The sequence below is a fragment of the Budorcas taxicolor genome, chromosome X (assembly GCF_023091745.1).
Source record: "Budorcas taxicolor isolate Tak-1 chromosome X, Takin1.1, whole genome shotgun sequence".
Lineage (NCBI taxonomy): Eukaryota > Metazoa > Chordata > Mammalia > Artiodactyla > Bovidae > Budorcas > Budorcas taxicolor.
The window spans coordinates 60699694-60843872 of record NC_068935.1 but is presented as its reverse complement, the minus strand read 5'-3'; the positions used below and the strand labels follow the sequence as shown (position 1 = coordinate 60843872).

The 144179-nt window shown below is 39.7% G+C and overlaps 1 protein-coding gene across 2 annotated transcripts; it reads left to right on the top strand.

Annotated features, from left to right (window-relative positions):
- The first annotated feature begins 42289 nt into the window (after nucleotides 1-42289).
- On the top strand, nucleotides 42290-129973 carry VAMP7 (vesicle associated membrane protein 7). Of its 2 annotated transcripts, XM_052663203.1 has the most exons (8): nucleotides 42290-42386; nucleotides 54962-55116; nucleotides 61551-61608; nucleotides 66917-67054; nucleotides 81373-81463; nucleotides 112347-112414; nucleotides 124957-125049; nucleotides 128080-129973. In XM_052663203.1, the coding sequence occupies exons 2-8, from the start codon at nucleotides 54971-54973 to the stop codon at nucleotides 128146-128148; spliced, it is 663 nt and encodes a 220-aa protein (XP_052519163.1). In that variant the 5' UTR covers nucleotides 42290-42386; nucleotides 54962-54970; the 3' UTR covers nucleotides 128149-129973. The 2 variants fall into 2 exon arrangements, with proteins under 2 accessions (XP_052519163.1, XP_052519164.1); XM_052663204.1 differs by lacking the exons at nucleotides 112347-112414; nucleotides 124957-125049; nucleotides 128080-129973 and adding an exon at nucleotides 83287-83482.
- The last annotated feature ends 14206 nt before the right edge of the window (nucleotides 129974-144179 follow it).

Below are 144179 nucleotides of genomic sequence, written 5' to 3'. Positions count from 1 at the left end.
GCATTCTGAAGGAGATCAGCCCTGGGATTTCTTTGGAAGGAATGATGCTAAAGCTGAAACTCCAGTACTTTGGCCACCTCATGCGAAGAGTTGACTCATTGGAAAAGACTCTGATGCTGGGAGAGATTGGGGGCAGGAGGAGAAGGGGACGACAGAGGATGAGATGGTTGGATGGCATCACTGACTCGATGGACGTGAGTCTGAGTGAACTCTGGGAGTTGGTGATGGACAGGGAGGCCTGGCGTGCTGCGATTCATGGGGTCGCAAAGAGGCGGACATGACTGAGCGACTGAACTGAACTGAACTGAAAAGAATACAGAATCACTCTGGGTACTGTAATGAAAAGAGATCCAAGATAAATTGTTCAATAAAAAATAATGTTGCAGAAGAATACTTCTATTTCTATGTTGATACCTTAAAAAAATATATGTGTTTTGTGCATGCATGTGTATGTACATACATTTGTATATATGAATTTAAAGGTTTTAAATATCTCAAATATTATACAACACATATAGCACTGGCTACATTTGTGTAGGATACAAATTTATCTACAGGCTACATTTGAGTTTGGTGGCTGTTCAAGAGAAATTTTAACTTTATAAGTAATGTTTTAATTTTATAATGAAAAGGTATTTACATATTACTTGAAAAATTACTTTTATCTAATTTAAAAGAGAAGAGTAATTATCTATAACTATCTGAAATCAAGTCATACCAAACTACATAATGAAGTGGTTAGGAACAGTGCTTCATAGATTTGAAACCTGGCTCTGCAAACTTAGCAGCTGTGTTTGAGCAAAATACATACATTCTCTATGCTTCTATTTCCTCATTTTTAAAATGGAGATAATAACAATTTAGTTCAGTTCAGTCGCTCAGTCATGTCTGACTCTTTGCAATCCCATGAACTGAAGCATGCCAGGCCTCTGTCCATCACCAAGTCACGGAGTCCACCCAAACCCATGTCAGTGATGCCATCCAGCCATCTCATCCTCTGTCACCCCTTCTCCTCCTGCCCTCAACCTTTCCCAGCATCAGGATCTTTTCAAATGAGCAAGCTCTTTGCATCAGGTGGCCAAAGTATTGGAGTTTCAGCTTCAACATCAGTCCTTCCAATGAATATTCAGGGCTGATCTCCTTTAGGATGGACTGGTTGGATCTCCTTGCAGTCCAAGGGACTCCCAAGAGTCTTCTCCAACACCACACTTCAAAAGCACTCTCACATCCATACATGACTACTGGGAGACTAGATGGACCTTTGTTGACAAAGTAATGTCTCTGCTTTTTAATATGCTATCTAAGTTGGTCATAACCTTCCTTCCAAGGAGTGTCTTCTAATTTCATGGCTGCAGTCACCATCTGCAGTGATTTGGGAGCTCAGAAAATAAAGTCTGACACTGTTTCCACTGTTTCCCAATCTATTTGCCATGAAGTGATGGGATCAGATGCCATGACCTTAGTTTTCTGAATGTTGAGCTTTAAACCAATTTTTTCACTCTCCTCTTTCACTTTCATCAAGAGGCTCTTTAGCTCCTCTTCACTTTCTGCCATAAGGGTGGTGTCATCTGCATATCTGAGGTTATTGATATTTCACCTGGCAATCTTGATTCCAGCTTGTGCTTCTTCCAGCCCAGCGTTTCTCATGATGTACTCTGCATATAAGTTAAATAAGCAGGGTGACAGTATACAGCCTTGCCATACTCCTTTTCCTATTTGGAACCAGTCTATTGTTCCATGTCCAGTTCTAACTGTTGCTTCCTGAACTGCATACAGGTTTCTCAAGAGGCAGGTCAGGTGGTCTGGTATTCCCATCTCTTTCAGAATTTTCCACAGTTTATTGGGATCCACACAGTCAAAGGCTTTAGCATTGTCAATAAAGCAGAAATAGATGTTTTTCTGAAACTCTTTTACTTTTTCAATGATCCAAAGGATGTTGGCAGTTTGATCTCTGGTTCCTCTGCTTTTTCTAAAACCAGCCTGAACATCTGGAATTTCATGGTTCATGTATTGCTGAAGCTTGGCTTGGAGAATTTTGAGCATTACTTTACTAGCGTGGGAGATGAGTGCAACTGTGCGGTAGTTTGAGCATTCTTTGGCATTGCCTTTCTTTGGGGTTGGAATGAAAACTGACCTTTTCCAGTCCTGTGGCCACTGCTGAGTTTTCCAAATTTGCTGGCATATTCAGTGCAGCCCTTTCACAGCATCATCTTTCAGGATTTGAAATAGCTCAACTGGAATTCCACCACCTCCACTAGCTTTGTTCGTAGTGATGCTTTCTAAGGTCCACTTGACTTCACATTCCAGGATGTCTGGCTCTAGGTGAGTGATCACACCATCATGATTATCTGGGTCGTGAAGATCTTTTTTGTACCGTTCTTCTGTGTATTCTTGCCACCTCTTCTTAATATCTTCTGCTTCTGTTAGGTCCATACCATTTCTGTTCTTTATCGAGCCCATCTTTGCATGAAATGTTCCCTTGGTATCTCTAATTTTCTTGAAGACATCTCTAGTCTTTTCCATTCTATTGTTTTCCTCTATTTCTTTGCATTGATCTCTGAGGAAAGCTTTCTTATCTCTCCTTGCAATTCTTTGGAACTCTGCATTCAAATGGGTATATCTTTCCTTTTCCCCTTTGCTTTTTGCTTTCCTTCTTTTCACAATACAACAGTACTTACTTCAAGTGACTGTGTTAAAATAATACATGCAAGAGGCTTAAGAATTGCCTAGCACATAGTTTGTTGTTCAATCACTAAGTCATGCCTGACTCTTTGGACCCCTCTCCTTCACTATCTCCCAGAGTTTCCTCAAACTCATGTCCATTGAGTCAGTGACACCATCCAACTATCTCATCCTCTGTACATAGTAAAGTGAAAATGAAAGTCACTTAGTCATGTGTCCGACTCTTTGTGACCCCATGGATTTATAATAGGCCATGGAATTTTTCAGGCCAGAATGCTAGAGTGGGTAGCAGTTCACTTCTCCAGGGGATCTTCCCAACCCAGGGATCAAATCCAGGTCTCCCAAATTGCAGGCGGATTCTTTATCAGTTGAGTCAACAGGGAGGTCCATAAATCTCAGGCACTTTTATTATTATTGTTTGCATTTCAATTAATAGGCTTTTGGTTGGGCATATTAAATGTGTCTGTTTGGATATAATTCTTGTGAATAAGATGATGAAATGTAGGTTGAATGTTATTGTTAGGATATTCATAGCAAATTTACTCATTAAATATTTTGCAGAACTATTATGTGCAAATGTGTTCAAAGTGTTTTCATTCATACATTACTGTCTCCTTGAAAAGCCGTAGTGTGATACTGTTTAATGGTTTTGTCAAAAACATGAGAAGAAAGAAAGATAAATGAAAACCACACAAATCTTCAAAGGAATACCAATTCCACTGATAGCACACAGGGTTGAATCCAGTAAGATGAAAGTATTTTTTTTTTTAAGTTTCTTTCATCCAACAGCCACTTAGTGCTATAATACTCTCACCAGTACCCCAAATAAGAATCATTCTATCACTTATTAAATGTTTATTTGAACAAAGGACTCATCATTATGTGACACAGGCTGTTCAGTAGTTGAGCAGCTAGAACTGTAGTTTATATTGACTTAAATCAGCAACTCTGAAACTTCAATAACTGGCTCCTTTCCTCACTTAGAGCTACACAAATCAATTTTGTTTCATCTTTTACATGGCAAGTTTTTGAATATTTGTAGACATTGATCCTGTCATCCTAGAATCATCTATTTTTCAAGCTAAAAATTCCTGCACTTATTTAGGAGAGTGATCTCCTATCACTCTCTTTATCCTCTGAACCAATTCCAGTTCAGTGATGCTCTACTTAAAGTGTAGGGCTTAGTATTTTTGTTACTGGAAAAGTACATCTTGCAACTTGCCACTTTTGCACGTATCAGAGACCTAATCTGGAGCAGTTGTTCTTCTAATGACCTCATGTACTTAACCCTTCTGGTATCTAATTAAAAATAAACATATATCAAGGTCCCTATGTTTCCCTGTGGAACTGCTCTAATTCATCTTTGTTCTCTGGCTACTACTTTACATAAAATAACCATGAGCAGTTAATTTTGGAAACACATATGATAGAAACTTTCAGTTCACTTTTTTTTCCCTTAATGTACTTTCAGTCATCAAACCTTTTGGCTATATTCAATGATAATTTTCTTACAGCTATTTATTCTTCCATCCCCAACCCTATGTGAAGTAAGGTGTCAGTCATTCAGTTGTGTCCAACTCTGTGCGACCCTATGGACCATAGCACCCCAGGCTCCTCTGTCTGTGGAATTTTCCAGACAAGAATACTGCAGTGAGTAGCCATTCTCTTCTCCAGGGGATCTTTCTGACCCAGGGATCAAACCCTGTTCTCCTGCATTTCAGGCAGATTCCTTACTGTCTGAACCACTAGGGAAACCCAACCCTATATAGGTGATACTAAAAACTAAACCTTAAAATGATATTACATGGCCTAGGCTAGCCTCATCAATTGGGAAAAATCTTGGCCTAGACTTTCTCAAAAATAGGAGAATCCAAGGGAGGCCACACCAGCACACCTGAGTCTGTTTCTTTATGCCTTTATAGATCCTTTGGTTTTCAAGTTCTGACTCTTAGCACAGTATTTGCTCTGAATTCAGAGTTTTTTGTTCCTCTGGCCCACTAAGATAAATCTCAGCTGACTCCCATAAGACTTCCAAGCATTGGGGTTTCATCCTTAGATCTCCTCTCAATCTATATTTATTCCCTCCCTCAACTAATCTTGCAGCGTTAAATACCATACATATGCTGAAAAAACAAGATGTATGTCTCCTATTCAAGTCCCTCCCTAAAATACTGCCATCCATCGTGTCAGATTCATCCCAAGACTGGCTCCCTTTAAAGTCATAGGATGGCTCCTGGCACACATCAGGACTACATTTGTCCTGAGAATGATTGCATTGCTTCCCACAGTCAAAATTCTGCCAAAGGCTTTTCCTATTATAAATTTCTAGTATCGTGTAGTTTTCTCTTTTAATTTGTTAATATAGGGAATTACTTTTATACATTTTTCTCAAATGTCACTTTTTATTCCAATTTTTTTTGAGTATGCCACACAGCTTGCAGGATCTTAGTTTCCCAACCAGCGATTGAACCTGGGCCCTCAGCAGTGAAAGTGTGGAGTCCTAACCACTGATCTGGCAGGGAATTCCTTATATATTATTAAATATTAAACCTTGCATCTCTAATGTAAAACCAACCAATTGATTAAATTATTAATGTTTCATATAGGTTAACATGTATATAAAAACCCCACCCGTGCATGCATGCTCAGTTGTGTCTGACTCTTTGCAATCCCATAGACCATAGCCTGCCAGGCTCCTCTGTCCATGGAATTCTCTTCCCAACCCAGGGATCAAACCCACAACTCTTACTTTTCCTAAATTGGCAGACAGATTCTTTACCTCTTGAGCAACCTGGGAAACTCCTTTCTTTTCATTAATGAAATGGAAATGTCACATAATGCTTTTACATTACATAAAATGACATTTACATAGTGTCTTTATCTGGTCTTAGTATCATGATTATGCTGTCTTCAAGAATAAGTTAAGAAGTACCCCTTTTTTATTGCTTGAGAAAGTTTGATTAAAATTACAATGATCTCCCTGAAATTTAATCAAATTTGTCTGTAAATCAATCTGGACTAGATGTTTTCTTTGGAGAAGTATTTTAAAATACTGCTTTAATTTATTTCATGATTCTGGGACTATTCAAAATTGTACATTTCCTTGGGTCATTATTGGTAAGTATAAGTCAAACTGCTTAACTACTATGTTGATATCTTCTATATTCTTCTGAATATAGAAAGTGAAGAGGAACTTAAGAGCCTCTTGATGAGGGTGAAAGAGGAGAGTGAAAAAGCTGGATTAAAACTCAACATTCAAAAAATGAAGACCATGGCATCCAGTCCCATCACTTCACAGTATATAGAAGGGGAAAAAGTGGAAACAGTGATAGACTTTATTTTTTTTGGACTCTAGAATCACTGGGGATGGTGATTTCAGCCATGAAATTAAAAGATGCTTGCTCTTTAGAAGAGAAGGTATGACCAACCTAGACAGCATATTAAAAAGCAGAGATATCACTTTGCCAACAAAGGTCTATATAGTCAAAACTATGACCATAAGAAAGGCTGAGCACCGAAGAATTGATGCTTTCAAATTGTGGCACTGGAGAAGACTCTTGAGAGTCCCTTGGACTAAAAGGAGATCAAACTAGTCCATCTTAAAGGAAATCAACCCTGAATATTCATTGGAAGCACTGATGCTGAAGCTGAAGCTCCAATACTGACTCATTGGAAAAGACCCTGATGCTGAGAAAGACTGAGGGCAGGAGGATAAGAGGGCAGCAGAGGATTAGATGGTTACACAGCATCACTGACTCAATGGACATGAGTTTGAGCAAACTTGGGGAGATAGTGAAAGACAGGGAAGCCTGGCATGCTGCAGTCTATGGGGTTGCAAACAGTCAGACACACAACTTAACAACTGAACAACAACAATATTCTTCTGAATTACTTTTGTCTTTTTGACCTAACACTATTTGAGAGAAAAGGGTTGAAATCTCCCTCTATGTGGTAGATTTGTAAACTCATATTCCCTTGCTTATTCACCTCATCCCACCTTCCTTCTTTAGTCCATAAATACCCCCATCCCCTTACCTTCGAGAAGTTCCTTGACCAGGAATTAAATCCTGGCCTTGCAGTGAAAGCATCAAGTCCTAACCACTGGACTACCATGGAATTCCCTTCAGTTGATCTTCTTACTATATACAAATCTTATAAAGATGCCAAGTGCTGGGCAAGAATCTTGATGAACACCTTGGCTGTGGGTTCAGCCTTCATTAACAGGCTGAAGGAAGGGGATGCGTGTTTGATCCCTGGTCCAGGAGCTAACAGCCATGTGCTGTGGGGCAACTAAGCCCACGCCACAAATACTGGAACCACATACTCTAGATGCCATGCATTTCAACTAGACATGCTCCATAGCAAGAGAAGCCTGCTCACTGGAACTAGAGAAACCCCCATCGCCACTACTAAAGAAAAGCCTGCATGCCCAATGAAGACCCAGGACAGCCAAAAAAAAAAACAAAAAAAAAAAAACACGTGTATTACTGAAAAAGTGTGAGTGAGGAAGGACTGGAAAAGTAATTGGGACCTGGCTTATGGGAGAGTAAATCAAAGACTCTATCAGGTATTTCTGAGCAGCTTTTTACAATTATAAGAAACTAAAGTAAAGCAATGAGGCGTTATAGTGAATGCATTATGTGGAAAATGTGCAACAGTGCATGGTCTATACCCTTTAGCTGTGCTGAGACCAGGCGGCTTGAGATATTGCTGTGAAGTATATCACAGAAATCTGCTGCATGCTCTAAAACACCAAAGAATGCTGTTACTTCATGTCCTGAATGGTGGGGAAGAAGGATGTGCGCCCAACTTCTCCTGAGACAACACCCAAATCACAACTAGGTACTGAATGACCATCGACAGGAGGATGTTGGAACTCCTCAAAAAAAACACTCTCAGACATAAATCACAGCAGGATCCTCTATGATCCACCCCCCAGAATTCTGGAAATAAAAGCAAAAATAAACAAATGGGATCTAATTAAAATCAAAAGCTTCTGCACAACAAAGGAAAATATCAGCAAGGTGAAAAGACAGCCTTCTGAATGGGAGAAAATAATAGCAAATGAAGCAACTGACAAACAACTAATCTCAAAAATATACAAGCAACTTATGCAGCTCAATTCCAGAAAAATAAATGACCCAATCAAAAAATGGGCCAAAGAACTAAATAGACACATCTCCAAAGAAGACATACGGATGGCTAACAAACACATGAAAAGATGCTCAACATCACTCATTATCAGAGAAATGCAAATCAAAACCACAATGAGGTACCACTTCACACCAGTCAGAATGGCTGCGATCCAAAAATCTGCAAGCAATAAATGCTGGAGAGGGTGTGGAGAAAAGGGAACCCTCCTACACTGTTGGTGGGAATGCAAACTAGTACAGCCACTATGGAGAACAGTGTGGAGATTCCTTAAAAAATTGCAAATAGAACTCCCTTATGACCCAGCAATCCCACTGCTGGGCATACACACTGAGGAAACCAGAATTGAAAGAGACACATGTACCCCAATGTTCATCGCAGCACTGTTTATAATAGCCAGGACATGGAAACAACCTAGATGTCCATCAGCAGATGAATGGATAAGAAAGCTGTGGTACATATACACAATGGAGTATTACTCAGCCGTTAAAAAGAATTCATTTGAATCAGTTCTGATGAGATGGACGAAACTGGAGCCGATTATACAGAGTGAAGTAAGCCAGAAAGAAAAACACCAATACAGTATACTAACACATATATACGGAATTTAGAAAGATGGCAATGACGACCCTGTATGCAAGACAGGAAAAAGACGCAGCTGTCTATAACGGACTTTTGGACTCAGAGGGAGAGGGAGAGGGTGGGATGATATGGGAGAATGGCATTCTATCATGTATACTATCATGTAAGAATTGAATCGCTAGTCTATGTCTGACACAGGATACAGCATGCTTGGGGCTGGTGCATGGGGATGACCCACAGAGATGTTATGGGGAGGGAGGTGGGAGGGGGGTTCATGTTTGGGAACACATGTAAGAATTAAAGATTTTAAAATTAAAAAAAATAAAAAAAATAATTAAATAAAAAAAAATAAAAAATAAATTGAAATTCTCTAATAAAAAAAAAAAAAAAAAAAGATACCCCACATCCAAGGACAAAGAAGAAGCTGTCATGAGACAGTAGGAGGGGGCGCAACCACATTAAAATCAAACCCTGTACCTGCCAGGTGGGTGGCCCACAAACTACAGAACAATAATACCAAAGAAGTTCTCTCACTGTTGCAAAGGTTCTAAGCCCCACAACAGACTTCCTAACCTTTTGATCCGGCCAAGGGACTGGGAATTCCCAGGGAGTCTGACTTTGAAGGACAATGGGATTTGATTATAGAACATCCGCAGGACTGGGGGAAACAGACTCTTGAGGGCACAATAAAAACCTTGTGCCCACCAGGACCCAGGAGAAAGGAGCAGTGTACCCCAAAGAGACTAAACCAAACTGGCTATGAGTGTTGGAGTGTCTCCTGTGAAGGCCTGGGTTGGCAGTGGCCTGCCTCTGGGACAGAGCCAGAGACACTGGTAGCAGCAGTCCTGGGAGGTGCACATTGGCATAAGTCCTCTCGGAGGTCACCCTTCAGTTCAGTTCAGTTCAGTCACTCAGTCATGTCCGACTCTTTGCAGCCTCATAGACTGCAGCACGTTAGGCCTCCCTGTCCATCACCAACTCCTGGAGTTTACTCAAACTCATCTCCATTGAGTCAGTGATGCCATCCAACCATCTCATCCTCTGTTGTCCCCTTCTCCTCCTGCCTTCAATCTTTCCTAGCATCAGGGTCTTTTCAAATGAGTCAGTTGTCTGCATCATGTGGCCAAAGTATTGGAGTTTCAGCTTCTACATCAGTCCTTCCAGTGAATATTCAGGGCTGATCTCCTTTAAGATGGACTGGTTGGATATCCTTGCAGGCCAAGGGACTCTCAAGAGTCTTCTCCAACACCACAGTTCAAAAGCATCAATTCTTCAGTGCTCAGCTTTATAGTCCAACTCTCACATCCATACATGACTACTGGGAAAACCATAGCCTTAACCAGGCGGACCTTTGTTGGCAAAGTAATGTCTCTGCTTTTTAATATGCTGTCTAGGTTGCTCATAACTTCTCTTCCAAAGAGTAAGTGCCTTTTTATTTCATGGATGCAGTCACCATCTGCAGTGATTTTGGAGCCCCCCAAATAAAGTCTGCCACTGGTTTCACTGTTTCTCCATCTATTTGCCATGAAGTGATGGAACTGGATGCCATGATCTTAGTTTTCTGAATGTTGAGTTTTAAGCCAACTTTTTCACTCTCCTCTTTCACTTTCATCAAGAGGATCTTTAGTTCTTCTTCACTTTCTGCCATAAGGGTGGTGTCATCTGCATATCTAAGGTTATTGACATTTCTCCTGGCAATCTTGATTCCAGCTTGTGCTTCATCCAGCCCAGCGTTTCTCATGATGTACTTACTCAGCATATAAGTTAAATAAGCAGGGTGACAATATACAGCCTTGATGTACTCCTTTTCCTATTTGGAACCAGTCTGTTCCATGTCCAGTTCTAACTGTTGCTTCCTGACCTGCGTATAGGTTTCTCAAGAGGCAGGTCAGGTGGTCTGGTATTCCCATCTCTTTCAGAATTTTCCACAGTTTATTGTGATCCACACAGTCAAAGGCTTTGGCATAGTCAATAAAGCAGAAATAGATGTTTTTCTGGAACTCTCTTGCTTTTTCCATGATCCAGTAGATGTTGGCAATTTGATCTCTGGTTCCTCTGCCTTTTTTAAAACCAGCTTGAACATCTGGAAGTTCATGGTTCACGTATTGCTGAAGCCTGGCTTGGAGAATTTTGAGCATTACTTTACTAGCATGGGAGATGAGTGCAATTATGTGGTAGTTTGAGCATTCTTTGGCATTGCCTCTCTTTGGGGTTGGAATGAAAACTGACCTTTTCCAATGCTGTGGCCACTGCTGAGTTTTCCAAATTTGCTGACATATTGAGTGCAGCACTTTTTATGATTTGAAATAGCTCAACTGGAATTCCATCACCTCCACTAGCTTTATTCGTAGTGATGCTTCCTAAGGCCCACTTGACTTCACATTCCAGGATGTCTGGCTCTAGGTGAGCGATTACACCATCGTGATTATCTTGTGCAGTTCTCTTTATTCTTGCCACCTGTTCTTAGTATCTTCTGCTTCTGTTAGGTCCCTACCATTTCTGTCCTTTATTGAGACCATCTTTGCATGAAATGTTCCCTTGGTATCTCTAATTTTCTTGAAGAGATCTCTAGTCTTTTCCATTCCGTTGTTTTTCTCTATTTCTTTGCACTCACTGAGGAAGGCTTTCTTATCTCTCCTTGATATTCACCCTTAAAGGTAACATAAAGCCTGTAGATTCCAGGACTGTGCTGCCTCAGGCCAAACAACTAACAGGAAGGGAACACAGCCCCAACCATCAGAGAAAACTGAATTAAAGATTTACTGAGCCTAGCCCTGCCCACCAGAGCAAGACCCAGTTTTCCCCACAGCCAGCCCCTCCCATCAGGAATCTTGCACAAGCTTCTTATCCTCATCCATCAGAGGGCAGACAGGAGAAGCAAGAACTACATTCCCACAGCCTCCAGAATGAAAATCACAACCACAGAAGGTTAATCTAAATGATCACGTGGATCACAGTCTTGTGTAACTCAATGAAGTGATGAGCCATGCCACACAGGGCCACCCAAGACTGATGGGTCGTGGTGGAGAGTTTTGACAAAATGTGGTCCACTGGAGAAGGTAATAGCAAACCACTTCAGTATTCTTTCCTTAAGAACCCCAGGAACTTTCCCTGTATTCAGTCAATTTTTGCTTTGCAGTTTTGAGGTTATAAATATATTTAAAATGTAAATTAAACACTTAGCATTCAGTGGTAATTCTTTCTATATCTAATATTTTTGTGTAAAAGTCTATTTTATCCGATATTAATGTAGGTACACCATTTTCCTTTTCTTAATTTTTGCCTGCTATTTTTTCCCATGCTTTTACTGATAAAAAGTCTTTTATTGAGCTAAATTCTAAACATTTGTTGCTATTACTGTAAGAACTACTTTTAACTATTTATATGTAACCTTCAAATTAGCAACTTTGGATCACTTACCCTTTAATTATAAATGGAAGTTAATTCAGAGAAATCCTAATTATGAATTTGACCCATGACACATACAGAGTCAAATACACACATTCATTTGGGAAGTTAGTCCATAATGATTTCTAATTGTTCAAGCTTGCTGCAGGTATAGTTTATGTCAATAATCTCTCTGCTACTACATATTCCTGTATTTAAATACTGGACTTGAAATAATCATAGTGGTTGTAAAGATTAAAAAAATAGAACCTTGAGTTACTTTATTTCTATCATTTTGCTTGAACATGGATTTAAAAAAAATTCAAAACAAACAGTATGAGCTGTGAGAACATTGGATTGATATGCTTACAATTGAAATGAAAAAAAAAAACAAACCTTTTTATTTTATTTTGGAGTACAGCCAATTAACAGTGTTGTGATAGTTTCAGGTGAATAGCCAAGGGACTCATCCATACATACACATGTATTCAATACATCTGAAATTTAGCATTTTAAAATTAATTGTCATTTTGAAACTAAAGAAGAAATTGAAAAGAGAGTGATTTTTGCATATTGTTGCATGATATTAAAAATACTTTTTTCATATGAAGGATGAGAACACTAAAAAAACGATCTACTCCTGGTGATAAATACACTATGTATGCCATTGCCAGGCAATTGGCTCATTCTCTTTATAAGCTCTTAGAATTTTCTCCTCAAGACATTCTGAAATTCCACTATCACTAGGTGTGGGTTTTTTCTTATTCTCCTTAAGGGCACTGCTAATAAGAAGTTGTTTATCTCTAATTCTGGAAAATTTATCTACATGATTTTTTTAAAAACTTACCTTTTCTGTATTTTAATTTTTTTCTCCTTTTCTGAGACTCTTATTACCTACATATTAGCACCTCTATTTCTATTACACATACATATCCCTGAGGTTTCTTTTATATTTTCCTTTCCTATAGTGCTGCTATAAACATTGAGGTGTAGGTATCTTTTCAAATTACGGTTTTCTCCAAATATATGCCCAAGAGTGGGATTGCTGGATCATACTGTAGTTCTATTTTTATTGTTTTAAGGAACCTCCATACTGTTCTCTATAGTCACTATGCCAATTTACATTCCTACCAATAGTTTAGAAAAGGTTTTCCTTTTGTTCACACCCTCTCCTGCATTTATTTCTAGACTTTTTGATGATGGCCTTTCTGACCAATGTGTAGTGACACCTCATTGTAGTTTTGATTTGCATTTCTGTAATAATTAGCAATGTTGAACATCTTTTCATGTGCTTTTTGGCCATCTGTATGTCTTCTTTGGAGAAGTGCCTATTTAGATATTCTGCCTATTTTTGATTGGGTTGTTTTGTTTCGTTTGTTTGTTTTTTGATACTGAGCTGCATTCGCTGTTTGTATATTTTGGAGATCAATCCCTTGTTTGTCACTTTATTTGCAAATATTTTTTCTCATTCTATGGATTGTTTTTTCATTTTGTTTATGGTTTCCTTTGCTGTACAAAAGCTTTTAACTGGGCCCCATTTGTTTATTCTTATTTTTATTTTCATTATTCTAAGAGGTGGATCCAAAATGATATTGCTGTGATTTATGTCAAAAAGTGTTCTGCCTATGTTTTCCTCTAGAAGTTTTATAGTATGCAGTCTTACATTTAGGTCTTTAATCCATTTTGAGTTTATTTTTGAGTATGGTGTTACAGAATATTCTGATTTCATCCTGTTACATGTAACTGTCTTGTTTTCCCAGCACCACTTACTGAAGAGACTGTCTTTTCTTCATTGTGTATTCTTGCCTCCTTTGTTATAGATCAATTGACCATAGTTGAGTGGGTTTATTTCTGGGCATTCTATCCTGTTCCACTGATCTATATTTCTGTTTGGGGGCCAATACCAAATACCAATATTTTGATGATTGTAGCTTTGTAGTATAGTCTGAAGCCAGGGAGCCTGATTCCTTTAGCTCTGTTCCCCCACCTCAGGATTGCTTTGGCTATTCAGGGTCTCTTGTGTTTCAATACAAATAATTTTTTTCTAGTTCTGTGAAAAATGCCATTGGTTATTTGATAGGGATTGCATTGAATCTGTAGATTCCCTTAGGTAGTATAGACATTTTCACAATATTATTCTTGCAATCGAAGAACATAATATATTTTTCCATCTGTGTGTGTCATCTTCAATTTCTTTCATCAATGTCTTACAGTTTTCAGAGTAAAAGACTTTTGTCCCTTAGGCAAGTTTATTCTTAAGTATTTCATTCTTTTTGATTCAGATTTTAATATTTCTTGTAGAGCTGGTTTTGTGATGCTGAAGTCTTCTAGCTTTAGCTTGTCTGAAAACTCTTTATCTCTCCTCCATATCTGAATGCTAGCCTTGGTGGATAGAGTATTCTTGATCACAGCTTTTTTTCCTCCTTTCATCACTTTGAATATATAGTGCTACTTCCTTCTGATCTGCAGTTTTTCTGCTAAAAAGTCTATTCAGAGTCTTATATACATAAATAGTTGCTTTTCTCTTGCTGCTTTAATATTCCCATTTTAATTTTTGTCATTTTAATTACAATGTGTCTTTGTGTGGTCCTCGTTGGATTAATCTTGTTTGGGACTCTCTGTGCTTCCTGGACCTGGATGTGTGTTTCCTTTCCAAGATTAGTGAAATTTTCAGCTATTATTTTTTTAAATATGTTCTCTGCCCCTTTCTCTCTTACTTGTCCATTGAGATTCCTATAATGTGAATGTTAGTACATTTGGTGCTGTCCAAAAGGTCTATTAAACTGTACTTTTTTTTTTCTAAAAAAATCCTCAGTTAAAAATTTTTTTTTCTTTTTCTGTTCAGCTTGGGTAATTCTCACTACTCCATCTTCTAGTCAAACAATTAGTTCCTGTGTATCACATAATCTACTATTGATTCCTCCTGGTATATTTTTTTATTTCAGTTATTATATTCTTCAGCTCTGTTTAGTTCTTTTTTATATTTTGCAACTTTTTGTTAAAATTCTCACTCTGTTCATCAATTCTCCTCCCATGAGAATTCTTATAATGATTACCTCGAACTCTTTATTGGGTGAATTTCTTATCTCCTTTCTTTATAGTTCTTTTACTGAGTGTTTATCTTGTTTCTTCATTTGGAACATAGTCCACTTTTTCCTCATTTTCTGTGTTTACTTCTATATATTAGATAGGTCAGTTACATTTTCCAGTCTTGAAGAGTGGCTTTATGTAGAAGACATTCTGTTGACTTGAGCAAGATGCTTCCTCCTGGTCACCAGTTATATGCTTTAGGAGTTCCCCCTATTTAGGCTGCATGCACCCTTCTGGTGGAGGAGCCAACTACTGTGGGCATGCTGGTAGGTGAGGCTGGCCCCTGGCAGTTGGCTGCCAGGACCTGGCTCATGCAGTGGCTGCCCCAGTGGTAGGCAGGTCCAGCAATGATCATGGTTGGTTGCAGGGCTTGCAGGTGCCTGGGGTTGATAGTGTCTCTTTGGTGGGCACAGCTAGGTTCTGGCTGGCTGGCTATGGGATGTTCAGGGACTTGGGCCAGTACTGGCCCACTGGTGGATGGGGCCTGTTCCCAGGGCATCTGGCTGTGTCACCTGGGTGCCTGGGTGTGGGGCTGGGAGGGTCCCAGGGCTGGTCTGCTGCACTGGTGAGTGGGGTCCTGTCCCTCCATGGTCTAGGAAGTCCCCAAACTGGTGCTGCCTGTTCATGGCCAGATAAGCTTTCAGCATTAATAGGCTAGAGAGGGAACTCCAAAATGGCAATTGCCAGTCCCAGGTCCTTGTGGTAGAATGAGCTCCCCAAAATGGCTCTCACCATTATGTGCCCCAGGGGAAGTTCTGGTTGCCTCTTGCCTCTCTAGGAAGCTCTCCAATATCAGTGAGTGGGTCTGATCCAGAGCATGTGAGCTTTTATACATAGCTTTAAGAGTGACATACCCTTAAGACTTCCCTGGTGGCTCAGATGGTAGAGTGTCTGCCTACAATGTGGGAGAGCTGGGTTCGATCCCTAGATTGGGAAGATCCCCTGGAGAAGGAAATAGCAACCCACTCCAGTATTCTTGCCTGGAAAATCCCATGGATGGAGGAGCCTGGTGGGTTACAGTCTATGGGGTTGCAAAAAGTTGGCCATGACTGAGCGACTTCACTTTCACTTTAAGAGTGAAGTCTTCTTTTCCTTTAGCCCTCCAGCTCTCTTAATTTCAAGCCCTGCTTGCTTTCAAACCCAGTTGTTTTGGGAGCTTGTTTTCCTGGTGCAGAACACCCAGACTAAGGAACCCAATGTGGGCCTTAGAATCCTTGCTCTTTGTGAAGAACTTTTGCAGTTATGATTATCCTCCCATCTGTTAGTTGCCTACCATGGGAATGGGGCTTGACTATACTGCATCTCTCCTACCCATCTCATCATGGTTCCTTCTCTATATCTTTACTTGTGAAACATCTTTTATGCTAGTGTTCAAGTCATCCTCATAGATAGCTACTCTGTAAATAGTTGTAATTTTGGTGTGCCCGTGTGAGGAGATGATCTCAGAGTCTTCCTATTCCACCATCTTGACCATACCACCCCCATTTTGTTATTTTAGGAAATTCTTTCTGACATTTAGATCCTTCAAATGTCCATAAAAATTTTAGTATCAGCTTATAAATATCTTCTAAAAACCTGTTGAGATATTGATCATCTTGAGCTGATCTGTGAGTTAATGAAAATTTGATACAACTTTGACACAACTGAGTCCTCCAATCTATGAATATGGTGGATCTGTCCATTTATTTAACATTTTTTCTTTCAACAAAATTTGAACTGTTAAAGGTACAAGTTTTCACATATTTTGCTAAAAGTAGCTTTAAGTAATTCATGTTTTAGATACTATTTTAAAGGTAATTGTTTTTATGTCAATATTCAATTGTTATTTGCTTATTTACTTAAAAAATCAGTTTTTGTGTGTGATCTTGTATCTTGTGACCTTGTTCAACTGTGTATTTAATAGCATTTCTGAAGATTCACTAGGATTTTCCATTTATGCAAAATGTCACTTGTAAATAAAGATAATTTTTTTTTCCTTTCCAATTTTCATGATTTTATTTCTTATACTGATCTCATTATAATGGTTAGGATCCCCAGTACAATGTTGAAAAGAAACGACAAGAGTAGGCATCCTTGCATTGTTCTCAATTTTAAGGGTAAAACATCAGGGCCTTTTTTGTAGATGCCCTTTGTCAGGTTACTCTTCTATTTCCTTTAGCTAAGACTTTTTAAAAAATCATCAATTAGCCTTGAATTTTTCAAATGTTTTTTTCTGCATATAAAGATAATCATATGTTTTTTCTCCATTACTCTGTTCATAAGGTGAATTATGACAGTTTATTTTCAAATATTTAAAGTATTTCAAATAATGCAACCTTGCACTCACAGAATAAACCCCACTTGATTGTGATACATTTTTTAATACATATTGCTGGATCCAAGTTGCTAATGTTTTGTTGAGTAATTTTATATATTTGTTCATAAGAGAGGTTGCTCTGTAGCTTTCTATTCCTATATTATTTTAGTCTGGTTTTAATATCAGGGTTATGCTGATCTAAAGATTGTTTTTAAAATGTCCTTTCTTCTAATTTGTGGAAGAGTTTGTGTAGGATTGATATTTTGTTGTCATTGTTGTTTAGTCGCTAAGTTGTGTCTGACTTTTTTGTGACCCCATGGGCCGTCCATGGGATTTTCCAGGCAAGAATACTGGAGTGAGTTGCCATTTCCTTCTTCAGAAGATCTTCCTGACCCAGGAATCAATACTTCTTCCTTAAATGTTTCATAGAATTTTTGTGTCCATCTGATCCTATAATGATTTAAATGATGAATTCAGTGTCTTTCTATAATATAAGCTTATTCCAATTTTCCTTTTTTTAGTCAATTTCAAAAATTTGATTTTTTTCAAGCAATTTTTCAATTTCATCTAGTTGTGATATCTCTTGGTTTATGGCAATAGAGTCCTAATTTTATTCCACTGTAGTCAGAAAACATACTTTGTATGATTTCACTCCTTTTAAATTTATTGAGACTTGTTTTATGGCTATTTTGGTGGCTAATAGTCCATGTACAGTTGAAAAGAATTTGTGTTTTGCTGTTCTCTATAGATGCCAATTAAATCATGTTGGTTGATCTAGTTCTTCAAATGTTTTATACCCATATTGATGTTCTGTCTACTTGCTCTATCAGTTACAGAGAAAAACCTGTTGGAATATCCAACTATAATCATGTTTTGTCTATTTTGCCTTGTATTTATGTCAGCTTTTGCTTACTGTGCATTCAGTCCCTGCTGTTATGTGCATACATATTTAGGATCGCTGTATCTTCCTAGAGAATGAACCTGTTTATCATTGTGAAATGTCTATCTTTATTCCTAACAATATTTCTTATTCTGAAATCTATTTTATATGATATTAATATGGCTACTCCATCTTTCTTTGGATTATTTTTGGATTATGTACAATTTACCACATATTTCCTTTTAACCTTTCTGTGTTTGTATAATAAAGTGAGTCTCTTATAGAAAACATATAACTGCGTCTTGATTTTGGATCCAAGAGAGGAGAAAATATTTCTTTTTGTTTATAATATAAGGAACTCTTCTTTCAAAGTCAAAGTAAGTAAAGTCAAATCAGTATGTTTTCCAAGATGAGTCAATGCCACCTGACTAAACAAGATTTTAAAAATCACAGTAAGAAATAAGAAAAAATTAAAAATACTTCTGGGCATTTTGACATTGAATGAATAATGCATGACTTTCAAGCAGCATATAATACAAATTAAAATTTTGAGTCAACATCTCAGGCACATTTTATAATGAGATTGCATTAGAGAATTAAGTATAGGTCTAAGTCACAGACACAATTGAAATACAGATATCTCTCAATGTTATGCCTTAGTATAAGGGAGCAAAGATATCGACAACCTGTAAAAAAGAAATCTAAAACTTTATTTATCAGTGGAATAGACTATAGCACATTGATATGTGCTTTTTTTCCCCAGCAGTTTAAAAATAGACCAGATAGGTAGTACACAACAATTAACAACACAATTACTATTTTAGCAGAAGGAAGACTGAAATATGTAATTAAATAAGTACTTGTAATTAACTTCCTCAGTGATCAATGCAAAGAAAGAGAAGAAAACAGTAGATTGGGAAAAACTAGAGATCTCTTCAAGAAAATCAGAGATACCAAGGGAACATTTCATGCTAAGATGGGCACAATAAAGGACAGAAATGGTAGGGACCTAACAAAAGCAGAAGATATTAAGAAGAGGTGGCAAGAATATACACAAGAACTATAGATTAAAGTGTCTGTCTGGAATGCGAGAGACCCGGGTTCGATCCCTGGGTTGGGAAGATCCCCTGGAGAAGGAAATGGCAACCCACTCCAGTACTCTTGCCTGGAGAATCCCATGGAGGGAGGAGCCTGGTAGGCTACAGTCCATGGGGTCGCAAAGAATCGGACACGACTGAGCGACTTTACTTACTTTACTTATACCAAAAAAAGCTTAATTACCCAGATAACCACTATGGTGTGATCACTCACCTAGAGCCAGACATTTTGGAATGCGAAGTCAAGTGGGCCTTAGGAAGCATCACTATGAACAAAGCTAGTGGAGGTAGTGGGATTTGGGTTGACCTATTTCAAATCCTAAAAGATGATGCCGTGAAAGTGCTGCACTCAATACGCCAGCAAATTTGGAGAACTCAGCAGCAGCAACAGGACTGGAAAAGGTCAGTTTTCATTCCAATCCCTAAGAAAGGCAATGTCAAAGAACGTTCAAACTACCACACATTTGCATTCATCTCACACACTAGCAAAATAATGCTCAAAATTCTCCAAGCCAGACTTCAACAGTACATGAACTGTGAACTTTCAGATGTTCAAGCTGGATTTAGAAAATGCAGAGGAACCAGAGATCAAATTGCCAACATCCACTGGATCATCGAAAAAGCAAGAGAGTTCCAGAAAAACATCTGCTTTATTGACGACACCAAAGCCTTTGTCTGTGTGGATTACAGCAAACTGTGGAAAATACTTAAAGAGATGGGAATACCAGACCACCTTACCTGCCTCCTGAGAAATCTGTATTCAGGTCAAGAAGCAACAGTTAGAACTGGACATGGAACAACAGACTGGTTCCAAATCAGGAAAGGAGTACATCAAGGCTGTATATTGCTACCCTGCTTATTTAAATTATATGCAGAGTACATCATGCAAAATGCCAGGGTGGATGAAGCACAAGCTGGAATCAAGATTGCTGGGAGAAATATCAATAACCTCAGATATGCAGATGACACCACCCTTATGGCAGAAAGTGAAGAAGAACTAAAGAGCCTCTTAATGAAAGTGCAATGGGAGAGTGAAAAAGTTGGCTTAAAACTCAACATTAAAAAAATGAAGATCATGGCCTCTGGTCCCAACAGTTCCTAGCAAATAGAACAATGGAAACAGTGACTGACTTTATTTTGGGGGGGATCCAAAATCACTGCAGATGGTGACTGCAGCCACGATATTAAAAGACGCTTGCTCCTTGGAAGAAAACCTCTGACAAACCTAGACAGCATATTAAAAAGAAGAGACATTAATTTGCCAACAAAGGTCTGTTTAGTCAAGGCTATGAGTTTCCCAGTAGTCATGTATGGATGTGAGAGTTGGACTATAAAGAAAGCTGAGCACTGAAGAATTGATGCTTTTGAACTGTGGTGTTGAAGAAGATTCTTGAGAGTCCCTTGGACTGCAAGAAGATCCAACCAGTCCATCCTAATGGAAATCAGTCCTGAATATTCATTGGAAAGACTGATGCTGAAGCCAAAACTCCAAAACTTGGGCCACCTGATGTGAAGAACTGACTCATTGGAAGACTTTGATGCTGGGAAAGATTGAGGGCAGGAGGAAAAGGGGACGGCAGAGGATGAGATGGTTGGATGGCATCACCGACTCGATGGACATGAGTTTGAGCAAGCTCTGGGAGTTGGTGATGGACAGGGAAGCCTGGCATGCTGCGGTCCATGGGGTCACAAAGAATCAGACATGAGTGAATGACTCAACTGAACTTAATACAATCAGACTTTAGCCTAGTCAATGAAGCAGAAGTAGTACAGGTTCTAGAATTACTTTGCTTTCTCTATGATCCAATGACTGTTGGCAATTTGATCTGGTTCCTCTGACTCTTCATATACAGCTTGTATATCTGGAAGATCTCTGTTCACATATTGCTGAAGCTTAGTCTGAAGGATTTTGAGCATGACCTTGCTAGCATATGAAATAAACACAATTGTATGGTAGTTTGAACATTCTTTGGCGTTACCCTACTCTGGGATTAGAATGGAAACTGATTTTTTCCAGTCCTGTGGCCTTGTGAGTTTTGCAAATTTGTTGACATATTGGGTGCAACTCTTTAACAACACCATCTTTTAAGATTTTAAATATCTCTGTTGGAATTCCATTACCTCCAGTAGCTTTGTTCACAGTAATGCTTCCTTAAGCCCACTTGACTTCACACTCCAGGATACATGGCTCTAGGTGAGTGACCACACCATCATGACTATCTGGGTCATTAAACCTTTCTTATATAGTTCTTCTGTGTATTCTTGCCAACTTTTCTTAATCTCTTTTGTTTCTGTTAGGTCCTTACCATTCTGTCCTTTATCATGCTCATGTTTGCATGAAATGTTCCCTTGATATCTCCAGTTTTCTTGAAAAAATCTCTAATCTTTCCCATTCTATTGTTTCTCTGTATTTCTTTGCATCCTTCATTTAAGAATGATTTCTTTTTTTATGTTTATGGTAGATTTAATTAAAAATATTTTCCAAAATCTTTTTAGAAACTTGAAATATTTTCTCTCTTTATATATATATATATATACTTTTATATATATATATACTTTTATATATATATATATATAAAGTATAGTTGACTTACAATGTTTCAGGTGCACAGCAAGGTGATTCAGTTATTCAAAAGCACATATATTATTTTTAGAAGTATTTTCCATCCTAAGTTATTGCAATATATTGACTATAGTTCTATAAGCTACACAGTAAACCTTTGTTGTTTGTTGCATATCTATTTTTTAATTAAAAATCTAGCATCTTATTCATAGTGAGTCAAACAAGTAGACTCAAAATGTCATATTTTTTTAGTTAGGCAAAAATTCATATGTTTTCTAAAATATATATGTTATATATACTTATGTATATATGTATATAAAAGCTTTTCTACTACACTTGATGAAGGCTTGAAAAAGAACATCAAAAAAAGAAAAGATGGAGAAATTGGAGAATATAAACTAAATGAAATGGGAGCACTGAATATGAAATTTAAAAAGTGAAACCAAGTAGATAAAAGTAAAAGATCCTCATATAGTCTAGTTGCTTTTAAACATGACTGCTCATTAGAAACATATCTGGACCTCTGGAGAAAGTAATACCTGAGCATTTATATTTTTCAAAAAATTTCAAGATAATTCTGATATGCGTCTCTATTTTAAAAAGTCATTACAAGTTTTTCTGTTAGATCTTACTTTTGGTGATATACAGTTCTATTATGTTTCTGTTGATCAATCATAATAAAATGGTATTAAGCTAGTGGAGGTGATGGAATTCCAGTTGAGCTGTTTCAAATCCTGAAAGATGATGCTGTGAAAGTGTTGCACTCAATATGCCAGCAAATTTGGAAAACTCAGCAGTGGCCACAGCATTGGAAAAGGTCAGTTTTCATTCCAATCCCTAAGAAAGGAAATGCAAAAGAATGCTCAAACTACTGCACAATTGCACTCATCTCACATGGTAGTAAAGTAATGCTCAAAATTCTCCAAGCCAGGCTTCAGCAATATGTGAACCGTGAACTCCCTGACATTCAAGCTGGTTTTAGAAAAGGCAGAGGAACCAGAGATCAAATTGCCAACATCTGCTGGATCACGGAAAAAGCAAGAGAGTTCCAGAAAAACATCTATTTCTGCTTTATTGACTATGCCAAAGCCTTTGACTGTGTGGATCACAATAAACTGTGGAAAATTCTGAAAGAGATGGGAACACCAGACCACCTGACCTGCCTCTTGAGAAATCTGTATGCAGGTCAGGAAGCAACAGTTAGAACTGGACATGGAACAGACTGGTTCCAAATAGGAAAAGGAGAACGTCAAGGCTGTATATTGTCACCCTGCTTATTTAACTTATATGCTGAGTAAGTACATCATGAGAAACGCTGGGCTGGATGAAGCACAAGCTGGAATCAAGATTGCTGGGAGAAATGTCAATAACCTTAGATATGCAGATGACACCACCCTTATGGCAGAAAGTGAAGAAGAACTAAAGATCCTCTTGATGAAAGTGAAAGAGGAGAGTGAAAAAGTTGGCTTAAAGCTCAACATTCAGAAAATGAAGATCATGGCATCTGGTCTCATCACTTCATGGGAAATAGATGGGGGAATCAGTAGAAACAGTGTTAGACTTTTTTTTTTTGGGCTCCAGTATCACTGCAGATGGTGACTGCAGCCATGAAATTAAAAGACGCTTACTCCTTAGAAGAAAAGTTATGACCAACCTAGATAGTATATCAAAACCAGAGACATTACTTTGCTGACTAAGGTCCGTCTAGCAGGCTATGGTTTTTCCTGTGGTTATCTATGGATGTGAGAGTTGGACTGTGAAGAAAGCTGAGCGCCGAAGAATTGATGCTTTTGAACTGTGGTGTTGGAGAAGACTCTTGAGAATCCCTTGGACTGCAAGGAGTTCCAACCAGTCCATTTTGAAGGAGATCAACCCTGGGATTTCTTTGGAAGGAATGATGCTAAAGCTGAAACTCCAGTACTTTGGCCACCTCATGGGAAGAGTTGACTCATTGGAAAAGACCCTGATGCTGGGAGGGATTGGGGGCAGGAGGAGAAGGGGACAACAGAGGATGAGATGGCATCACGGACTCGATGGACGTGAGTCTGAGTGAACTCCGGGAGATGGTGATGAACAGAGAGGCCTGGCGTGCTGTGATTCATGGGGTCGCAAAGAGTCGGACACGACTGACTGAGCGACTGAACTGAACTGAACTGAACTGAAGTGAGTAATAATTACATAATCACAATAGTAAAAGGTGTTTACCAGTTTTCACCATCAAGAGCCAGACAAAAAGTAAAAGGTAATTAAAATTTCTATCCGTAATGGGAACATGATTAACTTAACAATATAAGATAAGTACATACAATTTGGGTTAGGAGGTGTCAAGCAGAGTGTTTTGGTAAGTGGAAGTGCATACATGCACATGTTTTCATCCACCCAGTCAGTCTCTGTCTTTTGGTTGGTGCATTGAATCCACTTACATTTAAGGTAGTTATCTATATGTACCCTGGTGGCTCAGATGGAAAGGAATCTGCCTACAATGCAGGAGCCACAGGAGACACAGGTTTGATCCCTGGGTAGGGAAGATCCCCTGGAGGAGGGCATGGCAACACTCCAGTATTCTTGCCTGAAGAATCCCATGGACAGAGGGGCCTGGAAGGCTACAGTCTATGGGGTCTTATAGAGTTCAACAAGGCTGAGCAACCAATACCCACACACATGATTCTTTTACGGAAAAGGAAATGGCAGCCCACTGCAATATTCTTGCTGGGAAAATCCCACGGACAGAGAAGCCTGGTGGTCTATAGTCCATGGGGTCGCAAAGAATCAGAAACATCTGAGCACATGCACACACACATGATCCTATTACTATTTTCTTAATTGTTTTAGGTATATTTCCTGCAGGTCTTTTCCTTCTCTTGTGTTTCCTGCTTAGAGAAGTTCCTTTTTCATCTGTTGTAAAGCTGGTTTGGTGGTGCTGAATTCTCTTAACTTTTGTTTGTATGGAAAGCTTTTGATTTCTCCATCAAATCTGAAGAAGAGTCTTGCTGGGTAGAGTGTTTTAGTTGTAGGTTCTTCCCCTTCATCACTTTAAATATATCATGCCATTCTCTTCTGGCTTGTAGAGTTCCTGTTAAGAAATCAGCTGATAGCCTGATGGGAGTCCCCTTGTACATTATTTGTCATTTTTCCCTTTTTGCTGTTAATATTTTATGTATGTCTTTATTTTCTGTAAGTTTGACTACTAGGTGTCTCGATTTGTTCCTCCTTGGGTATATCCTGCTTGGGACTTTCTGTGATTCCTGGACTTGGTTGGCTATTTCCTTTCCCATGTATGGGAAGTTTTTAGCTATTATTTCTTCAAATATTTTCTCAGGTCCTTTCTTTCTCCCTTCTCCTTCTGGAACCCCTATAATGCGAATGTTAGTGTGTTTAATGTTGCCCCAGAAGTCTCTTAGGCTGTCTTAATTTCTTGTCATTCTTTTCTATATTTTGTTTCATGGCAGTGATTTCTGCCATTCTGTCCTTCAGGTCTTTTATCTGTCCTTTTGCCTCAGTTATTCTGCTATTGTTTCTTTCTAGTGTATTATTCATCTCTGTTTGTTCCTTAGTTCTTCTAGGTCTTTCGTAAACATTTCTTATGTCTTCCCGATCTTTGCCTCCATTCTTTTTCCAAGATCCTGGATCATCTTCAGTATCATTATTCTGATTGTTTTTCTGGAAGGTTACCTATCTCCACTTCATTTACTTGTTTTTCTGGAGTTTTATCTTGTCCCTTCATCTGGGATTTAACTTTCAGCTTTTTTATCACAATTGGCTTTCTGTCATATGGTTTTTGTTTTAGCCACTGTGAGACTGTGCTTCTTCTGTCTGCCATCTGAAGGATGAAGCTAAGAGGCTTGTGTAAACTTCTTGATGGGAGGGACTGGCAATGGGAAAAACTGGGTCTTACTCTGGTGGATGGGGCCTTGCTCAGTAAAGCTTTAATCCAGTTATCTGCTAATGGGTGGGATTGCACTCCCTCCCTGGTAGTTGTTTTAGACCCAGCCCTGGGGTCTATGAGCTCTATGGTAGGGTTAATGGTGAATTCCAAGAGGGTTTACACCAAGCGGGAACTTCCAGTATCCCTGTCCCTGTGGTGAGCTCCTCCTGACCCATGCCTCCACAGGAAGCCCACCAGCACTAGCAGGTAATTTTGGTTCAGTTTCCTGTGGGGTCACTGCTCTTCTCCTCTGGGTCTTAGTGCATGCAAAATTTGGTTTGTGCCCTCCAAGACTGGAGTCTTTGTTTCCCTTAACCTTCTGGAAGGCCTATAACCAAATCCCACTGACCTTCAAAGCCATATTCCCTGGGGATTCCCAGTCCCCTTGTTGGATCCCCAGGCTGAGAAACCTGACATGGGGTTCAGAACCTTCACAGTAGTGTGAGAACTTCTTTGGTATTATTGTTCTGCAGTCTGTGGGTCACCCTGGCAGGTATGGGATTTGATTTTTATCATGATTGTGCCCCTCTAACCATCTTGCTGAGGCTTCATCTCTGTCTTTGGATTTGTGCTATCTTTTTTTGGTGGGTCCCAGCATCCTTCTCCCCAGGTAGCTCAACTCGTAGAGAATCTGCCTGCAATGAAGGAGACTTTGTTCGAACCTTGGGTCAGGAAGATTCTCTGGGGAAGGGCATGGCAACCCACTCCAGTATTCTTGCCTGGAGAATTCCATGGACAGAGGAGCCTGGCAGGCTATAGTTCATGGGGTCATAAAGAGTGGGACATGACTGAGCGACTAACACACAAAGCATCCTCCTGTTGATGGTTGTTCAACAGTTAGTTGCAAGTTTGGTGCTCTCACAGGAGATGAGTGCACATCCTTCTACTCTGCCATCTTGAACCAGAAGCCTAGTAACTTCTAAGAAGGCTTTCTTATCTCTCCTTGCTATTATCTGGAATTCTGCATTCAGTTGGGTATGTCTTTCTCTTTCTCTCTTGCTTTTGGCCTCTCTTCTTTTCTCAGCTATTTGGAAAGCCTCCTCAGACAATCACTTGGCCTTCTTGCATTTCTTTTTCTTTGGGATTGTTTTGGTCACTGCCTCCTGTACAATGTCATGAACCTCCAACCTTAGTTATTCGGGTACTTTGTCTATCAAGTTTAGTCCCTTATATCTATTCATCACCTCCATTGTATGATCATAAGGGGCTTGATATAGGTTGCGCTGGAATGGCCTAATTGATTTCCCTGTATTCTTCAATTTAAGCTTGAATTTTGCAATAAGGAGACCATAATCTGAGCCACAGTCAGCTCCAGATCTTTTTTTTTTCCCTTTGCTAACTGTACAGAACTTCTCAATCTTCTGCTGCAAAGAACATAATCAATCTAATTTCAGTATTGACCATCTGGTGATGTCCATGTGTAGACTTGTCTCTTGGGTTGTTGGAAAAGGGTGTTTGCTATGATCAACATGTTCTCTTGACAAAACTCTGTTAGCCTTTGCCCTGCTTCATTTTGAACTCCAGGGCCAAACTTGCCTGTTATTCTGGGTATCTCTTGACTTCCTACTTTTTCATTCCAACCCCCTGTGATGAACAGGACATCTTTTTTTAGTGTTTGTTCTAGAAGGCATTGTGTTTCTTCACAGAACCAGCTTCAGCTTCTTTGACATCAGTGGTTGGGGTGTAGACCTGGAATACTGTGGTGTTGAATGGCTTGTCTTGGAAACAAATCAAGATCATTCTGTTCTTTTTGAGATTGCACCCAAGTACTGCATTTCAGATTCTTTTGTTGACTCTGAGGACTACTCTATTTCTTCCAAGGGATCCTTGACCACATAGTAGATATGATGATCATCTGAATGAAATCTGTCCATTCTTGTCCATTTTAGTTCACTGATTCCTAAGATATTGATGTTCACTCCAATTTACCTTGATTCATGGACCTAACATTCCAGATTCCTGTGCAATATTGTTCTTTACAGCATCACCTTTACTTTCGCCCACCAGACACATCCACAACTGAGCATCCTTTCAGCTTTGACCCAGCCGCTTCTTTCTTTCTGGAGCTATTAGTAATTGCCCTCTGCTTTTCCCCAGTAGCATATTGGACATCTTCTGACCTAAGGGACTCACCTTCTGGCGTCATATATTTTTGCCTTTTAATACTCTTTATGGAGTTCTCAAGGCAAGAATACAGGAGTGGTTTGCCATTTCCTCCTCCAGTGGGCCACAATTTGTCTGAACTCTTCACTATAAGCTGTCTTGGGTGGCCCTGCAAGGCAAGAATCATAGCTTCATTGACTACAAACATTTCAATTTAAGCTTCTGGTGTCTATGCGCAGCTAGCGGTAATAGAATGTTCACATTCTCACAAGCCATTTACTTCCTAACTGCAGAAGTATAGATCTTTTGTATCCTTAAGTAGGTTTATTTCTAGATATTTTATTCTTTTTGATGCTTTTGTAAATGGGATTGGTTCCTTAATTTCTCTTTCTGATCTTTCATTGTAAGTGCTGTTGTTGTTCAGTCGCTAAGTCAGTCTGAATCTTTGCCTCCCCATAGACTGGAGCACACTGTGGGGTCTAACTCATGCCCATTGAGTCAATGATGCCATCCAACCATCTTATCCTCTGTTGCCCCCTTCTCCTCCTGCCCTCAATCTTTCCCAGTATCAGGGTCTTTTCCAATGAGTCAGCGTCTTTTTTTGTTCCAGCATTTTTGGTTGATGGCTCTCTAGCAGTTGGTTATGATTTTGGTGCTCCATCAAGAAGAGGGTGAGCATCCTTCTACTCTGCCATCTTGAGACCAATCCCTGCTTCACATATTTCTAACCTGCTTGGTATGTGTTGCTCCACAGATGCATCTTAAGACACAAAGCCTCTTAACCCAGCAGCAGTCTCTGTTTAGCATAATTTTCAGACCTTGCTTTTGTAGTCTTCTCTCAGCCAAAAACATTCTCTCTTTTATCTTCATTTCAGTAACATTTGTCTTACATATTTAGGTGCCCCAGGGTTAGATGCTTATATATTTACAAAAGCTATATCTTCTTGATGAATTTACCCATTTATAATTAACCTACTTCCAATCTTCTGGCAGTTTTTGACTTAAAGTCTATTTTTTTTGGATATACAAGTATCCATTCTCCCCCAAACTCCCCTCCCATCCAGGCTACCACATAACATTAAGAAAAGCCATTCAGGCACTCTGAGTCTTTTGATTGGAGAAATTTAATCCATTTAGAGTTAATTATAGATAGGTAAGGACTTTCTGGGTTTCCCAGGTGGTGCTGGTGGTAAAGAACCCACCTGTCAATGCAGGAGATGTAAGAGACTCGGGTTTGATCTCTAGGTTGGGAAGATCCCCTGGAGGAAGGCATGGCAACCCACTCCAGTATTTTTGTCTGGAGAATCCCATGGACAGAGGAGCCTGGTGGGCTACAGTTCATACTATCACAAAGAGTAGGACATGACTGAAGTGACTCAGGATGCACACACGCATACACAGGGACTTATTATTGCCATTTTGTTCATTGTTTTGTGATGATTTTAAAGTTCCTTTGTTTCTTTCTTACTGTCTTCCTCTGTGATTTGATGACTTTTTACAATGCAGTGCTTTGATTCCTTTCTCTTTATCTTTTGTGACTCTGCTAGAGGTTTTTTTTTTTGTTTTTCCCTTTGAGTTACTATTGTTGTTATTTTAGTTGCTAAGTTGTTCTCTTTTGTGAGACCATGGACTGTAGCCCACCAGGCTCTTCTGTCCATGGGATTTTCTAGGCAAAGATACTAGAGTGGGCTGACATTTTCTTCTCCAGGGGATCTTTCCAATCCAGGAATCAAACCCACATCTCCTGCATTTCAGGCAGATCTTTACAACTGAGCCACCCACTATTAGCGTTATATAAAACAATTTATAAAAATTATAAAAGTCTAATTTAAGCTGATAGCAATTTAATTTCAATTGCATACAAGTTGTATACTTTTACTCCTCAGCCCATATTTTGTGTATTGATAACACAATTTACATCATTTTTATAATGTGGATCTGTTATCAAATATTGTAGCTGTAATTATTTTTAACACTTTTAACTTTTATGCTAGAGTTAAAAGCCATCATGGGGTCGCTAAAAGTCAGACACAACTGAGCGACTTCACTTTCACTTTTCACTTTCATGCATTGGAGAAGGAAATGGCAACCCACTCCAATGTTCTTGCCTGGAGAATCCCAAGGACAGCAGAGCCTGGTGGGCTGCCGTCTATGGGGTCGCACAGAGTGGGACACGACTGAAGCGACTTAGCAGCAGCAGCAGCTGCGGTATTAGAGTATTCTGAATTTAACTATACTTACCTTTACCATTCAGCTTTATACTTTCATATGTATTAATGGAGAAGGCAATGGCACCCCACTCCAGTACTCTTGCCTGGAGAATCCCATGGATGGAGGAGCCTGGTGGGCTGCTGCAGTCCATGGGGTTGCTAAGAGTCGGACACGGCTGAGCGACTTCACTTTCACTTTTCACTTTCCTACAATGGAGAAGGAAATGGCAATCCACTCCAGTGTTCTTGCCTGGAGAATCCCAGGGACTGGGGAGCCTGGTGGGCTGCCGTCCATAGGGTCACACAGAGTCGGACACGACTGAAGCTACTTAGCAGCAATAGCAGCAATGCTATTAATGAGCATTTTCTAATTTCAACTTGAAGAATTCCCTTTAGCATTTCTTGTAAGGCAGGTCTAGTGGTGATAAACTCCCTCAGTGTTTGTTTGCCCATGAAAGACTTTATCTCTCCATCTCTGGGGGACATCTTTGCCAGGTATAGAATTCTTGGTTTGCAGGTTTTCTTTTTTCTTTCCGGACTTTGAATATATATCCTCTCACTCTCTCCTACTCTATAAGGTTTCTGCTAAGAAATCCACTGATAGCCTTATGAGATTTCTTTTGTATATTATGAGTTGTTTTCTCTTGCTGCTTTCAAAATTCTGTCTTTGACTCTTGAGAATTTGATTATGTTTGCTGTTGTTGTTCAGTGGCTAAGCCATGTCCAACTCTTTGAGACCTCATGGGCTGCAGCACACCAGGCTTCCCTGTCCTTCACTATCTTCTGGAGTTTGCTCACATTCATGTCCACCCAGTTGGTGATGCTATCTAACCATCTCATCCTTCTCCTTTCACCCTCAATCTTTTCCGGCATCAGGGTCTTTCCCAATAAGTTGGCCCTTCGCATCAGGTGGCTGAAGTATTGGCCAAAGTACAGTATGTTTAGGTTTAATCTTCTTTTGGTTGATCCTGTTTGATGATCCGAGTTTCCTAGATCTGGATGTTGTGATTTGGAAGTTTCAGCTATTATACTTTAAAATAAAACATCTGTCCCCTTTTCTCTTTCTTGTTCAGGGAGTCCTATGTGTTTATTAGTTTGTTTGATGAGGCCTCATGAATTACATGATGAGGCTTCCCTGATGGCTCAGTTGATAAAGAATCTGCCTGTAATGCAGGAGACCCTGGTTTGATTCCTGGGTTAGGAAGATCTGCTGGAGAAGGGATAGGCTACCCACTCCAGTATTCTTGGGGTTACCTTGTGGCTCAGCTGGTAAAGAATCCACCTGCAATGTGGGAGACCTGGGTTCAGTCCCTGAATTGGGAAGATCCCCTGGAGAAGGGAAAGACTACCCACTCCAGTATTCTGGCCTAGAGAATTCTATGAATTGTATAGTCCATGGGGTCCCAAAGAGTCAGACATGACTGAATGACTTTCACTTCACTTCACTTCTTCACTCTTTTTTATTCTTTTTTCCTCTTGACTGTATAATTTCAAATGGTCTGTTTTTGAGTTCACAGATTCTTTCTTCCATTTGATCAAACCTACTGTTGAAGCTCTCTACTGCATTTTTCATTTCATTCATCATATTCTTCAGCCCCAGAATTTCTGTTTTGTTCTCTTTTTATGATTTTTTCCTTCTTTGTTGAAGTTCTCATTTTGTTTTTATGGTTTTTCCTACTTTGTTGAGTTGTCTATGTTCTTTTATAGCTTTCTAAGCTTCCTTAAAACAATTATTTTGAATTATTTGTCAGGAAATTTGTATATCTACATTTCTTTAGGGCAGATTACTGGGAAATTATTGCATTCTTTTGGTGGTGTTGTTTCTGTGATTTTATTTTTTAGTCCCTTGAATACTTGCATTGCCTTCTTTGTATTTGAAGAAACTATCACCTCTTCTGGTCTTTACTAACTGACTGCAGGAGAAAAGGATCTTCACCAGTCAGCCTCACTAGGGACTCTGGGGGCCTCTCAGATCTTTCCTATGGATGTGTCTACTCTGTTCCTCTAGTTCCTTCTTGAGGGTAGGGGAGTTTTAGTCTCAATCCTGCAAAGACAGGCCAATTACTGAGGGTCTCCCATTTGTTTCCCCTAGAGTAGTGCCCTGAAGCATTCAAGATTATATACCTTCTCTCAAACCAGCAGAGTTGAGCCAGCTAAATGCATGTACTTGTGCATGGTCTGCAGAAGCTCACATGTACCTTTTATGGGGCAGGCACAGGGCACTAACTCCAGGGGGGTGAGGGATGCATGGAGTTCTGGAGGCACCTATGGACCAGTTGGTGGAATCTGCAGGTGATGTATCCTACTAGGTTAGTGTATAGGCCTCTTGGTGGAGTCCATGAAGTGGCTAGTAGACTCCATGACTTTTTGTTGAATTCTATAAATCAATTTTTCTGAGTCCCCATTCCTTTTCCCCACTCCTTGCTGCCTCCTGACTACTCACTCTGCCAAAATCTTAAATGTTATGGGTGGAGTGAAAATAAAGTGGGCCTCTGGAGCAGCTAGAGAAGCCAGATACTCACTTCCCCTGCCATGAGAAAACTCTCAGGCCAAGGGGATCACTCTTGGCACTGAGCTGTGTTCCCTTTGGGGAAGTTTTACACAGATAAAGTAAAACTGTTCTTATTCTCATCAATGACTTTATTCTTGGATTTTTGCTCCAATGAGGTTCTGAAACCTCTCTATGGACTTCTGCATGCCCACAAAGGTATTCTTGTCATGGGTGATTGTCAAAAATCTGTGTTTCTGTTGGATGGAGGAGAGCTAAAACCCCTATTTCACTGTCTTGCTGACATTATCTTCTTGAGCTAGGCTTTTAAACCTGGTTTGTATCAACCAAATGTCATTTTCTTTGCACCCTATAATACCATCTTCTTTGTTAATTATATTCATGTAGAATATGTGTATGAAAATTAAACACATCTTTTCATTTTATTATACCAGATCAGGAGCTTTCAACACAAATGACCCTTCCTTCTTTGAAGTTCTTTCCTACCTCGGCTTCAATCAAACCTCATTTTCCTGGTTTCCCTGCTATCAATGTGGTTATTTCCCAGTCTCTTTTACTAGGTCCCTCTCTTATACCTGGTCCTTTAATGTTGGAGTACTGAGAACTCTTCTGGACACTTTGCTTTTCAGTTCTACACACATGTCCTAAGAAATGTCATCCACTCTTTACTTTAATTACCACCTGATATGCTGATGACTTCCCCCTTTGAATCTCCAGCATACACCATTTTCTAAGCTCAATAATATACCTAATTGCATACTCTACATCTGCATATTTCAAGTTCAATATGTTCAAAATTGAACTTTTTTTCCCTTAAAGGTGCTCATCTTCTGGGGTTTCCAAACTCAATAAATGGTAATGGTGCTGTGAGCACACTTAGTAGCGTCTGACTCTTGCAGCTCCATGAACTATAGCCCACCAGGCTTCTCTGTCCATAAGATTTTTCAGGCAAAAATACTGGATTGGGTTGCCATTTCATCCTCCAGGGGATCTTCCAGACCCAGGGATGGAACCTGCATTTGTCAGTGTTTCTTGCATTGCAGGTGGATTCTTTACCTGCTAAGCCATCAGGGAAGCTTCATAACCATTCAACTACTTAAGCCATAAGCTTATGAATCAATCTTATTTTCTCCTTTTTCTTCATCCCATATGTGTGTATTTGTGTTATTCACTCAGTCGTGTCTGACTCTTTGTGACACCATGGACCATAGGCCCATCATGCTCCTCTCTCCATGGAATTCTGCAGGCAAGAACGCTGGAGTGGGTAGCAATTCCCTATCCCAAGGGATCTTCCTGACCCAGGGATGGACCCTGGGTCTCCTACATTGTGGGAAGATTCTTTACCATCTGAACCACAAGAGAAGCCTATCTCATACATCTGCCTGCAGTGTGAGTGACCTGGGTTCTATCCCTGGTTTGAGAAGATCCCACAAAGAAGGGAATGGCTATCCCATATATACAATGGATCAAAAAAAGTCCTGTCAATTTTACTTTCTTAAAGAAACTCTCCAATTTATTAACTTTCCTAGGTCTCCCAAACCATACCTGCTAACCACAAAGTTATTAATAATGCTTAATTGTACTGCTCCAATACTTTCTTAACTAGTTTTAAAATAAAACCTTTTGTCACCATCCAATATTTTCTCTACATAGTAAAGAGTAAAAAAATTTAATTCAAATTTGATTATGTCATTAACTTGATTTTCATTGTTCTTTGGAGCCCCCCTAATTACTGTATCAAATTTCTTAACATTGTCATGTCACTGCCTAGTTCTCTCCTATCTCATGTCTTACATTCTCCCCTCACTTTATTCCAGGTATACTGGCCTTCTTTCATTTCCTTGAACATACCAAGCTTTCTCCTGCTCAGGCATTTGCCCATGTTTGACTAGCTAATCAATTCTCTTCACATAGTTTACTGCAGCTCATTCTTTAGATATTTTAACTATAACTTTTGACTCTGGTCCCTTGAAGACTACATCATGTCCTCATCATATACTTCTATAGCATTCAGTGCTCTCACTACTTAGTTCAGTTCAGTTCAGTCTCTCAGTCATGTCTGACTCTTTTCTAAATCCAGCTTGAACATCCATAAATTCATGGTTTACATCCTGTTGAAGCCTGGCTTGGAGAATTTTTTTGCTACTAGTAGTAGCATTACTTTACTAGCGTGTGAGATGAGTGCAATTGTGCGGTAGTTTGAACTTTCTTTGGCATTGCCTTCCTTTGGGATTGGAATGAAAACTGACCATTTCCAGTCCTGTGACCACTGCTGAGTTTTCCAAATTTGCTGGCATATTGAGCGCAGCACTTTCACAGCATCATCTTTTAGGATTGGAAATAGCTCAACTGGAATTCCATCACATCCACTAGCTTTGTTTGTAGTGATGCTTCCTAAGGCCCACTTGACTTCACATTCCAGGATGTCTGGCTCTACGTGAGTGAACATACCATAGTGGTTATCTGGGTCATTAAGATCCTTTTTTTAGAGTTCTTCTGTGTATTCTTGCTGCTTCTTCTTTATATCTTCTGCTTCTGTTAGGTACATACCAGTTCTGTCCTTTATTGTGCCCATCTTTGTATGAAATATTCCTTTGGTATCTCTAATTTTCTTGAAGAAATCTCTAGTCTTTCCCATTCTATTGTTTTCCTCTATTTCTTTGCATTGATCACTTAAGAAGGCTTTCTTAGCTCTCCTTGCTATTCTTTGGAACTCTGCATTCAGATGCTTATATCTTTCCTTTTCTCTTTTGCCTTTAGCTTCTCTTCTTTTGTCAGCTATTTGTAAGGCCTCCTCAGACAAACACTTTGCCTTTTTGCATTTCTTTTTCTTGGGGATGATCTTGATCACTGCCTGTACAATGTTGCAAACCCGTATCCATAGTTTTTCAGGCACCTTATCTATCAGATCTAATCCCTTGAATCTTTCTGTCACTTCCACTGTATAATCGTAAGGGATTTGATTTAGGTCATACCTGAATAGTCTAGTGGTTTTCCCTGCTTTCTTCAATTTAAGTCTGAATTTGGCAATAAAGAGTTCATGATCTGAGCTGTAGTCAGCTCCCAGTCTTGCTTTTGCTGACTGTATGGAGCTTCTACATCTTTGGCTGCAAAGAATATAACCGATCTGATTTTGTGATTGACCATCTGGTGATGTCAAATACATCAGAAGTATAAAGGTCCACATGTAGTCTTCTCTTGTGTTGTCGGAAGAGGGTGTTTGCTATGACCAGTGCATTCTCTTGGCAAAACTCTGTTGCCTTTGCCCTGCTTCATTTTGTACTGCACGGCCAAACTTACCTGTTACTCCAGGTATCTCTTGACTTCCTACTTTTGCATTCCAGTCCCCTATGATGAAAATAACATCTTTTCTCTTTTTTTGGTGTTAGTTCTAGAAGGTCTTGTAAGTCTTCATAGAACTGTTCAACTTCAGCTTCTTCAGCATTACTGGTTGGGACATAGACTTGGATTACTGTGATATTGAATGGTTTGCCATAGAAACAAACAAATCATTCTGTTGTTTTTGAGATTACACCCAAGTACTACATTTTGGACTCTTTTGTTGACTACTCCATTTCTTCTAAGGTATTCTTGCCCACAGTAGTAGATATAAAGGTCATCTGAATTAAATTCGCCCATTCCAGTCCATTTTACTTTGCTGATTCCTAAAATGTTGATGTTCACTCCTGTCATCTCCTGTTTGACCACTTCCAATTTACCTTGATTCATAGACCTATCATTTAAGTTCCCTATGCAATATTGGATCACAACAAATTGGAAAATTCTTTAAAAAGGTGGGAGTGCCACCACCTTATCTGTCTCCTGAAAATCCTTAATGCAAATCAAGAAGCAACAGTTAGAGCTGGACATAGAACAATGGACTGGTTCAAAATTGGGAAAGGAGTACGTTAAGGTGGTGTATTGTCACCCTGCTTATTTAACTTATGTGCAGAGTACATCATGAGAAATGCTAAGCTGGATGTATCACAAATTGAAATCAAGATTGTTGGGGAAAATATCAACAACCTCAGACATGCAGATGATACCACTCTAATGGCAGAAAGGGAAGAGGAACTAAAGAGCCTCTTGATGAGGGTAAAAGTGGAGAGTAAAAAAGCTGGTTTAAAACTCAACAATTAAAAAACAAGATCATGGCAGATGGTTCCATCAGTTCAAGGCAACTAGAAGAGAAAAAAAATGGAAGCAGTGACAGATTTTGTTTTCTTGGACTCTAAAATCACTGGGAACATGAAATAAAAAGACATTGTTAGTCTCTTGGTCACGTCTGACTCTTCATGATCCCCATGGACTGTAGCCTACCAGGCTCCTCTGTGCTTGAAATTCTCCAGGCAGGAATACTGGAGTCAGTAGCCATTCCCTTCTCCAGGGGATCTTCCTGACCCAGGGATCAAACCCAGGTCTCCTGCATTACAGGCAGATTCTTTACCATCTGAGCCACCAGGGAAGCTATAACAAATCTAGACAGTGTATTAAAAAGCAGAGGCATCATTTTGCAGACAAAGGTCCATATAGTCAAAACAATGGTTTTTCCAGTAGTCATGTGCAGATGCGTAGGTTGGACCAATAAAGAAGGTTGGAGGCCAAAGTATAAATGCTTTCAAACTGTGGTACTGGAATAGACTTTTGAGAGTCCCTTGAACTGCAAGGAGATCAAACCAGTCACTCCTAAAGGAAATCAACCCTGAATATTCACTGGAAGGAGTTTTGCTGAAGCTCCAATACTTTGTCCACTAGATGGGAAGAGCTGATTCACTGGAAAAGACCCTCATGCCTTGAAAGATTGAAGGCAAAAGGAGAAGGGAGCAAGAGAGGATGAAATAGTTGGATGGCATGACCAATTCAATAGACATGAATTAGAGCAAACTCTGAGAGATAGTGAAGGACAGAGGAGCCTGGTGTGCCGTGGTCCGTGGGGTCGGCAATAGTGGGACATGACTAAACAACAACAACAACATAGTGCCTACCAGCACTATGGCTGTGTGTAGCTGTTCGACTGAAAAATAATAAATCATCAAAAGTTGGATGCTGCAAATGCTTGGTACATTATGAGAAGCACTGTTCTATTGCAGGTGGAAAGAAATGGCATGTCCTTGGTGTGATGAGAAATTTCACTGCTATGTGGGATAGACAGTTCAGTTCAGTTCAGTTCAGTCACTCAGTCATGTCCGACTCTTCGCGATCCCATGAACCACAGCATACCAGGCCTCCCTGTCGATAACCAACTCCCAGAGTCCACACAAACCCATGTCCATTGTGTCGGTGATGCCATCCAACCATCTCATCCTCTGTGGTCCCCTTCTGCTCCTGCCCTCAATCTTTCCCAGCATCAGGGTCTTTTCAAATGAGTCAGCTCTCCACATCAGGTGGTCAAAGTATTGGAGTTTCAGCTTCAACATCAGTCCCTCCAACCAACACTCAGGACTGACCTTCTTTAGGATGGACTGGTTGTATCTCCTTGCAGACCAAGGGACTCTCAAGAGTCTTCTCCAACACCACAGTTCAAAAGCATCAATTGTTAGGTGCTTAGCTTTCTTTATAGTCCAACTCTCCCATCCATACATGACCACTGGGAAAACCATAGCCTTGACTAGATGGACCTTTGTTGGCAAATTAATGTCTCTGCTTTTTAATATGCTATCTAGGTTGGTCATAACTCTCCTTCCAAGGAGCAAGAGTGTTTTAATTTCATGGCTGAAATCACCATCTGCAGTGATTTTGAAGCCCACAAAAATAAAGTCTGACACAGTTTCCACTGTTTCCCCATCTATTTCCCATAAAGTGATGGGACCAGATGCCATGATCTTAGTTTTCTGAATGTTGAGCTTTAAGCCAACTTTTTCACTCTCCTCTTTCACTTTCATCAAGAGGATCTTTAGTTCCTCTTCACTTTGTGCCATAAGGGGGGTTTCATCTACATATCTGAGGTTATTGATATTTCTCCAGGCAATCTTATTCCAGCTTGTGCTTCCTCCAGCCCAGCATTTCCCATAATGTACTCTGCATATAAGTTAAATAAGCAGGGTGACAATATATAGCCTTGATGTACTCCTTTTCCTATTTGGAACCAGTCTGTTGTTCCATGTCCAGTTCTAACTGTTGCTTCCTGACCTGCATACAGATTTCTCAAGAGGCAGGTCAGGTGGTCTGGTATTCCCATCTCTTTCAGAATTTTCCACAGTTTATTGTGATCCACACAGTCAAAGGCTTTGGCATAGTCAATAAAGCAGAAATAGATGTTTTTCTGGAACTCTCTTGCTTTTTCCATGATCCAGCGGACATTGGCAATTTGATCTCTGGTTCCTCTGCCTTTTCTAAAACCAGCTTGAACGTCTAGAAGTTCACGGTTCACTTATTGCTGAAGCCTGGCTTGGAGAATTTTGATCATTACTTTACTAGTGTGTGAGATGAGTGCAATTGTACGGTAGTTTGAACTTTCTTTGGCATTGCCTTTCTTTGGGATTGGAATGAAAACTGACCTTTTCCAATGCTGTGGCCACTGCTGAGTTTTCCAAATTTGCTGGCATATTGAGTGCAGCACTTTCACAGCATCATCTTTTAAGATTGGAAATAGCTCAACTGGAATTCCATTACCTCCACTAGCTCTGTTCATAGTGATTCTTCCTAAGGCTCACCTGATTTCACATTTCAGGATGTCCTGCTCTAGGTGAGTGTGAGTGATCACACCTTCATGATTATCTGGGTTCTGAAGATCTTTTTTGTACAGTTTTTCTGTATTCTTGCCACCTCTTCTTAATATTTTCTGCTTCTGTTAGGTCCATACCATTTCTGTCCTTTATTGAGCCCATCTTTGCATGAAATGCTCCCTTGGTATCTCTAATTTTCTTGAAGAGGTCTTTCCCATTCTATTATTTTCCTCTATTTCTTTGCATTGATCGCTGAAGAAGGCTTTCTTATCTCTCCTTGCTATTCTTTAAAACTCTGCTTTCAAATGGGTATATCTTTCCTTTTCTCCTTTGCTTTTCTCTTCTCTTCTTTTCACAACTATTTGCAAGGCCTCCTCAGACAGCCATTTTGCTTTTTTTTTTGCAAATGGATAGACAGCTTAGAAGTGATTCAGAGATGCTTTGCCAAAGCTGATGTTGGAATCATTGATGGCTCAGACCAGCAGAGCAGGATATGTGGCAACATTAACTGGAATGAGCTGCAAAGAGAAACTGTTCCATAGTAAAAGGCAATGATTTTGTAGATATTGATAATGTGTTCACTCCCTCTAGTGACTGTGAATTTTGAAGGAGAACAGGTGTTCTCGAGGTAATTTTATTATGAGCACAAATAGGAAGAAAATGTGCCCAAGTCCAAATATCCAGGAGAAAAGAAGCATAAACAGCACTGATGATCAGTGATATATTGCAATAATGTGAATGATTTTGATGTTGCCAAAGCAAAAGTCACTGAATTCGTTTGTGAACTACAAAATAATACATCATGATCCAATCCTGATAAGCAGAATGTAAATCCAAGATCTCTCAGATATGAGTAGAGTTCTGTGTGATATATGTATCTTATTTTAGCCCACCAGACATTTCTCGAGCCTATAGTGTAAGAAAGCTAGTTCATAATCCAGGCTCCATCTCTTCTTGGCTTCGTAATTTTTGTCGTCCGTACTGTTGGGAGATTACATTAGGTTATATAAATCATCAGTTCTATATAGGCTTGTTAACAACAGGAACTGAAATGGAAATTGAAACCTTTATTACAGAATTTCAAACTATCTAAAATCATGTATTATAAAAAGAGATTCCACTCTTCAATAACTTGGAGAAATGGTAACAGAACTTCTAAATTAGAAAATTATAAAATTATAAAGCCACCTATTTAAATGGTTCTGCATGCACTCTAGTGTGGATATCCAGAAGCACTTCAAAAAAAGAATCATTTCCAACTTTCTCTGACCCCATGGACTGCAGCCCACCAGGCTTCCCTGTCCTTCAGTATCTCCCAGAGTCTGTTCAAACTCATATCCATTGTGTTGGTGATGTCATCCAACGATCACATCCTCTGTCATCCCCTTCTCTTCCTGCCCTTAATGTTTCCCAACATCAGGGTTTTTTACAATGAGTCAGATCTTCCTATTAGTTGGTCAAAGTATTGGAGCTTCAGCATCAGTCCTTCCAGTGAATAGTCAGGACTGATTCCCTTTAGGATTGACTGGTTTGATCTCCTTTTAGTCCAAGGCACTCTCAAGAGTCTTCTCCAACACCATAGTTCAAAAAGCATCAATTCTTCTGCACTCAGCTTTCTTCATGGTCCAACTCTCACATCCGTACAGACTACTGGAAAAACCATAGCTTTGACTATATGGACCTTTGTTGGCAAAGTGATGTCTCTGCTTTTTAAATACACTGTCTAGGTTTGTCATAGCTTTTCTTCCAAGGAGCAAGTGTCTCTTAATTTCCTGGCTGTAGTCACCATCCACAGTGATTTTGGAGCCCAAGAAAATAATATTTGCCCCTGTTGGTTGGAGAATGTCTATTTGTTTTAACAACACCTTTGAGAATTTTGACTGGAAAGGGGAGGTTAAGTCTGTGTGTGGTGAGAGGCTTGGGGCAGTTTCTCTCATCTTGTATGTCTGCAGCCATGAAATTAGAAGGCAATTGCTTCTTGGCCGGAAAGCTAGGACAAATCTAGACAATATGTTAAAAAGCAAAGACATCACTTTGCCAACAGAAGTCTGTATTTTCTGGCTATAATCTTTCCTGTAGTCATGTACAGATGTGAGAGCTGGACAATAAAGAAGGCAGAATATGGAAGAATTAATGCCTTTAAACTATGGTGCTTCAAAAGACTCTACACAGTCCCTTGGAAAGTAAGGAGATCAAACCAGTCAATCTTAAAGGAAATCAATCCTGAATTGATTTGGAAGGACTGTTTGGAAGGACTGATGCTGAAGCTGAAGCTCTAATACTTTGGCCACCTGATGGAAACACCTGATTGGAAAAGACCCCGATGCTGGGCAAGATTGAAGGCAGAAAAAGAAGTCGACAGAGGATGAGATGGTTGGATGGCATCACCGACTCGATGGATATGAGTTTGAGCAAGCTCCGGGAAATGATGAGGGCCTGGTAAGCCTGTCGTGCAGCAGTCCATAGGCTTGCAATGAGTTGGACACGACTTGGCGACTGAACAACAAAGAGCAAGAAAGCAGAGAGCCGTTGAGACGTGACACAGGCGAGTTTCTTAGTGGAGTTCGAGTTTATTAGTGGAGCTCAAGTTGGTAAGAAGGAATAGGGATGTAAAAGGGATGAGGGAGTTTACAGCCAATGAGAGTAGTTGATTATTATTATTACTACTACTACTCTACAACTATCATTGAAAGAAATGGGAGAAAGGATTGCTCAGCGGCCCAAACCGGTTAAAAAATGTCGTGGTGAAAGTAGAGGGAATTCCTGTCAGATGAATTCTTTCTTGTCTATGAAGTAACAGGTGATGCTACCTGCTGCGACTAAGCAGGGAGACGGTTGGTAAAGCTCAGCTCTTCATTGATCCTACCAACTCAATGCTGGGCTTTTGGTGGCCCTACATGCTCTCGTTTTCTCTAAGGAATAGCGCTTGATGTGGTTGATGATGAGAACTGTTGATTGAGCAGGCGCGACAGCGTCGGCGATAGGACAGCCGAAACTACCACTCCCAGGATGCAGTGCGGCTCCTGGGAAGTACGAGGACTGGGAACGCCGCCGGCCCCGCCCCACCTCTCGCTCCCATTGGATGAGCGCTCACATTCCCAGGGGGCCGCGCGCGGGCGGGGCGCTTTTTTGCGGAAGCCGGTGGCGTCCGGTCCAGCCTCCTCTGGGAACCGGCAGCCTGCGACCCGGTGCTGATCCGAGCGGCTCTGTCCTGACGCGGCGAGTTCTCGCACGGTGCCCGGACAGGTAAAAGCAGCGGGGAGAACGGGGTGGAAGGCGGAGAGACGACGGCACGGGGACCGCAGAGGTGCTCACGGGAAGGTGGAATTAGGAGGCAATGGAAGGGTGACTAGGGCTTCTCTGGTGTCGACAGTTCGAATGGTCGGACAGGTCCACTTTGGATTAAGTGCGTTTTATACACCTAAAAAGGCCTCGAGCGAAAGAGTCCGAATGCGTCACAAGTTGTTACAGAAGAGAAAAAAAAATGTTAAATTTTCCCTCACTTTGTATTCCACAAGACCCGTTTGTAGGTTTCGAATCTCTTGAGATTTCTTGAATCTTCTAAAAACTCTACGCCCTAGTTTCGATGACGTCACTTTCTGCCTTACCTTCTACTTCTGGGTTTGTAACCCTCTGCGAGCCCTTCCTCCAAGGCCTAGTGTTGTCGTTTCTTCTTCCTCAGTTCAAATAGGAACTCTCTCTCTCTCTGCCCAGACTTATTTCCTCAGCGTCAGACCTGTATGGTGATGTTCTTGTTGTTACTATTGGCCGATATTTAACGAACTGAACGCGTACTAGACTCTTGAGGAAATGCTTTACACCTCCCTCCTCCTCCATAACCTTCACCAACAGTTATCTTTATGTTTTATGAATTGCTTCCAGCTACCTGTAACTCCATGGTCTCATCCTCGATCCCAGAGGATACTGTTATGTTTTGGACATTCTTTCACTTTGAATAGCTGTGACTGAAAGCAGAGCCACTCATATGTTTTACAAACATTTATTGAACAGCTAATATGAGCTAGACGCTCTTCTAACTGCAGGGGATATAGCTGGTAATAAGATAGATCGCTACTCTCAGTAGCTTACATGTATGTGAGTGTGTGTGGAAGGGGCAAACAGAAAGAATCAAGATGATGTTATATGGTGGTGGTGGTGAATGCAAAACAGAACAGGTATTTTTTACTTGACAGGGTAATCTCCTGTCTTGAGAAAGTGACAAGGATTAGGTTGGGTCTCAGAGCATCACCCTAAAAGAATATTTGCAATACCAACAAGAATATTCTTGATCTGGGACCAGATTTCAGGATTTTCATAAACATATCTTCTTTTTCTCCCATATAAACGATTGTTCTTCATTCTTCTGTCTCTTCCAAGGTTATTGCATCAGAATTGGTGGTTTTCTGTCATTTGCTTATTTCCTCTCTGAGAAGAGTTGAGGACTGCATTACTCTCAGCTCAACTCATTTATCTTACTTAGGGAGATAGCTTGGTAATCAAAATATTGTTCTTGCCAGCTCCTACTGGATATAAAGTTATCTACCATTTATGTGTGTGTATGAAAGTCACTCAGATGTGTCCAACTCTTTGTGACCCCATGGAGCCCACCAGGCTCCTCTGTCCATGGAATTCTACAGGCAAGAATACTGGAGTAGGTAGCCATTCCCTTCTCCAGGGAATCTTCCCCTCCCAGGGATTGAACCTGGGTCTCCAGCATTGCAGGCAGATTCTTTACCATCTGAGCCACCAGGGAAGCCCCCATAAAACCAAAAGATGCTCAGTGTTGATTAATTTATTAAATATTTGAGGGATTATTATATGTAAGGCACTGTGCTGGGTTTTGAGAACCTAGTGAGGATAAAATAGACACTTTGACCTCTCTTCCAAGAAGAAATAATTGTATACTGAGGAAATTCCCAATATACAGTCTGACACCTGCATTTTTTTTTAATTTTTTCATTGTCCAAGATGAGATAATCACAAGAAATCTTCTGAACAGTTGTGTACATTCTTAGATTATTCACTCTTAAACTTTATTGCATTTATTTGTTTCTGTCTTCCATATTGTACTCTGGCTCCCTTGAGTATAGCTATCCTTTCTCACTGGTCTTCATGCCTCCAGTGTATGCTATACTGAGTGCTTAGAACATGTGTTGAACTGAAATTGAAAGACTACTTGAGCAAATACAAAGTACTTAATTTATGTGAGGCCTTGTTTTTACATATGGCCATTATCCTTATCCCTAAATCGTCTCATTTGCCAAATGCCGACTGTTCCATCTCATCCAGCTAGTTCGTGAACCTTCTCTAGCATGCCTTCTCTTGTTCCATGCAGTGTGCTCAGCTGCTTCAGTCGTGTCCCACTCTTTGTGACCCCATGGACTAGCCCACCAGGCTCCTCTGTTCATGGGATTCTCCAGGCAAGAATACTGGGGTGGGTGATCATACCCTCTTCCAGGTGATCTTCCCCACCTAGGGATAGAATCCGGGCCTCTTGTGTCTCATGTATTGGCAGGCAGGTTCTTTACCACTAGTGCCACCTTCCTGAGCACCTTCCATCTCCACCTGCATTTAATTTAATGGGCCAGTTTAATAGTATGGCCCATGATACAAGGGTGGAAAATTTAATTTTCTTAACATATATTCTGTGAAACATCCTGCTAATAAACTGTTGTAAGGATTAAACATAATACATCTTCTTGCAGTAATACAATTAATGATATGGAATGCTTTCTTTTGATTTAGCATTGGCCATTACCATGCACTATGTGGCAAGTTAATTTTTCCATTTCTTTGTTCTGTTTAAATAGTTGCACTACCTTTATTCATATAGTACATTGTAGTATTACTTGGTTTTCACTTGATACAAACACCTTTCAGTATTATTTTCTGTTTAGCTTGAGATAATTTATGTGTTAATGTTATTTTTCCACACCGTCATTTTCAGACTATCAGATAAAAAAAGTCCCAGCTCTTGTAAATCATTACTGCAAGAGATAAATTTTGTCTCTATAACAGATTTTAAAACACAGCAGGAATACAAGAGTGCTTGAGTCATGATTGTCATGATTTTAGGATGTGCCAACCTAACAGCAGCCAGACATGCTTCCAGTACATTAAAAATTAAGCACTATTATTTTAGGGAATATCTTGGCACCTATGCCTTTGTAATTCAAGTGCAACACTGAATTGTGTGCCATCACTCATTCAATGGGTATACGTGTAGATAATCCAGGATACTTTATATATTTTTAATGTTATCAAAATAAAAATACAGAATTAAAAAAAATTGTCCAAACGCATAGACTTGAGTGTGAGAAACACCAGCTCATCCTTTTTCAATACTCAGTTCTCTGAAAGCATCTTCAACTTCCATTTGAAGATGCCTCCACTGAGGAGGAGCATTTATATTGTTGCTGTGCTGTTTTGTTAGCAGTTTTTTTTTAAATGCAAGCAGCCTCTTACTTACAAATGGATATAACTCAAAAACTCCTTTGTAAGATTTTTGAAACTCTGGATGCATTTTTTTCTATAAATAAGGGTATTCATGACATTTTGGTTGTTAGGTCAGCCAGTTGCATCTTATATAGCCTTTCATTTAACGGACTAGAAGACCCTCACCACAATTTCTAATAATTCCTCTATAAGAAAAAACTGCATTCAGAATTCTCACTCGGATTCCCCAATAGTATATCTTTTTTGGGGGGGGGATCCCCAGCAGCTGAAACAAAAATGTTCTTTCCTTGGAACTTTCTAGGCAGAAGAAACAGGTCTTTTTAATTGGAGGTTGCCCTTCTGGTCCATTGTTCTAAGGACATGCCTCTAATATGATTAAGGAAAGGGATTAGATAGAGGTTTTTGAGAGGTCAGGGAGGCAAGTTGGGGTGATAATGAATATGTAGAGGGAGGAGACTAGGAGTGATTTGAGAGGAACAGTGAGTTTCCAAGACGGGAATTTGTTGTGTCCTCAAAAAACATGTGTTGAATCCTGACCCCTGCTACCTGTGAATGGGACCTTATTTGGAAATAGGGTCTTTGCATATATAATTAAGATGTAAGTTAAAATGAGGTCATACTGGAGTAGGTGTCCTTATGAGAAGAGACACAGAGACTCTCATGTGAAGACATGGACGCACCAAAGAACACCACGGATTGCTGGCAAACCACCAGAAATTAGGAAGAGACAGGGAAGGATTCCCCGCTACAGATTTTAGAGGGAACATGGACCTGCCAACGTCTTGATTTGGGGCTTCTGGCCTCCAGAACTATGAGACAATAAATTTCTGTTGTTTTCAACTTTGCATCTTTTGGTGTTTTGTCACAGCAGCCCCAGGAAACTCATTCAGGATTCTTAGCAGAAATGTAGTGGAATAGGGTTAATGGCTGTGGGACAAAGCAAGGAGTGAGAAGAGAACAGGGAAGAACTGTGGTAAGACGACTTTCCTTTATATTTCGTTATCTTTTTTTCCTCTTCTCTCTATGGCTTAGAATTTAATTCTTTTTCTTCTTGACTATGATCTTATATAGCACTTTATCATTTATCGGGCATTCACATACTCCTCATTATTAGCAGAACCATATTTTCTGACTTCATATGCAATATTCTTTGTACCATAGTTATTTCCATTATTCCAGTATTCCTTTAGACATTACAGATTCTGTTGCAAGAGCATTGTAGTGGGGGTATGTGAGACTTGATTATAGGTGTGAGTTTTAGCAATATAGGAGCGAATAAGAAATGCTTGTTAGTGACATCTGAGAGGAGAATAAAGTTTCTGTGGCTTTATACCCAGTATGTAATAGTCAGGCATTTTTAAAATTGAGGACTTTTAAAATTGACTAAAACACTGTATGCATAGCTTCCATAGCTATCCTTATATCCACTGTTCTTAGTTATATTCCAAATAATGTCATCCCCCTTCTAGGTGATTTGTATGCTTGTGCGTAGTTGCTCAGTCATGTCTCTTTTGTGACCCCATGGACTGTAGCCTGCTAGGTTCCTCTGTCAGTGGAATTTCCCAGGCAAGGATACTGCAGTGAGTTGCCATGTCTTCCTTCAGGGGATCTTTCTGACCCAGGGATTGAACCCTTATCTCCTGTGTCTCCTGCATTACAGATGGATTCTCTACCTGCAGAGCCGTTGGATTACACTTTATATAAACTTGAAGATTGCTGTCACATTCCATCTAAGTCTTTTTCATGTTTAATATTTCTAGTCCTCTAGCCATTTTTTAGATGATAACAGTCTCCAAGTCTCTCACCATACTTTGCACTTCTGTCTAGTCTTAATACACTGTCCCAGAATTGAACTCAGTATTATGCATGCGTTCTAACCAACACAGGGTATAATGGCAAGAGTACTTAAAGAGATCAAGACACCCTGTTACTTAATGTAATTTTAAGATTTCATAAGCATAAGCATTTTAAGCAATTACCTCATAACCCTTCATAAACAACTTATGGTCCACTAAGACCCTAGATATTTTTGTATTGTTGCTAAAGTCAGTTTTCTTCTTTAAGGCTGCTACATTTTCATCTCTTTGTCTCAGGGACCATATGATTTGTCATCACTGTTTCTCTTGTGTTTTTGTTCCATTCCACAGCATGTCTCTCCGACCCTTACCAATGGCCTCCTTCCTTGTAAAAATCCAGTGACTGTTTTACAGTCCTAATGTTATCAGTGAACAGAGCTGGGAGGTGACACTTGTTCCTTCTTGAAGTTTTGTTTTGTTTTTTCCCCCCCTTTGGCTTCAAGATCACCACACTTTCCTGGCTTTCCTCTTACTTTCCTGGTTGGTCCTCCTCTCTCTTCTTTGTGGGTCTCTATTCATCTACCTTTGCCTCAACTATTTGGTATACCTTGGGTTTTGTCTTTGGTTTGTCCCTCAGCTGTAGTTACGCCTTTCGTTTTTTTCTGTATGCAATGTGTCTTCAGCAAAAAATGCATGTTTATTATTGCAGGTCTAGATGAGCTTATCTAGGGTTAAGAGAGTGCAGAACCAGTCCCCATGGGAAGTCAGCATTTAGAGGTCAGCTAGCAGAGGAGGATTCAGCAGGGAGACAGAAGGAGCAGCCAGACCTGTAGGAGTGTTTCCAGAAGGAGGGTTATTTAGCTGTGTTGAGTATTCTTGAGAGATCAATTGAGGTGAGACTAGAGAAGTGAATACAGAATTTTGCTATGTAGAGGCTGTTGATGCTCTTCACAGGCATGGTTTTCTGGAGTGTTGAGAGCAAAAGCCAGATTATAGGAAGCTGAAGAACTACAAGGAGATAGAGATGCAGTGATAGTGTATAAATGATTTTAAGAAATGGACCAGTACCTGGAGCATGTTAGAGGGTCAGATCAAGCTTTTTTTAAAAAAAAGTTAATTATTTTAATTGGAGGCTAATTCTTTACAATACTGTAATAGTTTTTGCTATACATTGACATGAATCAGCCATGGGTATACATTTGTTCCCATCCTGAACCTCCATCCCCCCTCCCTCCCTGTTTCATCCCTCAGGGTCATCCCAGTGCGCTGGCCCTGAGCTTCCTGTCTCATGCATCGAACCTGGACTGGCAATCTATTTCACATATGATAACATATATGTTTCAGTGTTATTCTCTTAAATTTTCCCACCCTCTTCTTCGCCCACAGAGTCCAAAAGTCTGTTCTTTACATCTGTGTCTCTTTTGCTGTCTCTCATATAGGGTCATCATTACCATATTTCTAAATTCCACATATATGCGTTAATATACTGTATTGGTGTTTTTCTTTCTGACTTATTCACTCTCTATAATAGGTTCCAGTTTCATCCACCTCATTAGAACTGATTCAAATGCATTCTTTTCAATAGCTGAGTAATAGTCCATTGTATACCGGAGCTTTCTTATCCATTCATCTGCTGATGGACATCTAGGTTGCCTCCAAGTCCTAGATATTGTAAACAGTGCTGCAGTGAACATTGGGGTACACGTGTCTCTTTCAATTTTGGTTTCCTCAGTGTGTATGCTCAGCAGTGGGATTGCTGGGTCATATGGCGATTCTATTTCCGGTTTTTTAAGGAATCTCCACACTGTTCTCCATAGTGGCTGTACTAGTTTGCATTCCCACCAACAGTGTAAGAGTGTCCTCTTCTCTCCGCACCCTCTCCAGCATTCATTGTTTGTAGACTTTTTGATAGCAGCCATTCTGACTGGTGTGAGATGGTACCTCATTTTGATTTTGCATTTCTGGTTTTGATGTGCATTTCTCTGATAATGAGTGATGTTGAGCATCTTTTCATGTGTTAGTCTTATTTGAAGAAATTTCTGTTTGGTTGTATATTTTTCTGGAATTGAGCTGCAGGAGCTGCTTGTATGTTTTTGAGATTAATTCTTTGTCAGTTGCTTTGTTTGCTATTATTTTCTCCCTTTCTGAAGGCTGTCTTTCACCTTGCTTATAGTTTGCTTCTTTGTGTAAAACTGTTAAGTTTAATTAGGTCCCATTTGTTTATTTTTGCTTTTATTTCCAATATTCTGGGAGGTGGGTCATAGAGGATCCTGCTGTGATTTATGTTGGAGAGTGTTTTGCCTGTGTTTTCCTCTAGGAGATTTATAGTTTATAGTCTTACATTGAGATCTTTAATCCATTTTGAGTTTATTTTTGTGTATGGTGTTAGAAAGTGTTTCAACTATTATCTCCTCAAGTATTTTCTCATGGCTTTTCTTTTTGTCTTCTTCTGGGACTCCTGTGATTTGAACATTGGGGCATTTAACATTGTCCCAGAGGTCTCTGAGGTTGTCCTCATTTCTTTTAATTCTTTTTCCTTTTTTCCTCTATGCTTCATTTAATTCCACCATTCTATCTTCCACCTCACTTATTCTATCCTCTGCCTCAGTTATTTACTGTTGGTTCCCTACAGACGCTTTTGACCTCTGTTATTGCATTATTCATTATTGATTGACTCTTTTTTTTTATTTCTGTTAGATCCTGGTTAAACATTTCTTGCATCTTCTCAATCCTTGTCTCTAGTCTGTTTATCTGTAACTCCATTTTGTTTTGAAGATTTTGGATCACCTTTACTGTAATTATCCTGAATTCTTTTTCGGGTAGACTCCCTATCTCTTCCTCTTTTGTTTGGTTTGGTGGGCATTTATAATGTTCATTTACCTGCTGACTATTTCTCTGCCTTTTCATTTTGTTTATTGCTGTGTTTGGGGGTGGCCTTTCTGTAGGCTGGAAGTTTGTGGTTCCTCTTTATTGTGGAGGTTCCTCCCTGTGGATGGGGTTGGACTAGTGGCTTGTCAAGGTTTCCTGGTTAGGGAAGCCTGTGTCCGTGTTCTGGTGGGTGGAGCTGGATCTCTTCTCTCTGGAGTGCAATGAAGTGTCCAGTAGTGATTTTTAGGATGTCTGTGGGTTTAGTGTGACTTTTGGCCACCTGTATATTAATGCTCAGGGCTGTGTTCCTGCATTGCTGGAGAATTAGCTTGGTATGTCTTGCTCTGGAACTTGTTGGCTCTTGGGTGGAGCTTGGTTTCAGTGTAGGTAAGGAGGCTTTTGGATGAGCTCTTGTTGATTAATGTTCCCTGGAGTCAGGAGTTCTCTGGTGTTCTCAAGTTTTGGATTTAAGCCTCCTGCCCCTGGCTTTCAGTCTTATTCTTACAGTAGCCTCAAGAATTCTCCATCTATACAGCGTTGATGATAAAACATCTAGATTAATGGTGAAAAGCTTCTCCACAGTGGGGGACACCCAGAGAGGTTCACAGAATTGCATGGAGAAGAGAAGAGGGATGAGGGAGACAGAAGTGACCAGGAGGAGAAGGGAGGGAGTCAAAAGGGGAGAGAGCCATCTAGCCAGTAATCAATTCCCTATGTGCTCACCACAGCCTGGAATGCCCAAAGAGATTCACAAAGTTGGGTAGAGAAGAGAAGGGGGAGGGAGGAGATAGAGGTGACCTGTGGGAAAAAAAGGAGAGTCAAAAGGGGAGAGAGGAATCAAGCCAGTAATCACACCCCTAAGTAAAAATGGGTACTGAAGATTAGGTTCTTAAAGGTGCAAAATAGATAACAAATACCAGAAAGCAAAGATTAAAAATTTAGAGTAGAGGTTAGACTCTCAATATTAACAATATTAAGAATACAAAACAAAATCACAAAAATTATGAAAAATATATGTGAAATTTGCTTTAAAAATAGTCTTTTTTTGCAAGGTGATAGTAGATTATAAAAATGAAAAGGGAGTAATAAAGAATTTAAAAATAAAACAAATTTTAAAAAAGTTAAAAAAGTTATAGTAAAATATATCTAGGAATTTGTCTGGAGCTGCTGAGGGCAGTGTGGGGTCAGTTCAGTTTCAGATAGTCCTTGTTCCAGCTTATACTTCTTCTCAAGGTCTATAGGCCCCTTCCAGTGCTTAGTCAATGCTAACTAAAGGTTTTAATCTGTTGCACCTGTCACTTTTAGAGTGGCTCCTTGTTCTTTCTTTTTTTTTTTTGTTTTTTGTTTTTTTGTTTTTTTTTTTTTGTTCTTTCTTTATTTTGCCTTCAAGTCTCTTCAGTGTAATTTCTGCCGACAGAAGCAGGCGAAGGTGGTCACTTCTTTAGGCTCACTTGTTCAGTTGTGTTGTGGGGAGGGAGGAACACGGCAAACAAATATCACTGCCATGTTTGGGGAGTGCTCGCAGTGTATAGACCACATGGGGTTTGCCCCAGCTCACGATGGCCTGTGCTTTCCCAGTCTGTACTACTCAGGCTCCAGGTTGCTCTGCAGGGGAACTATCCAAAGTGGGCCCTGCGTTTTTGTGAACTTCCCAGGTCTAAACTGCTCAGGTTCAGGTTCTCGGGTACTCCACAAAGGCACAGACTTGGTTGGGCATGCGTTTTGTGCCCTTCCCAGGTCTGAGCAGCTCAGGTGACCAGGTTTTTAGTGAGCACACTGTCCCATGTGGGCTGTTCATCTTAATCTCCTCCCTGGTCCTGGCACCTTGGTTTCCCAGGTGCACTGCAAGAGCACTGTTGCAGTTGTGCCATATGTCTCCTCTGACTGGGACCCTCCTGGCAGATGTCAACCATCCAGGATCCCAGGAAGACGTGGTTAGGATCTGGGAGCCTGCTCACAGTTTGGTGGAGGATGCTGTCTCTGGGACTGAGATGGCCCCTCGCCTTTGGGCTATGGCTGTTGCACGCCTGCCTCTCTGCCTCCAGTGGGTGAGGGGCCAGTCCGCGGCCAGCCAGCACTCCTTTGGTGATCATTCAGTCCTTTGTTTTGTGAGCTGCCCAGGCTGTGCCTCAGGTTAGAGCTTTTTGTGGGAAAGTTCTCTCTCTCTCTCTTTTTTGCTCTCTTTCTGGCTACCCCATGGTTTGGCTTGCTGTCTCACCTTAGCTCCCTCAGATTGCCCTCAGGGCATTCAGGCCCGGTCCTTACCCTAAGCAGTGCAGCCTGTGCCTCCCTGTTCAGCACCTGCTCGCTGCTGGCAGATGCGAGCATCTGGGCTACTTCTTCCACTGGCAGTTGCAGTTAGGCTTGTATTCTGTGAGTTTTCTTTTTCTTTCTCTCGGTTATGTTGCCCTCTGAGATTCCAAACTCCCCACACACCCGCCATTGAGAGGGTTTCCTGGTGTTTGGAAACTTCTCCTTCACGACTCCCTCCCCGGGATGGGTCTCTGTCCCAGACTCTTGTCTCTCTTTTTGTCTATTATATTTTGTCCTACCTCCTTTCGAAGAGAATGGGCTGCCTTTCTGGGTGCTTGGTGTCCTCTGCCAGCGTTCAGAAGTTGTTTTGTGGAAGTTGCTCAGCATTCAAATGATCTTTTGATGAATTTGTGGGGGAGAAAGTGGTCTCCCCGTCCTATTCCTCTGCCAGTTGAGGCTTTTAGAATCAAGAGATACAATGTATGAGAGAGTCATTTGGAAATTAAGACATGCTACTACTTATGTGTTTGGAGAAATCCAGAAAGAAGATGGCTGAGAACACAACCCTTGAAACACTTTCATCTAGAGAGTGAAATGAAGAGACCTCAAGAGGAGTTCAACTCAAAAGACAGATGAGCACTTCTGTATACTATCCTTCTTAACAAGGATATTCCAAGAGGGAATCCCTCACCTCAATATAATTGCTGCGTTTCACAAAATGTGGCCCTGTGAATCACCTGCATCCAGACTGGGTTGGCTTAAATGTATATTTCAGGACCCTACCTCAGGCCTACTTGAACAGAATTTCAGGAGATTGTACCAGGGATTTGAATTTTTAATAAGGGATTCTCACTCTGCCACCCAGGATGACTCTGGCTTATTGGATGAAATGGAGCATGTTAACAAATAACATTAGGTTGAAGAATTAGCTGAAGAATAGGAAGATATTTGTTCATCCCTTTTATAAGTTTATGGCATTAAATAAGAGAAACCTGACTGTTCTGTGGGGAAAGATAGTATACATTCATAAATATGAGGAAAATACACACAAACCTCTTTTTATTGAAGTATGCTTTATTGTGCTTCATGGATTTTGCTTTTTTTTTTTTTTTTTTTTTAACAAATCAAAGGTTTGTAGCGACCCTGCATTGAACAGGTCTATCAGCATCACTTTTCCAGTAATATTTTGTACATTTCATGTCTCTGTGTAACATTTTAATAATTCTTGCAATATTTCAAACTTTTTCATTTTATTTGTTATGGTGATCTGTGATCAGTCATCTCGGATGTTACGATTATGACTTGCTGAAGGCTCACATGATGGTTAGCATTTTTTAGCAATTAAGTATTTTTTATTTAAGACATGAATATTATTTTTTAAGATATAATGCTATTGCACACTTAGTAGACTATAGCATATTATAAACATATCTTCTGTATACATTGGGAAAGCAAAAAGTTCATGTTACTTGTTTTATTGTTATATTTGCTTTATTGTGGTAGTCTAGAACTGAACCTATAGTATCTCCCAGGTATTACTATAGTCTTAAACTCATGCTGTACTGTTTCTGAAATATTTTGTTTATAAAAGATCTTACAATAATTTATAGAACCATTCCTCTCTTGTGGAAGATTTGGGTTGTTTTCACTTTGTCCTGTGATGGTTAATGCCTTCATAGTAGAGGCAGTGTACAGTGTAGAGATAAAATTGTGGGTACTAGAATCATACTTCCTCAGTTTAAATCACAACTTTTGCCACTGTAATTTTAGTTCTGTAATTCTGGATAAATTATGTAAGTCATCTATCCTTAAGTTTCCTCATTTTACTGTAAGTGTCATAGTAGTGTATTAATTTAATTGATGTAAGGATTAAATGAGTTAATAAATGTAAAGTGTTTAAAATTATGCCTGGCATATAGTAAGTACTTTATACATATGGGCTATTATTATTGATAATACATGTATTTGTAAATCTAGAATCTAACTTTTATTGAACTATTTCCCTAGGATAAATTTTCAAGATGAGATCACTTCATTAAAGAATGAAGACTCTTTCTGTCCCTTTGCCATCTATGGTCATTGCTTTTCAGAGGGTGATATCAATTTGTGCTGTATAATTTGCAAATGCAACCTATCTATCAATGTAATTGTGTGTGTATGTATGTATCATATGCATTGCATTGTATACACACACATATACATAAAAGTATATATATATATGTATCCATTTGATTTGTCTCTGTATTTGAATGCACATCAGTATGTTTTAGGCTTATACAAGACTGTGACCTTGTTAAGTCTGTTCTGTTTACTCTTACAGTGCCTTGGTCAATATTGTCATGGATGGATGGATGGATATTGGTAAATGATAGATAGTAAGTTACTTTTGAAAGGTTATATCAAAGAAATATTCTAAATCTTATGTTTCTTTTTTTTTCTTTTTGATAGATTGAAGCCATGGCCATTCTTTTTGCTGTTGTTGCCAGGGGAACCACTATCCTTGCCAAACATGCTTGGTGTGGAGGCAACTTCCTGGAGGTGACAGAGCAGATTCTGGCTAAGATACCTTCTGAAAATAACAAACTAACGTACTCACATGGCAAGTGAGTTCTGCTTTGTGTGGGTAGCGGGTAAAAGAAATGAATTATATTATTATACTCAGAACAGTAGAAAACTAGAAAAGCAAGCTTCTCAGTAGATAATTTTAATAAGCTGACAGAACAATAATCTTTACCAGCTTAGAAAATGTCTGGTTCTATTAATTTTAAATTTAGCTAAAAATTATTTTATTCTGTCACCTAAGTGTTACTTGTATTTTAAAGAACAATATGGAAATGTTAGATATAAAAGTGACTCTGCTATAGAGCTCTAGGATATGTGAAACTTGATATAGTTATGATAAATAATAATTATTTGTTCATTCTTTCTGTAAATATTTACTGAGCACTTAACTGTCACCAGACACTTTGGTGGTGCTGGAGATACATGAAATTACTCAGTATTTGTCCTCGTTGTTTAATGGAGGTTATAGTTTAATGAAGGAGATGGTCAAATTCATAGATAATCACAGTAGAGAGTAGAAAGTAGTGGGTAGGGGGTGGTATTCCAGGTAGAAGGAACAGCTGGTAGAGAAGTATGGAGACATGAGCTCATAATGCATATTTAGTGAACTTCGGGTGATTCTCTGTGACTGGTGTACAACGTCATGAAAATAAAGCTAGAGAGATTGACAGAAGAGAAGTCCTATAGGGCCTCATAGGCCATGTTAAGGGGTTGTACATTACGCAGTGGGCAATGGGAAGGCATTGAACGTTTCCAGCTGGAGTGTGACATGGTAAGGTTTTGCTTTAGAAAGATCACTGTTGTGGCTGATTGGAGAATGAATTGAAGGGGGCATAGGTGGGAAATCTTAGTAATCATAAATATTGCCTCAGCCTTCCTTCTTAATACTTAAAAATCTTTTGCTACCTAACTCATCCTAATTTCCTCAGACCCTATCTCAGGAGGAGGTCCTTGTTGGTTTCCAGAACTAACTCCTTATATCATTTAGGATTTAGTGTAAGCTACTGCAACAGAGAGACCCTAAAAGACAGTGTTAATTTATGAGATAGCCCAGAGATGAAGACTTCGGGACTGTTGGAGTGGCTCTGCCAGTTTCAGTTAGTGCCTTCGAATTCTGGCCAAGGCAGCTTCTTCAGTTCTGGTATTTTTTAAGGCACATTCCGGAAGTGGCTGATAGTATTGTTCACTACATCATTATGCAGCTAACCTAGCTGGAAATGGAGACTAAAATTTGTCATTTCTAGCTATGTAGCCATGTGCTCAGCTAAAACTCCATTACTCTGGAAGAAATTCTAGGGTATCAGGAGATAGCTCACAATCTTCTAGTCTACTGTTCTGGGCCTCCAAAATATTTGGATGTGCTCTTCTTCCCAAAAAACACACTTCCTCTCTGCAGGAAGTGGCCCCAAAGATTTATCTGATCGCTTTGTCCAGCTCCAGGTCCAGACAGTCTGGGTGATACAGTCCTCTCCGTCATACCCAGAGATGACTCCTGTGGCCTATTGACATGCAGATGTCACTGCTTCCCGGCAGTATTCAAATAACTACCACACAGTAATTTCAGAGACTCCTGTTCTGACCCAGGAGTGGTTCTGCTTTGCATGAAGAATTTCTTCATCTTTTCTCCCTTTGTTCTCCCAGAGGCTCCTCCTGGTACGTTATCCTCTGTGGCCACATCCAAAATGGGTATTAGTGAGTTTGTCATCTTTGGGAACTGCACAGGTTCCGTAGTCTACTACTCTCTGGTGTAGTTTAGGGTCTGAGAAATTACCTAGGGTTAAATGACCCCAGTTGCTCGTGAGTATGGCTTTAGGGTTTCTTAAAAAATTTGCTGGGCTTAACGATCGTGTTTCTAGTCAGTTCCCAGGAAAATGCTCAGGGAAAGCATGTGTCATCTTTTTAGAGGCAAGACTGGGAAGCAGGATATGTACCTTCCACTCATATTTTATCAGGCAGAACTTATCACATAGCCATATCTAACTCTAAGGGAAGTTGGCTATGTAATCCAATGAAAATGTGGTTATACTGCAAGAAAGCAATGTTACTTATCTGCTGTGTCTTTCTACCTGCATCCTTACCCAGTCCTACCTGGTCTTATTTGGAGTAAGTATCCGTCACTGAGTTGTTTCTTTCTTTTTAAGCTTCTACCTTGGTTTCTTTCCTATAATCATGTTCCATTATCCCAATCAAACATATCTTTTATTTCAGTCAGTTCACTCCACTCTTTCCGACTCTGTGACCCCATGGACGGCAGCACGCCAGGCTTCCCTGTCCATCACCAACTCCCGGAGCTTACTCAAACATGTCCATTGAGTTGGTGATGCCATCCAACCATCATCCTCTGTCATTCCCTTCTCCTCCTGCCTTCAATCTTTCCCAACATCAGGGTCTTTTCCAGTGTTATTACTGTATACCAAAAGAAAAAGTTCCATTTTACTGTATGAAAATAATTTTTTCCTGAAATCTGACCTTCTTCTTGCTATTTCTTTCATTAATAGCATCACCAGTCATTCAGCTGGCTAAGCTTAAAACTTCAGAATCACATTTGACTTCTTCACCAAATCTTTGCCATTCTGCTACAAGAGGTATTTTAGTCTCCTCTCTCCACATTCATCATAGTGTTTGCTCAGACATTCATTGTTTCTCATTCCTAATGACCTCCTCCTAACTGGTTTTTCGGCTCCCTTGGTGGCTCAGTCAGTAAGGAATCCATCTGCAATGCAGATCACCTGCAGCACGGGAGACACAGGTTTGATCCCTGGGTCAGGAAGGTCTCCTGGAGAAGGAAATGACAACCCACTCCAGCATTCTTGCCTGGAGAATTCCATGGACAGAGGAGCCTGGTGGGCTACAGTCCATGGTGTTGCAAACAGTTGGACATGACTGAGCGACTAAACCACAACTGGTCTTTCTGCTTCTAGTTGATCCCTCCTTAAATCTGAATTTAACATTCCTAAGATTATACTTTCTTGCTTAAAACCCAAACTAAGCCTTCATTATTTTGTCTATTTCTGACTTTTCCATCTTTGTCTCTACAGATATCTTTGTCATTCCCAGACCAATCTACGTTATTTTAAGCTTTGGTATATATATATTTTTGATCTTGCATCTTGGAATGTCCTTCCCCTCCTAGGTCCCCTGGTACATTTTTGCTCTTTTTACATGTCCCAAATGAAATACTTTCTAATTTTCACTTTAATTCTTCTAAAAGGGTGATTCTAATAATGTCCCTTCCTTCACCAGGTACTCAGGGTAAAGTTTCTTAACTCAGCTTGAAAAATTCTTCAAGATTTGCTTCTTCTGGCCCCATCTCTCATTACTTGAGCCCTCAGTTTTGTTCTTCAGCCATACTTAGCTATGTGCATATCAATTCTGGGTTCGTTCTCTCTTTTTAGCCTCTGCAATAGCTGTTACTTTTTCAAAATTTGAGTTTGTCTTCCTGAGCTTATGTTTCCTCTTCTAGAAACCCCTGAAAACTCCAAGACTGTGCCAGGTGCCCCCTTTTTATGTGTCTCCATAGCATCTTGTCAGAGAAGGCAATGGCACCGCATTATAGTACTCTTGCCTGGAGAATCCCATGGATGGAGGAGCCTGGAAGACTGCAGTCCATGGGGTCGCTGAGGGTAGGACACGACTGAGCGACTTCACTTTCACTTTTCACCTTCATGCATTGGAGAAGGAAATGGCAACCCACTCTGGTGTTCTTGCCTGGAGAATCCCAGGGACAGGAGAGCCTGGTGGGCTGCCATCTGTGGGGTTGCACAGACTCGGACATGACTGAAGTGACTTAGCAGCAGCATAGTATCCTGTATTTATTCATTATAGCACTTCTGACAATGTGTTATAATTGCAATCCTCCTTTTTTGTCTCTGTCCCCTGACTATAGGCTCCTTGATGGCAGCAGCCATACCTCATTACCTCCTATGGTCTTTGTGCCAAGGTACTCCCAAGTGTGGTTTTGTTGTTGTTGTCCAGTCATCAAGTTGTGTCTGACTCTTTGTGACCCAATGGACTGCAGCATGCCAGGTTCCCTGTCCCTCATCGTCTCCTGGAGTTTGCCCAAGTTCACATCCATTGAATCAGTGATGTCATCCAACCATCTCACTCTCTGTCGACCTCTTCTTCTGCCTTCAATCTTTCCTAGCATCAGTTTTTTCCAAGGAGTCAGCTGTTTGCATCAGGTGGCTGAAGTATTGGAGCTTCATCTTTAGCATCAGTACTTTCAATGAGTATTCAGGATTGATTTCCTTTAAGATTGACTGGTTTGATCTCCTTGCTGTCCAAGGAACTCTCAAGAATCTTCTCCAGCACCACAATTCGAAAGCATCAATTCTAAGTGTGGTTTCAGTTCAGTCCGGTCACTCAGTCGTGTCTGACTCTTTGCAACCCAATGTACTGCAGCACACCAGGCTTCCGTGTTTTATTACCAACTCCTGGGGCCTGCTCAAACTCATGTACATCGAGTTGGTGATGCCATCCAACCATCTCATCCTATATCGTCCCCTTCTCCTCCTGCCTTCAATCTTTCCCAGCATCAGGGTCTTTTCCAATGAGTCAGTTCTTTGCATCAGGTGGCCAAAGTATCAAGAGTTTCAGCTTCAGCATCCGTCCTTCCAAAGAACTTCCAAAGTCCTTGAGAACCCCATGAAAAGTATGAAAAGGCAAAAAGTGTGGTTTAGCAGAAACCAATTTTGTGGGGGGAATGATGACTTCTATTTTTGCACCTGCTGTGTTTGTCTATGGTATGTCTAGTTAGATATGTCTAGCCAACAGTAGCATATTCAGGCCTTGAGCTCAGGAGATAGGTCAGATTTAGATTTGGAAATCAGTGTAATTGTATTAGCTGAAAACAGGTATCAGCAGCAAAACATGAAAGTGGGTGCCACCCTCCAAGGAATCTTTGTGAGAAAAGCAGGGGGCTGAGGATGCTGGAAAGCATCAACAGAGAGGGAAAGAGATTACCATATAAACCAGGCAAGCCTGGTGTCAAAAAATCTAGTGAAGAGAGAGCAGTTTCTAGAGGAAGGAAGTGGTCAGCAGTATCAAATGTGTCAGAGAGAGCCACTGGATGTGGAGTGTGGAAATGATTGGTGGAGTTGATGTGAACAGTTTCAGAGTGGTGGAGGAAGACATTTGAGTTCCAACACCTCCTTATAATTCATATCAAACCTCTATGTGAACGTTAATGATACAATTCAGCAGCTACTCTTGTGTATCTACTTGCCCAGAGTAGAAATCTGGGAAGCAAAATCAAATTATCCCTCTGCCTCAACCTCAATAGCCAGTCCTCAAGTTCTTTTATCTGTTCCTTCTTCGTTGTCCATAGTACTTTAGTTTGTTTCCTTCAGTGTTCTACTTAGTAGTCTCCTGCCTGCTCCTCCTTTTGATTAGTTCTCATACTCTAGCCAAAGCATCCTTTTCTGTGGCAGTTCTGATCACACTCCCCTTGCTAAGACCGTTTGATGCTTGATCGTTGATCTTAGGATTATATAGATACAGTGAGACTTGAAAACCTTATACAAGATTTGAAAGTATTTGCTTACAGCCTCCTTTGTGGAAGCCATTTATTTTTGTTCTGTACATTCTATACTTTAGTCATGTTAATTAATTTTACTTTCAAACCCAGCATGCGCTGTTTTATCTCGAAGCCCTTAAGCCTGTTGGTCTTCACTTGTTCTTCTTGCCATCTCTTACTTGGTCTTCAGGTTCAGCTCAGACATGTGCTCCGGGATGTCCTCCAGTTACCCTTTGCCAAACTCCTCTATATAGATATAGGTGTCTCTTCTATATCCCTATAGCACCATGTACTGCCTTTAACTCTTCCCCTCCCCTCTAACTCTTTGTCATCCTCCTTACTATGCAGTTCCACAGTTGCCTACACTTTCATTCTCTGAAGGCATGGACTGATGATTTTGCTTATTTGTATCCTCAGCACCTAACCCAGTAACTGGCTCCGAGTCGATGCCAAATATATGTCATTGTTGAGTATCTGGTAGAAAAAAATGTTTGCTCTGTGTGGCCCATTTGGGTGTTTATCTTAATTATGTGTCCTTCAGATGTCATCTCTTGTTCAAACCTTAAGAATCTGAGACTTCGCTAGCAATCCAGTGGTTAGGATTCAGTGCTTTCCCTGCTGGGGCCTGGGTTCAGTCCCTGGTCAGGGAGCTAAGATCTGGCATGTCGTGCAGCAGAGCAAAAACAGTCCAAGTATGCGTTCTTAGATATTATTTTTATGAATAATGTGCATGATTTTGCACTATTTAGATAGGATAAAGACCTTGTTTTAATTTCTTATTTATTTCTATCAAGTTTGACTTGAGAGAAATAGGTATATAGGCGAGAGGGAAAATAGACAGTATTTGTAAATAATATGGTCATGTTGGCAGTTCTAAAATTTCTTATACGTAGATAGAAGATAGAAGTGAAAGAGATATTGCTCATAACCACAGTAAGTTTTATATCTTTTATTCTACAGTTATCTGTTTCATTACATCTGCCAAGACAGGATTGTATATCTTTGTATCACTGATGATGTAAGTAATTTGAGGACATGTTGCTCTTTAACTGTGTGTAACATTAGTAGAGTTAGTTCTTAATTATCTGTATCTGTGGTGGGTAAAGTTGATGCAGATATAACTTTCTATAGCTCAAAATTGTTTTTTATGCTTTGCATTTGTCATATAAAGCAGCAAATCACAGAAAAAGTTGATATCTGGGTATATGCAAATCAGTTTGGTTTTGTAGAGTTTTAGATGAACCATTTATTATAACTTCTACACTTAATTTATTGTATGGTGAGAATTGGTGTTCATTATTATGATTCTTCAGTATCAGACCCTCAAAATTTATCTGAAATAGTAAATGGATGATTTCACTCCTTTAATCAGTAGTTACTGAATTTTTTAATGTATGTGGACTTTGGGAAAACAAAATCACAACACATTATAATCAACTTTGTAAACCCATAGTTTACATTGGTAGGTTGTTTTTGAGCATTTGTAGTTTGATGCAAAATGCTCAATACCTTAACAGTGCCATCAAGGTCCTCTCTCCTCTCTGCAATCCTAGTGTCAACTTCTTCTTGGACACATTTCCCTTATGGTTTCAAAGAGCTATGTGCTTATTTATTTGTGTCCAAAAAAGAGGAGCTATGTCTTCTCAAGTCTCTTCCTGCAGGAATGAGGAAACTCCCCAGAGGCACACCTTTCCCTTCTCCCACTTTCAAAGTGGACTTTTCATGCCTTATGGCTAGGACTAGGTTATGTACTTATTTTTAAATTGATCACAGACAAGAGCCATGGAATTGGCATGACTGCCATAGGTAGTGGTTCTTAACGTTTATTGTATCACAGACCTCTTTGCTGCTCATGGATCACTCCCAGAATTTTTTAAATGCATGATTTTATTAGGTTGCTGCAAAAGTAATAGCAGTTTTGGACCCTGAATTTTAAATCATTGTAACTAGGCTCAAATACATCTTTATTAATCAAAATAAGAACCATTACAATCAATACATTTTTGCCAATGAGAAATAAGCTTGATTATTCCTGTAGCAAAAAAAATCTGTGCTTTAGGATTTGATGAACTCTTGGAAAGCTTTTTCTGTGTGCTGCTGGTCATGGAAGCATTTTCCCTGCAAAAAGTTGTTGAGATGCTTGAAGAAGTGGTAGTCAGTTTGCAAGAGGTCAAGTGAATATGGCAGATGAGGCAAAACTTCATAGCCCAATTCATTCAACTTTTGAAGCTTTGGTTATGTGACAAGTGGCCGGGCATTGTTGCAGAGAAGAACTGGGCCCTTTTTGTTGACTGATGCCAGCTGCAGTCATTGCAGTTTTTGGTGCATCTCCTTAATTTGCTGAGCACACTTCTCAGATGTTAATGGTTTTGCCAAGATTCAGAAAGCTGTAGTGGATCAGATGGGCAGTAGACAACCAAACAGTGACTAATATCTTTTTTTTTTTTTCTTGGTGCGAGTTTGGCATGGGGAGGTGCTTTGGAGCTTCATCTCAGTTCAGCCACTGAGCTGGTTGTTGTGGAAAATCCAATTTTTGTCGCACATCACAATCCAACCAAGAAGTGGTTTGTTGTTGTTGTGTAGAATAAGAGAAGATAACACTTCAAAATGATTATCTTTTTTTGATTTGTGGTCAGCTCAGGAGGAAAAGAGCTTGTCTGAGGAGGCCTTACAAATAACTGAGAAAAAGGCGAAAGGCAAAGGAGAAAAGGAAAGATACACCCATCTGAATGGAGAGTTCCAAAGAATAGCAACGAGAGATAAGAAAGATTTCTAAGTGAACAATGCAAAGAAATAGAAGGAAACAATACAATAGGAAAGATTGGAGATTTCTTCAAGAAAATTAGATACCAAGGGAACATTTCACACAAAGATGAGCACAATAAGGACAGTAACAGTATGCACCTAACAGAAGCAGAAGATACTAAGAAGAGGTGGCAAGAGTACACAGAAGAACTATACAAAAAGATCTTCATGACACAGATAACCGCAATGGTTTGATCACTCACCTAGAGCCATACATCTTAGAGGGCAAAGTCAAGTGGGCCTTAGGAAACATCACTATGAACAAAGAGTGTAGGTGATGGAATTCCAGCTAAGCTATTTCAAATCCTGAAAGATGATGCTGTTAAAATGCTGCATTCAATATGCCAGCAAATTTAAAAAATTCAGCAGTGGCCACAGGACTGGAAAAGATCAGTTTTCATTCCAGTGCCAAAGAAGGGCAATGCCAAAGAATGTTCAGACTACTGCCCAATTGCACTCATTTCACATGCTAGCAAAGTAATGCTCAAAATTCTCCAAGCCAGACTTCTATAGTACATGAACTGTGAAATTCTAGATGTTCAAGATGGAGTTAAAAAAGGCAGAGGAACCAGAGAGATCAAATTGCCAACATCTGCTGGATCATAGAAAAAGCAAGAGAATTAAAAAAAAAAATCAACTTCTGCTTCATGGACTACACTAAAACGTTTGACTCTGTGAATCACAACAAACTGTGGAAAATTCTTAAAGAGATGGGACTACTAAACCACCTTAATTGCCTCCTGCAGAACCTGTATGCAGGTCAAGAAGCAACACTTAGAACAGGACATGGAACAATAGACTGGTTTCAAATTGGGAAAGGAGTATGTCAAGGCTGTATATTGTCACCCTGTTTATTTAATTACATGCAGTGTACATCATGCAAAATGCCGGACTGGATGAAGAACAAGCTGGAATCAAGATTGCTGGGATAAATATCAATAACCTCAGATATGCAGATGACACCACCCTTACGGCAGAAAGCAAAGAACTAAAGAACTTCTTGATGAAGATGAAAGAAGAGAGTGAAAAACCTGACTTAAAACTCAACATTCAAAAAACGAAGATCATGGCATCTGTTCCATTACGTCATGGCAAATAGATGGGGGAAACAATGGAAAGAGTGACAGACTTTATTTTCTTGGGCTCCAAAATTGCTGCAGATGGTGACTGCAGCCATAAAATTAAAAGGTGCTTGCTCCTTGGAAGAGAAAATATGACCAACCTAGACATTGAAAAGCAGAGACATTACTTTGCCAACAAAGGTCCATATAGTCAAAGCTATGGTTTTTCCAGTAGTCATGTATGGATGTGAGAGTTGGACTGTGAAGAAAGCTGAGCACCGAAGAATTGATGGTTTTGAACTGTGGTGTTGGAGAAGACTCTCTGACAGTCCCTTGGACTGCAAGGAGATCAAACCAGTTAATCCTAAAGGAAATCATCCCTGACTATTCTTTGGAAGGACTGATGATGAAGCTCCAATAGTTTGGCCACCTAATGCAAAGAGCCAACTCATTAGAAAAGACTCTGATGCTGGAAAGTACTGAAGGTAGGAGGAGAAGGGGATGACAGAGGACAAGATGGTTGTATGGCATCACTGAGTCAATGGACATGATTTTGAGCAAGCTCTGGTAGATGGTGAAGGACAGGGAAGCCTGGCATGCTGCAGTCCATGGGGTTGCAAATAGTTGGACACAACTGAGTGATTCAACAACAACAGTAGGCAACCACTTATCAAACTTTTTCACCTTACCAATTTCCCTCAATTGCCAAATGACAGTAGAATGATCAACATTGAGTTCTTGGGTAACTTCTCATGTAGTTGTAAGAGGATCAGCTTTGATGATGCTCTCAGTTATTGTCAACTTCTGATGGCCAGCCACCGTGGTTCTTATTGTCAAGACTTGATTTCTTTGAAAAGTTTCTTGAACCACCGCTGCACTGTACATTTGTTAGCAGTTCGTGGGCCAAACACATTGTTGATGTTGTGAGTTGTCTCTGCAGCTATGACCTATATTGAACTCAAATAAGAAAATCACTCAGATTTGCTTTTTGCCTAATATCATTTCCATAGTCTAAAATACATATAGTTAGCAAGTAATAATTAGCAAAAATCATAAAACAAGAAATGCTCATTAAAATTATATGTAACATAACCACATGTATTTAAAAATGTATTTCAATATCAAATGGCAAAGTTCAACAATGCAAAATCAAAATTACTTTTGCACCAACCTAGTAATACCAGTTATGTTGAAATTCAGTATTCAGGGCTTCCCTGGTGGCTCAGGTGATAAAGAATCTGCCTGCAATGCAGGAGACCTGGGTTTGATTCCTGAGTTGAGAAGATCCCCTGGAGAAGGGAACAGCTACCCACTCCAGTATTCTGGCCTGGAGAATTTCATGGACAGAGGAGCCTGGCAGGCTACAGTCCATGGGGTCGCAGAGTCAGACACAACTGAGTGACTTTCGCAGTATTCAAAGTAGTTTAAATATTGATTTAGTAATATATGCTTCTTTATGAATTCACTAATAACAAGATATAGTCATGGGTTTAATAAACAGTTATGATGTGGTGATAAGTATTAATGATATTTTGAGAGATATCTGTAACTGATGATATATGCAAAAAAGACTTCTCTTGGTGACAGAGTCCCAGATACTGTTTAATACTACTCTATTTTGTTACTACAGTCACAGTTGAAATTTGAGTTAAAGTTTGGTGAAAATAATAATGAGATATTTTTTTAATCCAAATACATTGGCCCCTTGAATTTGGACCATTGACCCAACTTTAAGAATTCTTGGCTTAGACTACTCATCTTAGGTGAATTGGAGATGTGTGGCAACCACAGTGATTATCACAATGACTTATATTCCCTGGTTTCACAGTATTTTCTAAAATTATTTTAAAAATCCAGTTATATCTGAAATGACTGATGTGAAAGTGCTGAGAGTAGGTGAGAAATAGCACTAAATTTGGGTTGGTCAGAGTTGAGTCTTACATTTCTTAAGCTATAATTGTACTTTTGTGTATAGGTTATACACATACACACAGTTTTTGACTGGAACTAGACAAGAGTACATTCCTTGATCTTTTCAAATATACCTCCAGTACTGAAAAAAGTTAATTAAAAGTTTATGTCAATAGTGTTATCTTTGTGTGTGAAAGACTATACTATTACAATGGATTTCTCAAGCATCTTCTTGTGCTAGGCTTTCTAATAGATCCTGTGAAAGATATGGTTGGAGTAAAACCCAATTCCTGCTCTTAAGATGCTAGTGTAGGTATTGTTATCTTAGTTGGCAGTAATCTAACATTTGGATTCGACTCAGCTCTTTCATTTACTAGTTTCACTTTTGGCAAGTTAGTTTCTTTTTAGAGCCTTTGTTTCTTTATCTGTAAAATGAGGTCAGTTCCTCCTTGTAGAATCATTGCTCAGTAAATATTATCTGTTCTTTTGGTTGTTTTTAATCATCCATATCATTTTTGTTTAGTGTTAACTCTGTATTCATCTCCTCAGGATTTTGAGCGTTCGCGAGCCTTTAATTTTCTGAATGAGATAAAGAAGAGATTCCAGACTACATATGGTTCAAGAGCACAAACAGCGCTCCCGTATGCCATGAATAGTGAGTTCTCAAGTGTCTTGGCTGCACAGCTGGTAAGATCTTTCTCGGGATATAGTATTTGATTCATATCTTCTTTATTACTTTAAAGAACCATGGATATAGGGGACCCTGACCTGCAGTGATTTTTCTGACTGTTATTATATGCCAAGATAGTAAAACTTCCCAGATGAAAAAAAATATACAAATGGGCCATTTTAGGATGGAAAGTGATATTCTCTATAAATGGTGGTCAGAGTATCTCATGATTGGGAAGGAGATTAAAGATCATCTACTTCAACTACCCATTTAATGTATCAATCCACTCAACATGCCAAATGGTGTCTTAACCTGTAGATTAACCTCTACCCTCCCACAAGGTAAATTTAATTTTTGGGTAGTTCAGTTAGTCATTTGAAAATCTGTTTATCTGTATGAATACTTAATTCTCAGTTCAGTGAATTTATACATATATATACATATTATACATATACATACATTTATATATACATATACATATTTATATACTTTTTACAGATACAAAACATCTCATGACTCTAAAGGAGTCCTCATGTTCCTATGCAGTCAGGTCCTTCCCTGAGGCAACCGCTGCTCTATTTTTGTCACCATAAATTAGTTTTCTCTTTTCTAGAATTTCTTATAAATGGAATCATACATTATATACTCTTTTGTATCTTCCTTGTTTTTCTCAGTGTAAGGTTTTTGATATTGATCCATATTGTATAAATCAGTAGTTTCCTTTTTATCTGAGTAGTATTGTATGCATATAACACAATTTGTTTATCCATTCACCTGTTGCTGGATATTTGAGTTACTTCCAGTTTTCAGCTGTCACCAACAAAACTATTATGAATATCCATGTACAAGTCTTTGCATAGACATGTGTTTTTATTTTTCTTTGATAAATACCTAGGGGTGGAATTGCTGGGTCATATGGTGAATGATGTTTAATTTTATAATGAATCATGAAACTTTTTTCCAAAGTGGTTGTACCATTTATAGTCCCACTAGCACTTCCAGTGTTTCTGCATACTTGCCAACACTTCTTATGGTCTGTCTTTTTAATGTAATTCATCCTTGTGGATGTGTAATGATATCTCATTGTGGTCTTATTTTGCATTAAAGAATGCTTACTTTTTATCCATCAAACCGTATGAGTGCAAAGACATAAGTTTTATCTATGATAGTGTTGTGAATGAGAAAAAAGGACTCACTGTCACTGAATAATTTCCTCTTTATTTCTCCTGTAAGTATTGTTTTTAATACCTTTTTGAGGATTATACTTCTAAATATGCATCCTGTCGGGATGAAGTTCATTTAAATAGTTATGAGTCTTTATTATTCAGTTGGTTTGTTTCATACTTCCACTAGGGAATACTTATATACATACATCTAAGTAAAACACCATCAGCAAAATATATACCAATGCCCATTTGAAAATAAATAGGTTCAGGTTGATGGCCAAGATGGTGAAGTAGGAAACCCTGAGCTCACCTCCTTCCATGGACACACCAAAATTACAACTGTTTACAGAGCAGCTATTGATGAGAAAGATCAGAAGACTAGCAGAAAGAATATTATACTATTGAAGATATAGAGAAGGAACCATAAGAAGACAGAGGGGCAGACACACAGTATAATCAAGATCCATACCTTGGAGTGGGTGGCCCACAAGTGGAATGATAATTACAATTGCAGAGATTCTCTCCAAGCAGCTAGGGGTTCAAGCTCCACATGAGGCTCCCCAGCCCTGGAGTCCTCCATTGGGAAGAAGAGCCCCCAGAATATCTGGCTTTGAAGACCAGCAGGGCTTAATTACAAGAGTGCTGAAAGACTGTGAGAAATAGAGACTCTACTCTTAAACAGTGTGTATAAAATCCGCATGCTCAGGAAATGAGGGCAGAAGCAGTAATTTGAAAGGAGCCTGGATCAGATCCACCTGCTGATCTTGGAGAGTCTCATGGAAAGGTGGAAAGCCACTGGAGCTCACCCTCGGGACATAGACATTGGTGGTAGGCATTTTTGGGACCTCATTCTACCATTCTTTACCAATGGAGCCCGTAAGCACAATTTAGCATATTAATGCCAGGACGTGGCCCTACCCACCAGCCTATCTGCACCAATGCTGAGACATCTCAAGCCAAACAACTAGCCAAACAGGGAATCAGCCCCACTTACTGCAGGCTGGTTGCTTTAAGAACCCCTGAACCTACAGGGGGCTCAGGACATGGCCCTGCACACCAGTGTGTGTGCACTAGCCCTGGGAACCCCGACTTAGGCCCTGCAGCCAGAGATCCTGAAACCTGGATCTGCCCACCAGTGAGCCAGCACTGTTCCCAGGGCCAAGATCACCTACTGGTGAGCAGGCGCCACCCCAGGACCCCCTGGACCCCAGCCTCACCCACCAGCAGGCTGGCACATCAACTCTGGAACCTCCAGAAGCCTTCAGCCAGAGATCCCATGGCCCAGCTCCACAAACCAGTAGGTCTCACCAGCCAGTGGACAAACAGCAGTTCCAGGACCCACTGGGTGCTTGCCCTGCCCAACAGCAGACCAACACCAGCTTGGGACCCTCCAAGGCCGTTCAGCCAGAGATCCCAGGACTCCCTGAGTCTCTGCAGCCAGCTGGCTTGTGACCTGGCCCTGCCCATCAGTGGCTGACAGCCTCTGTGCAAGGTAAGGTCTGGGAACCAACCAGACTGGGGGCCAGCCATCCCTACCAGATTGTCCACAACAGAAGGACCCACACAGCCTGTGTAGGTACTGTCCCTACAGCATATGGCTCTGGTGACCAGAGGGAAGTACACTGTTAGGATTCATAGGATGTTTCCTAGAAAAGGCCACTTCTTCAAGGTCAGGAAATGTAATCAACTTACCAAATACATAGAAATTAAAAAGGAAATAAGGCAAAATGAGACAGAGGAACATGTTGCAAATGAAAGAACAAGAGAAAAGCCCATAAGAAGAGCTAAGTGAAGTGGACGTAAGTGATGTACCCAATAAAAAACTCAAGGTAGTGATTGTAAAATGATCAAAGAACCCAATAAACGATTGGATTAACAGTGAGAAATTAGAATTTCTTAACAAAGAGTTAGAATATGTAAAGAATGACCAAGCAAAGATGAAGAATACAATAACTGAAATAAATACACTAGAGGGAATCAACAGTGAATTGTATGATACAGAGGAACGGATCAGTGAGCTGTAAGACAGAGTAGTGGAAATCACTGAAGCTCAACAGAAAAAAAGAATAAATATAAGAAATGAGTACTGTTTAAGAAACCTCTGAAACAGCATCAGATGTACTAACATTTGCATGATAGGGCTCCCAGAAGAAGGAGAAAAGGAGGCAGAGAACATATTTGAAAGCAAATTAACTGAAGACTTCCTTAACTTGGGGAAAGAAACAGATATCCAGGTTCAGCAAGCACAGAGAGTTCCCACAGGATCCACCCAAAGAGGACCACACTAAGACATTGTAATTAAAATGACAAAAATTAAAGATAAAGAGAGAATATTAAAAGCAGCTAGGGAAAAGCAAAATGTTGCACACAAGGAAATTCCCATTTCAAGTGGTAAAAGGGAAAAACCGACAACCAAGAATCCTAAACAAGGCTTTCACTCAGATTTGATAGAGAAATAGAAAGTTTTACAGATAAACAAAAGCTAAAAGAGTTCATCACCACCAGGTTTGCTTTAAAGGAAATGTTTAAGGGGCTTCTCCAAGCCGAAAAAAAAGGTTGTAAGAAGAAATATGAAAATTATGAAAGGAGAAATCTCCTTGGTAAAGGCAAATACACAGTAAGGGTACTAAACCAATCACATATAAAGCTATGAGGAGGATTACAAAAGGAGTAAAATCACCCATAATCACAATAAGGGATTTCAAAACAGAGGTATAAAATATGTCAAAACAGTAACTGTGGGAGGGGGCATAAAAATGTAGGGTTATTAAAATGCATTTCTACTTAAGAGACGAGCAACTTAAAATAATCATGTAGATATATACAGATTGTTACATACAAACCTTATGATAATCGTAAACCAGAAAACCTATACTAGATGCACACAAAGGGAAAGGAATCCAAATATAACACAAAAGATACTAATCAAATCATAAGGGATGAAAGCAAAAGAACAAAAGAGGAGTACAAAAACAACTGAAAATTAACAAAATGGCAGTAAGTACATACCCATCAATAATTAAATGGAAATGGACTAAATGCTCCAGTCAAAAGACACAGAGTGGCTGAATGGACAACAAAACAAAACCCATATATATATACTGCCTACAGGGGACTCAGTGTGGCCCTAAAGACAAAAATAGAAAGTGAAGGGATGGGAAAGGTTATTCCATGCAAATAGAAATGAAAGGGAAGCTGGGATAGCAATACTTATATCAGAGAAAATAGACTTTAAAACAAAAACTGTAAGAGACAAAGACATTACTTAATGATAAAGGAATTAATCCGAGAAGATACAACAATTGTAAATGTATATGCACCCAGCATAGGAGCACCTAAATGTATAAGGCAAATATTAATAGACATAAAGTAAGAAATTGATAGTAACACAATAATAGTAAGAGAGTTTAACACCACACTTAACCTCAATGGACAGATCATCCAGACAGAAAATCAGTGAGGAAACACTGGTCTTAAATAACACATTACACCTAATTGGGCTTAATTGACATATATAGAACATTCTGTCCAAAAACAGCAGAATACACATTCTTTCCAAGTGCACACAGCACATTCTCCAGGACAGATCACATGCTGGGCATAAAACAAGCCTCAGTAAATTTAAGAAAAATTGAATTCATGTCAAGCGTTTTTTCTAACCACAATGTTATGAGGCTAGAAATCAACTATAAGAAAAAAAAATCCAAAAAACACAAAACACTTGAAGGCTAAACAATATGCTACTAAACAATGGATTACTGAAGAAACCAAAGAGGAAATAAAAAAAATACTTGGAGAAAAAGAATACTTGAAGACAATTGAAAATGAAAACACAGTGATTCAAACTCTATGGGATCCAGCAAGAGCAGTTCTAAGAGGAATGTTTATAGTAATAGAATTTTACCTCAGGAAACAAGAAAAGTATCAAACAAACATTACACCCAAAGGACCCAGGAAAAGAAAAAACAAAACCCAAAATTAGTAGAAAGAAAGAAATCATAAAAATGAGAGCAAAAATAAGTGAATCAGAGATAAGGAAAAAATAGAAAAGATCAATGAAACTAAGAGCTAGTTCTTTGATAAGATAAACAAAGCTAATCACTTTTATCCAGACTGATCAAGAAAAAACAACTATATAGTGAACAACATATGCCAGTAAAATGGACAAACTAAGAGAAACAGGGAAATTCCTAGAAATGCACAGTCTCCCAAGACTGAACCAAGAAGAAATAGAAAACATGGACAGAACAGTTACCAGTAATGATATGGAAAATTGAAGTTTTAAAACTTCTAACAAACAAAAGTCTAGGACCAGATGGCTTCACAGGTCAATTCTACCAAACATTTAGAAAACTCTTTCAAAAATTGCAGCAAAAGGAACACATCTAAACTCATTCTGTAGGTCATCATCACCCTGACACAAAAAGCAAAGATATCACAAATGAAGAAAATTACAGACCATTATAGCTAATGAACATAGATTTAGAAATCACAATTTAACAAACTGAATTCAACAATACATTGAAAGGATCATACACATGATCAAGTGGGATTTATTTCAAAGATGCAAGGATGGTTCAGTATCTGGAAATCAATGTGATACACCATGATAACAAATTGAAGAATAAAAATCATATGATTATCTCAATAGGTACAGAAAAAGCTTTTAACAGTATTCAACATCCATTTATGATAAAACCTCTCAACAAAGTGGGAACATACCCCATCATAATAAAGGGTATGTATGACAGGCCTACAGCTAACATCATACTAAGTAGTGAAAAACTGAAAGCATTCCCTCTAAAATTCGGAATAAGACAAGGATGCCACTCTTGCCACTTTTATTCAACATAGTGTTAGAACCGCTAGCTACAGTAATCAGATATGAAAAAGAAATGCAAGGAATCCAAATTCAAAAAGAAGAAGCAAAATTGTCTCTCTTTGTAGATAACCATCTTACTATCTATAGAAAATCCTAACGATACTTCCAAAAAAGCAATTGTTAGAAATAATACAGTACAATTGCAGGATACAAAATTATACAGAAACCTATCACCTTTCTGTATACTAACAACAGACTATCAGGAAAACAAATTACGAAAACAATCCCACTTAACCATCAGATCAAAAAGAATAAAAAAGAATGCATTTAACTAAAGAGGTAAAAGACCTGTACTCTGAAAACTAAGAACCTAATGAAAGATATTGAAGATATTGAAGAAGTTGGAAAGATATACTGTGCTCATGGATTTGAAGAATTTATATTGTTAAAAATGATTATACTAAAAATAAAGACTATGCTATGCATTCTATGGAGGCAATGTCATCCCTATCAAAATACCAACAATGATGTGGTTTTTTTTTTTATGGGACTAGAACAAATAATTCTAAAATTTGTGTGGAGACGTAAAAGATGGCAGAATGGCCAGAACTATCTTGACAAAGAAGAACAAAACCTGATGTATTACGCTACCTCATTTCAAGCTATACTACAAAGCTGCAATAGTCAAAACAGTATAGTACTGTCAAAAAAAAAACAACAAACAGACACATAGATCTGTGGACTGGAATGCATGCATGCTTAGCCTTGTCCAGCTCTTTGTGACCCCATGGGCTGTACCAATCTCCTTTGTCCATGGGATTTTCCAGGCAGGAATGCTGGAATGGGTTGCTGTTTCCTCATCTGGGGGATCTTCTCAACCCAGGGATTGAACCTGTGTCTCTTGTATCTCCTGCATTGGCAGGTGGATTCTTTACCACTGAGCCACCTGGGAAGCCCATGGAATAGAATAGAGAGCCCAGAAATAAACCCATGCTTATATGGTCAATTAATCTATGACAAAGGAGGCAAGAATATACAGTGGGGGAAAAAGCTGTCTTTTTCCCTTTCCACTAAATGGTGTTGGGAAATCTGGACAGCTACATGCAAAAGAATCAAACTGGATTACTTTCTTACACCGTGGACACAAGTATAAGACCTGAAACCAAAAAACTTCTAGAAGAAAACATAGTATGCTCTTTAACATTGGTATTGATAGTTTTTTTGGATATGTCTCTGGCAAGGGAAACAAAAATAAACAAATGGGAGTACATCAAACTGAAAAGCTATTGCTCAGTGAAGGAAATTACCAATAAAATGAAAAGGCTGCCTACTGAAAGGGAGAAGATATTTGCAAACAATATATCTGATAAGGGGATAATACCTACAATGAGCAAAGAACTGATAAAACTTGGACATCTAAAAAACAAGCCACAATGGAGTATTACTCAGCCATTAAAAATAATACATTTGAATCAGTTATAATGAGGTGGATGAAACTGGAGCCTATTATACAGAGTGAAGTAAGCCAGAAAGAAAAAACACCAATACAGTATACTAACATATATGGAATTTAGAAAGATAGTAATGATAACCCTGTATGTGAGACAGCAAAAGAGACACAGATGTATAGAACAGTCTTTTGGACTGTGGGAGAGGGCAAGGGTGGGATGATTTGGAGAATGGCATTGAAACATGTATAATATCATATGTGAAATGAATCGCCAGACCAGGCTCAATGCATGATACAGGATGCTCGGGGCTGGTGCACTGGGATGACCCAGAGGAATGGTATGGGGAGGGAGGTGGGAGGGGGGGTTCAAGATGGGGAACACGTGTACACCCGTGGTGGATTCATGTTGATGTATGGCAAAACCAATACAATATTGTAATAAGCCTCCAACTAAAATAAATAAATTTATATTAAAAAACCAACTATAAAGTGGACACAAGAACTGAATAGCTGTCTTTCCAAAGAAGACAGACAGATGGCCAACAGGCACTTAAAAAAAGATACACAATATCACTATTTGTCCAGGAAGTGCAAGTCAAAACCACAGTGAGAGATATTACCTCACATTTGTCAGAATGGCTGTTGTCCAAAAGGCAAGAAATTAACAAGTGTTGGTGAGGATGTAGAGAAAAAGGAACCCTCCTGCACTGTTGATGGGAGTGTAAATTGGTGCGGCCACTATGGAAAACAATATGGAGATTCCTCCAAAAATTAAAAATAGAGCTATCGTATTATCAGCAATTCTACTCCTGGGTATTTATCTGAAGAAAACAGAAACACTAATTAGAAAAGGCACATGCACCCCTGTGTTCATTGAAGCATTATTTACAACAGCCAAGATATAGAAACAACCTAAATGTGCATCAATAGATAAATGGATAAAGAAGATGTGATATGTATATATATATATATACACACACACACATGAGTATTACTCAACAATAAAAATGAAGGAAATCTTGTCACTTGCAGCAACATTGATGGATCTAGAGGATGTCTTGCTAAGTGAAAAAAAAAGAGACAGATATTGTATGATTTCACTTATATGTAGAATCAAAAAAAGAAACATAATAAAGCACTAACAGAGATACAGATACAGAGAAGAAATATATGATTGCCAGAGGGAAAATGTTGGAGGTAGGACAGAAATAGGTGAAGGAGACCAAGTTACAAAATTCAAGTTGCAATGTAAAAGAGTTGCAGGTATGAAATATGCCATACTGTGAATATATAGTTGTAACTATATAATGTCTTTGGATTTTAGCATATGATAACTAAGCTTATTGCTTGTGATCATTTTGAAATGTATAGAAATACTGAGTTCCAAAGAATAGCAAGGAAAGGTAAGAAAGGCTTCTTAAGTGAACAATGCAAAGAAATAGAAGAAAACAATAGAACAGGAAAGACTAGAGATCTCTTCGAGAAAATTAGAGCCACCAAGGGAACATTTCATGAAAAGATGGGCACAATAAAGGACAAATGATATGGATCTAACAGAAGCAGAGGATATTAAGAAGAGGTGGCAAGAATACACAGAAGAACTGTACAAAAAAGGTCTTAATGACCTGGATAACCATGATGTTGTGATCACTGACCTAGAGCCAGACATCCTGTAATGTGAAGTCAAGTGGGCCTTAGGAAGCATCACTATGAACAAAGCTAGTGGAGGTGGTGGAATTCCAGCTGAGCTATTTAAAATTCTAAAAGATGATGCTGTTAAAGTGCTGCACTCAGTATACCAGCACATTTGGAAAATTCAGCAGTGGCCATAGGACTGGAAAAGGTCAGTTTTCATTCCAATCCCAAAAAAGGGCAATGCCAAAGAATGTTCAAACTGTCGCACAGCTGCACTCATTTCACATGCTAGCAAGGTAATGCTCAAAACCCTTCAAACTAGGCTTCAACAATACATGAACCAAGAGCTTCCATATGTACAAGCTGAATTTAGAAAATACAGAGGAACCAGAAATCAAATTGCCAACATCTGTTGTATCATAGAAAAAGCAAGAGAATTTCAGAAAAAATTCTGCATCATTGACTGTGCTAAATCACTAAGCGTGGGCGGCTGCGAGAGCCGGCTCACTAAGCGCTGGAATGCAAAAGTAGGAAGTCAAGAAACACCTGGAGTAACAGGAAAATTTGGCCTTGGAATGCGGAATGAAGCAGGGCAAAGACTAATAGAGTTTTGCCAAGATAATGCACTGGTCATAGCAAACACCCTCTTCCAACAACACAAGAGAAGACTCTACACATGGACATCACCAGATGGTCAACACTGAAATCAGATTGATTATATTCTGTGCAGCCAAAGATGGAGAAGCTCTATACAGTCAACAAAAACAAGACCAGGAGCTGACTGTGGCTCAGATCATGAACTCCTTATTACCAAATTCAGACTTAAATTGAAGAAAGTAGGGAAAACCGCTAGACCATTCAGGTATGACCTAAATCAAATCCCTTATGATTATACAGTGGAAGTGAGAAATAGATTTAAGGGCCTAGATCTGATAGTTAGAGTGCCTGATGAACTATGGAATGAAGTCTGTGACATTGTGCAGGAGACAGGGATCAAGACCATCCCCATGGAAAACAAATGCAAAAAAGCAAAATGGCTGTGTGGGGAGGCCTTACAAATAGCTGTGAAGAGAAGAGAGGCGAAAAGCAAAGGAGAAAAGGAAAGATATAGGCATCTAAATGCAGAGTTCCAAAGAATAGCAATAAGAGATAAGAAAGCCTTCTTCAGTGATCAATGCAAAGAAATAGAGGAAAACAGTAGACTGGGAAAGACTAGAGATCTCTTCAAGAAAATTAGAGATACCAAGGGAACATTTCATGCAAAGATGGGCTCGATAAAGGACAGAAATGGTATGGACCTAGCAGAAGCAGAAGATATTAAAAAGAGGTGGCAAGAATACACAGAAGAACTGTACAAAAAAGATCTTCACGACCCAGATAGTCATGATGATGTGATCACTAATCTAGAGCCAGACATCTTGGAATGTGAAGTCAAGTGGGCCTTAGAAAGCATCACTACGAACAAAGCTAGTGGAGGTGATGGAATTCCAATTGAGCTGTTTCAAATCCTGAAAGATGATGCTGTTGAAGTGCTGCACTCAATATGCCAGCAAATTTGGAAAACTCAGCAGTGGCCACAGGACTGGAAAAGGTCAGTTTTCATTCCAATTCCAAACAAAGGCAATGCCAAAGAATGTTCAAACTACCGCACAATTGCACTCATCCCACACGCTAGTAAAGTAATGCTCAAAATTCTCCAAGCCAGGCTTCAGCAATACGTGAACCGTGAACTCCCTGACATTCAAGTTGGTTTTAGAAAAGGCAGAGGAACCAGAGATCAAATTGCCAACATCCGCTGGATCATGGAAAAAGCAAGAGAGTTCCAGAAAAACATCTATTTCTGCCTTATTGACTATGCCAAAGCCTTTGACTGTATGGATCCCAATAAACTGTGGAAAATTCTGAAAGAGATGGGAATACCAGACCACCTGACCTGCCTCTTGAGAAATCTGTATGTAGGTCAGGAAGCAACAGTTAGAACTGGACATGGAACAACAGACTGGTTCCAAATAGGAAAAGGAGTACGTCAAGGCTGTATATTGTCACCCTGCTTATTTAACTTATATGCAGAGTACATCATGAGCAATGCTGGGCTGGAAGAAACACAAGCTGGAATCAAGATTGCCGGGAGAAATATCAATAATCTCAGATATGCAGATGACACCACCCTTATGGCAGAAAGTGAAGAAGAACTAAAGATCCTCTTGATGAAAGTGAAAGAGGAGAGTGAAAAAGTTGGCCTAAAGCTCAACATTCAGAAAACGAAGATCATGGCACCAGGTCCCATCACTTCATGGAAAATAGATAGGTCCCATCACTTCATGGGAAATAGATGGGGAAACAGTGGAAACAGTGTCAGACTATTTTTGGGGGCTCCAGTATCACTGCAGATGGTGACTGCAGCCATGAAATTAAAAGATGCTTACTCCTTGGAAGAAAAGTTATGACCAGCCTAGATAGCATATTCAAAAGCAAAGACATTGCTTTGCCGACTAAGGTCCGTCTAGTCAAGGCTATGGTTTTTCCTGTGGTCATGTTGGACTTTGAAGAAGGCTGAGCGCCAAAGAATTGATGCTTTTGAACTGTGGTATTGGAGAAGACTCTTGAGAGTCCCTTGGACTGCAAGGAGATCCAACCCGTCCATTCTGAAGGAGATCAACCCTGGGATTTCTTTGGAAGGAATGATGCTAGAGCTGAAAATCCAGTACTTTGGCCACCTCATGAGAAGAGTTGACTCATTGGAAAAGACTCTGATGCTGGGAGGGATTGGGGGCAGGAGGAGAAGGGGACGACAGAGGATGAGATGGCTGGATGGCATCATGGACTCGATGGACGTGAGTCTGAGTGAACTCCGGGAGATGGTGATGAACAGGGAGGCCTGGCGTGCTGCGATTCATGGGGTCACAAAGAGTTGGACACGACTGAGCGACTGAATTGAACTGACTGTGCTAAAAGTCTTTGTCTGTGTGGATCACAAGAAACTGGAAAATTCTTAAAGAGATGGGAATACCAAACCACCTTACCTGTCTCCTAAGAAACCTGTATGCAGCTCTAGAAGCAACAGTTAGAACCAGACATGGAGCAATGAACTGGTTCCAAACTGGGAAAAGAGTATGTCAAGGCTGTATATTGTCACTCTGCTTATTTTACTTACATGAAGACTACATCATGTGAAATGCCGGGCTAGATGAATCACAAGATGGAATCGAGATTGCTGGGAGAAATATCAAAAAACTCGGTTATTGCAGATGATACCACCCTAATGGCAGAAAGCGAAGAATTAAAGAGCCTCTTGATGAAAGTGAAAGAGGAGAGTGAAAAAGCTGGCTTAAAACTCAGCATTCAAAAAACAAAGATCATGACATTTAGCCCCATCATTTCATGCAAAATAGATGGGGAGAAGTGGAATGAGTAACACGTTTTATTTTCATGGGCTCCAAAATCACTACAGACAGTGACTCCAGCCATGAAATTAAAAGATGCTTGCTCCATGAAAGAAAAGCTATGACAAACCTAAACAGTGTATTACAAAGCAGAGATACCACTTTTCCAACACAATCCATCTAGTCAAAGCTGTGGTTTTTCTAGTAGTCATGTACAGATGTTAGAGTTGGACCAGAAAGAAGATTGGGGCTTCCCTGGTGGCTCAGACAGTAAACAATCTACCTGCAATGCGAGAGATCTGGGTTCGATCCCTGGGTTGGGAAGAGCCCCTGGAGGAAGGCATGGCAACCCACTCCAGTATTCTTGGCTGGAGAGTCACTATGGACAGAGGATTCCGGCAGGCTGTAGTCCATGGGGTCTCAAAGAGTCAGACATGACTGAGCTACTAAGTACAGTATAAAGACAGTTGAGTGCCAAAGATCTGATGCTTTCGAACTGTGGTGCTGAGAAGACTCTTGAGAGTCCCTTGGACAGCAAGGAGATCAAACCAGTCAGTCCTAAAGGATATCAACCCTGAATGTTCATTGGAAGGACTGATGCTGAAGCTGAAGCTCTAGTACTTTGGATACCTGATGCAAGCAGCCAACTCACTGGAAGACCCTGATGCTGGGTTAGACTGAAGGCAAAAGGAGAAGGGGCAACAGAGGATGAGATGGTTGGATAGCAACACCTACTCAATGGACATGAGTTTGAGGAAACTCTTGGAGATAGTGAAGTCACGGGAACCTGGCGTGCTGCAGTCTATGGGATCTCAAAGAGTCATACATGACTTAGTGACTGAATAGCAATGTGTTGTGCAACAGAAACTAACAAACACTCATAACAAACTCATAATGTCAAAACAGACTCATAGAAAAAGAGATCAGAGAGCTGGGATTGTGGGGAGGGATGATTGGATGAAAGTGGTCACAAAGTACAAACTTACAGTTATAGGATAAATACTAGGGATATAGTGGACAACATGATAAATATAATTAACAGTGCTTTATGTTATATATGAACATCATTGAGAGTAAATCCTAAGAGTTCACATCATAAGGGGAAAAAAGGTATTTGGTTCCGCTGGCAGCAAAACTTTCAATTTAGCCAGTTTGTCTTTAGCTCCAGATATGTGTGTGAACCTTTAAACAAATCTGTGACAGGATCTTGTCTATAAATGGAAATAATAATAATGGTATCTTCATAGAGTTTTTGCATGGTTTAAATAATATCCCATATTTGAAGCACTTAGCACAGTGAAGTGACTGGAATATTGTGTATTACGAAGTCCACAATTATTTGCTATAGATAATAACTTCAAAATATATACTCTCATTTATACTCTTACATTTTTAGATCCTATAATAAGCCAGTGAAAATAGCATGCATACTCTGATCCCAACAGATACAAAAATAGATGCCCAGAAGCTGGGCCAGTCCCTACCTCATCACACCCAAGAAATAGGAAAAGATTAAGAGTACCTTTTCCCTAACCTGTTACCTCTGCCTCAGCTACAGTCTTCTCCTTTCTTCCTTGTCTGAACATAGATTATATAACACCCTACTTCTGCCCAGGAATCTCAGATGTGTATTTGATATCCTTAGCTTTATTTCATTTGAAATAAGGTGATCTTTTTATACTATAACACTTATATTTCATATGGTAGCAAATTTTATGCTTTTGTATATTTTTTCCCTAGGTCTGGTAACAATTTTTGAATGAAGTGACATCTCTTTTGTGCTTGTGTTGTAACTTTTATGTGTCATTCCTCTTCTGTTTGTTTTCGTATTGTGAATAATGTCTGGGTATCATAAGTTAAATCATATTTTTTTTTATAGAAGCATCACTCTGAGAATAAGGGCCTAGATAAAGTGATGGAGACTCAAGCCCAAGTGGATGAACTTAAAGGAATCATGGTCAGAAATATAGGTATGTTTCATGACATACTCTGCATGTATGTGGGCAAAAATGATATTAGATTACTTGATTGGGGTCAGATCATTCTAGAGAAACTGAAGTAGCACTTCTTTATTCTTAATATTGGAAGCTAATTGTCAGCTGAGTTGTGGATATTTCTTACCTCTAATACTGCCTGCTGTATGAATGGTTTCTTTTAGCATTTATGACTTTCTTCATTCTAAATTGGTTAGTTTAGGGACTTCCCTGGAGGTCCAGTGGTTAAGACTTCTTCCAATGCAATGGATGAGGGTTCAATCCCTGTTTGGAGAGCTGAGATCCCACATGGCTTGAGACCAAAAAAACCAAAGCATAAACCAGAATCAGTGTTGTAACAAATTCTGTAAAGATGTTTTTAAAAAATAAATACATTAGTTTACTTAGCAAAACTTATGTCTAAGACCCTTAAATAGTTCAGCAGTTTAGAATAATTCAATTTGGGCTAGAAATACCCAGATAGTTATTATCAGTATAGATACTTAGAGTATAACTCTTTGACCTCCTTATAAAGTTTGTAGCTCTTGACTGAAAGAAATAATTGGATCAAAAAGCTGTTGTATTCTTCAAGAAAATGAACTGTGACAAATTCCATTGGCCTGTGTTTTGTCAAGAACCTGTATAGCACATTAAAATAATCCAAGAAAATACATCAAGTTTATTTTTTTGATTGATTATAATGATGGTATTTAGATTTAGGATGATGTTAATTTTTTACTAGCTCCAGTTTTCACATTGTAGTTCTTGGGCTAGCAGCATCAGCATCCTCTGGGTTCATTTCAGTTCAGTCGCTCAGTCATGTCTGACTCTTTGCGAACCCATGGACTGCAGCACGCCAGGTTTCCCTGTCCGTTACCAACTCCCGGAGCTTACTCAAACTCATGTCCATCGAGTTGGTGATGCCATCCAACTATCTTATCCTCTGTCATCCCCTTCTGCTCACTCTTTCAATCTTTCCCAGCATCAGGGTCTTTTCTGTTGATTCAGTTCTTTGCATCATGTGGCCAAAGTATTGGAGTTTCAGCTTCAGCATCAGTCCTTCCAAAGAATATTCATGACTGATTTCCATTAGGATGGACTGATTGGATCTCCTTGCAGTCCCAGGGACTCTCAAGAGTCTTCTCCAACACCACAGTTCAAAAGCATCAATTCTTCAGTGCTCTGCCTTCTTTATGGTCCAACTCTCACATCCATACATGACTACTGGAAAAACCATAATTTTGACTAGACGGACCTTTGTTGGCTTCATGTACCAGGTTTTTCAGCTGGAAACTGGCTTTAAGAAGCATTTCACCTGACTTCTCCAGGACCAAGCTGTTTCCTTAGAATTGATTGTGATTAACTTGCAAGCAGTTTGAATTGAGCTGTTTGAATAGTAAAGTGTTTGAGCTGTTTAAAATCATTTATTAAACTCTAGGGAAAAACCTCTAAGAATTGAGATCCCAGTTATCTAAATATTTTGAGGGTGCTCCCCCCAACAGGGTTCCAGCTGATGTGTCTTCTAACTATATGGACTGACTTGCCCAAAGGCAATTTAGAATACCAATGGCCAATGGGAAACTATTGAAATTCTCAAACTTAATTTCCTTAAAGCCAGATTTAATTACAATAGCTCAAAAATCTCCAGACGTGAGTGGAATGCTTATTTCATTTGGTATTTTGGGGCTTCCCAAGATTATCAGGAGTCTCCCTAAAATTGCCTCTCTAGAATAAAATTTTTAAATGAACTGAGGCGAACAGTGAAAGATAAAATGGCTCCCAAAGCTTCAGGCTCTTCCTTGGCTTTTTTTTTGTTTCAGGCTCTGCCTCCAGTGCCATCTCGTCTCTCTCCCTCTGCTCTTCGTGGCTGGACTCTACAACTGGCCACCATCTTCCCACTTCCTTTCTGTTAGGGGAAACACACTGACTGAAACTGCCCACCCTGGCCAGGCACCATAGTAACTGTTTGCATGAGTTGTTTTACAACAGGAGGTCCTGGTAAGGAACACGGAACTAATAAGCCACCACCAGCTGGAAGAGTTTGGGAAAGGTGACAGCATGTGTCAAACCACCTCCTAGAATCCTTCTCGCTGGCATCCATCTTGGCTGAGCAATGTACACACCACCGGGAAGGACTCTGAGTCAGAATGACTGGCCAAAGACAACCCAGAAATTAATCCCATCCTCTGGGAACCTGTTAGAAATGCAAATTTTCAGGCCACACCCCAAGCCAACTGAATCAGAAACTCTTAGAGTGGGAAATCCGTGTTTTCACAAGCCCTCCAAAGGATTCTAATGCATATTCAAGTTATAGAACCACTCTTAAATATATCTTGTAAGAGGAATGTCTTGCATACAATAAATTCTTTTATAAAATTGAACAAAAATTAGTACATAAATGCTTTATAAAACGTTTACCTTCAATGTCATTTTATAAATGTCCACTTATAATTTTGAATTTACTATTTAAATTACTTTTACACTTACTATTAGAACACTTAAAAGTAATGAAAAGATGTTTTAAAAAATTTATTGTCTCACCATCCTAAAGTTTATTTCCATTTACTTTAAATTTTTATTCATATGTTTACATAGTTGAAAGTCATATTTTATACTCAGTTTTATGGAGGTAGTGTAATATAGTAATCGAGATTTGGAGTCATATAAACCTAAGTTTGAATCCTTATTTCACTTGCTACCTTCTGGTAGGCCTTCATCAACCCTCTAACCTCTCTGACCTTTATCTGCAAAAAAAAGGAGATAATAAAACCTAAGTTTACCAGGATAAAAAAGGTAATATAAATATAAAATACTTTGTACAGTGCTTGACACATAGTAAGAGCTGAATTATTATTAGTTTAGTCTGTTTTATGCTTGTGCAGTATTTCTTTGAGTTATATCACAGTTTGCCAGTTATGTACTTCTGTTGGACACTTTGGTTATTTAGAGAAGTATTACTCAGAATTTAAGGAGCTTGCTCCAGAATATAAGTCAATGCTGTGCTTCCTTTATGGAGAACATCTTGCTATGAAATCATCAATTCGACTGAACAGTGTATTTGGAAACTTAGTTGATCAGTAGCAGACACTCTTATGTAGCACTGATTTAGAAGTTTCTGTTATAGTAAGTGCTGTTATAAATATTTTTATGCCTATTATTTTTTCTTGGGCTTCTCAGGTGGCACAGGGGTAAAGAATCTGCCTGTAAATGCAGTAGGTTCAGGAAACAGGGGTTCAATCCCTGGGTTGGGAAGATCCCCTGGAGGAGGAATGGGAACCCACTTCAGTATTCTTGCCTGGCAAATCCCATAGACAGAGGAGCCTGATAGGCTACAGTCCATGAGGTTGCAAAGAGTCTGACACAACAACTGAGCATCATGCTTATTTTTCTTGTTTTGTTGAGATTAATTCCCAGAATTGCGATTAATAATCAAAAGGCAGAAACATTTTTACATTTCTTAATATGTATGTCTCTTGGTTATTTGAAGGGATTTTCTTTCTTTGATGTTAATTTTGATTGTATGTCTAGATGCAGACTAGAGAACCTAGTGAAAAACTACTATTTTTCTCTCTTTTTGGTCACCAAATATATTTATTTTGCTTGAAAGTGGAAGCAGCCACCTGCTGAAATATTATTTATTGCAGATGTGTAATGTTTCCAGAAAATGAACCTTTTTAATCAACTCCTTTTAAATGGCTTATTTTTAGAATTATAGAAATAACATTTAAAATGTAGGAAAAACATATCTAATCTTCTCCCTTTGCTTTTTAGCAGCTTTATTGAAATGCAATTCACATACCATACAATTCAGCCTTTTAAACTGTACAATCCAACTGTTTTTACTATATCCACAGAGCTGTGTGACAATCATCACAATCAGTTTTAGAACATTTTCATTATCCCCAGAAGAAATCCTGTACCCATTTATAGTCACTCCTCTTTTCTCTTCAACCTCCAGACCTAAGCAGCAATTAATCTCTTTTCTGTGTACATGTATTTGCCTGTTCTTGACATTTCATATAAATGGAGTTATATAAAACATGGCCTTAGTGATTTTGAAGTATATAATACAATATTATTGACGATGATTAGTATACTGTACACTAGATGTCCAGAACTTATTAATTTTCTAGTTGTAAATTTATACCCTTTCACAGCATCGCTCCAATTCCTTTCCCCTCCTGTCTTAGTACTAACCATTCTGGTTCAGCAAGGTTTACATCTTTAGATTCCACATATGATTAACATCATACAATATTTGTCTTTCTTTGACTCACTTAACTCACTAAGCATGGTGCCCTCAAGATTCATCCCTGTTGCAAATGACAGGACTTCCATTTTTCTCATGGCACAGTAATATTCCACTATATATATGCACCATGCCTTCTTTATCTATTCATCCATTGATGGGCACTTAGTTCATTTACATATCTAGACTGTTGTGAATAATGCTGCACTAAACATGGGAGTACAGATATCCTTTCAATATCCTGCTTTCATTTCCTTTAGATAGATACCCAGAAATGTAGTTGCTAGATATATGTGTTAGTTATAGTTTTAATTTTTTAAGGAAACTCCATGCTGTTTTTCTTAGTGATTGAACCAATTTACATTCCCGCCAGCAGTGCATAAGTCTTCCCTTTAATCCATATGCTCATCAATACTTATGTCTTATCTTGATGTTAGCTATTCTAATTGGTATAACGTTGATATCTCATTGTGGCTTTTATTTGCATGTTCTGTTGATTTGTGATGTTGAGCATTTTTAATGTACCTGCTGTCCATTTGTATATCTTCTTTGGAAAAATTCTATTCAGTTCCTCTGCCTATTTTTAAATCAGATTTTTTTTTTTGTTGAGTTGTATTCCTTATACATTTTGGATGATAAACCCTTACCCAGTATATGGTTTGTAAATGTTTTCTCCCATTCTATAGGTTACCTTTTCATTTTGTTGATTGTTACTTTTCCTGTCCAGAAGCTTTTTAGTTTGATGTAGTCCAGCTTACAGATTTTGCTTTCATTGCTTGTGCTTTTGATATCCTAAGTATCATTGCAAAGACCAGTGTCAAGAACTTTCTTCCTATATTTTCTTCTAGGTGTGTATTGGCTTCAGGTCTTACGTTTAAGTCTTTTATCCATTTCATATTAATTTTTGAGTGATGTATATTGGGGTCCAGTTTCCAGTTTCTGTATGTGGTTATCCATGGGGTTTTCTGAACACCATTTTTTGAAGAGGTTATCCTTTCCCTCATTGAGTATTCTTGATTCTCTTGTCAAGTCTTAGTTTACCACATGCATGGGGGTTTATTTCTGGTCTTTCAGTTTTGTTCCTTTGGTCCACATATCTATTTTTGCCAGGAATACTGTTTTAATTACTATAGCTTTATTAGTATAGCTTGAAATCAGGAAGTGTAATGCCTCTGTCCTTGTTCTTTCTCAGGATTTCTTTGGCTATTTGGGATCTTTTTTAGTTTTGTACACATTTTAGGATTTTTTTTCTATTTCTGTCAAAAATGCCATTAGAATTTTGATGGAGATTGCATTGAATCTGTAGGTGACTTTGGCTAATATGAACATTTTACCTATTAATTTTTCTGATCCATGGACATAGGATATATTTCCATTTGTTTGTATCTTCTTTAATTTCTTTCATCAAAGTCTTGGAGCACACGGATCTTTACTTCCTTGTTTTTTTTTTTTTTTTTTCAATATTTGTTTAAACTGGATATTTCTCTTTTTTTCAGTTTTATTTATTTACTTTACAATATTGTATTGGTTTTGCCATACATTGACATGGATCCGCCATGGGTGTACATGTGTTCCCCAACCTGAACCCCCTCCCACCTCCTACCCCATCTCATCCCTCTGGGTCATCCTAGTGCACCAGCCCCGAGCACCCTGTATCATGCATCGAACCTGGACCGGTGATTCATTTCACATATGATAATTTACATGTTTCAATGCCATTCTCCCATAACATCCTGCCTTCACCCTCTCCCAGAGTCCAAAAGACTGATCTATACATCTGTGTCTCTTTTGCTGTCTTGCATACAGGGTTTTTGTTACCATATTTCTAAATTCCGTATATATGTATTAGTATACTGTATTGGTGTTTTTCTTTCTGGCTTACTTCACTCTGTATAATAGGCTCCAGTTTCATGCACCTCATTAGAACTGATTCAAATGTACTCTTTTTAATGGCTGAGTAATACTCCATTGTGTATATGTACCACAGCTTTCTGATCCATTTGTCTGCTGATGGACATCTAGGTTGTTTCCATGTCCTGGCTACTATAAACAGTGCTGCGATAAACATTGGGGTACACGTGTCTCTTTCAATTCTGGTTTCCTCAGTGTGTAGGCCCAGCAGTGGGATTGCTGGGTCATATGGCAGTTCTATTTCCAGTCTTTTCTTTTTTTTTTAAGGAATCTCCACACTGTTCTCCATAGTGGCTGTACTAGTTTGTATTCCCAACAACAGTGTAAGAGGGTTCCCTTCTCTCCACACCCTCTCCAGCATTTATGGCTTGCAGACTTTTGGATAGCAGCCATTCTGACTGGCGTGAAATGGTATCTCATTGTGGTTTTGATTTGCATTTCTCTGATAATGAGTGATGTTGATCATCTTTTCATATGTTTGGTAACTATCTGTATGTCTTCTTTGGAGAAATGTCAGTTTAGTTCTTTAGCCCACTTTTTGATTGGGTCGTTTATTTTTCTGGAATTGAGCTGCAGGAGTTGCTTGTATATTTTTGAGATTAATTCTTTGTCAGTTGCTTTGTTTGCTATTATTTTCTCCCATTCTGAAGTCTGTGTTTTCAGCTTGCTTATAGTTTCCTTTGTTGTGCAAAAGCTTTTAATTTGAATTAGGTCCCACTTGTTTATTTTTGCTTTTATTTCCAATAATCTGGGAGGTGGGTCACAGAGGATCCTGCTTTGATTTATATCAGAGAGTGTTTTGCCTATGTTTTCCTCTAGGAGTTTTATAGTTTCTGGTCTTACGTTTAGATCTTTAATACACTCTGACTTTATTTTTGTGTATGATGTTAGAAAGTGTTCTAGTTTCAGTCTTTTACAAGTTGTTGACCTGTTTCCCCAGCACCACTTGTTAAAGAGATTGTCTTTTCTCCATTGTATATTCTTGCCTCCTTTGTCAAAGATAAGGTGACCATAGGCGCATGGATTTATCTCTGGGCTTTCTATTTTGTTCCAGTGATCTATATTTCTGTCTTTGTGCCAGTACCATACTGTCTTGATGACGGTGGCTTTGTAGTAGAGCCTAAAGTAAGGCAGGTTGATTCCTCCAGTTCCATTCTTCTTTCTGAAGATTTCTTTGGCTATTTGAGTTTTTTTGTATTACCATACAAATTGTGAAATTATTTGTTCTCAGTTAAGTTCAGTTCAGTCAGTCAGTCATGTCCGATTCTTTCCGACCCATGAATCGCAGCATGGCAGGCCATCCTGTCCATCACCATCTCCCGGAGTTCTCTCAGACTCACGTCCATTGAGTCCATGATGCCATCCAGCCATCTCATCCTCTGTCGTCCCCTTCTCCTCCTGCCCCCAGTCCCTCCCAGCATCAGAGTCGTTTCCAATGAGTCAACTCTTCGCATGAGGTGGCCAAAGTACTGGAGTTTCAGCTTTAGCATCACTCCTTCCAAAGAAATCCCAGGGTTGATCTCCTTCAGAATGGACTGGTTGGATCTCCTTGCAGTCCAAAGGACTCTCAAGAGTCTTCTCCAACACCACAGTTCAAAAGCATCAATTCTTTGGCGCTCAGCTTTCTTCACAGTCCAACTCTCACATCCATACATGACCAAAGGAAAAACCATAGCCTACTAGACGGACCTTAGTCGGCAAAATAATGTCTCTGATTTTGAATATGCTATCTAGGTTGGCCATAACTTTTCTTCCAAGGAGTAAGCGTCTTTTAATTTCATGGCTGCAGTCACCATCTGCAGTGATACTGGAGCCCCCCAAAATAAAGTCTGACACTGTTTCTACTGTTTCCCCATCTATTTGCCATGAAATGATGGGACTGGATACCATGATCTTCGTTTTCTGAATGTTGAGCTTTAGGCCAACTTTTTCGCTCTCCTCTTTCACTTTCATCAAGAGGCTTTTTAGCTCCTCTTCACTTTCTGCCATAAGGGTGGTGTCATCTGCATATCTGAGGTGATTGATATTTCTCCTGGCAATCTTGATTCCAGCTTGTGTTTCTTCCAGTCCAGCATTGCTCATGATGTACTCTGCATATAAGTTAAATAAGCAGGGTGACGTACTCCTTTTCCTATTTGGAACCAGTCTGTTGTTCCATGTCCAGTTCTAACTGTTGCTTCCTGACCTACATACAGATTTCTCAAGAGGCAGGTCAGGTGGTCTGGTATTCCCATCTCTTTCAGAATTTTCCACAGTTTATTATGGTCCACACAGTCAAAGGCTTTGGCATAGTCAATAAAGCAGAAATCGATGTTTTTCTGGAACTCTCTTGCTTTTTCCATGATCCAGCGGATGTTGGCAATTTGAGCTCTGGTTCCTCCGCCTTTTCTAAAACCAGCTTGAATGTCAGGGAGTTCACGGTTCACGTATTGCTGAAGCCTGGCTTGGAGAATTTTGAGCATTACTTTACTAGCATGTGAGATGAGTGCAATTGTGCGGTAGTTTGAACATTCTTTGGCATTGCCCTTCTTTGGGATTGGAATGAAAACTGACCTTTACCAGTCCTGTGGCCACTGCTGAGTTTTCCAAATTTGCTGGCATATTGAGTGCAGCACTTTCACAGCATCATCTTTCAGGATTTGAAACAGCTCAACTGGAATTCCATCACCTCTACTAGCTTAGTTCGTAGTGATGCTTTCTAAGGCCCACTTGACTTCATGTTCCAAGATGTCAGGTTCTGATGAGTGATCACATCATCATGATTATCTGGGTCGTGAAGATCTATTTTGTACAGTTCTTCTTTGTATTCTTGCCACCTCTTCTTAATATCTTCTGCTTCTCTTAGGTCCATACCATTTCTGTCCTTTATCGAGCCCATCTTTGCATGAAATGTTCCCTTGGTATCTCTAATTTTCTTGAAGAGATCTCTAGTCTTTCCCATTCTGTTGTTTTCCTCTATTTCTTTGCATTGATCGCTGAAGAAGGCTTTCTTATCTCTTCTTGCTATTCTCTGGAACTCTGCATTCAGATGCTTATATCTTTCCTTTTCTCCTTTGCTTTTCGCCTCTCTTCTTTCACAGCTATTTGTAAGGCCTCCCCAGACAGCCATTTTGCTTTTTTGCATTTCTTTTCCATGGGGATGGTCTTGATCCCTGTCTTCTGTACAATGTCACGAACCTCATTCCATAGTTCATCAGGCACTCTATCTATCAGATCTAGACCCTTAAATCTATTTCTCACTTTCACTGTATAATCATAAGGGATTTGATTTAGGTCATTCCTGAATGGTCTGGCAGTTTTCCCTACTTTCTTCAGTTTAAGTCTGAATTTGGTAATAAGGAGTTCATGATCTGTGCCACAGTCAGCTCCTGGTCTTGTTTTTGTTGACTGTATAGAGCTTCTCCATCTTTGGCTGCACAGAATATAATCAATCTGATTTCAGTGTTGACCATCTGGTGATGTCCATGTGTAGAGTCTTCTCTTGTGTTGTTGGAAGAGGGTGTTTGCTATCACCAGTGCATTTTCTTGGCAAAACTCTATTAGTCTTTGCCCTGCTTCATTCTGCATTCCAAGGCCAAATTTGCCTGTTACTCCAGGTGTTTTTTGACTTCCTTTGGGTGTTAGTTCTAAAAGGTCTTGTAGGTCTTCATAAAACCGTTCAACTTCAGCTTCTTCAGTGTTACTCGTTGGGGCGTAGACTTGGTTAACTGTGATATTGAATGGTTTGCCTTGGAGACAAACAGATCATTCTGTCGTTTTTGAGATTGCTTCCAAGTACTGCATTTCGGACTCTTTTGTTGACCATAAAAATACCATTGGTAGCTTGATAGGGATTGCATTGAATTTGTAAATTGCTTTGGGTAGTATACTCTTTTTCACTATATTGATTCTTCCTATCCATGAACACGGTATATTTCTCCATCTATTAGTGTTCTTTTTGATTTCTTTCATCAGTGTTTTATAGTTTTCTATGTATAGGTCTTTAGTTTCTTTAGGTAGATATATTCCTAAGTATTTTATTCTTTTCATTGCAATGGTGAATGGAATTGTTTCCTTAATTTTTCTATTTTCTCATTGTTAGTGTATAGGAATGCAAGGGATTTCTGTGTGTTGATTTTATATCCTTCAACTTTACTATATTCATTGATTAGCTATAGAAATTTTCTGGTGGAGTCTTTAGGGTTTTCTGGGTAGAGATCATGTCATCTGCAAACAGTGAGAGTTTTATTTCTTCTTTTCCAATTTGGATTCCTTTTATTTCTTTTTCTGCTCTGATTGCTGTGGGTGGAACTTCCAAAACTATGTTGAATAGTAGTGGTGAGAGTGGGCACCCTTGTCTTGTCCCTGACTTTAGGGGAAATGCTTTCAATTTTTCACCATTGAGGATAATGTTGGCTGTGAGTTTGCCATATATAGCTTTGATTATGTATAGGTATGTTCCTTCTATTCCTGCTTTCTGGAGGGGTTTTTTTTTTTATCAGAAATGGATGTTGAATTTTGTCAAAGGATTTTTCTGCATCTGTTGAGATAATCATACAGTTTTTATCTTTCAATTTGTTAATGTGGTATATTACTTTGATTGATTTGCAGATATTGAAGAATCCTTGCATCCCTGGGATAGAGCCCTGTGGTCATGATGTATGATCTTTTTAATATGTTGTTGGATTCTGTTTGCTAGAATTTTGTTAAGGATTTTTGCATCTTTGTTCATCAGTGATATTGGCCTGTAGTTTTCTTTTTTTTGTGGCATTGTTTATCAGGTTTTTGGAGAATTTTGAGCATTAATTTACTAGCGTGTGAGATGAGTGCAATTGTGCAGTAGTTTGAGCATTCTTTGGCATTGCCTTTCTTTGGGATTGGAATGAATACTAACCTTTTGCAGTCCTGTGGCCACTGCTGAGTTTTCCAAATTTGGTGGCATATTGAGTGCAGCACATTTACAGCATCATCTTCCAGGATTTGAAATAGCTCAACTGGAATTCCATCACTTCCACTAGCTTTGTTCGTCGTGATGCTTTGTAAGGCTCACTTGACTTCGCATTCCAAGATGTCTGGCTCTAGCTGAGTGATCATACCATCGTGATTATCTGGGTCGTGAAGATCTTTTTTGTACAGTTCTTCTATGTATTCTTGCCACCTCTTCTTAATATCTTCTGCTTCTGTTAGGTCCACACCACTTCTGTCCTTTATTGAGCCCATCTTTGCATGAAGTGTTCCCTTGGTATCTCTAATTTTCTTGAAGAGATCTCTAATCTTTCCCATTCTACTGGTTTTCTCTACTTCTTTGCATTGACCGCTGAGGAAGGCTTTCTTAACTCTCTTTGCTATTCTTTGGAACTCTGCATTCAGATGCTTATATCTTTCCTTTTCTTTTCTTTTCTTTTCTTATATCTTTCCTTTTCTTTTCTTATATCTTTCCTTTATCCTTTGCTTTTCACTTCTCTTCAGAGGTATTTGTAAGGCCTCCCCAGACAGCCATTTTGCTTTTTTGCATTTCTTTTCCATGGGGATGGTCTTGATCCCTGTCTCCTGTACAGTGTCACCAACTTCCGTCCATAGTTAATCAAGCACTCTATCTATCAGATCTAGATCCTTAAATCTATTTCTCACTGTCACTGATTGCCAACATCCGCTGGATCATGGAAAAGCAAGACAGTTTCAGAAAAACATCCATTTCTCTTTTATTGACTATGCCAAAGCCTTTGAGTGTGTGGATTACAATAAAGTGTGGAAAATTCTGAAAGAGATGGGAATACCAGACCACCTAACCTCCCTCTTGAGAAACCTATATGCAGGACAGGAAGCAACAGTTAGAACTGGACATGGAACAACAGACTGGTTCCAAAAAGGAAAAGGAGAACATCAAGGCTGTATACTGTCACCCTGCTTATTTAACTTATATGCAGGGTACATCCTGAGAAATGCTGGGCTGGAAGAAGCAGAAGCTGGATTTAAGATTGCCGGGTGAAATATCAATAACCTCAGATATGCAGATGACATATGCATATGTCACCTATGGCAGAAAGTGAAGAGGAACTAAAAAGCCTCTTCATGAAAGTGAAAGAGGAGAGTGAAGAAGTTGGCTTAAAGCTCAACATTCAGAAAACGAAGATCATGGCATCTGGTCCCATCACTTCATGGGAAATAGATGGGGAAACAGTGGAAACAGTGTCAGACTTTCTTTTTTGGGGCTCCAAAATCACTGCAGATGGTGATTGCAGCCATGAAATTAAAAGACGCTTACTCCTTGGAAGGAGAGTTAAGACCAACATAGATAGCATATTAAAAAGCAGAGATATTACTATGCCAACAAACGTCCATCTAGTCAAGGCTGTGGTTTTTTTTAGTGGTCATGTATGGATGTGAGAGTTGGACTGTGAAGAAAGGTGAACGCCAAAGAATTGATGCTTTTGAACTGTAGTGTTGGAGAAGACTCTGAGGGTACCTTGGAATGCAAGGAGATCTAACCAGTCCATCCTAAAGGAGTTCAGTCCTGGGTGTTCTTTGGAAGGAGTGATGCTAAAGCTGAAACTCCAGTACTTTGGCCACCTCATGTGAAGAGTTTACTCATTGGAAAAAACTGTGATGCTGGGAGGGTTTAGGGGCAGGAGGAGAAGGGGACGACAGAGGATGAGATGGCTGGATGGCGTCACCAACTCGATGGACAAGAGTTTGGGTCAACTCTGGGAGTTGGTGATGGTCAGAGAGGCCTGGCGTGCTGCAATTCATGGGGTCACAAAGAGGCGCACATGACTGAGTGACTGAATGAACTGAATTATCAGGGTTTGGTATTAGGGTGATGGTGGCCTCATAGGATGAGTTTGGAAGTTTACCTTCCTTTGCAATTTTCTGGAAGAGTTTGAGTAGGATAGGTGTTAGCGCTTCTCTAAATTTTTGGTAGAATTCAGCTGTGAAGCTGTCTGGTCCTGGGCTTTTGTTTGTTGGAAGATTTCTGATTACATTTTCAATTTCCATGCTTGTGGCGGGTCTGTTAAGATTTTCTATTTCTTCCTGGTTCAGTTTTGGAAAGTTGTACTTTTCTAAGAATTTGTCCATTTCTTCCCAGTTGTCCATTTTATTGGCACATAGTTGCTGACAATAGTCTCTTATGATCCTTTGTAGTTCTGTGTTGTCTGTTTTGATGTCTTCATTTTCATTTCTAATTTTGTTGATTTGATTCTTCTCCCTTTGTTTCTTGATGAGTCTGGCTAATGGTTTGTCTATTTTATTTATCTTCTCCGAGAACTAGCTTTTGGCTCTGTTGGTTTTTGCTATGGTCTCTTTTGTTTCTTTTGCATTAATTTCTGCCCTAATTTTTAAGATTTCTTTCCTTCTACTAACCCTGGGCTTCTTCATTTCTTCCTTTTCTAGTTGCTTTGGTGTAGAGTTAGGTTATTTATTTGACTTTTTTCTTGTTTCTTGTAGTAAGTCTGTATTGCTTTGAACCTTCTCCTTAGCACTGCTTTTACAGTGTCCCATAGGTTTTGGGTTGTTGTATTTTCATTTTCATTTGTTTCTAAGCATATTTTGATTTCTTTTTTGATTTCTTCTGTTATTTGTTGGTTATTCATCAACATGTTGTTCAGCCTCCATATGTTTGAATTTTTAATAGTTTTTTTCCTGTAATTGAGATCTAATCTTACTGCATTGTGGTCAGAAAAGATGCTTGGAATGATTTCACTTTTTTTGAATTTACCAAGGCTAGGTTGATGGCCCAGGATGTGGTCTATCCTGGAGAAGGTTCCATGTGCACTTGGGACAAAGGTGAAATTCATTGTTTTGGGGTGAAATGTCCTATAGATATCAATTAGGTCTAGCTTGTCTGTTGTGTCATTGAAAGTTTATGTTTCCGTGTTAATTTTTTGTTTAGTTGATCTATCCATAGGTGTGAGTGGGGTGTTAAAGTCTCCCACTATTATTGTGTTATGTTTATTTCCCTTTCATACTTGTTAGCATTTGTCTTACATATTGTGGTGCTCCTATGTTGGGTGCATATATATTTATAATTGTTATATCTTCTTGGGTTGGTCCTTTGATCATTATGTAGTGTCCTTCTTTGTCTCTTTTCACAGCCTTTGTTTTAAAGTCTATTTAATGTGGTATGAGTATTGCTACTCCTGCTTTCTTTTGGTGTCTATTTGCATGGAATACCTTTTTCCAGCTTTTCACTTTCAGTCTGTATGTGTCCCTTGTTTTGAGGTGGGTCTCTTGTAGACAACATATATAGGGGTCTTGTTTTTATATCCATTCAGCCAGTTTTGTCTTTTGGTTGGGGCATTCAACTCATTTACATTTAAGGTAATTATTGATAAGTATGATCCTGTTGCCATTTACTTTATTGTTTTGGGTTTGAGTTTATATACCCTTTCTGTGTTTCCTGTCTAGAGAAGATCCTTTAGCATTTGTTGGAGAGCTGGTTTGGTGGTGCTGAATTCTCTGAACTTTTGCTTGTCTGTAAAGCTTTTGATTTCTCCTTCATATTTGAATGAGATCCTTGCTGGGTACAGTAATCTGGGTTGTAGGTTTTTCTCTTTCATCACTTTAAGTATGTCCTGCCATTCCCTTCTGGCCTGAAGAGTTTCTGTTGAAAGATCAGCTGTTATCTTTATGGGAATCCCCTTGTGTGTTATTTGTTGTTTCTTCCTTGCTGCTTTTAATATTTGTTCTTTGTGTTTGATTTTTGTTAATGTGATTAATATGTGTCTTGTGGTGTTTCACCTTGGGTTTATCCTGTTTGGGACTCTCTGGGTTTCTTGGACTTGGGTAATTATTTCCTTCCCCATTTTTTGAAGTTTTCAATTATTATCTCCTTAAGTATTTTCTCATGGTCTTTAATTTTGTCTTCTGGGACTCCTATGATTCGAATGTTGCGGTGTTTAACATTATTCCAGAGGTCTCTGAGGTTGTCCTCATTTCTTTCAATTCTTTTTTCCTCTCTGTTTCATTTATTTCTACCATTCTGTCTTCTACCTCACTTACCCTATCTTCTGCCTCCATTTTTCTACTGTTGGTTCTCTCCAGAGTGTTTTTTATCTCATTTATTGCATTATTCATTATATGTTGACTCTTTTTTATTTGTTCTAGGTCCCTGTTAAACCTTTCTTGCATCTTCTCAATCCTTGTCTCCAGGCTGTTTATCTGTAACTCCAATTTGTTTTCAAAATTTCGATCATTTTCACTATCACTATTCTGAATTCTTTATCAGGTAGATTCCCTATCTCTTCCTCTTTTGTTTGGTCTGGTGGGCATTTATCCTGCTCCTTTACCTGCTGAGTATTTCTCTGCCTTTTCATCTTGTTTATATTGCTGTGTTTGGGGTGGCCTTTCTGTATTCTGGCAGTTTGTGGTTCCTCTTTATTGTGGAGGTTCCTCACTGTGTGTGAGGTTGGACAGGAGGCTTGTCAAGGTTTCCTGGTTAGGGAAACTTGTGTCAATCTTCTGGTCGGTGGAGATGGATTTCTTCTCTCTGGAGTGCAATGAAGTGTCCAGTAATGAGTTTTGAGATGTCAATGGGTTTGGTGTAACAGGGCAGCCTGTATATTGAAGCTCAGGGCTATGTTCCTGTGTTGCTGGCGAATTTGCATGGTATGTCTTGCTCTGGAACTTGTTGGCCCTTGGGTGGTGCTTGGTTCAGTGTAGGTATGGAGACATTTGATAAGCTCCTATCGATTAATGTTCCCTGGATTCAGGAGTTGTCTGGTGTTCTCAGGTTTTGGACTTAAGCCTCCTGCCTCTGGTTTTCAGTCTTATTCTTAGAGTAGCCTCAAGACTTCTCCATCTATACAGCACTGATGATAAAACATCTAGGTTAATGATGAAAAGTTTCTCCACAGTGAGGGACACCCGGAGAAGTACTCAGAGTTACATGGAGAAGAGAAGAGGGAGGAGGGAGATAGAAGTTTCCAGGAGGAGAAGAGGGGGAATCAAAAGGGGAGAGAGCAAGCTAGCCAGTAATCACTTCCCTTTGCTCTCCACAGTCTGGACCCCTCAGAGATGTTCACGGAGTTAACACAGAGAAGAGAAGAGGGAGGAAGGAGACAGAGGTGTCCAGGAGGATAAATGGGGGAATCAAAAGGAGAGAGACAGATCCTGCCAATAATCCCTTCCCTAAGTGTTCTCCACAGCTTGGAACACACAAAGAAGTTCACAGAGTTGGGTAGAGAAGAAAAGGGGGAGAGGGGAGATAGAGCGATCTGGTGAAGAAGAAGGAAAGTCAAAAGGGGGAGAGAACAATCAGACCAGTGATCTCGCTGCCAAGTAAAAATGGGTACTGAAGATTGGGTTCTTAAAGGTACAAAGTTCATAACAAATATCAAAAATCAAAGATTAAGAATCTAGAGTAGAGGTTCAGTTCAGTCGCTCAGTCGTGTCTGACTCTTTGCGACCCCATGAATCGCAGCACGCCAGGCCTCCCTGTCCATCACCAACTCCCGGAGTTCACTCAGATTCATGTCCATCGAGTCGGTGATGCCATCCAGCCATCTCATCCTCTGTCGTCCCCTACTCCTCCTGCTCCCAATCCCTCCCAGCATCAGAGTCTTTTCCAATGATTCAACTCTTCACATGAGGTGGCCAAAGTACTGGAGTTTCAGCTTTAGCATCATTCCTTCCAAAGAAATCCCAGGGCTGATCTCCTTCAGAATGGACTGGTTGGATCTCCTTGCAGTCCAAGGGACTCTCAAGAGTCTTCTCCAACACCACAGTTCAAACGCATCAATTCTTCGGAGCTCAGCCTTCTTCACAGTCCAACTCTCACATCCACGCATGACTACTGGAAAAACCATAGCCTTGACTAGATGGACCTTAGTTGGCAAAGTAATGTCTCTGCTTTTGAATATGCTATCTAGGTTGGTCATAACTTTTCTTCCAAGGAATAAGTGTCTTTTAATTTCATGGCTGCAATAACCATTTGCAGTGATTTTGGAGCCCCAAAAAAGAAAGTCTGACACTGTTTCCACTGTTTCTCCATCTATTTCCCATGAAGTGATGGGATCAGATGCCATGATCTTCGTTTTCTGAATGTTGAGCTTTAAGCCAACTTTTTCGCTCTCCTCATTCACTTTCATCAAGAGGCTTTTTAGCTCCTCTTCACTTTCTGCCATAAGGGTGGTGTCATCTGCATATCTGCATATTGATATTTCTCCTGGCAATCTTGATTACACCTTGTGCTTCTTCCAGCCCAGCGTTTCTCATGATGTACTCTGCATATAAGTTCAATAAACAAGGTGACAGTATACAGCCTTGACCCACTCCTTTTCCTATTTGGAACCAGTCTGTTCCATGTCCAGTTCTAACTGTTGCTTCCTGACCTGCATACAGATTTTTCAAGAGGCAGGTCAGATGGTCTGGTATTCCCATCTCTCAGAATTTTCCACAGTTTATTGTGATCTACACAGTCAAAGGCTTTGGCATAGTCAATAAAGCTGAAGATGTTTTTCTGGAACTCTCTTGCTTTTTTCCATGATCCAGTGGATGCTGGCAGTTTGATAAATCCAATATTAAAAAAAAAACACAAAGTCACAAAAATCATGAAATATATATATATATATATATATATATATATATATATATATACATATGAAGTTTGCTTTTAAAATAGGGTCTTTTTTTTCAAGGTAATAGTAGATTATAAAAATGAAAATTAAAGGAGTAATAGGGGACTGAAAAATAATTTTTTTTAATTTAGAAAATGATAATAATTAAAATACATCTAGGACTTTCTCTAGAGCTCTTGTGGACAATGTGGGGTCAGTTCATTTTCAGATAGTTCCTTGGTCCGGCTATACTTCTCAAGGTCTATAGACCCCTTGCTATGTAGTCTGTGCTAACTACAGGGTTTTAATATATTGCACCTGTCACTTCCAAAGCATTTTCCTATGTTTATTTTAGCTTCTTCTGTTTGCTGGTCTCTTCAGTGTGTAATTTCCACCCTGACACAAGGTGGGACGGTGGTGGTCACTTTTTTTAGGCTCACTTGTTCAGTAATGCTATGGGGAGGGAGGAACACTGCAAACAAATATCACTGGTGTGTGCTCACAGTGATTCAGCCACACTGGATTTGCCCCTGCTCACAGCATGTGTGCTTTCCCAGTCTACATTGTTCAGGCTCTAGGCTGTTCTGTGGGGGAACTCTGATGTAGGCCCTGGGTTGCACGAACTCCCCAGGTCTAAACTACTCAGGTTCAGTTTCTCAGGTACTCCACAAAGGCACAGACTTGGTTGGGCGTGCGTTTTGAGCCTGTCTCCGGTCCTAGCAGCTCAGGTGACAAGGTGCTTGGTGAGCGCAGTCACCCCCAGGTGGGCACTGCGACTTATTGCCTCCCTCATCCCAGCCGCTTGGTTTTCTGGGTATACAATGGGCATGCCTTCTCAGGTGTGCTGTGTGTCTCTTCTGGGGAGTTGATCTCTGGCTGCGACCATCCCGGCGGATGTCGACAGTCCAGAATCCCACGAAGTCTTGTTAGCAAGAAAATCTGCTTGCAGTTTGGTATAGGATGCCTCTCAGAGGCCGTGATTGCCCCCTTCTGGCTCTGGCTGCTCTCGCCTACCTGTCTCTAGCGGGAAATGGGCCGGTCCACAGCCAGCTATCTCTGTTTAGTCCTTTGTTCTGTGAGTGGGCCTGGTGGTGTCTTAGGTTAGGGCTTTTCACTGGATAGCTGTCCCACAGTCTGGATTGCTATCTCCAGCTAGTTCCCTCAGAATGCCATCAGGGCATTCAGGCCCAGTCCTTACCCTATGCAATGCAGCCCTCGCCTCCCTGTCTAGCCCCTCCTGCTAGTGGGGGATGCGAGCATCTGGGCTGCTGCTCTGTTGGGAGTTGCTGTTAGGTGCGTAATATGTGGGTTTTAATTATTTATTTATTTTTCCTCCCGGTTATTTTGCCCTCTGAGATTCCAAGGCTCACCACAGACCCACCAGAGAGAGTGTTTCCCGGTGTTTTGAAACTTTTCTCTTTTTTAAGACTCCCTTCCTGGGATGGATCTCCGTCCCTACCTCTTTTATCTCTCTTTTTATCTTTTATACTTCGTCCTACCTACTTTCGAAGACAATGGGCTGCCTTTCTGGGTGCCTGATGTCTTCTGCCAGCATTCAGAAGTTGTTTTGTGGAATTTGCTCGGCGTTCAAATGTTCTTTCAATGAATTTGTGGGGGAGAAAGTGATCTCCCTGTCCTATTCCTCTGCCATCTTAGGACCGCCTCCTACTTCCTTGGTTAAAATTATTCCTAAATATTTTATTATTTTATATTATTGTGATTGGGATAGTTTTGTTACTTTTTTGATATTTTGTTGTTATGTAGAAACAACTGGTTTCTGTATGTTGATTTTACATCCTGCAACTTGACTGAATTCATGGATTAGTTTAACAGGTTTTCTGGTTGAATCTTTGAGATGTTCAATGTATAATATCATATTATCTTAAATAATGGCAATTTTACTTCTTCCTTTTCATTTTGGATGCTTTTTATTTCTTTGTCTTGTCTGATTCCTCTAACTAGGATTTCTAGTACTTTATGAATAACAGTGATGAAAGTGGGCACTCTTGTCTTGTTTCTGATATTAGAGGAAATGCTTTCAGTATTTCACCATTGAGTATGATGTTAAAACACTGGGTCTGACATATATAGCCTTTATTATTTTGAAGTAAGTTCTTCCAGTATTCAAGTTGTTGAGAGTTTTTGTCATGAAATTATGCTGTATTTTATCAGTTGTATTTTTTGCATTTTTTGAGATGATCATAAATAGTTTTCATTCTATTAACATGGTATATCACATGTATTGACTTGTGTATTGTTGAACTGCTTGTGTAGTTGAACTATCCTTCCTTCCTAGGGATAAATCCCACCTAGTTGTGGTGATTTTTTTGATGTGTTGTCAAATTCAATTTGGTATTATTTTTTTTTAGAATTTTTGTACCTATATTCATCAAGAGTATCGGTTTATTTTCCTTTTTTCATAGTGTCCCTATCTGTCTTTGATATCAGGGTAGCACTGGCCTTGTAAAATGAGTTTGTGAGTGTTCCCTTCTAAGTTTTTTCGAAGAGTTTGAGATGAATTGCCATTCATTTTTCTTTAAATATTTGGTAGAATTCACTAGTGAAGCTGTTTGGTACTGGGATTTTGATTACTGGTTCAGTCTCCTTAGGAGACCTTGGTTCAATTCCTGGGTTGGAAGATCCCCTGGAGAAGGGATAGGCTACCCACTCCAGTATTCTTGGGATTCCCTTGTAGCTCAGCTGGTAAAGAATCTACCTGCAATGCAGGAGACCTGGGTTCGATCCCTGGGTTGGGAAGATCTCCTGGAGAAGGGAAAGGCTACCCACTCCAGTACTCTAGCTTGGAGAATTGCATGGACTGTATAGTCCATGGGGTCGCAAAGAGGCAGACATGACTGAGTGACTTTCACTTTCACTTTCAGTCTCCTTATTCATTATTAAAATGTTCATAGTTTATTTCTTTCTGATTCAGTCTTGATAGGCTGTATGTTTCTAGAAATGATTTCATTTCTTCTAGGTTATCCAGTTTGTTGGCATATAACTATTCATAAGTAAAGTGAAGTCACTCAGTCGTGTCCAAATCTTTGTGACCCCATGCACTGTAGCCTACCAGGCTCTGAGGAGCCTCTCAGTCCATGAAATTTTCCAGGCAAGAGTACTGGAGTGGGTTTCCATTTCCTTCTCCAGGGGATCTTCCCAACCTAGGGATCGAACCCGGGTCTCTCACACTGTAGGCAGACGCTTTACCGTCTGAGCCACCAGGGAAGCCATAACTATTCATAGTAGTCTCTAATGATTCTTTGTATTTCTGAGCTATCAGTTGTGATATCTTCTCTTTTATTTCAGGTTTTATTTATTTGGTTCCTCTTAGTCTAGCCAAAGCTTAGTCAATTTTGTTTATCTTTTCAGAAAACCAGTTCATAGTTTTCTTGGTATTTTCTGTTGCATTTTTTGGCCTCTATTTCAGTTAATTTCCACCAGAAGTTTTGTTATTTCCTCTCTTATGCTAATTTTGGGCTTACTTTGTTCTTTTTCTAATTCTTTGAATTGTAAAGTTTAGTTGCTTATTTGAAAGCTTTCTAATTTCTTGATATATTCATTTTTCACTATAAATTTCCCTTTCAGACTGTTTTTGCACCATCCTATAGGTTTTAGTGTGTTGTCTTTCCATTTTTACTTGTTTGAAGTTTTTTTAAATTTTTATTTCCATTCTGATTTATTTTTGGATCCTTTGGTTGTTTAGGAGTGTGTTATTTAGGTTCCACATATTTGAAGATTTTCTAACTTTCCTTTTAGTATTGATTTCTAGTTTCATGCCATTGTGGACAGAAAAGATAGTATGGTTCAATCTTCTTAAATTAGTTAAGACTTGTTTTGTATTATGTCATGTAGTCTATCCTGGAGAATGTTCTGTGTGCACTTGAGAAGAATGTGTATTCTGCTGCTGTTGGATGGAATGTTTCTTACATGTTTGTTAGGTTCACTTGGTCTAATGTATGTTTCAAATCCACTGTTTGTTTTTTGATTTTCTGTCTGGATGACCTATTCATTGCTGAAGGTAGGGTATTGAAGTAGATATTAAGAAGAGATGGCAAGAATACACAGAAGAACTCTACAAAAAAGATCTTCACGACCCAGATAATCACGATGGTGTGATCACTCACCTAGAGCCAGACATCCTGGAATGTGAAGTCAGGTGGGCCTTAGAAAGCATCACGACAAACAAAGCCAGTGCAGGTGATGGAATTCCAGTTGAGCTATTTCAAATCCTGAAAGATGATGCTGTGAAAGTGCTGCACTCAATATGCCAGCAAATTTGGAAAACTCAGCAGTGGCCACAGGACTGGAAAAGGTCAATTTTCATTCCAATCCCAAAGAAAGGCAATGCCAAAGAATGCTCAAACTACTGCACAATTGCACTCATCTCACACGCTAGTAAAGTAATGCTCAACATTCTCCAAGCCAGGCTTCAGCAATACATGAACCATGAACTTCCAGATGTTCAAGCTGGTTTTAGGAAAGGCAGAGGAACCAGAGATCAAATTGCCAGCATCTGCTGGATCATGGAAAAAGCAAGAGAGTTCCAGAAAAACATCTATTTCTGCTTTATTGACTATGCCAAAGCCTTTGACTGTGTGGATCACAATAAACTGGAAAATTCTTCAAGAGAATACCAGACCACCTAACCTGCCTCTTGAGAAATCTGTATGCAGGTCAGGAAGCAACAGTTAGAACTGGACATGGAACAACAGACTGGTTCCAAATAGGAAAAGGAGTATGTCAAGGCTGTATATTGTCACCCTGCTTATTTAACTTCTATGCAGAGTACATCATGAGAAACGCTGGGCTGGAAGAAGCACAAGCTGGAATCAAGATTGCCAGGAGAAATATCAATAACCTCAGATATGCAAATGACACCACTCTTATGGCAGAAAGTGAAGAGGAGCTAAAGAGCCTCTTGATGAAAGTGAAAGAGGAGAGTGAAAAAATTGGCTTAAAGCTCAACATTCAGAAAACGAAGATCATGGCATCCAACACTTCATGGGAAATAGATGGGGAAACAGTGGAAACAGTGTCAGACTTTATTTTTTTGAGCTCCAAAATCACTGCAGATGGTGACTGAAACCATGAAATTAAAAGACGCTTACTCCTTGGAAGGAAAGTTATGACCAAGCTAGATAGCATATTAGAAAGCAGAGATATTACTTTGCCAACAAAGGCCAGTCTAGTCAAGGCTATGGTTTTTCCAGTAGTTATGTATGGATGTGAGGGTTGGACTGTGAAGAAAGTTGAGTCCCGCAGAATTGATGCTTTTGAACTGTGGTGTTGGAGAAGACTCTTGAGAGTCCCTTGGACTGCAGGGAGACCAAACCAGTCCATCCTAAAGGAGATAAGTCCTGGGTGTTCATTGGAAGGACTGATGCTGAGGCTGAAACTCCAATACTTTGGCCACCTCATGTGTAGAGTTGATTCATTGGAAAAGACCCTGATGCTGGGAGGGATTGGGGGCAGGAGGAGAAGGGGACGACAGGGGATGAGATGGCTGGATGGCATCACCCACTCGATGGATGTGAGTTTGAGTGAACTCCGGGAGTTGGTGATGGACAGGTAGGCCTGGCGTGCTGTGATTCATGGGGTTGCAAAGATACTGACATGACTGAGCGACTGAGCTTAACTGAATATTATTGTATTGTCTGTTTCTCCATTCAAATCTTTCAATGTTAGCCGAAGATAATTAGGTTCTCTGGTGTATGATTGTTATATCTTCTTAATGAATTGATTACTTTATTATTTTTTTATTTTTAATAGAAATTTATTTATTTTAATTGGAGGTTAATTACTTTATAATATTTTATTGGTTTTGCCATACATCAACATGAATCCACCACAGGTATACACGTGTTCCCCATCCTGAACCCCCCTCCCACTTCCCTCCCGATACCATCCCTCTGGGAGAATGGCATTGAAACATGTATAATATCATATATGAAATGAATCGCCAGTCCAGGTTTGATGCATGATACTGGATGCTTGGGGCTGGTATACTTTATTATTTTATAATGACCTTATTTATCTCTTGGTAACATTTTTGGGGGCTTCCCTTGTTTCTCAGCTGGTAAAGACTCCGCCTGCACTGTGGGAGACCTGGGTTCGATTCCTGGGTTGGGAAGATACCCTGGAGAAAGAAAAGGCTATATCCTCCAGTATTCTGGCCTAGAGAATTCCATGTACAGTCTTATTTTGTGTAATATTAAGTATAGTTATCCCCACTTTCTTTTGGTTTCCACTTGCATGGAATATGTATTCCCATTCCTTCACTTTGAGTCTGTGTGTGTACTTCAGTCTGAAGTGAGTCTCTTGGAGGCAGTATATAGTTGGGTCTTCTTTTTTTTCCCTGATCTGTCCAACCACTCTGTGACTTTTGATTGGTGAATTCAATCTATTTATAGTTTGATTAATTATTGATATGAAAAGACTTACTGATTGCATCTAATTCATTGCTTTTTGGCTGTTTTATAGTTTCATTGCTCCTTTTTTCCTCTATTTATGCTTACTTTTTAAAAATTGGTAATTTTCTGTAGTAGTGTCCTCTATTTCCCCTTTTTTGTCTTCTGTGAGTCTGATATAAATTTTTGTTTTATGGCTTCCACTGGGCTTAAATAAAGAATATTATAGATAAAGCAGCCCATTTAAAACTGATAGCAACTTAATTTTGCATACAAAAGCTCCACTCATTTTCTGTCCCTCTTATATTTTTGCTATCACACTTTGCCTCTTTTTATATTGTGTATTCATTAACAAATTATAGTAGCTGTAGTTATTTTTAATGCTCTTTTGCTTTAACTTTGACACCATCATATTACAGAATTAGTCTTCTAAATCAGCGTATTTACCTTTACCAGTGTATTATATAGTTTTATATGTTTTCATGTCACTAATTAACATCTTTTCCTTTCAGCATTTCTGCATTGTGAGTCTGGTGGTGATGAAATCCTTCAGATTTTGTTTGTCTGGGAATATCTGTATTCCTCCTTAATATCTGAAGGATAACCTTTCTGTACTATTCTTGGCTGGAAATGTTTCTCATTCAACATTTTGAATGTGTCATTCTGCTCTCTCCTGGCTTGTAGGGTGTCAGCTGAGAAAACTGCTGATAACCTAATGGGGATTCTTTTTTAGGTCACAGTCTTTTTCTCTGGGTGCTTTTAGGATTTCTCTTTATCTTTGTTGTTTTGACAATATCATTATGATTTATCTTAATAAAGTCTTTTTGCATTAAGACAATAGGGTGATTAGCATCATGAATTTTGATGTCCAAGTCTCTCCTCAAGTTTGGGAAGTTCTCAGCTACTTTTTTGCCTTTGATCCCTCTCTTTTCCCTCTGGAACCCCAGTTATTCTAATATTTGTATGTCTAATGGAATCCTATAGATCCATAGGCTTTCTTTACTCTTTTCCATTATTTTTTCTTTGTTATCCTTTAACTTCAGATTTCCTGTCCTGTAGCTCATTTATTCTGTCTTCCACTCGATCTATTCTGAGATAGATACTCTCTATTCCGTTTTTTATTTCATTCATTGAATTCTTCAGCTCCAGAATTTCTGTTTGGTTCTTTTGCATGATTTCTATCTCTTCATTAAGATTCAGATTTTGTTCATGTACTGTTTTCCTTATTTTCTGTAATTGTCTTTCTGTGTTTTCTTGCTGCTGTTTGGTTTCTTCAAAACTGCTCTTTTGAATTCTTTTATCAGCTAAATCACAAAATTTTATGTCTTTGATTTTGGCTATTAGTGAATGATTATCTTTTGGTGATGTCATGTGTTTTCTTAATTCTTAATGTTGCTTGGAGTTTTGTGTCACTGCTTTCATATAACAAGTATGAGACTTCTCCTCACATCTTTATTAGTTCCCTTCAGGTGGGAAATTCTATTCATAAATCCTGTTATATCTGGGATTTTCTCTGACTTTGTGTTGACATACCATGCTCCATGCTTCTTGCTCCCTCTTGTGGCATAATTTTTAAGCTTTTGTGTCTTCTCTGGTTTTATAGCTCACCAGGGTGTCTGCTAGAAACATCTCTTTTGTTTTGCTGAAGATAGCACTACAACTCAAGTTTATAGTTTCTCCCTTGCACATAGACCCTGGTAAGATACTTTGAGAGCACTCTTTTTATTGGAGCTTGCTCTTGCCACTGAACTCAGGAGTATGTATAAGGAGATAGCTGGAGAGTAGGGGGAGGTATGAGTCTTGCACTCTGGGCATTGCAGGTGACTGTGGGACTGGTGAAGGGCTCATGGGGTGAGGGTTTCCCATAAACTGGTGAATGGACTTTCTGCTGAAGTCCTGAACACAATCATCAGGAACCATATCCTTTAATAGTGTTTGATATTCTTACCTGCTTCTTTCCTGATCTCCTCCATTCCATCTCCCCACAGTCATGGAAATCCAGCCTCAGATTTGTTTTGTTTTGCTCAAGTGGCATGCTGGACTCTACCTCAGCAAGGCTGAACTTCTACTAATTCTCTTTTGTCCTTGGGTGCCTGCCCAAGTCAGCACTATTCAGATTTTCCCTAACCCCACCATGGCCAAGAGGGGTTGGGGCAGATCACGAGTCCTGCTGATTCTACAGCCTGTGTGATGGTCTGTCTGCCTGTTATCAATGTACAGGTGGATGAGAATCCTCCCAGGGCCCTTGGCATATGATGTTGGACCCCAAAATTCTAACAGAGAGACTCTTGTTCATGGATAGATGTATAATTAGTTGCTTAAAAGGAGGGAGAAAAGAAGCAATGTCTTATGCTACTATGTTGCTGACATCATCCCACTTTTTCTTGTTATGTTCAGAGTTGAGCTCAATCTCTATCCTCTATTGCAGTAGTCTTTTTTTTTTTTTTGCTGCACCACATGGTGTGTGGGATCTTAGTTCCCCTACCACAGATCAAACCCATGCACCGTCATTGGAAGCATACAGTCTTAACCACTGAACTGCCAGGGAAGTCCCTGTTGCAATAGTCTTGAATAAAGTCTTTCTTAACCATTTTTGATGAGAATTATTATTTCTTTTTAATAATATTTCTCTTCCATCATCTTTCTTGCCTTGTTCCCATTTTTTATGCTATTGTAAATGGAATTTTTCTTTCATGCTTGGATTTTTCATTGCTTTTTGTATAGCAATGCAGTCGGTTTTTGTATTTTGATCTTGTACAACCTTGTTAAACTCATTTACTTTAATCGTTCCTTATGATTTATATATACAGGATCATACCATTGGAAAATAGAGTTTTAATTCTTCCTTTCCAGTCTGGATAATTTTCATTTCTTTCTCTTGTCTAATTGCCCTAACTAGAACCTCCAATACAGTGTTGAATAAAAGCAGCATCAGCGGATATGCTTGTCTTATACCTGATCTTAGGAAGCTTTCACAGTTATGTATGATGTTAGCTGTGGTCTTTCACAGATGCCATTCATTGGATTGTGGAAGTTTCCTTCTATTTTTTGTTTGTTGGGTTATCATGTAAAGGTGTTGGATTTTATCAAGTGCTTTTTGCATCTGTTCAGATGTTCATGTTGTATTGTCCTTTATTTTATTAATACATTGCAATAATTGATTTTTGAGTATGAAAGTAACCTTGCATTTCTGAAACAAATGCCACTTCATCATGGTTTATAATTGTTTTTATATATTGCTGGATTCATTTTACCAGTACTTTACTGAGGACTTTTTTATGTATATTCATAAGATATATTGATGTATTATTTTCTTGTAATATCTTTATCTGGTTTTGATACTAGACTGTTATTGACTTCATCAGAAAAGTTTTGAGTATTCCCTCTTCTTCTATTTTTATAAGAATTTGTGAAAACTGATATTAATTCTTGAAATGTTTGGTAGAATTCACCCTTAAAGCCATTTGTGCCTGTACTTCTGTTTGTGCAAAGTTTAAGAATTACGGATTGAATCTCTTTCTTTGTTGTAGCTCTATTCAGATATTCTATTTCTTCTTGAGTCTGTTTAGGTGGTTTGTGTCTTCCTAGGAATTTATCCATTTCATTTTTCTAATGTGTGACATACTCTTGTTCATAGTATTCTCTTAGGATCCCTTTCATTTCTGTGAAGTTGATAGTGATTTTTTTAGTAATTTGAGAATTTTCTTTCTTTTTTTTTGGTCTGTTTGTGCAAATATTTGTCAGATTTGTTGATGTTTTCAAACCTACTTTTGGTTTCATTGATTTTCTCTGTTGTTTTGCTGATATTTTTTCTGCTCTAATGTTTATTATCTTCTTCCCCTTTTTAGCTTTGGATTTAGTTTGCTCTTCTTTTTCCAGTTCCTTAAGGTAAAAAGATAGGTTATTAATTTGAGATCTTTTGTCTTAGTCAACTTGCTGCTGCTGCTGCTGCTAAGTCGCTTCAGTTGTGTCCGACTCTGTGCGACCCCATAGATGGCAGCCCGCTAGGCTCCCCCGTCCCTGGGATTCTCCATGCAAGAACACTGGAGTGGGTTGCCATTTCCTTCTCCAATGCATAAAAGTGAAAAGTGAAAGTGAAGTCACTCAGTTGTGTCCGACTCTTAGCGACCCCATGGATTGCAGTCTTCCAGGCTCCTCCGTCCATGGGATTCTCCAGGCAAGAGTACTGAAGTGGGGTAGCATTGCCTTCTCCCCTTAGTCAACTTAGAGTACTGTAAAAAGTACCACAGACTGGGTAGCTTAAACAACAGAAAGTGATTGTCTCACAGTTCTGGAGACTGGAAATCCAAGATCAGGGTGCCTGCATGGTTGGGTCCTGGTGAGAACTGTCTTCCCAGCTTGCAGATTGTGCCTTATCACTGTGTCCTCAGATGGCTGGAAATAAAATAGGGAGCAAGCTCTCTGGTGTTTCTTCTTAGAAGGACATGAATCCCACCATAATCCTGCATGACCTTATCTAAACCTAATGATTGTCCAAAAGCCCCATCTCTGAATTAGGGGTTAGGGCTTCATTATATGAATTTGTAGGGACACAGTTCAGTCTATACCATTTTCTTCTCTTTAATGTAGGTGTTTGCTGCTATAAATTTTCTTCTGTGCACTGCTTTTACTTCATCTCATAAGTTTTTCTTCTGTTACTGATTTCTAATTGCATTCTCTTGTTGAGTGAAACAGCTGAGCTCACCCTTCCTCAGGTGTCTAATGTCTGTTCTTTTTCCTGTGTCTGGATCACACTTTCCTGTTTCTTTTCATCTCTCATATATATATATATATATATATATATATATTTTTTTTTTTTTTAATTGGACAGTTTAGATAATGTAGCAACTCTGGGCTCTCTTTCCGAACTCCCAGGGTTTGTTGTTTACTTGTGTAGTGACTTGGCTGGACTTTTTCTTTGAAGTCTCTTTCTCCCACAGTGTGCAGCCTCCAGTGTCACTTCTCAGAGGGAACAGCCTTGGGCATGCCCACAGTCACCCTGGAATGACAGAGCTCTCTTGGTTTCTTTTCCTGATCTCCCTATTAAGCCTGCCTTTGTAGTATCTCACCTAGCTGTTAGCCTCCACTAATTGCAGGCTAGTTGCTCTATTTTTATTTTTCTCACAGTTCCCCAGACATAAATTCCTCCAGTGATCTAATTAGGTTTGTGTTCCGTTGTCTTTGCAGCTAGTCTTAAGTGTTTGTTTTGACTTCAGGAGGGCTCTTCTTAGCTGATTCTTCCCCAAATACTCTGTTAACTTCCAGCTGTCCCAAAGTTTAACTTGTTATTCCCATGAAGCTACCAGCCCCATTGTCATTGCTTACATCCAAAATCTCCATTGTTTTTTTTTAAATTTATATTTTTTTAATTAATTGATTTATTTTAATTGGAGGCTAATTACTTTACAGTATTTTAGTGGTTTCTGCCATACGTTGACATGAATCAGCCATGGGTGTACAACATTGTTTTTGACAGCACCCTTAGGCTTGAACTTGCCCATACTCTCTTCCAAATAAAGTCTGAACTCTCAGGGAAGATCTGTTCCTAAGGCCTGCCTTTCCCCATGGGAACAATCTATGAACCACTGCCCTTGTGCTGTGGATACGGGCAATGAAGTGCTTCTCTTAGAGTGACACCCTTGCTCTGCTATTGGAGTCCTGGGTAACCCTGGTCTTCTTGGCTTGCCCCCTCCCAGTGTGGAACCTCTGCTCTATGAGTTATGTCAGGGCAGGGGCACTTACAGCCCAGGGTTCTTGTCCTGCCTCCTGTGGTAGAGCTTCGGCCCTGTGTGTGTGTGTGTGGCAGGTAGCGGGGGGGAGCTTGGTAGAGGGAGGAGCCCTCACACCTACCATCTATGCCATGCTCGAATAGAGCTTCTGCCTCACGGACCTGGGGCTGGGGTGAGGCAGAAGGAGAAATGCTGATGAGTTGCCCCTCATGGGGAGAAATCATAAATTTTGAATGGTACCTGAGGGAAAAGAGAGCTCCCAGGCTTTATTTGCCAGAAGTAGAGCTGCCATTTCACTGAACTGAAGGATGAAGTAGATCGTGGCTCAAATGCCTGAGACTCTCACTGTTCTCACTGAGAGTTCATTGATTTTCTTGTATAAATGTTTCTCCATTTGCTGTATGCCCTTAGGACAGTCACAGTTTTCACAGACTTTGAATTGTTTTTGTTTGTTTTTTCTAATTTTTACCAGTTGTGATGGTTTTATTGGAGAGACACTCTGGGGAGGACCTCACACTGTGATTCTGGAAATGTCCACCTCTCATTTGTTTTTACTCTCAGATCGTACCCTTCATTTAGGTGTTTGCAAACTACAGCCCTTGCATCAAATCTGGCCTGTTTTTCTACATAAAGTTTCGCTGAAACACAGTCATGCCCGTTCATTTATCTGTTTGTGTCTGATGTTGCTCAGTCTTGTCCGACTCTTTGCAACTCTATGGACTGTAGCCCTCCAGGCTCCTTTGTCCATGGAATTTCCAGGCAAGAAACTGGAGTGGGTTGCCGTTTTCTCCTCCAGGGTATCTTTCCTAACCAGGAATCAAACCAGCATCTCCTGCTTGGCAGGCTGACTCTTTACCACTGAGCCACCTGGGAAACCCTTATGTCTGCCAGAGTTGAGTACAGTCTTTTATTTCTTTAAGATTTAAGTGCTTTTGTAGTAAATATGAGTTGTCAAGAATACCAACTATAATTAAAATCTGATTTGTGTTAAAGCCAGAATTAGCAATTTTGTGATATAAACATGATATTTTTTTTCCCCAACATTTTCAGATCTGGTAGCTCAACGAGGTGAAAGATTGGAATTGTTAATAGATAAAACAGAAAATCTTGTGGATTCGGTAAGTATGGGAGATGATAGTATTGTAAAGTAGAGATACTGTGGTTAATGGCTAAAATAATAGGGAAATGTCTTAAAATCGATACTTTAGTGGAGTTTTTTTTCCTTTCTAACCCCTGTTACCTGACTACTTTGTGATGATGAGGATAACGTGAGGCATAGAAAAACCCACAACCCATTAATAGCCATTAAGCAAGCTTTTGTTTGGAAAATATACTCAGTATGAAAGAATAGTTTTTTTTTAAAGCTTTGGATTGGTGCCTCCCTAACTTAGCACTTCAGCTGTGTAGAAGTGTACATTTTGTAACACAGAGAACAAAAGTACAGGCCACTTGTGACCAATGATGAATGCTGAAAACCTGACAGTAAAGTCACTTTCTTGCTTACCATGAGAGCTTGACTTTTCTTTGCATTAAGCAAGAGGCAGAGACTGACATGTCCCTGTAACCTACTCTTGCTGCAATTAATGTGTGTCTCTGCATTTTCCATTTGGTTAGCAGATGTAAGTTTTGAAGAAAGATGATAGATATAGAAGGAATGAATAGATAACGAATAGAAGGAGGTCAGAGATCAGTCACAGTTTGGATCTACAAATTTACATGAAGAGTAGAAGTTTGCATCTTTAAACAGATATAAATGAGTGATCTTGTTCATTCTTACTGACAGCTAGATTGTAGTGGTTTACAGCACAAGCTCTAGAGTCTGTTGCCTGAGACTGAATCCCATCTCTGCCACTTGCTAGTTTTGTGACCTTAGGCAAGTTACTTAACCTCTCTGTGCCTCCAATCATCGTATATAAAATGGAGATATATCTTCTTCATAGTATTTTGAGGGTTAAAGCACACAGTGCATGCAAAGTCCCTAACAGTGTCATATATGTAGTAAGAGCTATTTAAAGGTTTATTGTTATTGTTAGTTTTATAGTGACATCTATTAACAGTGAGTCTTAGGAGAATAGTGCGGTCTTTAGCCAAAGTACATGGAAATTGAAGGAAGGGTGCCACCATACAGGAAGTCAAAACACCAGGGTTCTATAATGTCTCACTTTGTAAACCATTGCTTGGGGGCAAAGAGGGAAGACACATTATCTGATTGTAAATCTGCTGGCAGATTTTTTGGTACTTCCAGTCCATCGGACACGACTGAGTGACTGTCACTCCCTCACTCAGTCCATCTCTTGGTTATTCTTGATCCCTGGTTGTTATTATTTAGTCACCCAGTTGTGTCTGATTCTTTGCGACCCTATGGTCTATCGCCCCACCAGGCTCCTCTGTCCATGGGATTTCCCAGACAAGAATACTGGAGTGGGCTGCCATTTCCTTTTCCAGGAGATATTCCTGACCCAAGGATCAAACTGGTGTCTCCTGCATTGGTGAGCAGATACTTTACCACTGAGCCACTTGGGAAGCCCCCTTAATCCCTGGAAATGACCTTATTTAGCTGGAGTGGCCTGTATTTGACCAGTACCAATAGAGTCTTCACTTTTCCAAAAAAAAAAAAAAAAAAAAAAAGCGCCTTATTTTTGTTGACTAAATGACCCAGAATAATAAAAGGTATTAATTAACTAACTGCTGCCTCTTTTTATGGAAGAATAACAAATACAGCAAGGTACAGCAAGTGTACTATTAATAATTTTCCAAAAAAAAGCCTTAATTTTGTTGACTAAATGACCCAGAATAATAAAAGGTATTAATGAACTAACTGCTGCCTCTTTTTATGGAAGAATAACAAATACAGCAAAGTACAGCAAGTGTACTATTAATAAATGTGCAGCTCAGTTATTTTATATATATATGTTTATACCTCTGTAGCAGGCTTCCCTTTTCATACTGTTCATGGGGTTCATACTGTTCATGGTGATGGAATTCCAGGTGAGCTATTTCAAATCCTAAAAGATGATGCTGTTAAAGTGCTGCACTCAATATGCCAGCAAACTTGGAAAACTCAACAGTGGCCACAGGACTAGAAAAGGTCAGTTTTCACTCCAATCCCAAGCTGGTTATAGAAAAGGCAGAGGAACCAGAGATCAAATTGCCAACATCCACTGGATCATTGAAAAAGCAAGAGAGTTCCAGAAAAACATCTACTTCTATTTTATTGACTACACCAAAGCCTTTGTGTAGATCACAGCAAACTATGGAAAATTCTTCAAGAGATGGAAATACCAGACCACCTGACCTGCCTCCTGAGATCTGAAATCTGTATGCAGGTCAAGAAGCAACAGTTAGAACTGGACATGGAACAACAGACTGGTTCCAAATTGGGAAAGGAGTACACTGAGGCTGTATATCATCACCCTGCTTATTTAACTTCTATTCAGAGTATATCAGGTGAAATGCCGGCTGGGATGAAGCACAGCTGGAATCAAGATTGCTGGGAGAAATATCAGTAACCTCAGATATGCAGATAACACCACCCTTATGGCAGAAAGCAAAGAACTAAAGAGCCTCTTGATAAAAGTGAAAGAGGAGAGTGAAAAACTTGGCTTAAAACTCAACATTCAGAAAACTAAGATCATGGCATATGGTCCCAGCACTTCATGGCAAATAGATGGGGAAACAATGGAAACAGTGACAGACTTTATTTTCTTCGGCTTCAAAATCACTGCAGATGGTGACTGCAACCATGAAATTAAAAGACGCCTGCTCCTTGGAAGAAAAGCTATGGCCAACCTAGACAGCATATTAAAAAGCAGAGACATTACTTTGCTGACAAAGGTCCATCTAGTCAAAGCTATGGTTTTTCCAGTAGTTATGTGTGAATGTGAGAGATGGAGGATAAAGAAAGCTGAGTGCCAAAGAATTGATGCCTTTGAACTGTGGTGTTGGAGAAGACTCTTGAGAATCCCTTAGACTGTAAGGAGATCCATCCAGTCCATCCTAAAGGAAATCAGTCCTGAGTGTTCATTGGAAGGACTGATGCTGAAGCTGAAGCTCCAGTACTTTGGCCACTTGATGCGAAGAACTGACTGATTTGAAAAGACCCTGATGCTGGCTAAGATTGAGGGTGGGAGAAGAAGGGGAAGACAGAGGGTGAGATGGTTGGATGGCATCACCGAGTCAGTAGATATGAGTTTGCATAAACTCTGGGAGTTGGTAATGGACAGAGAAGCCTAGTGTGCTGCAGTCCATAGTTGGACATGACTGAGCTGAGCTGAAATGAACTGAACAGGATTCACAGGTGGCTCAGTGATAAAGAATCCACCTGCAATGTAGGAAACACAAATTTGATTCCAGGGTAGGGAAGATTCCCCTGGAGAAGGAAATGGCAACCCACTCCAGTTTTCTTGCCTGGAAAATCCCATGGACAGAAGAACCTTGCAGGCTACAGTTTCATGGGGTCGCAAAAGAGTCAGACACAACTTAGCAACTAAACAACAATATACCCATGTAAATACCACCTGTGTTATGCTGTGCTTAGTTGCTTAATCATGTCCAACTCTTTGTGACCCCATGGATTGCAGCCCGCCAGGCTCCTCTGTCCTTGGGGATTCTCCAGGCCAGAATACTGGAGTGGGTAGCCTTTCCCTTTTCCAGTGGATCTTTCCAACCCAGGGATCAAACCCACGTCTCCCTCATTGCAGGCAGATTCTTTACCGACTGGGCCACCAGGGAATCGCAAACACCACCTAGATCAAGACATACATCAAGATATAAAACACTATCAACACCTCAGAAAACTGCCTCATGCCTCTTCCAGTTAACAATCCCTAACAGGTCTGACTTTTTTTTACATCACCCTAGATAGTGGTTTTTCCTGTTCTTAGAATGTATAGAAAAATGGAATCATAATGTTATCTATTTTTTTGTGTCTGGCCTCTTTCACTCACCAGTATGCCTATGAGATTTGTCCATGTTGTTGAGTGTAGTAATAATTTATTATTTTATTTTTTGTACTGCATATTCCATTGTATAAATCTACCAACCACAGTTTGTTTATCCATTCTTCTCTTTGGGCTTTAATTCTGTATTCTTAATTTTGTTCCATAGTCTGTTTGTCTGCCTTTATGCCAGTACCACACTGTATTGCTAACTGAGCTTTATAGAATTCTCTAAGTTCTTCACTGTGTTCTTCTCCGGGATTGTCTTCACCATTTTAGGTCCTTTGCATTTCCATTTATGTTTCAGAATATGCCTGTTATTTTCCATCCTTTTATTTTTTTTAATGTGTCTTTGTGATTGCATTTAATAAGTCAATTTAGGGAAATTTGGGAATCTTGACAGCCTTGAGTCTTCCTATGCATAAACCTGGCGTATCTCTGCTTTGCATAGAATTTTTTAAATTTTTCTTACCAGTGTTTTTTAGTTTTTTGTATACAAGTCTTGCACGTACTTTGTGAAATTTACCTTTGAGAATTTCATGGTTTTGTGTTCTATTATAAATTTAAAATTTTGTTTTCCAATATTTATTCTCATATATAGAAATGAAGTTGATTTTTATATATTGACCTAGTTTGTATCCTGCAACTTTGCAAAATTCACTTATTCTACTAGTGTTTTTGGTAGATGCTTGCTTTTTATTTCTTTTCCTTGTCTTATTACACTGACTAGAACCTACATGATAGTGAAGACAAGTCATAAGAATAGACATTTTTGCATGGAGCACATCTTGTGAGGAAAGATTCAGTATTTTCAATTATGTTGTTGTAGATTTTCTTTATAGGTACACTTTATCAGATGAAAGAAGTTCTTTCAGTTCCTCATTTGAAAGTTATTCATGAATTTTATCAAATATTTTTTCTCTATTTACTTAGAGAATTATATAGTTTTTCTCTTTTATTCAGTTAATATTACTGAACTTAACTTACTAAATTAATATTTATTTCTGAATGTTAAACCAGCCTTGCATTCCTGCAAGGTCATTATCCATTATCCTTTTTATATAATATCTTACTGGATTTGCTGTTGACCTATTCAGGAATTTTGCATCTTTGTTCATGAGGGACATTGGTGTGTCATTTACTTTTATTTTGGGGCTTTGGTATCAGAGATATGCTGGCCCCAACAAACAGGTTGAAAAGTGTTACCTGCATCTCTCTGTCCTCCAAAAGAGTTTTTGTGCTAGTACTATTGAAATGATCTATTCCTTAATTATTTGGAAGAATTCACCAGTGAAGCAGTCCCAGCCTGAAGTTTTCTGTGTGGGAAGATTTTAAATCTGCCATGTTACTGTTTGTTTCCTGTTGTACCATCTATTCTTTCTTCCCCTCACCTTCTCTTTCTGTTGTTTTCTTTGTTTAAGCAGTTGGTTATCTTTTAAAGAGATTTAAATAGTTAAAAAAACATCATTTCGGTTAACCCATGTAGTTAATATTTCTGATAACTCACATCATTCTTTTCTGTAGGTCCAGATTTCCATCTGGTGACATTTTCTTTCTGCTTATAGGGCATCTTTTAAAATTTCTTGCATTGTAGGTCTGCTAATAATGAATCCTTTCAGTATTTGTATATCTGAAGTCTTTCATTTCCTTTTTTTAAAAGATATTTTCACAGAATAGAATTTTACATTAAGTTTTTCATTCAGTATTTTAAAGATATTTCATCGCTGTCTTTTATGTTGTTTCTGACAAAAATTCCATTGATGCTTTTACATATATAATGTGTCTTTTTCCCCCTCTGGGTGCTTTTAACATTTTTCTATCATTGGTTTTAAGATATTTCATTATAATATACTTCAGTTTTCTTCATGTTTCTTCAGCTTTCAGTTTGTTGAAGTGTGAGTTTGTAGATTTTAATCAAATTATAAAAATAGCTATTATTTCTTCAAATATTTTTCTGTCCTTCTTTCCTTCTAGTAGTCCAACTCTATGTACATTAAACTATTTGAAGTTGTCCCACAACTCACTGATGCTCTGTTCATTATTTTTTGGTCTTTTTTCTTTCTGTGTTTCATTTAGGATAGTTTCTGTTACTATGTCTTTGAGTTTACTTGTCTTTTTCTTCTGCAGTTTATAATCTGTTACTCCCATTTTAGGTATTTTTCATCTCTACAGGGATCTTTTTTATATCTTTTGTGTTATCTCCTTAAACATTTGCAAGCTTTCCTCTACGTTCTTGAATATATAAAGTGTACTTATAATTGAAATGTTTATTCCATTTACATGTAATGTAAATATTGGCAGAGTTGGGTTTAAGTAAGCTATGTTGAAATTTGCTTTTTATTTGCTTCATCTTCTTTGTTCCTCTTTTTTATTTATTTATTTTTAATATAAATTTATTTTAATTGGAGGTTAATTACTTTACAATATTGTATTGATTTTGCCATACATCAACATGAATCTGCCACAGTTATACATGTGTTCCCCATCCTGAACCCCCCTCCCTCCACCCTCCCCGTACCATCCCTCTGGATTGTCCCAGTGCACCAGCCCCAAGCATCTAGTATCATGCATCGAACCTGGACTGGCGATTCGTTTCATGTATGATATTATACATGTTTCTTTATTTTTTTATTCAAGTATTTAAAAATTGTTTCATTTTATCACCTCTTGATTTTTAACAGCTTTTTAAATTTCTTTATTTATAAATAAACCACAGACCATACAGTTGACCCATTTAAAGTATACAGTTCAGTGGGCTTTGGCATATTATATTTTTCTAATTTTGAAATATACATAATAAATTTCCCATTTTAACCAGTTTAGTGTATAATTCAGTGACATTAATTACATTTACAGTGTTGCGCAACCATCATAGCTATCAGTGTACAAAACTTTGTCATTGTTCCAAACAGAAATTCTGCAACTGTTAACCAATTACTTCCCATCCCTACTCTCCTCAGCCCCTGATAACCTCTTATCTACTTTTTGTCTATGAATTTCCTTTTCTAGGTACCTATAATTGGAATCCTATAGTTATTTGTCCTTTTGTGCCTTGCTTATTTCACTTAACATCATATTTTCAAGTTTCATCCATGTTGTTGCATGTATCAGAACTTAATTTATTTTTATGCCTGATATTCCATCATATGAATATACCACTTTTTTTATTCATTCATCTGTTAATTGACCATTGAGTTATTTCCATCTTTGGGCTCTTGTGAATTATGCTTCTACGAACACTGGCATTACAAGTATTCATTCAAGTCCCTGCTTTCAGTTACTTTGAGTATTTATGGGGGAGTGGAATTGTAGCTTTTTGAGGGACTACCAAACATTTTTTCTTAACTGCTGCACCATTTTATAGTCCCACTATATGTATATGTGTATGTATACATATATGTCCACTATATATATATATGTACAAGGATACCAGTGTTTCCACATCTTCACCAACACTTGTCATTTTCCATATTTTTGTTATAGCCGTGCTCATTGGTATGAAGTGGGATCATTGTGGTTTTGATTTTCATTTCCCTAATGACTAATGGGGCTTCCTGTGGTGGCTCAACAGTAAAGAATCCACCTGAAAGGCAGGAGACACAGGTTTGATCCCTGGGTTGGGAAGATCCCTTGGAGAGGGAAGTGGCAACCCACTCTAGTATTCTTGCCTGGGAAATCCCATGGACAGAGGAGCCTGGCAGGCTACAGTTCATGGGGACACAAAGAATTGTACAGGATTTGGCAACTGAAACAACAACAGTGACTAGTGATGTTAATCATCTTGCCATGTGCTTATTTGTTGTTATATAGTCACTGAGTCGTGTCTGACTCTTTGACCCCATGGACTGCATCATGCCAGGCTTCCCTGTCCTTTACTATCTCCCAGAGTTTGCTGAAACGCATGTCCATTGGGTCCGTGATGCCATCCAACTATCTATCTTATCCTCTGTCACTCCCCTTTTCCTTTTGTCTTCAATCTTTCCTAGCATCCAAGTCTCTTTCTTTGAATTGGCTCTTTACATCAGGTAGCCAAAGTATTGGAGCTTCAGCTTCAGCGTCAGTCCTTTCAGTGAATATTCAGGACTGATTTCCTTTAGGATGGACTGATTTGATCTCCTTGCAGTCCAAGGGACTCTCAAGAGTCTTCGCCAGCACCACAATTTGAAAGCATTAGTTCCTTGACACTCAGCCTTCCTTATGGTTCAACTCTCACATCCATACCTGACTACTGAAAAAACCATAGCTTTGACTATACAAACTTTTGTTGGCAAAGTGATGTCCCTGCCTCTTAATATGCTGTCAGGTTTGTCATAGCTTTCCTTCCAAAGAGCAGGTCTCTTTTAAGTTCATGGCTGCAGTCACCATCCTCAATGATTTTAGAGCCCAAGAAAATAAAATCTATCACTGTTTCCTCTTCTAGTAGGTTGGTGCAAAAGTAATTATGGTTTTACATTGTTGCACTTTGATACTAAATACATTCTTAAGTAAATGTGGTTATGTTAGACATCATTTAAATGCACACTTCTTGCTTTATTTGTTTGTTTTTATTGCTAATGACTTAATACTTGCTGTTTATTTTATATTTATTTTAGTCTAGGGAAATGATGTTGGACAAAAAGCAAATTCGAGCAATTTTCTTATTCGAGTTCAAAATGAGTCATAAAGCAGCAGTGACAACTCACAACATCAACAATGCATTTGGCCCAGGAACTGCTAATGAACATACAATGCAGTGGTGGTTCAAGAAGTTTTGCAGAGGAGACAAGAGCCTTGAAGATGAGGAGCACAGTGGCTGGCTATTGGAAGCTGACGACGACCGATTGAGAGCGTCATTGAAGCTGATGCTCTTAAAACACCACAAGAGGTTGCCCAAGAACTCAGCATCAATCATTTTATGGTAATTTGGCACTTGAGGCAAATTGGAAAGGTGAAAAAGTTTGATAAGTAGGTGCCTCATGAACTGCCCACAAATCAAAAGAATCATTGTTTTGAAGTGTTGTTTTCTCTTATTCTGTACTACAACAATGAACCATTTCTTGATTGGATTGTGACATGCAATGAAAAATGGATTTATACAACAACTGGCGATGACCATCTCAGTGGTTGGACTGAGAAGAAGCTCCAAAGCACTTCCCAAAGCCAAACTTGCACCAAAAAAAGGTCTTGGTCACTGTTTGGTGGTCTGCTGCTGTCTAATCCACTACAGCTTTCTGAATCCCAAGAAAACCATTATATCTGAGAAGTATGCTCAGCAAATCAATGAAATGCACTAAAATTGGCAACGCTTGCACCCGGCATTGGTCAACAGGATGGGCCCAATTTTTCTTCATGACAGTGTATGTCACACAATCAATGTTTCAAAAATCAAATAAACTGGGCTATGAGCTTTGCCTCATCAATCATGTTCAACACCTGACCTCTCTCCAACAGACTGCTAGTTTTTCAAGCATCTCAACAACTTTTTGCAAGGAAAATGCTTCCACAACCAGCAGGAGGCAGAAAATACTTCCCAAGAATTCAGCGAATCCCAAAGCATGGATTTTTATGCCACAGGAATAAACAAACTTATTTCACACTGGCAAAAATGTATTGATTGTAATAGTTCCTATTTTGATTAATAAAAATGTGTTTAAGCCTAGTTGTAATGATTTAAAATTCACAGTCTGAAACTGCAGTTACTTTTTCACCAGGCTAATATTTGCCATGAAGTGATGGGACCAGAAGCCATGTTCTTAGGTTTTGAAATGTTGAATTTTAAGCCAGCCTTTTCACTCTACTCTTTCACCCTCATCAAGAGGCTCTTTAGTTCCTCTTCCCTTTCTGCTATTAGATTAGAATCTACATATCTGAGGTCATTGATATTTCCCCCAGCAGTTTTGATTCCAGCTTGTGATTCATCTAGCCTGACATTTTGCATGATGTACTCTGCATACAAGTTAAAGAAGCAGGGTGACAATATACGACCTTTACATACTTCTTTCCCAATTTGAATACTGGAGTGGATAGCCATTCCCTTCTCCAGGGGATCTTCCCAACTCCAGTGATCTTCCTGTGTCACTGCATTGCAGGCAGATTCTTTACCATTTGAACCACCAGGGAAGCTATGTGCTTATTGGCTATTGGTGTATCTTCTTTGGAGAAATTAGTCAAGTCCTTTGCCCAATTTTAGGGCATCATCAGCTGCTAATGAAGTCATCAACATGGAGTGGATAGGCCATAGGCTTGTCAGCTTGCCCTTGTCATTTTCACAGGTTTTTTTTTTTTCTTTATTCTTGTTCTTTTCTACTTACACCCACCCCCACCTGTCTCCACGGAAAGCTTTGGTAAGGTGTAACAATTGTTCTGTTTAGTTTAACTGGTTTTAAGTAGGTGATTTATTAGTGTTTGAATATTAACCTGAGGCTCGTGGAGAAATCTTCAATCCATTCAGTCACTTAACTATATTAGCTTTATTGCTCACTGGTGGTGGTGGTGTAGTCACTAAGTCATGTCCGACTCTGTGACCCCATGGTCTGTAGCCTGCCAGGCTCCTCTGTCTGTGGGACTCTCCACACAAGAAAACTAGAGTAGGTTGCTGTTTCCTCCTTTAGGGGATCTTCCTGACCCAGGGATCAAACCCATGTCTCTTGGGTCTCCTGCATTTGCAGGCAGGTACTTTCCTGACTGAGCCATCAAGGAAGCTCATTGCTCACTACTTCTTCTTCATATTATCTTCTTCCTCCTTGGATTCTTTATTATGACTTTGTTTGTGAGTAATTGTAAAGAGTTTAGGCAACTTAGAAGTGTTCACCAACTATATACAGTTTAGAGGCCACAGTCCCCAAACAGCCCTCAATTCTGACACCACGTGCAAGTTTGTTAATTCCCCAAACCACTCTCAGGTTTGATAACTCACTAGAAGGACTTTGTGAAAACTATTATACCTACAGTTATGGTTTTTTACAGGCAAATGTTACAGATTAAGCTCAATCAAGAGCAGAAGCACATTGGGGTGGAGTTCAAGGGAGGTACCAAACCCAGAGTTTCTGTTCTCTCCCTGTGGGGTTGTTACTCTGCCAGCATAGATGTGTGATGACATTGTCAACAAAGAATTAATCCATTGATCAAAGAAATTGAAAATTTTATTGGAGCCAAATTTGAGGATTATAACCTGGGAACAGCATCTCAGAAAGCTCTGAGAACTGTTCTGCCCATTGGAAGTCAAGGCACAGTTCTATAAGTGTTTTTGAGACAGAGGGCTGGACATTAAGTGGCATGTTGTTGACAGTTTACACAATCCAGATTGTGGCCCCTCACAAGATTAAGAAAGAATGTTATCTTTAAGTTGTCTTGTTGGTGCTGGTAGAATGTTGGTCTTTATGGTTAAGCAGGTATTTTGGTGATGGAGAAGATTTGGTTGATGCCTAATGTAGATATACAATGCACAGTGAGGGAAGGGAAGAAGCCAAAGGATAGAGAAAATGTTTTATATTTAAATTTTTCCTATCTTGCCATCAAATAAATTTATTTCGCAACATATACAGAGTATTGTACACCATGGAAGCTTGCCCAGGCTTCATTGCTTAGTTTTGTTGTTGTTTTTATTGAAACATAGTTGATTTATATACAGTGTTATGCTAGTTTCTGGTATACAGCAAAGTGATTCAGTTATACATATATGTATATATGCATATGTTCTTTTTCATATCCTTTTCCATTGTGGTTTAATTATAGAATATTGAATATAGTTCCCTGTGCTACAGTAGGACTTTGTTGTTTAATTTTTCATTGCAATTTCATTACATAAGCATGATTGACTTACGATTGCCTACTTGCTTAATCTCAGTCTCCAGTCTAAGCTCCTCTAGGTCTGACCTAAACCCCTATCCTAAATCATATAGTTGGTCTTCCTGGAGTGACTAGTCCCTGCACTAAACTACAGTTACTATTTGGCGGGCCCATGGCTCCAAAGCAAGAAAATGTTGTCTTTCATGAGCTGAGGGCAAAGGTCAGATCCTTTTCAGGCAAGGTTAAATTCTTTGCAGTACAGTTGGCAGGCATTGGGGTTGTTTCCAGGTTTGAAATAAAACAAATAATGCAGTTGGTAACATTTCTATATATGTCTTTAGCTGAACTTGTACATACCTCTCTGTTCGGTATATATCTAGGAGTGGAACTTCTGAACTATTAGTGATTATTGTTTGTTTGAAACTGCATGTGTCCTGGTGGGAACGGTTCAATATATATTAAGAAATTGATGCTGCAAAAGAAAATGGATAACTGAAGGAGTGAAGTTCTTTGGGTTTGGGCCCTCATATGAGTAAATAGATATCTTCCTGGGGGAACTAAACAGTTCTTATGGTTCACAATAGCAGGATTAAATGGGGCAGAATAGGCAAATGTGTTTCCAAGAAACTTTCTCTACTGGAAGCATAAAGGGAAAAAGGCTTTTCTGCTAGCAGGGAGAACTACTTCTAGTGGTCATCGTTACATGCACTGCTACAGTGCAGAAGAAAAAGGAGGGAACCCTTTGCAATGGGCTTATTGCTTACCATATATATGGCAGAGTCCTGCTAGGGCAACTAGAGATTACAAATGGCCAGTCTACATGTGAAGAGAGGGAAGGTGTAAAGAACATTGGAACAGAATTAATGAAAGTGAAAGTTTGGCAGGTATTATTGCAAATCCATCATGTAGTCATTGCCAGGGATCAACCAATTCATGCTTTTTTTTTTTTTCCCTAGTCTGTCACCTTCAAAACAACCAGCAGAAATCTTGCCCGAGCCATGTGCATGAAGAATCTCAAGCTCACTATCATCATCATCATCATATCAGTTGTAAGTTTTGTCCTTTAGTGATTTTAGCTTTCAGTCTCAAAGAAATTAGGTGTTGGAATTTTTTCTCAATGATTAGCACTCTGAAATGAGCTACGTATAACTTTTAATGCTGAAATATATGGCTAGGCATTTACTTTCCTCTGAAGTTACTATGATATTCCTGGTTATTTCATGGTTTTCTCACTATTAAAATGGGATTTTTTTTCAAATTACATTTTCTAGTTGAGTCCATATTCTCTATTTTCTAGTTAATTCTATTATCTGTTTCTGTTTTTTTCTTTTCTAATTCATCTTTTTGCTTCTGGCAACCTTGTATAAGTTTTATTAGTTGTAATAGTTTGTCAGTTGATTCTTCTGTGTGCTGTAGATTAGGAGTCAGCAAATGTTCTGTGATGTCCAGGCTTTGCAGGTCACATACTGCCTGTGTCACATATTCTTTTTAAAAAAAAAAACGTTGAAATTATAAAAACCATTCTTAGGTCACAGGTGAAGGCTATAGTTTACTGACTCCTGCTGTAGGTTAATTATCTTAGGTTAATTAATTAGGTTAATGCCATCTGTTAATAATCTTAACCTTATCATATATATATAGCATTTACTAGCAGTGTTGAATAATTACAGTATGACTGAGAATTTTTATTTAGTTCCTGGTTTTAATTGGGATGCTTCTAATATTTATGAGTGATATTTACTATGAATTCTTATTAGACTTTCACTGTGAAGTGAAAGAACCTTTTATTTCTAGAGTACTAAAAGCTTTTGTTTTTAATCGGGAATAGGCATTTCACTTTAAGAGATGATATTTCTCCACCCAATGAATTGATAATAAAACTACATTTACTATTAATATATTGAATGACATTAATGAAAGCAATAATAATTAACTTTTCTTTAATTTCTGGAATAAGTACTAAGAGGTTCTTTTTAATGCATGGTGAGTTCCATTTCCTAGTATTTACTTATTATAATGCAATAATCCTCTTGTGTGTAAATATAGTCTATATGCTGTTCTCCTTTTGGAACTCTAATATAAACAGATATTGGATCACTTTGAACTATCCTGCATGTTTGGTAGCCTTTTTAATATGTTTAAACTCCTTTCTTGTATCACATTCTGGATGAATCATTCAGCTAACTCTTCCAGCTCTGTTCATTCTGCTATCCAGGTCTTAATTTAAAAAATTAATGATTAATTTTAAAATGTTTATTTTTGTAAGTGAAGTGAAAGTTCGCTCAGCTGTGTCCAACTCTTTGCAACCCTATGGACTATACAGTCCATGGAATTCTCCAGGCCAGAATACTAGAGTGGGTAGCCTTTCCCTTCTCCAGGGAATCTTCCCAACCCAGGGATCAAAGCCAGGTCTCCCGCATTGCAGGCAGATTCTTTACCAACTGAGCCACAAGGGAAGCCATGTTTTAAATTTCTAGGGATGCTTACTATATTTTAACATTTTTTCATGGAACTTTTATACTTGTTAACAGATATTCTCTCTCCTTGAATTTCTTTGAATATATATTAAAAGATATATCACAGGGAATTAGTTTATGCAATGGCAGGAGCTGGCTAGGCAAGTCCAAAATCCACAGAGCAGGCTGTTGTGAAGGTGCTCAGTTGGGTCCGACTCTGTGACCCCATGGATGGTGGCCTGCCAGGCTCCTCTGTCCATGGGATTTTCCAGGCAAGAATACCGGGGTGGGTTGCCATTTCCTTCTCCAGGGGATCTTCCCGGCCCAGGGGTTCAACCCAGGTCTCCTGCACTGCAGGCAGACTCTTTACTTTCTGAGCCACCAGAAGGTGGCTACTGAAGGTCTTCCCACCTTAGACAGCTGGACCTGCCTAACTGAGAAGGGCAGCCCTAGATCTGTTCATGTTATCCTAGAAATTGTGGCATCTCCTTGCGTGTCTTCTTGTTCAGGATCCATGGTATCCAAGGCTGGCACATTCTTGGCTTTTCAGCCTAGCTTCCTCTCCCTTCCATGATCTAGGAATTTAGATTGAGTTATAAAAGTAGATAATTGTTACATTCAGATTATTTTTATCGATTACTGATTATTTTTGTTGACTACTTGTTACATTTGGAGGACTTTGCCACCTCTGACAAAAAGTGCTGTCACCTCAAGTATTGTATTTCAGCTTTAAAAATCTTTATGTTTTACCTGTGGCAGATGTCAGCTTTATATCAAGTTGAAGTATCTGTGTGTGAATATAATTTGCGCACTTTACCATATTCATTAATAACCATAATTTTCCCCAACATTTGTAGAGGAAAAGAATCCATATTTTTTTCTAAGCATGTGAGTAATGAAATCAGTCACTTAAAGATCTTAGGTTATAATTTAAATCAAAACAGAATGACTGACAATGCAGTGAACCTAAATTTGATAGTAAACCTATTTTTGGAATGTAGTAATGTGAGCAAGCGTACACCATTAAAATAGAATAATTTACAATTATAATACCATAATTAAAAAGTGAATACGTCTTTAAAGGACTCATATTTTTGCTGTGTTACTTACAATTGAATAATCACAATTAGTGTCATCCACTGAAATGTTCATGCCAACATTCTTGCTCATAGGTGGTATAGATATAGAGTCTACTCATGCTTTTTATTATTTTTAATCACCCTAATAATGAAAAATAAATCCATGTGCAAAATCTAAAAATGTACTTAATTATAAAATCATATTTCAAGGGAATTATGTTAGTTTGTGATTCTTATGACAATGATGTTATCAGTAGAGTGGCTTATATAGTTCTAGTCTGCTCACTTCCCAGTGAAGAGAAACAATCCCACTGCTCTGTTTACCAATAAAAAGAAAAAGAGTGGAATTCAAGTGGCTGTGAGTTATATCATAAAAGATCATTTTCATTCTATTATCTTTGGAAATACTTGATTAGTATGTTGTATTATTATACCACTGCTACTCTCATGGAACCAAAATTTGTTCATTGGTCTTGCCTTTATATATTATTTAGGAGCCTGTGATAGATTCAAGAAAATAAAATTGCCTTCTCCCCCACCCCAGGTATTCATCTATATTATTGTATCACCTCTCTGCGGTGGATTTACATGGCCAAGCTGTGTGAAGAAATAAAAAGGTTATCATTAACCAAGGATATAAGAGACCAAGGAGTTAAAAGCAATCCATGTAATTCAGGCCTTTTAATCCTGAGAGATGGTGTCTGCCAGTCTCTTCAACCTGTTTCTTTCTCTCTTTTTTTTGAAATCTTGTTCCATGCCTCCAGGTTTATCTTTGTCCTGTCAACCTGTTTATTTTAGTGCACTTCAGACTGAACCATTTATTGTAGCAGTAGCCTTAACAAAAGCATTTTGTTTAGTGTCATCTACTTGCAGAAACGTTTTGTTTGTAATTGCACAAAGCTATCACCAAGGTAGAAACCACCTGTCTTATGAACTGTCAGCTAAAATTCTGGATGACCTTTGTGCACACAAAAGTTGAAAAGACTGATAGTATTGCTAATATCTTGTCTCGATGTCTTTTGATTTTGAAGGGTTTTAGGTGCTTGAAAACAATGTTCATGGAGAATTGTTATTTGGGGAATTGTAATGCAATTGTTGGTGTTTCAAGGAACCCAAGCAGGTAAAGTATTGATATTAAACAGTTCATCTCAGTCAGAAGGGAAATGTTTTGCTAGCCTGTTAGAAGCACACAGAATTATCCTTGTCTGCATATTACTAACTTTTAGAACGAGAGTTTTGATCATTCACAAACTTCGCAGAGCTTGATATCCTCTGTTTCCCTATTGCAGTTGATTTCAGAAGATGGTGGTTTAAATATTGTTGAAGGCTAGGATTTTTTGTATATTCCTTTTCCTTTCATGGATGTTTAGGGCAATTGTATAGATAATAGAATGGGCAGTAGAGGGCGTGGGTAGGCGCATTCCACTGATTCACCAAAGAAAAAGAAGAGAACTACAGCCAACGTGCTAGCGTTTTCGCTAGCACAAAGGGAGATAAAGGGAGATAGTGTGGGAGAAATTTTCCAGCCTGGGAAAAGCCCAAGCTGAATATAATCAACAATCAATTCCAGGGTTTGGGTTTAACTGGTGTTGAACAATAGTTTGAACATCCTTTGTGGTTTTGAAAGTTATTTAACCTGCCTAGGTTTGAAGATTATTTTTTGTGTAACTTGCGAGTAGACAGTATGATATCTAGAAACAATGTAAAGACATTTTAGCTAACATCCATGTAACTGCAGTGTGAAAAAAACTGGAATGTAATCATACTGCTTTGGCTACTCTGGCATCTGTTAGCTAGTGTGTACTTTTGGTGTGTATCTGAAAAGACATTTGCTCTGTAGATCTAATTGCATTTACTTATCAATAAAGGCCAGTAAATGGAAATTATATTACATTTGACTATTTTCCCAATGAAAGAACAAATTGGTCTATGAAACCTAGCCACCTGTTTAGCCTAGTCATGTGCCTTGAATATACATACATACCTACATACATACATACATACATACATACATACATATATATATATATATGTATGTGTGTGTGTGTGTCACATAATCTGGATCCTGCTACCTGTTCTTCCATCTAAACTTTTCAGTTCATGCTAATTCCTTTATTTTACATATGTTTTCAACCCACTGGAACCCTTTTCCTTGTGATTGTGTATAGTGGAAATGTTTTTTCAGTTCTTTTGATCAACACTAATGCCTTTTAATTCCATTAGCATTTTGCATTGGAAAGCGTTTGTTCCATGAAAACATTTGGTGTTCTTAATAATAATTTCAAAATGTCTTTAATTCAACAAAAAAGACTGAAAGCTCATTTCCCTTTCTTATACATACCTGAATAAAAATGATGTGCATGTTTTAGGGATAAATTACTTAACCATCTCTTGGTCTATTTATGTATAGGAATGCTTTTTGAAGCACATACCTTATTTTAAATGATGCACAAACTGAAGACATTAATAAAAATATAAGAGTAATACAATGAGTTGCTTGTTTGAGAATTTCTTTGTGGAACCTAATTTCTTCTGATGACATTTTACCATAGTTTTCAGAACAAAAGTATTTTACTTGTGATGAAAATACATTTAAAAATGTGACCTGGAGCCTTAAAGAGCTATAGCACTGTCTCAGGTGTATAAAATTTTCTTCAAAATCAAAAGACACAAAAGTTAAAAAATATGTAGACCATACTGTAACCAACAAAAAGATAATTAAATGACCACACAGCCTCTACAGCCATCATCCTGAGACCATGGTTGAGACAGAACAGCAGAAGAACCCTAGGGATTGTAATCCATTTCAACTCAACTCTGACTGGTTCTGAAATAGATGACTCAAAGGAAGGCATACAGGGTGAGAGCGAATAATTTGTTATAGCAAAGCAGATTTAGGTAAAGAAAAAAAGAGATAGAATGCCAAAGATCAAATGTACAAAAAGCTTGGCCACAGCAAAAGAATAATGGGTCACTTGGGGCCTTTGAATCTTGGTAACTGAAGTAAAGAATGATAGAATATGTTCTAGTACATGATAAAGCAACTCAGAAACAGCCCATTTAGCTTTCTCCAGGCCTCCTCGAGGGAGACACTTAGAGATGGGCTGGGGGAATGCTATTTATTTGTTTATTTGTTGTTCAGTTCAGTCGCTCAATCGTGTCTGACTCTTGGCGACCCCATGCCTCCCTGTCCATCACCAACTCCTGGAGTTCACTCAAATTCATGTCCATTGAGTTGGTGATGCCATTATTTGTTGTTATGAACAGAAAAAGAAGTGGCACAGGCTAATTATTTATCTTCAGACTGTTGGCCACAAGGTCAAATAGTGCCACAATTCATAAGTTTCCTTCAGAATAAATGGGCAGGACTTCCATCAGATAATGATTCTTTCTTGTCTAACTCTGCCTTCCCAGCCTCAAGATGGACATAGAAATTGGGTTGCTTGCCTGGGGTCTTAGTGGAAATCTATATAACAACAAAAATAGCAGCCATGGATCCTTGTGTGATATTTACAGATCTGTTTGAACCACTCTGTCTTAAAAAATAATAAATGGGGTAGAGTGGTGATAATAAATTGGGCAGAGTGGTGGTGGTGGTTGACCTATGATTTGGTTTGAATTCAGTGAGGAAAACAGCCAAGACAAGGATGATGAAAATAAGGGGTTTAATACTGTATTCAAGTGTACACAGGTGTATGACAAAGTAGGAAGAGATGATCTGGAAACCAAGTGCCAGGGGATAAGACGAAGAGTCCTAAATATTTTCACTTAATGTATTAATGCTGATGAACAGTTAGAAAACCTGAGAAGCCCTCCGTGTCTGTTTGCCAAAATAGGTGTGTGACGAAGACTGGCAAAGAAGCGATGGTCTCAGTAAACTTGATGCCAAGTGTCCTATTGTGTCCCCAGTTGGTGAGGAGGGCCAGTAGTCAAGAGGATGAGTTGGATGCAGAATGGAGGAGATTGAGACAAACCCGGGAGATATGCCAGGTACCTTAGCATCTTCATGTCTGAGTGCCTTGACCCGCAAAAAATACTGGCTTCCATTTTCCTTCTGCTTTCCAAGTCTCACGTGAGTTCATTTCACTGGCAAAATGGAATTCTAAAAGTGTATAGAGAAAGGAGTTTCAACAAAATTCCCAGCTTCTAGCCAGAACAGCACTGCCAATCTAGCCGAGCCAAGCTCTTCCTGGATTCATTCTAAAGATTGATTCAACTCTTTCATCTTGTGGAGAAAGACCATTTGAGAAGTTAAAGTATTCTTTTGGTCATGGTACATTGAACAGGATTATTTTGGATTCATGTTGTTTATTAAACTGATGGATTTGTGTTGTTTATTAAACATCTATAGTCAAAATATATTGTGACTTGTTACATCTCTTCCAAAGAGAGGAATGGCTGTGAAAGAAAATTTATATGTGCAGGTTGACACCCTGATTTACCTTTTTAAAATTCACATTTCAAGTTTGGACCAAAATAAAGAAAACCTTAAAAGTCTGATGGGCTCAAGAGGAGGGGAGGTTCTCACACACACACACACACACACACACACACACACACACGCACACATACAGACAGACATATTAATGGCTGATTCATGTTGTTGTACAGCAGAAACCAACACAATCTTGTAAAGTGGTTACACTCCAATTAAAAGTCTCATGCTCAGAGAGAGGACATTAAATTCAGTAATACCCCTTACAGACTTGACTTCTGGATAAGATGGAGTAACAGTATGTTTACCCTCCTGCTTGAAATAACCCAGTAAATGGATTGTTTTTAAGACACTGGACTCAAGGCGATGAAGGGGTAGTGATGTTTCAAAGGGCTGAAGTCAGTTATTGCCCCAGCTTATGTTGAGAGAGTATTCTGGCCATGATAGAATGAGAAGGAACCCAAGGTATTTGGTAGAGTAGTCAGAAGGGTCTTGCATAAACCAGGCTTTCTCAATCTTTGCATGGTGGATGTTTGGGACCGGATGTCCTGTGCATTGTAGGATGTTCAGTAGCATCCCTAACCTCAAACCACTGGATGCCAGGAGCACACTGTCTCCAATTGTGACAACCAAAAATGTCCCAGTGTTCCTGCCAAGTTGGAGTAGGGGAGCAAAATCAACCTTGGCTAAGAAACCACTTGCCTACAAAACTAGCTACTGTTGCTGTTCAGTCACTAAGTCATGTCTGATTCTTTGCAACCCCATGGACTGCAGCATGTCAGCCTCCTCTGTCTTCCACCATCTCTTGGAGTTTGCTCAGATTCAGGTCCATTGAGTGATTGATTCTATCTAACCATTTCATCCTCTGCTGCCCCCTTTTCCTTCTGCCTTCAGTCTTTCCCAGCATCAGGGTCTTTTCCAGTGCGTTACCCATTCACATCAGCTGTCCAAAACATTGGCGCTTCAGCTTCAGCATCAGTCCTTCCAGTGAATATTCAGGGTTGATTTCCTGTAGGATTGACTGGTTTGATCTCCTTGCTGTCCAAGGGACTCCCAAGAGTCTTTAGCACCACAACCTGAAAGCATCAGTTCTTTGGTGCTCACCTTCTTCATGGTCCAACTCTCACATCCGTACCGAACTACTGGAAAAACCATAGCTTTGATTATATGGACTTTTGTCGGTAAAGTAATGTCTCTGCTTTTTAATATGCTGTCTAGGTTTGTCATGGCTTTCCTTTTAAGGAGCAAGCATCTTTTAAGTTCATAGCTGGAGTTACTGTCTGCAGTGATTCTGTAGCCCACGAAAAATAAAATTTGTCACTGTTTCCACTTTATCCCCTTCTAGTTGCCATGAAGTGATGAGCCCAGATATCATGATCTTAGTTTTTTGAATGTTGAGTTTCAAGCCAACTTTTTGACTCTCCTTTTTCACTTTCATCAAGAGACTCTTTAGTTCCTCTTCCCTTTCTGCCATTAGAGTGGTATCATCTGCATATATGAGGATGTTGCTGTTTCTCCTGGCAATCTTGATTCCAACTTGTAATTCATCCAGCCTGGCATTTGCATGATGTACTCTGCATAGAAGTTAAATAAGCAGGGTGACAGCATACAGCCTTGTCATATCCTTTCCCAGTACTGAACCAGTCAGTTGTTCCATGTCCAATTCTAACTGTTGCTTCTTGACCCATATACAAGTTTCTCAGGAGACAGGTAAGGTGGTCTGGTATCTCTTAAGAATTTTCCACAGTGGAAGGGGACATAGGTAAGACTATGACTGAGTCATATTGATGTTTGGTAGAAACCAATAGAATACTGTAAAGCAATTATCTTCCAGTTAAAAATAAAATTTGAAAAAGAATTTTTCAGTTTTTTGTGATCCCTACAGTCAAAGGCTTTAGTGTAGACACTGAAACATAAGTCGTTTTGTTTTCTTTTAACTCCCTTGCTTTCTCCATAATCCAATGAATGTTGGCAAATTGATCTCTGGTTCCTCTGCTTCCTCAAAACCCAGCTTGTACATCTGGAATTTCTTGGTTCACATTCTGCTGAAGCCTAGTTCGAAAGATTTTTAGCATGACTGCCAGCATATGAAATGAGTGCAGTTGTACACTAGTTTGAACATTCTTTGGCATTTATCTTCTTTGGGATTGGAATGTAAACTGACCTTTTCATTCTGGTGGCCATTGCTGAGTTTTCCAAATTTGCTGCTATATTGAGTGCAGCACTTTAACAACATCATCTTGTAGGATTTGAAATACCTCAGCTGGAATTCCATCATCTCCAGTAGCTTTGTAGTAGTGCTTCATAAGGCCCACTTCACACTCCAGAATGTCTGGCTCCAGGTGAGTGATCACACCATCATGTTTATCTGGGTCATGAAGACCTTTTCTGTATAGTAGTTCAGTGTATTCTTGCCACCTCTTCTTAATCTCTTCTGTTTCTGTTAGGTCCTTATTTACCATTTCTGTCCTTTATCATGCTCATCCTTGCATGAAATACTCCCTTGATATGTCCAGTTTTCTTGAAGAGATCTCTAATCTTTCTCATTTTATTGTTTCCTCTTTTTTTTGTTTTTTGTTTTTTTTTGCACTGTTCATTGAAGAAGGCCTTCTTGCCATTCTCTGGAACTCTGCATTCAGTTGGGTGTATCTTTCCCTTTCTCCCTTCTGTTTCGCTTTCTTCTTTCCTCAGCTATTTGTAAAGCCTCTTCAGACAACCATTCTGCCTTCTCGCATTTCACTTTGTTGTTGCTCAGTCACTAAGTCACGTCTGACTGTGACCCCATGGACTGCAGCATGCCAGGCTCCTCTGTCCTCCACTGTCTCCTGGAGTTTGCTCAAATTCATGTCCATTGAGTTGATGATGCTATCTAACCATCTCATCCTCTGCCACCCTCTTCTCTGTTTGCCTTCATTTAGATAGACACCACAAAACTTTTGCTTCATTGTGTTTGGATTTGTTTGGGAGGAATTAGTCATCATGCATTATCAATACTTCCTTAGAAAGGTTTTTTATTCCCTCAACAACTATCCTGGATAAACCCATTTCTAGCTAATAAAGGCTGTTGAAGCCTGGCATGCTGCAGTCCATGGGGTCACAAAGAGTCAGACACGACTGAGCAACTGAACTGAACTGAATAATCATTAGGGCCAGGTGGTCCCTCTGCCTTGTTAGTTCCCAACCCATGAAGACTTTTCCCTGAAGCGTTCCTGGCACCCATGAGACCAGTCAACTATTCATGAAGCTTGATTCAGGACTGTACGCCCTGTTTCCAAGCACCGTCTGCCGCCATGTCAACTATCAACAGTCCCAGTGACCTCCGGCCATGCAAAGAGCAGCTGCAAATATTTCTGATCGTTCCTGGATCCTGATTCCACCGTGTAAGTTACTGGATAATTAACTGATCTATTAATACCTGGAGCTGCCTGTCTCTGTTTCAGGACCCAGCTTTGAGGGGAGGGGACCTGCCCGAGGGAGGATGGACATGCACTGGTGGGGGACACTCACTGATGGTCCCCTCATCTGTCCAAGGCCCAACACCCTGTCCATGTCCATCCCTGTCCCTCTCCAGAACCCTGTGATCTTGTCCCCCACAGGAAACCTTGCTTTCTAGGCTCCAAACACCCACACTTCCCCATCTCAACTCCTGCATGGTCCAATTGAGTTTGCAGGTTTCCTGCCTTCCTAGCTGAGGTCTAGTTGGAGACGAGGTGGTTTCCAGTGGTCCTGGGGGGCGCTGGGGGCACTCTGAGTGCAGGCTAGGAAGGAACAGCCTGGATCCGCATGCCTGTGGCTAGGCCTGCTGGTATCTCCATCCTCCCATAGGGTACCATTTTCACCTCCCCCTGCTGCCTTGCTGGCTTGTCTGCTACAGGGTGGTCAGCTCTGTGTTCCAAACGCTATCCCCTGATCCTTGCCTCCTCCACAGCCTCCATCCAGCCTCAGGGCTGACCCAGGCCAATCTCCTGGCTCACACGCTTGCTCTTGGTTGGTGTCCTCAATCCACCTGGGCTGACAGGTGATGGCCCGCTCTAGTCACCATGCAATGCTTCACCCAGCTGTGACAGTGCCCCAAACACAGGAGAGGCAGCCCTCCTGCAGGATGTGGGAAGGCCTGACCAACCCCAGGGTGGACAGTGTGCCTTGGGTCACTAGGCAAGGGTAGCTGAGTCCTCACTCTGGACCCCATGCCCCCATGGGCCTTCCATTGCCTCTGCTCTTGTGAGCGAAACAGGGCTGCGTGGTCTGTTGTCACAGGGGGAGGGATGCAGACGCTGGCTCCCCCAAGGGCACCCACGCTGACTGCACCAAATGGGTGCTGCACCAGGACTTCTGCAGTGTGGGTGCACCTGTGCACAGAAGTCGGGCCTCTGCTCTGAGCTCCAGGAGGTCACCTTGAGTCCTGATGGAAGTGTCCAAACTTATGGGCCTTGCATCAGGCTGGTCTGTGCTGATGCCATGGGTCGGGAGCTCGAGGCTGAGGTCAGGCACGTGGTGGTCCCCAGGTGGATGTAATGGACTCCAATGAGCCCTGCACCTCAGGACTCACTGGGACACACCTGAGGAAACCCCAACCCTGCTCTGACCTTTGCCCTTGGCTGCTTTTACCCTGCCTCCTAAGCAACTCTGCACCAGCTGCAAAGAGAAGAAGCTTGCTCACACACTCCCAGTGCCCAGGGCTCTCCTGGGCAGGCACATGGCAGCCCATGAGGCTGGTCCCTCAAAGGCCATCGGGGGCTCACAAGGGCAGGCCCCTCCAAGGCCACACGGCACCCCTCCAGCTCCACACACAGGAAGCATGCACATAGCACTTGTTGCAGGCTACCCCCAGCCCACCTGTTGGTTGGAGCTGACCCAAGGTGCTTCAGAGCAGAACCTGAACTAAGAGAGTCTCCTGCCCAGGTCCATGGCCCGAGGCTTCACTCTGCAGCCTCCTTCCAGTGAAGCAAGTCCTCTAAAGGCTTTCACTGCACCCAGGCCACTGGGCTCCTGTCTCCCCCACTCCACCACCAACCCCCTTCTCCCTGACTCCTGGATTGCTCTTGTGCAGACATGGTCTTTGTGAAGTTGTTCCCTACTCATGGGCCAGTTGAAATGATGAGAAAAGAAACCAGAATTAACAGCCTCATGTCCATCCTAACCTTCAGGACCCCACACCTGGTCCTTGGTCCTGACCTGTGCAGCAAGGCCTGTTTTCTGCAACTGTGAGCCCCTGATGGGTGAAGACTGGCTGACCTGGGCAGCCTGACCTAGCTGGCTGGCCCTTCCCAGGTATTCCTGAGTTGGGGTCTATATAAACACCCTGTCCAGGCAGCAAGAGGTGAGTGGGGCTCTGCTGGACCTTCTGCTGGACTTGCAAGGCTGCCACCTGCTGAGAAAGAGAATGTGATGCCCATGCTTGCTGTCTGAAGCCTTCCCAGGATGCAAGTGAGGATGCAAGAAAAAAGACAGTGGGGCCACAATGGAAGGAGCAACTCAGGGAAAGTGACAGCTTCCAGAAGAGCACCCAGGCCAGGACCATCCTGCCTGCTCTGCAGGCACCAACTCAGCAAGGGAGCTGTCAGTAGTGTGGCTCCCAACATTTTCCTCCACCCTGTAAAGTCTTTCCACATATTTCAACATTTTACCTGGGAAGGGTGGATAAGGTTCAGGAGCAACTGGCCTGGGGGCAGCTAACTTTACTCCCAGATGCCTGCTCGTGGCCCACCAGCATCCCAGTGAGGACACTCCTTGCAGGGGCAGGGATACGGGGGCTGCTGGCTGTATGGGAGAAAGTCCCCACCCCGACCATCTTCAGAATTGTTCATCCTGGCATCCTACTTGGATTTTCACCTGTGTACCTAGTGGGTTCTTAATGAGCAATGTGAACGGTGACATTAAATGTCCTCAGTCAGGACAAGATACTTACTGTGCCACGTGTACAGGTGTAAGAACCTGGGGAGGCATGTGCAGCTAGTACTCTAGGGACATGCTTCAGATTGACTCCTCAACATTCTGGAGTCCAGCCACTGCTTTAGCGTTTCTGAGGACCCAATGTTGACTCTAAGTGTTCTGTAATCCAGCCTCCATCTGCCTTTAGTGAGACCCACACTTCTAGGATCCTACAGAGCACAGGCTGTTTGAGTTCTCTGTGGCTTCTTTAACAAATGACCACATGTTGGATAGTTTAAAACAATAGGAGTTCATCCTCCTCCAGTCCTGGAGACCATACATCTGAGATCAAGGTGGTGCAGGACTGAAGTCCCTCCAGAGGCTCCAGCATAGGGTCCTTCCTGCCTTTTCCAGCTTTGGGGGCTCCAGGGGTCCCTGGGCTTGTGGCCCCCTCCCTCCATCTCTGCCTCTGTCTTCATGAGGCTTCTCCTCTGTGTCCTCTTTCATCCCTTATAAAGGTACCTGTTGAATTTGGCTCTGTGATCACCTGCCAAGTTTTGAATTCTTGTTCGTTGACCACCCCTGGGTGACTTCTGGAAGGCAGTTGTTTTTCACTTACAGCTCCACAGACCTCGTGAATATTAAGTGCATGGAAAGATTGAAGGCGGGAGGAGAAGGGGACAACAGAGGATGAGATGGTGGGATGGCATCACTGACTCAATGGACATGAGTTTGAGCAAGCCCCGGGAGCTGGTGATGGGCAGGATAGCCTCGTGTGCTGCAATCCATGGGGTCGCAAAGAGTCGAACATGGCTGAGCAATTGAACTGCACTGAACACAGCTGTAGATCTGCTGTTATAAAAAATGGCCACAAGGCGTCAGCGATTCCTCATGTTCCTTTTTAAATTTATTTTTTCTGTGCATTCCTTGTTTTATTTTGGAGTAGGGTTGATTTCCGATACTGTGTTTATTTCAGAAACATGGGAGCTTAATTCAATGATACACAGCCGTTTATCAATTCTTTTTTGGGGTTCATTTTCCCCAGATGGAGGATTACAGTGTCTCCAGTATGCTGCCCTTTACTGTTCAACAGTTTTGTTTTTTTTTTTTTCCTGATTCTCTGTTTGATGTATATTTATGTCTTTTTGTTCCTTGCAAACTCTTCATTTATCCTACATTGCTAACTTTTTTTAAAAAATCAGAAGTTGGTTTTCAAAATTTGTGAATCTGTTTCTACCAGGTAATATCCTACATTTGCCTCAGTTTCAAGAAGATACCTGTCAGTGATGCCTTGCGATAATTTGTCTTTCTCTCTGGGACTTCCTTTACTTAGTATGGTAATCACTCTATTCATGCACGCTGTTGTCATTGGCATTATTCCGTTCTGATTCAGGGCTGGGTACCTTTGCTGTGTAGAGGTGCACCATTCTGTTTTCATTTTCCTGTCGATGGATGAGTTGGTTGAATTTGTTGCAGGGAGAAGGAATAAAAGGGCTTCCCTGGTGGCTCAGCCAATAAAGAATTTGCCTGCCAATGCAGGAGGTGCAGGTTCAGTCCCTGAGTGGGGAAGATCCCCTGGAGAAGGGAAAGGCAACCCACTCCAGTCTTCTTGCCTGGAGAATCCCAGGGACAGAGGAGCCTGGCGGGCTACAGGCCATTGGGGTCACAAAGTGTTTGACATGACTGAAGTGACTGAGAATACATGCAAAGGAAAAAAAGAGGAATGAGTTTTTTATTCTTTCCTTTTTTTGAGAACAAAGGGGATAAAGAGAACAGTGAGCAGGCCTGAAAATTCCTAGTTTCTTTTTTTTACTTTCAGTTCAGTTCAGTCACTCAGTTGTGTCCGACTCTTTGGGACCCCACGAATTGCAGCACGCCAGGCCTCCCTGTCCATCACCAACTCCCGGAGTTCACTCAAACTCATGTTCACCAAGTTGGTGATGCCATTCAGCCATCTCATCCTCTGTCATCCCCTTCTCCTCCTGCCCCCAATCCCTCCCAGCATCAGAGTCTTTTCCAATGAGTCAACTCTTCACATGAGGTGGCCAAAGTACTGGAGTTTCAGCTTTAGCATCATTCCTTCCAAAGAACACCCAGGACCAATCTCCTTCAGAATGGACTGGTTGGATCTCCTTGCAGTCCAAAGGACTCTCAAGAGTCTTCTCCAACACCACACTTCAAAAGCATCAATTCTTCGGTGCTCAGCTTTCTTCACAGTCCAACTCTCATATCCATACATGACTACTGGAAAAACCATAGCCTTGACTAGACGGACCTTTGTTGGCAAAGTAATGTCTCTGCTTTTGAATATGCTATCTAGGTTGGTCATAACTCTCCTTCCAAGGAGTAAGTGTCTTTTAATTTCATGGCTGCAGTCACCATCTGCAGTGATTTTGGAGCCCCCCAAAAAGAAAGTCTGACACTGTTTCCACTGTTTCCCCATCTATTGCCCGTGAAGTGATGGGACCAGATGCCATGATCTTCATTTTCTGAATGTTGAGCTTTAAGCCAACTTTTTCACTCTCCTCTTTCACTTTCATCAAGAGGCTTTTTAGTTCCTCTTCACTTTCTGCCATAAGGGTGGTGTCATCTGCATATCTGAGGTTATTGATATTTCTCCCAGCAATCTTGATTCTAGCTTGTGCTTCTTCCAGCCCAGCGTTTCTCATGATGTATTCTGCATATAAGTTAAATAAGCAGGGTTGACAGTATACAGCCTTGACGTACTCTTTTTCTTATTTGGAACCAGTCTGTTGTTCCATGTCCAGTTCTAACTGTTGCTTCCTGAACTGCATACAGATTTCTCAAGAGGCAGATCAGGTGGTCTGGTATTCCCATCTCTTTCAGAATTTTCCACAGTTTATTGTGGTCCACACAGTCAAAGGCTTTAATTGCTCCTAACTCTGAATGTCTATAACTAAGTTTGCTTTTCTGCCCCCCTAACTCTGCAGGAGCTACAATTAACATTTTTTTCCTTGGACTGTATGCTAAATACCTTGGCTATCTGGTGTTTATCCTTATAACACCCTTCCCCTTGTACTTACATATCAGAAAGAAGGCCATAGAGCCACGCCAACTGCCTGAGTCAGTTCCTGGGTTATTGACTTAAGTCTATGACTGTCTTTGAAAACATGTAGGAGGAAGAAATTGAGATCCTGTCCCCTTTGTTCCTCATCACTGACTCCTGACTGTGAGGCCTTGCTTTATATGGGCCCCTAGACTCTTCATGGGTGGGGTGGGGGGTGCACAGTCCTTGAGGCATGACCCTACTCTGTTCCCGTCTCTGCTGGCTTGAGAATAAAAGCCACCTTCATATTTCCTTCCAACTCTGTCTTTGTATTTTTTATTTGGCTTCACTGGGCAGAGAAAGCCAAGGTTTTGGCCAGCAGCAGTTCTAGTTTGGCCATTGTCAGTCGAGCTGCCCTGAAAACAAGGGTGCATGGGTCACTGTGAATTCTGATGTTTTCTGGGTCTGAACACAGACATGGGATTGTTGGGCCTTGTGGTTTTTGGGTTTTTAGTTGATAAGGAACCTCCTTGCTGCACCCATTTACACCCCCACTAAGAGTGTAGGAGAATTCCCTTTTGCCTCCATCCTCTGCAGCTCGTATTCTCTGTAGATATTTTAGACGGTGGCCATTCTGACCTGTGGGAAGGGATTTTTCATGGGAGTTTTGGTTAGTGCGGATGTAATACATGGTGGTGTGCTGCAGTCCATGGGATTGCAAAGAGTAGGATGCGACTGAGTGACTGAACTGAATACATAGTGAGCTGGAAGGATTTTCCTGGTGATTTTCGATATTGTACAGTGGGACTGTTTACCTCTTGAAATTGTCTTCTTGAAAGGTGGCCCTGTTTGAATTCCTGTCTGATGATTTACCCTAGGACATGACTGGATGAGAGGTGTCATTTACAGTCCCTCAGGCCTTGTGAGTATGAAAAGCCCAACAGCACTAGGGTTAAAGTTGTTCTGGAAGATGGCCCTAGGGAAACAGCATTGCTCCCTGCCCCACTCTGGTCCTCAGGCATTGAGTCCCCATGGAAAACTCTGTTCATGGATTGTCAGCTAGTGTGGAATGTGTCAGAAGAAACACCCAAGGTTTGTGTCTCTTCTCCTTCCCCCTTACCCAGTGTCCCTAGGACACATCCCAGTTTTTTTGAATACCACTCTGTAGAAGGTGCTGTCATTTGTAGGAGGGGTGACCCCAAGGATGGAGGTAGGAAGCCCAGCCTAGGGGACATACAGTGGCCAGGGGACCTTGCAAAGCTGTTCCAGCCCAGATGCTCCACCAATTCTTGGGTGAGGTAGGCTTGGTTTCTCAGCAGGAGGGCCCACCTGCATCTGGAGATTGGTAGCTCATGCAGAGGGCAGGAGGCACCCCAGGTCCATCATGGGGTCACATTTCCTGCCACATGCTCCCAGCTCCATCTGCACTGAGACCCTCCAGTCAGGACTGAAACCAGCTCATGCTCCAAGGATGTGACACCATCCGCCTCACCATGGCCTGAGGGCAATAGAGTCAGCCTTTCTGATTCCTTTTTTGTACTTTTATTCCCTAATTTGAATTGGTGTATGTAGTTGAATGACCAGGTTGTGTGTGTGTGTCTTTTTTTTTTTTTTCCCTTTGGATCGACAGGAACTTGATTCACTTGTACATAGACGTATATATCTTCTCTTCCAGGTTCTGTTCCAGTATAGGATGTTACAGAGTGTTGAATAGGATTCCTGTGTTACTCAGTGATTCCTGGTGGATACTTTTTTTTTTTTTTAATACTGTTAGCCTCCCTATGTTGGACTGAATCAGTTCACTACTCCCTGTCCCAGTTTTGTTTTTTTTCTTTCTGGGGACCACTGAGTCTTTTCTGAGTCTGTGAGACTGTTTCTCTTTGGTAAAGAAGATCATCTGTATACATTTTTAGATCCCAGCTACAAGTGATATCTTATGCTAATATTCCTCCCTGTCCCTCTCACCTCACTTGCTATGATCATGTCTACTTTCTTCCCTGAGGTTGCCCATGGCATTCTTTCTTGCTTGTTGTGGCTGAGTGATGGTTCATTGTGTCTATGTACCCCATCTTCTTTATCCCTTATGGACATCTTTGTTTTCAAGTGTTTTTTCCCAATCTGGGGACTATCTTTATCATTTAGGGTTTTGTTTGCTGTGTAAATGCTTTTAAGGTTAATTCAGTCCTGTTTTCTTAGTTTTGGTTTGTTTTTCATTATTCTAGGCACACTTTGTGGAATTGATGTTACAGCATGCCCCTCCTATATTGTCCTCAAATTTGCATAGTATCTGTTCTACACTTAGATCTTTATCTTCTTTGAAGTTTATTTTTGCGTGTGGTTTAAGGGATATTCTAATTTCACTCTCATTTTCATTGTTGATGCACGTCCACGCTCTCCTCCCTAGTGGCTTTCACCTATTTTCATTTCCAGCAACAGAGGTGGAGGATTCCCCTTTCTTCATGGCATATGGCAGATTTAACCTTCGTAGAGTGCTTGACAGTCACCATTCTGATCGGTAGTATGAGGTGATACTAAATGTCCTTCCCTGATATTTAGCAATGTTAGCAACTTTTCATGTGATTTTTTTTTTTTAAATGTGTGAGTTAAAGGTACCTGTTAAAATTGGCTTTGTGGCAGTCTACCCAGTTACGAATTCTTTTTGATGACGCCCCCCAGGAGACTCCAGGAGATCAGTTGTTGTTTACTTAGAAACCCTTGGACCTTGTGAATGTTGAATGCCCCTCAACACGGCTATCTGTTGATGGGTGGGACTATGGCTCTCCCTGTTGTTTGACCTGAGACCAAACTATGGTGGAGGTAATGAAGACAATGGCGACCTCCTTCAAAAGATCCTGTTCCCGCACTGCTGCACTCAGTGCCCCTGACCCTTCAGCAGGCCACCCCCAACCCACACCTCTGCCAGAGGCTCCTGGACACTCATAGGCAAGCCTGGGTCAGTCTCTTTTGGGGACATTGCTGTTTTATCCTGGGTCCTGGTGTGCACAAGGTTCTATTTGTGCCCTCCAAAAGTCTGTTTCCCCAGTCCTGTGGCAGTTCTGTAATCAAATCCTACTGGCCTCCAAAGTCTAATTCCCTGGGATTTCTCAGTCCCTTTGCCAGATCCCCAGGTTGGGAATTCTGTTTTGGGTCCTAGAACTTTCCTAATAGTGCAAGAATTTCTTTGGTATAATTGTTCTGCAGTTTGTGGGTCGTCTGCTCGGTGTCTCTGTGGTGGGGTAAATGACGACCTCCTCCAAGAGGGCTTATGTCACACCCAGGTCTGCTGCAGCCAGAGCCCCTGCCCCTGTAGCAGGCAGCTGCTGACCTGTAC

What these genes read in the sequence shown, in the direction of transcription:
- VAMP7 (XM_052663203.1), top strand. Translation starts at nt 54,971, where the DNA reads ATGGCCATTCTTTTTGCTGTTGTTGCCAGGGGAACCACTATCCTTGCC. An exon ending in ATCTTTGTATCACTGATGAT is followed by an intron (nt 61,609 to 66,916) that starts GTAAGTAATTTG and finishes TCATCTCCTCAG; the next exon opens with GATTTTGAGCGTTCGCGAGC. An exon ending in AATCATGGTCAGAAATATAG is followed by an intron (nt 81,464 to 112,346) that starts GTATGTTTCATG and finishes CAACATTTTCAG; the next exon opens with ATCTGGTAGCTCAACGAGGT.